At 34.6% G+C, this 144,179-nt stretch overlaps 1 pseudogene; it reads right to left on the minus strand.

Annotated features, from left to right (window-relative positions):
• Positions 1–25,902: 25,902 nt before the first annotated feature.
• LOC119523516 lies at positions 25,903–26,584 on the minus strand (annotated as a pseudogene).
• Positions 26,585–144,179: the final 117,595 nt, after the last annotated feature.

A 144,179-nucleotide genomic window follows, 5' to 3' on the forward strand; every position in this document is an offset into this window, starting at 1 on the left:
AAATGCAGCATTTTCATATTTTTTAGAAATAGGTTCAAAACCAACTGAATTTTTTCATTTGAATAAACTTTATACAGATTAGAGATTTTTACTTAAAAGTTCTTAACTTTAAACTATGTGAGTGTTATTAAGTGACTCTATGTTAGTATGAAAGTCAGATAATAATGGAAACATTTCCAAGTATTTATTTTCGTAATACTTAACCAATAAAATTATCAAAATGTAGTTATTACTTCTACTTCAGGAAATGGAATATAAGAGATCAGAACCAGTTCTCCTGAGGAGAACAACCAACAATGCCATAGTGAACCTCTCTGTGAAGGCTTCAGATAGTCTTTGGGAAAGGGTAAGCACTAACAGAATGTTTAGCTATCAAACTGATAATGTACCATACTTAACTAATTCAACATCTAAGAGAAGGAAAACGAACCAAGGATTCAAAAACAACAATTTCTCAGGGAGGGTCCTTAGAAGAGAGAGTGGAAGTAGAAAGGAATTGGGAATTGGTAGAGAGCCTCCTCAGATTCCCTTGGGGATTTGATTTGTGAAATGAAGATATTGAAAGTCGAATGGAGGGAATTATCTAAAAAAGTGAATCTTCATAAAGAGTTTTTCAATTAGTTCCAGGTAGCAGATATCTAGATTATGTATGTAATCCGTAGAGGTCTTAGTTTTCTTTCAAAAATGGATGAGCACATAGTTCAGCATTTCCTTTGCACTTCAAAATCTATTTTTCCTTCACATCCATTCTACTCCCTATCTATTTCTAAGACATTGCTCCATCCCCCTTGACTCTTGGCCATTAATAGAAAGGTGTTTATGTCTAGCTCTAAAATGGCAAGTTTGTAATCTTAATTGTATTGTTTTTCTTCCTAAAAAAGTTAATATATAAACAAGTGTACTAAAACATTTAATTCATGGAAAGTAGTCATCAAAAATCTACAGAGCAGTGAGGAAGTAGGACTTATCAACAATGCTTTGAGTGTGGAAACTTTATTAATAAGAATCCACAAATAAGAATGATGAACTATTGCATTTATTTGCCTTTGAATTCTCTTTAAAAATCTGTCAAAAACATATTTCATGATGGTTACCACTGAATTTCCCTTTGGAATCCATTGATTAAAATTTGCAAAAAAATTTACATAGGCACAGTAAAGAAAACAAAGTTTCCTTTTGTATATGGTTCTTAAAGGTTTAAAAGTATCTGATAGTGTACCCTATTACCTCTAGTACTTAAAAAATGGACTTAGTCTTATCTAAAATTACTACTCAGATTGGATAGAAATTCCTTGGCAGGAGGAGAAGACTTGTTTCCAAAATAGCAAAGCTAAAACTTATTTCAGAATATTTCCCTAATATTCTGTTTATTGAACATAAACATTGAACAATTATGTATTTGTAACAGTAATAGTTAATAAAAGATAAAATGTTTGAAATTCATGAAAAGCATAAAGCTATAGACCTCAATTATTTTATTATCATTATCACTACTATTATTGCTGGATAATATTGATCAATTATTAGTTCTACACTAAACCTGATATTAAAGGAGCAGGGACATGGGAAATTGCCTTTTTAAGATGCTCATAAGAAGACAATCTTCAAGTGTAGATTTTTTTGTTGTGTCAAAATCAACAAATAATCAATTAAATTACAATTTCACTCATTTTGGCCTTAATATATTTTGTTTAGTAAAAAAAAGGAAAGGGATTGAGTGTCTGTCAGCCTGAGTTTTTTGACAAGCTTTAGGGAACACACTTGTGCAGCATAGGAAGGCAATGATGTTCTTTGGAAAACTGTAGATAATAACTAAATTCCCATTTCACTATAAGGTTGTAGGAAGACTAAGACATTGGAAGACACTGAACTATACATTAAAACAAAACTAATATACAAATGCCATTATGAGGAAATTTTATTTTCTTTTTGCTGGTTAATTAATGGTATCTGCCAACTAGAAAAATGTAATGAATCTTACTGCTAAAGGCTCTCCTAAAAGACCATCTAAGCTGAATGCTGCTGATTCTTTTATTGACCCAAAATGTTAGGGTCAGAATTTAATTATTTAACCATATGTATTATTTATTTATTTATTTTTAGTTTAACTTTTAACTTTTCCTTTTTTGCTGTATAGTCATCCTCATCAGTCTTCTGCTTCTTGTCCACATCATCATCCTCATCATCCCCAGCTACTCGTTTGTCTATAACTGCCTCAGCCTCCTCATCTTCATCTCCATCCTCTTCCTTACCATCTCCTCTTGCTCCTCCTCCTCTTCTTACCCACCTCCTTCCTCTTGTTTCTTGACCTCATTGTCAGCCTCCTGTTCCCCATTTTCATTAGGGTTCCCGTTAGCGGGTGGGTCTCTCCTCTTTTAAGTACTTGGTGATGATTTCTGAGCTGGAATCTGTGGTTGTGTCTCACATGGTGGGGCAGACCAGCGATTCGATGCAATGGTTAAAAAGAAAGTGAGAGTTGGGGACTCTGGTGATTTGGCTGCGGGTGTCCCCGGCGGCAGAGCATGGAGGAGACGGCTGAGGCGAGCTGGGAGAGGGACCCAGGAACGATGCAAAGATGCCTTTTCCAAGCAGTAAGTTCATAATGTCTGTTTATCAACTACTTCATGTATTATCAGTACAACAAATCATGTAATGTTTTACATGAAACTTTGTTTTGAAGAAAAATAATTTTACCCTGTGGTTGCATTTTTAAGAAAACAAAGAAAAATGAACTTTTGTGCGAAGGTTGTTAAGAGAAGCACTGAAATGTTTTGGAGGTGGCAGTTAATAATACGTTTGAAAGACTAGGAGGTAGTGTTTTGGACAATTTGCAAGGGAGCTATCTTAGAGAGGTCTATAAAAGATAGCTTGCAATAATATGTTAAAAGTATCAAAGAATGAACTAAATAAGGGTAGATTTTAGATTGATAAAATGGGCAGTGTAGTATATAAAGATATGCCTAAGGAACAGATTGGGACAAAACTTAGAAACTTGGATAGAAGATTCTGTATTTCATTAAATGATTATTAATATTTGACATATAAGAGCATTCAAAGATTATGAGCATTCCAAAGACAATAACTATTCTATATACAAATATATTTAAGAAATAAGAAAAGGGTATTTTATAAAAAGGAATAAAAAAATGAATTCTATTTTTTTCTTACAGTTTATCCAGGAAAATTCTCAGGAGAAATCTTTAATATTTTTCTTCACCAAATCTTATATCCTCTAAAACCTTTCCTAGCAGCTTAGGTAAAGATTTAGCATCTGGAGAAAAATTAAAACTGAGAATCATATTACAGATTTGACTTTTGACTAAAAAAAATAAATATGAAATGATTCATAGAAAAATTAAATAGTCTTGCCACAGGCATAATTTGTCATATGAGTGGAAAACTGCTTAATTTTTATATATGTGGGTAAAAGCTAATGGTCTTATTAAATTTAAAGGATCACAGAAGCATAGTTGCCACCAATATTTTTTTTAAGTAATGCTACCTACACCCAAAAATATATCTATATATCTGTATCTCTCTATAAACCCATTAACTTTCAATTAATCTCTCTGAGGTAGATGTTTTCATAGATTATCATAGATTAGGAAACTGATTATCAGAAAAGCTAAGACCTTTTTCCCAAGGTCAAACATCATATAAAAGGCAGCAATATAATTTGAACATCAGATCTGTTTGCTTTGGAAAGCCTTCATACATTCAACCCGTAATTATTGCGTGTCCTCCATGCCCCAGGTAGTGTTTGTTCTGAAGATAAACTGGAGAAAAAGAAGAGTTGATTCTGGTTGTCTTTCTAGTATTCTGAAGATATTTGTTAAAATTTTGTCTGCAATCTACTTCCTCATGTGTTCAAATGAGGGCACTGCTGGTTATTGTGATAAGGATATCCAGTCATGGCAGCTTGTATCAGGGGCCTAGTCCTTGTTCCCAGTGTAGAAATCCTTTTTACCATACCACAAACTGAGAAAGCAGGTTCCTGTGGGGTTTTAACATTGTGTTAATTCACTGAGTGTATAACTGAGCCTCCCGAAAAGGCATACTTAACTCTTTTGAGCTTCTAGGACACCCCCATGTTACTTCTGTAATGTGGAGAGAAATAAAATTCATTTATCGGTATAGCTGTTTTCATCATGGATGCCAATAAAGGCTGTCAGACTGTCTTCTGGAGGCACTCACTCATTTTCTTTTTAACGTTTTTTTATTGTGGAATATAACATATATACATAGAACTGGTAACTTTCCAAGTGCAATTTAACAAGTAGTTAGCAAATTTCAAACAATGTTATGTGTTACAGTTCCACAGTTTCAATTATTCTCTATTGTGAAATATAACATATATTCAAAAGGTGATAACTTTCAAATTACTATGTAACAAGGAGCTATATAGCAAATTTCAAAGAATGTTATGGGTTACAGTTCCACAGTTTCAGTTCTTTCCTTCTATCTATTCTAATACTCTAGCAACTAACAAAGAAAATTATGTAGAGATTCAGTATTCATAATCCTTTATTAAATTCCACCTTGTCTGTTGCTAACCCTTTCCTCTAGTTTAATCACTTTCCCGATCTTAAGGGATGTCTACGCAGTAACCACCCTAACTTGTTCATGTTGAAAAGGGGTGTCAACATGATGAGAAAAAGTGACGCATTATGTTGAGGTTTTTGAAGAGGATATTGCCTCTGGGTTTTGAGAGTTAGCTGGCATAGGATTTCTCTGGAGGATTTAAATTTCTGAAGAATAAATTTAGTGAGCAAAACTTTTATAGAGTCTCAGATTAAGACAGCCAAAGTAAAGAGCTCATCAATGCTGTGCTCAATTTTGCATGTATAGACAGGACACCATCTAGAACCCAATGATTAGTTTATAGCTGGTTTGATTAAAGGACACCTGTAGGAGTAGAGTTTCCACTTGATTTGCAGAAAATAGATGTCATAAAGCTAGTTAAAATATTACAAAATATTAAAATATTGTAAAATATTACAATATTGTCTAAAACCCACAGTATGATGTACATGGAAAATATTGTATATAAGGATTTGCTGGCACTGAAAAAACGAGGTGTCAGAAACATTAGTCAAGCTTACTTGACCATGATTACCAGTTTGAAATTCTTTGATGTAGGAAAGAATATTAGTTATCACGGACTTTTTTTTTTTTTTTTTCGAAGCTTGCATACACACACCTGCAGAGATTCTTTTTGTTTTTTCTTTCTAGGTATAACTCTTCCACTTTAATAACCCTGCAATTTTAACATTCCCAGGGAACAAAATTGTCCGTGTTGTTAAAATGAGATAGCACATACAAAATACCTAGAATGATGGCTCCTTCACAACAGGGGCTAAATACATATTAGTACTTTTCAATTTTCATTTATCATGAAATATTGGTGATTTTCTATGCAACTCTTAGGAGCAATTTTGATTCATCATGCTATAAAATTTCAAAGTAGGCGAGGCAGAGCCACTTGATGAAAGAGAAACCACTGAATTTCAGGGTTTAGGTCAAATTTTAAAACATAAGCAAAATATTTGTATAAGTTGTTGTCCTAGTTTGCTAATGCTGCAGAATGCAAAACACCAGAGATGGACAGGCTTTTATAAAACGGGGGTTTATTTCACTACACAGTTACAGTCTTAAGGCCACAAAGCATCCAAGGTAACACCTCAGCAATCGGGTACCTTCACCGGAGGACGGCCAGTGGTGTCCAGAAAACCTCTGTTAGCTAGGAAGGCAGCTGGCGTCTGCTCCAAAGCTCCGGCCTCAAAACGGCGTTCTCCCAGGACGTTCCTTTCTAGCAAGCTTGCTTCTCTTCAAACATCACTCCCAGCTGCACTCCCTTTCCTCTTTGAGTCAGCTCATTTATATAGCTCCACCGATCAAGGGCCCACCCTGAATGGGCGTGGCCACGCTTCCATGAGAACATCTCATCAGAATCATTGCCCACAGCTGGGTTGGGCACATTCCAAGCAAATCCAACCATCACCAAAACGCCTGCCCCACACAAGACCACAAAGATAACGGCATTTGGGGGACACAATGCATTCAAACTGGCACATTCCACCCCCTGGCACCCAAAATGACATTATCTTTCCAAATACACAAAACACATTCATTTCATCACAATATCACAGAAACTTAAATCATTTCAGTAACAAAAGTACAAGATCCCATCAAAATCAATTATAGGCATGGCCAGCCCTAAGGCATAATTTTTCTTTAGCTGTGGATTTGTGAACTTAGAACAAGTTATGTGCTCCCAATATACAAAGGAGGAACATATATAGGATAAACATTTCCATTGCCATAAGGAGTAAGAGTAAGGAAAACAGGGTTAACAGGACCAAAACAGTTCCTAAAACCCACAGGACAAACTCCCTTAGATTTCAAAGTCTGAGAGTCATTAACAGAACGATGTTGCATCCTTGGGGCTTGAGAGAGCAGGAGCCTAACCCTTCCCAAGGGCCTTTTTGGCAGCTGTTTCCTCTCCAAATGCGTGGGTGAGTGCTCCAACATATCCACACATTGGGGAGACCACCTTCTCAGCCCCACCCTCCTCAAACCTCAGGGAAGCTCCCGGATTCCCTTCCATCTCCGGGGCACACGCTCAACCCCTTCAGAACAGTGGGATGGCAGCCAGGCTCTCTCCAATTTCCTGGAAATGTGCTCCACCCTCTTTGGGACCTGAGGTGGCAAAACTCTTCCAGAGCATCGAGGCGGAAAGCCCGCCCTCGACCTCCAGGGCAAACTCACCCTTTCCATGCATGTGGGCTGCTCTGCTCTCCTAGCCTGAGACCTCCTGACTCCAGACCTCAACCTCCATGGCTCTGTCTTTGAAAAGATTTTTCCTTTAATTTTTTCCTTGTCTGTCTCCTCCAGTCCAGACCGGCAATGGCTCTGTCTATAAAGATCTCACAAAAATTCTGTTGGCTTTGCATAAAGCGCACAGGGGTCAAAGCCATTAGACAATAGGACCTTCCATAAATCCTTTCTGGATAACTCCTTTTCCAATCTTGGCTTGTACTGAAATGGCGGCTGGGTTCCATGTTTGGTTCCATCCTCACGTTGGGCTATAGCTTCTGGGATTCCACCCCCTGGAAGCCTGTAATTTTCCAAGCCATCAACTTCTGGTTTCTTTGAACCCAAGAGTTCAGTTCTAAGTTTATCTCTCTCTGCTCACATTTTACTATAAGCTGCAAGGAGAAGCCAGGATACGTCCTCCACACGTAGTCTGGAGATCTCCTCAGCTAAGTATTCCAGGTTTTTGCTTCCAGATTCTTCCTTCCATCTGACACCAGGACTCAATTTTGCCAAATTCTCTGCCACTTTAAAACAAGGTTCGCCTTTCTTCCAGTTCACAACAACACATTGATCATCTCTGTTCAAGGCCTCATCAGAAGTATCTTTAGAGTCCATATTTCCACAAACAGTCTCTTTAAAGCAGTTTTGGCCTTTTCTATCAAGCTCCTCACAACTCTTCCAGAAACTTCCCCTTATCCATTTAAAAAGCCGTTCCAACATGTTTGGTATTTGCAAACTCAGCAGCAAAAGCACCCCACTCCTGGTACCAAAATCTGTCCTAGTTTGCTAATGCTGCAGAATGCAAAACACCAGAGATGGACAGGCTTTTATAAAATGGGGGTTTATTTCACTACACAGTTACAGTCTTAAGGCCACAAAGCATCCAAGGTAACACCTCAGCAATCGGGTACCTTCACCGGAGGACGGCCAGTGGTGTCCGGAAAACCTCTGTTAGCTAGGAAGGCAGCTGGCATCTGCTCCAAAGCTCCGGCCTCAAAACGGCGTTCTCCCAGGACGTTCCTTTCTAGCAAGCTTGCTTCTCTTCAAAACATCACTCCCAGCTGCACTCCCTTTCCTCTTTGAGTCAGCTCATTTATATAGCTCCACCAATCAAGGGCCCACCCTGAATGGGCGGGGCCACGCCTCCATGAGAACATCTCATCAGAATCATTGCCCACAGCTGGGTGGGGCACATTCCAAGCAAATCCAACCATCACCAAAACGCCTGCCCCACACAAGACCACAAAGATAATGGCATTTGGGGGACACAATACATTCAAACTGGCACAGTTGTACTGTGTGTAGAAAGCATATTAATCGTCAATAAGAAAATAAGAAGAACATAGGAATTTAAATGACTAGCAGTTAAAAAAAAAACAAAACAGGAAAACAAGAAATTGCGATAGTTTCTATCTTAATAAAAGAAAGTATACATCGAAAAATGGAAACAAATATGCACATATTAATGTAAGCAAAATGTAATGACCTTCTCCACAAAGAATAGTGTTTAAATTTTGTGATAAACCCAGTTCATTTTTTTTTCTCTGATTTGGGTTCATTTTTGTTGTCTATTGGCGCTTAGATTATAAAATACTCATCAGCATCACTAGCTGCTCCATCTCCCAGCCTGTTTGAGCCACCTCTGTAGGAGATTATGAATTTACACCTGAAAAAATAATAATAATAAAATTTTAAAAAGCCCTAAGCCACATTGCTATTCCCACTGCATCTTTTAGAAGCAACTCCTAATGGTCCCTGTTTACTCAACCATGCGTGACAGTTCTTATGCAGGAGACCTGAGGCTTTGTTAGGGAGAATAACTTGTTTTGTTCCACCACCACCCCCTCCCCGCCCCCCCCCAAAAGAAGCTGGCTTCTACAAATAGATGTGGAATTCAACAAAGTTCCAGGGAGCTGAGTTTTGGTTACTAATCACAAACCTGTTGCTTCTCCAATATTGTTACAAATCTATGCCTTGCATTATAATACATGTATTTTAGACATTCAAAAATATATCTATAACTCGTTAACCCAATTCACTTTAATTAAACACAGGTAAAAGAGAAGGAACCTTTAAAACTATGGCAATATTGGGACTGGACAACTTTGATTCCCATATCAAGTCCAGAGGTGTCAGTGAATAGGAATTTTATATTTATTTTAGCATGTAAATATTACAAATTATATTTGTATCTATATTTCTGTCATGAGTTGAACATTTACTCTTTTGCCGGTTTGAATGTATTGTGTCCCCCAAATGCCATTATCTTTGTGGTCTTGTGGGACAGACCTTTTGGTGCTGGTTACATTTGCTTGGAATGTTCCCCACCCAGCTGTGGGTGGTGACTTCCGTGGGATTTTCCTATGGAGGTGTGACCCCACCCATTCAGGGTGGGCCTTGATCAGTGGAGCCATATAAAACATCTGACTCAAAGAGACAGAACGGAGTGCAGCTATGAGTGACGTTTTTAAGAGGAGCAAGCTTGCTAGAGAAGAACATCCCGGGAGAAAGCCATTTTGAAACCAGAACTTTGGAGCAGACGCCAGCCATGTGCCTTCCCAGCTAAGAGAGGTTTTCCAGATGCCATTGGTCATCTCCAGTGAAGGTGCCCGATTACTGATGTGTTACCTTGGACGTTTTGTGGCCTTAAGACTGTAACTGTGTAGTGAAATAAACCCCCATTTTATAAAAGCCTATCCATCTCTGGTGTTTTGCATTCTGCAGCATTAGCAAACTAGAACAGATTTTGGTACCAGAGAAGCGGGGTGCTTTTGCTGCTGAGTTTGCAAATACCCAACATGTTGGAACAGCTTTTTAAATGGATAAGGGGAATATTCTGGAAGAATTGTGAGGAGCTTGATAGAAAAGGCCAAAAGTGCTTTAAAGACACTGTTTATGGAAATATGGACTCTAAAGATACTTCTGATGAGGACTTGAGCAGAAATGATGAATGTATTGTTGCAAACTGGAAGAAAGGCGATCCTTGTTTTAAAGTGGCAGAGAATTTGGCAAAATTGAGTCCTGGTGTCAGATGGAAGGAAGAATTTAAAAGTGACAACCTGGAATGCTTAGCTGAGGAGATCTCCAGACTACCTGTGGAGGATGTAACCTGGCTTCTCCTTGCAGCTTATAGTGAAATGCGAGGGGAGAGAGATAAACTTAGAACTGAATTCTTGGGTTCAAAGAAACCAGAAGCTGATGGCTTGGAAAGTTACAAGCTCCCAGGGGTTAGAATCTCGGAAGCTACAGCCCAACGTGAGGATGTAACCAAACACGGAACCCAGCCACCATTTCAGTACAAGCCAAGATTGGAGATGAAATTATCCAGAAAGGATTTGTGGAAACTCCTGTTGTCTGATGGCTTTGACCCCTGCATGCTTCATGCGAAGCCAACAGAATTTTTGCAAGATCTTTATAGACAGAGCCGCTGCCAGTTGGGACTGGAGGAGAGAGACAAGGAACAAACTGAAGGAAAAGTTTCTTCAAAGACAGAGCCATGGAGGTTGAGGTCTGGAGTCAAGAGGTCTCGGGCTGGGAGAGTGGAGCAGCCCACACACATGGAAAGGGTGAGTTTGCCCCAGAGTTTGCCCCAGAGGTTGAGGGTGGGCATTCCACCTCGATGCTCTGGAAGAGTTTTGCCACCTGAGGTCCCAAAGAGGGTGGAGCACATTCCCAGGGAATTGGGGAGAGCCTGGCTGCCACCACACTGTTCGGAAGGGGTTGAGCATGTGCCCCAGAGATGGAAGGAAATCCGGGAGCTGCCCCGATGTTTGAGGAGGGTGGGGCCAAGAAGGTGGTGTCCCCAATGTGTGGAAATGTTGGAGCACTCACCTAAGCATTTGGAGAGGAAAGGGCTGCCAGAAAGGCCCTTAGGAAGGGTTAGACTCCCGCTCTCTCAAGCCCCAAGGACGCAACGTTGTTCTGTAAATGACTCTCAGACTTTGAAATCTAATGGAGTTTGTCCTGCAGGTTTTAAGAACTGTTTTGGTCCTGTTAACCCTGTTTTCCTTACTCTTTCTCCTTATGGCAGTGGAAATGTTTATCCTATGAATGTCCCTCCTTTGTATATTGGAAACATGTAACTTGTTCTAAGTCCGCAGATCCAAGCTAAAGGAAAAGTATGCCTTAGGACTGACCACGCCTATATTTGATTTTGATGGGATTTTGTACTTAACTTTTGTTACTGAAATGGTTTAAGTTTTTGTGATATTGTGATGAAATGAATGTATTTTGTATTTGGAAAGATAATGTCATTTTGGGGTCCAGGGGGTGGAATGTGCCGGTTTGAATGTATTGTGTCCCCCAAATGCCATTATCTTTGTGGTCTTGTGGGACAGACCTTTTGGTGCTGATTACATTTGCTTGGAATGTGCTCCACCCAGCTGTGGGTGGTGACTTCAGTGGGATACTCCTATGGAGGTGTGACCCCACCCATTCAGGGTGGGCCTTGATCAGTGGAGCCATATAAAACATCTGACTCAAAGAGACAGAACGGAGTGCAGCTATGAGTGACATTTTTAAGAGGAGCAAGCTTGCTAGAGAGGAACATCCCGGGAGAAAGCCATTTTGAAACCAGAACTTTGGAGCAGATGCCAGCCATGTGCCTTTCCAGCTAAGAGAGGTTTTCCGGACGCCATTGGCCATCTCCAGTGAAGGTGCCCGATTACTGATGTGTTACCTTGGACGTTTTGTGGCCTTAAGACTGTAACTGTGTAGTGAAATAAACCCCCATTTTATAAAAGCCTATCCATCTCTGGTGTTTTGCATTCTGCAGCATTAGCAAACTAAGACAACTCTATATTGTTATTTCTTAAAAAAGTGGGAAATTCTTCATTTTTATTTTCTTAGCATGTTGTGTTTTTTGGTAAGAAAAAGGGAAGCAATTATATTAGCAAATGTCAATGAGTGGACTTACATGATCTGAAATTTGATTTTCCCATGGTACTATTTTGTGAAGGGGAAACACACTGAGAATCACCTCTATACAGTACTTTTTGGTTTACACAGGAGTCACAGAAACTATAATTCTACTAATCATTTTTTGTATCACATGACACTAAGATAAATGGTTATATGCCTAACTCAGAGGATCCTGAATCTCAAAGCTGACACTCATCTTTCTCTTATGGAAAGGAAATATAAGGAACAAATCAATCCTGTAGATCAAAAGGTAAACCCGTGAAGGTGAGACATTTAGTTGACACGAACCACAGATGCTACTTGATCACCAGCCAGTGCCATTTAATGACAACTCACATTTTCTACTGTTTCTTGGTGGCAAAAACACTTGAATCAGAGACTTCAGGATCTTTCTTTACAGATACATCAAAGAATGTTTCCTAGGGCATAATCACTGATGGAGCAAGCAAATTTAAGCCTAACTTCAAAAATATGGTGAATATGAAGACAAAGAAAAGATTCATTTAACTTCATCATGATATAAACACATTTATCTATATGTATCTATAAGTATAGGTATATAAGTGTATACATATAAGTAAATACCTATACACAATATCTTTTAAACACTTTACATGTATTAACTCATTTAATCTCCACAATAATCCTATGAGGTAAGCACTAATATTATACCCACTTTACACCTAAGGAAACTGAGAGGTTAAGTAATTTAGCTTATGATAAGCAGCTTATAAATAGCAATGCTGAGATGCAAATCAAATCTTGTCAGCCAGGTCCCAGAGCATTACAGTTCACCTCCATGCTGTGGTTTGTGTATGTGTGTGTGCATGTGTGTGTGTGACTGTTGTCATTAAATTGCACTAGCCAGTGATCAAGGATCAAGTGGTGTATATAATCGAGTAGTGTATATGCACCTGATATAGATATACACTTCCTGTATATATGTGTCTATGCAATATAGATAGATATAGATATAGGTACAAGATTTCATATATATAAAACTTGGTATATATCAGTGATTAGGCCCAGTATCTTGAGAATAAAAATCTTGGCTCCCACACTTTCCCTGTGTGCTTTTGGAAATGATCATAACCTCATGTGTCTCAGTTTCCTCATTAATAAATCGTAGTAGTCATGGTACTCACCTCAGGAGGAGAGATAATGATTAAATGAGCAGATGCATGTCAAACACTTAGAAAAGGGCCTGGCATATAAGAATATTGTATTTACAGTTCTAAAGCACAAGTTCATAAAGAAATAATTTAAAAAATAATCCAGTTTTTGCCTCATTGAATTCATTCAGATTTTATACAGTATGAATGATTCAAATTAGAGTATTCGTGAGGGCCTCTCATAGCATTTGATTCAACTTCAGCTTGGAAAATGGGTGTACATACTAGGAAAGCACCCAATGCTTGTATTATGTCTATAACATACAAATTACAAGTTCTGGGAAAATATCAGAGTCACCTGACTCCACCTACTAGCAAGTGCTTCTCTGAACTCAGATATAATTAACTGTTGGTTCAGCTTATTCAGTGAATATTAATTACAACCTCCATACAAAATTTGACTTTTTAACCTTTGCACAACTTGGTTAAAGATACACAATGACAAATACAATTTACATGAGCAAAGATGATTTTTTAGAAGCAAGTGACCTAGGCTTAAGCCAATTCTGTGCTTTCTACTGGGGGCTATGATTTTTACGGATTGAATAGCAGCTCAGACAGAGACATTGGGGAATATGCATACTGGTGACTTGTCTTTTGGAATGGAATTCATCCAAAATAAAAATAAGTCAGATTATTTTATTTTTTCCCAGTGACAAAGCATTAATTATCAGATGAAAGATAAATTTCTAAATTCACTGTTTCTAAAATGCTAAGTTCTTTAAGAAATCTCAAACTGTGATTTTGATCTTAGAATGTGAGGCATTCGTATATCTTATAAAAATGTGTATGGAATAGTAAAAATGTAATCTAGGATAAATGAGGACTTGAGAACCCATGACTCAGTGACTGAGGGAACATTTCAGGTTAGGTTAATTCTGAAAAATGCTCTACTGGCCAAGAAATCCAGTGATATTTTCAAGTTCAGAGAGCACACTTTGGAGGGACAGAGAGATGCAAAAGCATGATGCAATGACAACAGTAATAAGCAATACCAACAGCATTTTCCAGAGAATAAAGGACCACAAAAACCACCTTAGAAAGACAAATAATGGCGTATCTATTTGCAAGCATGAACTTGGAAGATTTAAAAGGTTCCTTCTATTTGAAATTAAAAATTATGATTTAAGATCAGCGTTGCAAGGCAGGCCATCATATGACCAAAGAAATAAATGAAAAAAAAAAAAAAAAATGGATGGAGCAAAAAACTTTCCATGGTCACCCAAAACTGAGGGTGTCACTAATTACCCATAGGAGAGACAGTGGAAGTTAGAATTAGGCCTACATAAAACATTTTTAGTCAATTGTGTATTGATTAATGATTACTCTGTAGTATAATATGCTTTGCTCCATGTGTAGTAATGTGATTTCAATGGCCATGGTCATGCTGTAAGGTATATTGTGATTGAAAACATCAATATTTACTTATTTTTATTTTGAAATAAAGGCTCAGTTTTCCCTTAATTAATAACTAGAGTTATAATAAGGAAAACCTTTTATATTTCACTGTGAAACTGAGTGACAACTTTGCTTAAAAACGATCCTCCGTATGTTATGTTTTTAGCCTTCAAGGACTCTGTCTATAGCTGTTGTTCCTAATGTGAAACAGCTTTGCTCCAGTGCTTCTCTTTGTCATTCACCGTGTCCTTATAGAATTCTTTATTCTGTCTTCCCTCTTTCTGCACACCTAACAATAGATTGCCTAGGAACACTGCTGTCACCTGCCATTGACGTTAATTCAGCCCAAAGGAGACAATTGCTAGAAATGTAAATCCAATGCCAAGAACCTGTTTGTATTCTCAGAGGTGGCATAACATAGTGGAAAGAGCATAGGACTTGAAGAAAGATTTCAGCCTCTTTTAAGGTTAAGACTCTTAGCTGGGCTAGTTAATTTCTGAGATTGAACTTCTGTGAGACTTCTTCAGAAGCACCAATTTAAAAAGTGCTTTAATTGACCGTACATGGGATCTGCAGTAAAGACAAGTTTTCTGGCTTCATCAACAAAGGATTCTCTGAAGAATAGTGCACATGATATTAATCTATCCCTGTTTTAGTTCAAACAGTTTCATTTTGAGGCTGAAGTTTACCTTTAAAGTGTGTGCATTCTGTTGAAATTCATTGATTGATGGCTTTCTATAAAGATGCATACCACATAATTCCTATATATTAATGGTGATACTATAATAATTCTGTCAGAAAAAGGCATAAAAGATGAACTACTGTTGACTTTAATGATATGGCTGGCAGAAACTGTCAACATTTTGTTCAGATCTTGGAGCAAGTAGTGTGGGCATACCTAGTTGTTAACCATTCATGAGATGATAAGGCTTCTCTAGACAGCACTAAATCAAAGTTTATACCAGAAGTAACTAGAATGTGTTCAATAAATGAGCCTGTGGAATCCCCAAATGCTTATTTCACCACTGAGTTTTATCATGTTCTAAGTTTTGCACCCATAGAAAAGAGAGCGAAATAGTTTTCAACATTCAAGTTTTCACTCTCTATTTAGACAGTACAAAAAATTCTAGTAGGTATTTTACTGTTTTTTCCAAAAGTCAAAAGAGTGAATTGCAAAATTATTCCAAGGGTGAAATACACATGGAGGCAATCATGTTGCAATCTATCATTCAGGATTGATAAGTCATTTTCTATCCCCTAATTTAAGAAGGTCATGCCCAGTTTCCAGTCAATTTTTCATTTCCATGGAATCCACTTATATGATAACTCTTCTACAACTTATGCTTTCTTTTCTTTGGTTACTTTATTAGATGATTGCACAATAGTAAAATATTCTATATTGCTATTATTCTGTTTTCTTTTGAGAAAAATAATGAATCATTTTATCAAGACATTTAACTTTCAATTGTGATCCCATGAGTATCTCAAAGGAGATTATAAAATAGCTTATAGATGGAAATGATATTATTCCTAAAAATACATGTTTTTCAGTCAGTTCAGTCTTCAATGAAAACAGAAAGGATCAGAAGGAGATCTGAGATAATATAGTGGAGCCCACATACTGAGGCAATAAATATATGCCAAACTCAAGTGGTACTGAGGTGAAAAGAAAATCCATCTTGGTAAATATTTTGTTCCAGCTAAACAGAAAGGTTATGGAATTTTTGTTTTCAGTCAGTAGAAGTAATGTGTTATTCTTCTCTTTTTAGAAATACAGCACAGTTTCTATATAGTAGCATTCTTTGGCAAATTATCACCATTGGAAGAGGAAGATTTTTCCTCCTTTGCATCTATTCGCAAAGCAATTTTGCCATTTTCTTAAATATATTTTATTTTTTATTACTATTTTTGTATTGGTTTCACTGAATGCATCTTATATTACACATTTTTACATTTTCCTTGGTGAAGTTTCTTCTCAGACTATCTTATTCATAAGTGGAGTGATGAAGTAACATGTGTTAAGAATTTCTGATGGAGCAGCAAATAGGATTTCCAATACATAGAAATTGGAAAGCATGCATTGAAAACTGAAAAGAATTATAATTTAAGAAAAAAGAAATTTTACCTTCTTTCCAATGCAATATTTTCTTTTTTAGAAAAAGAGGCATTTGGGCAGCAGAGAAACTTGTCTTTGAAAGTGAGCTTATAGTGAAGGCCCAGATACCAATGTACTTGACAATACAGTTTGACTTCTGGTGTGCATGAATAAGCCAGAACACAGATAACACAGAGATTATTGCCTACTTAAAAATAGCTCAAAGACTTTTAGTGTTTGTTACCAGATATTTGTAACATGCCCAATGAAGAAAGGAAAGAAGAATTTATTTTAATGATAAAACTGAGATTTAATAGAACTGATACCAATGATGTGTTATTAACAATGGTTAATTTCAGAAATTGAATACAGTTGATAGTTTATAGAATCAGTTTAATGGTTCTTCCTATCAGGCTGAAAAATAGAACCTTAAGTATTTTTTCCCATAGCACCATTAAACTTCTCTAGTTTTAACTATCTTGGATAAAATCTATGACTACTTACACAATATCAATATTTACTTATTTTTATTTTGAAATAAAGGCTCAATTTTCCCTTAATTAATGACTAGAGTTATAATAAGGAAAATCTTTTATATTTCACTGCGAAACTGAGTGGCACTTCTTTGGAGACCTATTTAAATAATTTATATAAATTGCTCTATGAGTTTGTAAAGTAAAACCAAAAAGATTTACCAAAGAATCCATACCATATTAGAGCAACGCAATACCATTAGCATAACACACTTTCATCCTTTTGCAATAGATCTAACTATAAGAAATCAAGCAGAAATCATTTTAATTGAACAATTAAAACCTTTCTTCACAGAAGAGACTTAAGTAATGCAAGTAGGGAGTTATCAAGTGGTTTTCAATAAGAAAATGACAATAACCATTAAGTGGCATTGAAAATTATTTGCATATTAATTTTAGAAATCAATCATTTCAATTTTATAATTAATGTACATTGCTGCTCTCTCTACATATGAATAGCAAGTTTAGATATATTGCAAGTACATCAAGGATCACTGTTGAATTATATTCAAAATAATTGCCCTGATAATATACTAAACAATTTTAATCAGTGACATATTGTTTCAAAAGAGGGAGAGATGAAGAGAGAGAGAGAAAAACCTGATTGTGTTCTTGAAGTTAAAATAAAACCCATTCTGTAATATTCCATTGGGAATATGACACACATAGGGCACATTTTCCATTTTATGTAATAGAGATTTTAGTTGCCTTTATGCTCATCAACTGATGAGCAGGCTTTTTCCTTTTACTAGACAAAAACAAGGCAATGATTCTTTGCAGATGTTCTAGTAGACCAGGTCTTTAGGTTATACATTCTTATTAACTTAAACACATAGCAATAATTCCTAAATGTTTCTTTCTATTCCTTTCCTTAAGCTAGAGTGAAAAAAATAAAAGACTTTAACTTTTACCAGATCAAAAGCAGAAAACCCGATCTGTGTATCAGTATTTACCAATATAAATTTATTACTAAGAGTTAGTCACCATTGTTAATAAATAGAATTATAGTCACCATTGTTAATAAATAAAGAGTAGCCAAATTTGTTTGCACATGTGTATAATTCATTTCACACACATGAAAACATAGAGTACCTAAGTATGTGGTAGATATTTGAGTGTTACAAAAAACAGTGTCACTACTCTTAAATTGGTTTATAAAGGCATTAAAAATGAAATCATCATAGAAAATATAATTAAGTTAGCAAAATATAGATACACTTTCATTATGTACTATATTGAGTCTCTTTGGGAGAGAGATTGAAAAGGTGAATTACATACTTGAATATTTTGATTCCATCCTGAGAAGTTGAAAATGTCAAAGATTTCCTAGCAGAGAATCCCCACAAGGGATCTTATTAAACAATATTTAAATTAATAAGATTCAATTGTATTAAAAATTTTAATAAAATTGTACTTTGTTTTATAGTCAGATGTTGAGTTTTATAGTCTATTTTATAAGATGTTGAATTCATTGAAACCTAGAAGCAAGTTTCATTCATCATTATATCTCTGTTTCCTAGTAAAATTGACTAACTTGATAGCAGATATTTGCCCAGGCTAAAATCAATGATTCCTTTTCAAGAAACTGTCTTCTGATCCACAGGAATGGCTCCCATCAGGCATGTTAATATTGTATAACCTACTCCTTACTTCCAGTCTAAGCATGGCTAAAAGTTAGACCAATCACAATCATTCACTTTGAAATTTTTCCATCAGGATTTTCAGATTGAGAGTTTGTGACCAATGGAGAGACTAAACTAAACCAAACTAAAATAAAATAGTGAGGAGCTATGGGACAGTCATATTGCTCTATGAATCCAGGAAAGCAGAGAAAGCAAGTTTGCAGCGAGAGTAAATAACACAGATGATCAGAGAGAAGTTTCCATTTCCTAATCCCAGTTTCTTCCTCCAGTCAGGCTGCACTGGAAAGCTTGGGGTCTGAGAGACACAATTGCATTTTTATATTCAATGCTCCCTAGAACTCAATTATTTAAAATGCTTTCTATGGCTTGCAAAATATCCTAACTAATGTCAGATCATTAAATTGAATAGCAAATATTATGACTGAGGTGGAAAAAAATCTAGTTTCAAAATGTAGTTGTAGATTGGAGGGAAGAGAAACTGGAAGAGTCTAATTAAAATCAGGTCAGAAACCAGTAAGTATCTATCATGAAATTCCTAGGCCCTCTCGTTTTGCAATTTTTTTATGGGAGTCTCTGATTGCATTCATTTGAGTATGACAGATATTTGTATTTCCCTCAAAATTTATAGCAGTCAATAACACAAAAGCATCTTTATGATATATATATATATATATATATATATATATATATATATATATATATATTTAATGATTGGGAAAAACTTTCCATATCTACCCTGTTTCTTTTCAACCCAGATAACGTAACAGGTCAGGATAAAAACAAACAGAGCAAGAAAATCTTTGGTATTTTTGAATTCAGTTTCTTTCACCCTGGGACTTTCTAATGACCCTTGACATTATAGCTTAAAATTCTGAATATCATTATTATTGAATCTTTTGTGAACTATTTAACCTGTTTGAAAATTGAGATAAATAGGCCATCAATACTTTAAATGATTTATATTCTACATGGTGATTTCAAAATGAATCTGAGCCTACATTTGGGGACCTGAATAAAGAAACAGTTACATCACAGGCCTAGTACATCTGCAAGGAAGAATGTATTATAGCATTTGAGAGATATCTGAACATATCTGAGATGAAAAGCATATTATAGTGACTGGCAAAGAAAGAGGAAGACTCAGGTTTTGAAGAGTGGTGATGTATTTTGGGTAATTCTGGTAGACACAGGAGCAGAAAGTATCTTGTGAGACTGTCTAGGGTAACTAAGGGAAAATAGTTCCAAGATATACCTTAATTTTGAGTGCTAGACAGTATCTAAAGATTGTGCTATGGAAGATGGTAATATACCACTCATGATCCTTCCCTGGGTGCCTCCCAATGTGTGACATTAATCATATTTTTATTCAACAATAAATTATTTAACATGATACTTCCATTTTATGGTCTTTCACAAGATGAGGCTAATAGAATCCACATATATATACACCACTGTTACCCTCACTCAATTTCATGTTCTAACTTTTGTCAATTACACTATAGCTTTATTATTCCCAAGTTATTAATATTTACATGCTCTCCTACTAATGGATCTTCTGCACTAATTCCGTGGGTTGATTTGAAATGTTGAAAAAGAAATGAACAACGTTTACCTTACTGTGATTAAGTAATTATTTTTTGCTATTTGCCAAGTAGTTTTTGTTAGGATGTCTAAGAGTGGCAATTATTACTTGAAAAAGTGTGTACCTTGTCAGGACACATTTCACGATTAGGAAGAGCTGGCAGGCAGTGAATTTTCGGGATAAGTTTCCCTCAATGCTGGGGTGAAAAGTTTCTGTTTCTTGGCACTGAATTCTTCTCCAAAAGATTTAGCTTTCCCTAGAAAATGCATGCATTTTTTGTTTGTTTGTTCTGGCAGAGGGAGTACTCAAGATTTATTAATAGGCTGCTTACATTTTCAGTTGAATCCCTCTATGTTCGGTTCACACTATTTCATGTATTGTTTCTGACTAAGCTCAGGAGTCTGATGATCAGATCATGACTTTTGAACCCATGTAAAATTTTGTGATAAGTAATTATCAGTCAACAACCCTCAACTTCTTTATTTCTGAAAAATTACTTGTAATATTTTATAATAACTTTATTGTGAGATTTTATAGATTTTGAATCTTTCAGTATAAAACATACAAAAAACTCAATTGTAGACGGTTCTGTTATTTGTCCTGCATTCTTGTTTTCTGTTTTATTATATTTAGTACCCTTCCAGAAATCCATCTTTTAATGTGTATTTATCTAGAATCATCTACTTGATTATGAGCTCCTTAAGAACAGTAATTGGGTCTTACATTAGTTTTTATCCTTTTCCAAGTCATACGCATTGTCTCAGTTGATATAATAGACACCGATTTAATGAATTAAATTGCAGTATGCAAGAGTTATTGCTAGCTTAAAAACTCTTATTAGGTGGTCCAATAATGAATATTTCATATTCATCCCAAAGGATGCAAATAAGTAACATATAAATAAATATATTAATATATAATATCTATACTATATATAGATGAATGTCTATATATATCATTATATATATATGCAAATACACAAGCACTCCTATTTGAGCTTCTTTTTCTTTCAACCTCTATTTCTGTTCCTATTTCTGATTCTGTTTCTCATGTTCAAGGAAGATGTGTAGCTTTTTGATGTTGACCTAGAAATCAGGAGATCTGTGCACTATTCTTATTTCAACAGCAACCATGTCTTATGATTTATAATCTAATTTTTTCTCTAGGTAAAAGACAAAAATTTATTCCAAAGTTTTATGGAAACTATAGGGAACAGTTAAGACTTTATAAAAATGTGATGAGTAAAAATCACTTAGGGCTTGACATAAATATTATTTAAACTCATGTTTGTTAATTTCTGGGGACACTGAAATATTGTAAATATTAACTTTCTCTTTTAACTCCAGTTTTAAAACATATGATATTTTAAAAATCATAACTTTTATAGATCTTAATAATTGTATACTAACTCATCATAGCCATTGCATTTGAAAATAAATTTAGCCTTATACCAAAATGATGACAGTCTTCAAGCAATTATGTTTAGAGAAATTTGCCATTGAGTTTTTTGTTCACACAAATGAAAAATGATTTTGTTACAACAAATTCTTGAAGCAATCCTGTAGTTCTTTGATCATCTACAATAGGTTTGTAAAGGGTTTTAATTTAGACTGCATTAGATATGATATTGTGAGATTGACCTCTGTATTGCATTTTAGATCTCTTGCTTCTAATCCTATCTACAACCTCAAAATATGCAAGTCTCAGAAAGCAGATTGGGAATTTATAGTTACTTTCCTCTGTGAAATACAAGGGTGACCAAAAATTAAATTTAAAGAATGGAAATGTAAAAGGGTAGGATGGCATTTAAGCTTAAAAACAACACATTGCTGCACAATTATATTTGTTTAGCTATAGCACTGGAATTAGGTATATAGGAAATATAAGTATAAAAAAATTTATAATACTTTAATGACTAATGTTTACTTGAAACATACAGCAAAAGTACTTTGTTGTACAGTATTTGGTATTTGCTTACAAGAACATGCAGACTGATGACTGCCCATTATCTATTATCAAGTCAACATCAAACCTGAGATGACACAAAACATGGGTTTATTTTCATTATTAAAAGAAAGCATTTGTGGTGAGATGCTGATATTTTATTTCCAAAATTCTTAATTGTGACTTCAAGTGTTTACATGTTTTCAAGAACTAGCATCTGAGGTAATACAAAGGGGGCAAAACAACCAATTCTGAAGCCATTTAGGATATAGATTCAAGGTCAAACAGAGCTTTGGATATTTAAGAATAACCAAAGCTGGAGACTCAGGCTTTTAAGAGTCATTAAGTATTTAACAGTTATTAGCCAAAAGCCTTTGGCACTTTTGTTTGATACAAAGAACTTTGCTTCAATTGCTCCACATATAAACATCTTAGGAGCTTTGATTGATTTATTAGGGTGACTTTGGTTTATTTAGGAAAAATGTAACGTAATACCTCTAAGTTATTGTTTGGATTTATTTGATGACACAATGATATTGTGACTCTAAGTAGTGGAAAATGTACAACTAAACACAGTTAGAGGGCATCATGTAAGGTAGAAATTATTTTATTATATTATTTAACCATATGACTCATCTCTACACTGAAGTTAATGTTGAAATGAATTAAAGTTCTGTATTTAAAATCTGTCTCGAGGCAAAGTTGGCCTACACCTCATAAGTCAAGCAACTGAATAATTGTATGTTGTTTAGGATCATTCAGAATAATGTCTCCACCACCACGCTGAAGTGTCACCAATGGGATGAATTCTAGTTCAACCTGAGGGTCGTGCATACTTGGAAAACTCTGTCACAACAGAGGATATTAACAGAAACATGAAAGAATTTGCACTTCTAAAAAAGTGATTGTGTTCAGGAGAAGGTTTACTAACCCTAAGGAGAGCACTAGAGATTTTGTGAATTCCATACAGTAAACCATTAGATTATTTTCTGGCAATGATGACTTAAATATTGACATAAATACAATTCTTATAAAAATCCAGTTGTCTTGTATTATACACACAAATTACGATATTTAAATAATACCTGTCAACCAACTTCAGAGTAAAGTTTCATTCTTACAAAATCACCTATGTAATTAGTATTCTTTAGCATTTTTAATTTCTACCTATTAAGCCTGGTAGATATAATCTATTTATTATATATTATATAACATTAATATTTAATAAATATATAATACATTAAATAAATATATACTATTAATACATAATTATATGATAAATTATAAAAATATGCACTATTTATATATCGTGAAATATATGAATATATAATATTAATATATAATAAAGGTGTAATGCATATTGTGCACATTTATATAATATATATATTTTAATTAAGATTTTTTAAATTTTACTCTCATAAAATAATAGGTGGCATGACTTCATAATTAGCTATAAAAACAATAAACATCTATCATTGGTTGTTCTTTTTACTTTATTTCATTAGAACCTCAGTATTTAAAAATATTTCTTTCAGCCCTGAACATTTAATTTTGCTTTAATTTGCAGTGTTTTGATAATCATGAATAAAATATGTTTGTTATTCACTACAATTTAAGAATTCAAAACAACATGAACTAGGTAAGATAAATCCATATATTGTATATTTGCAAAAATAATGAATTAAAGGGTGATTATTCCAGGGGAATAAAAACTATTTTAATGATTACATTATTTCATACCTTAGAGAAAAATTACTGGTACCACATGTTTTAGTCAGGGTTCTCCAGGAAAACAGAACTTATAGAATATATATATATGTGTAAATATTATGAGATTTATTATAGGAATTTGCTCACATGACTATGGGGATTGGCAAGTCCGAATTCCATAATGCAGGCCACAAGTTGGCCAATGACAGTTTCAGTGTATGCCCCAGGAGAAGCTGGCTGGTTGAAGTAGGGGTAGACATTCTACTTTCTGACTGCTGAAATCATCAGTTCTCCTTTTAAGTAAGTCCTTCAGCTGGTTGGATGAGATTTCTCTCATTTCTAATACCGATCTCCTCTGTTGATTGTAAATGCAATCAGCCATAGATACAATCAACTGACAAATGATTTAAACTCACAAAATATCTGCTATACTTCATTGCACCAAATAAACAGATAGGGTAGACTTTGTTTAATCATGTGCACCAAAAAAGAAAACAAAAAAAGAGAGAAAAACTGTACTTTGATGAGTGCCAAATGTCAGAAATGACATGAAATCAGAGTATAACTAGGCTTAATGTGGTATAAGGCTTCCAATACTACAGTCCACAAACCCAATGTGAATTCCCCACCATTTTAAAAAGATCTTCTATACCTTCAATTTGCTGGACTAAAAAGGCACAGGGGCCATTACTTGTGATAAACAAAGTCATGCAGTACTTTTGGAAAAGTAGAAACAGGCAGTACTTCCAATTATTTGAGCAGCGGTCTGGCTTGATCAGCCTGAGAAAGGTGACTTTTCTGGTTCCTTTTTCTGAGTGGGCCCAAGAGGGTGAATTGCTAAACAATCAGAACGTCAGGACAGTGTTTGACCAAACAACTGGATACCCTAACTCGGCCAAGTTGGCACATGAAGTTAACCATCACACCACAAGCTCAGTCTGAACAGTTTTCTATTCATCTCTTTTTAAATCCTGAATATCAGCTTTGGAAATATGAGCCAGTAAGAAACAATAAACATAAGTTTGAACTGTATTCAAAATAGCACTATAATGATGGAAGTTTATTATGTACTCTACATCAAATCCACATTAAAGAAATATAGACAATGAGGCATTCTCAAATATAGAGGCTTTTTTCTCATTGCTGATTACTATTTTACTCAATATAAACTCAATTATGTATTAAGTTTACAGACACTAATGTGAAAGTGCTCTGTGATCTTGGTATCTCATTTTTTGACATTAAAAAGAACAACTTTGTGCATTACTGGACCTTGTTCTGGAACAGGGTCCATTTTTCTTATCTGGGGAATGGCTTCCTGAATGCTTTATATATGACAGGAACTTAGCAAATGATTCAAGGCATTAAGAGTAAGTACTTTAGACATCTAAAACACAACATATCTGAAACTGTACTAATTATACATTCCTAAATCCTGCTATCTTTGAATTTTAGCACAAAATCCTTGGAATCACAAGTTAATAAGTTTTTCTGATTTCCTCCAACACATATAAACTCCCTATGGATCTATGGCACTTCATTAGTAATACTCCTATAGTAATGCTCTTTTTCCAGGGGGACATAATTATCTTTATTAGCCTTTTATATTACATTTTATACATGATATCTACTTATCTTCTTAAAGGGATCTACTTTAGTACATCATGTTAATAGTAAAAAGCCAAGTAAGATGGCTAAACCTCAACCTAATATTTTAATATCCTCTGGACAAGGCAAGCTAAAAAGTCAATCACTTTACTCATATTTAAGAGTAGTGTTCCAAAATAAAATAACTAGGAAGCTGCTACATTTTAAAGCAGGGGAGGGGAAAAAAATCATCTTGGTCTTTTTTCATGTTCCAGCAAATTATACTTTCATTTAACAGAAACAGTAATACTGATATATTAAAAAAAATGCTCTGCTTTTTAAATTTCTGAACTTCAATACAAATTAAAATAAAATAGTAGCATTGGAATCTTTGGGGAGGCAAATAGTTAGCAGCTACATTCATCAGTGTAGCTGAGCCTCCTTATCGATAACCAGGTCCAGGTTGGGTATAGCCTGGACTAGTCATGGACTATAGCCATGACTATAGCCATGTCAGCTGACTATAGCCTGCTGAATACTGAATACCACACTGTTGTGGTGGCCAAGGGAGAGGTTGTGTCTGCTGAGCATCATAGCCAGCCTGTTGCTGGTACGTACATTGGCACACCTGACAGGAAACCTGATCATCTGTTAAACCAAATGTAGACAGGACATTTTTATTGGTTTCATCTTTGTTTTTCAAGGGATCAAAGGCCAATACACTTGCAGCCATAATTTTTAAGTAGACTGCTTTCCAGAAGAATCAGAAGCAACAGATTTTTCTTCCCTACCATCAACAGTACCATTTTCAGGAATGTTGGTGCAAGCTCCTGGTTCTCCAGGTGCTTCTAAGCTATCAATAAGCGATTAATTTTATTTTGAAGTTCTATTAGTTCTCCACGGACATATTTCACCTGCCTTGACTCAAGGGGTCTTTCTTGGTTGGCTATTAACATTGTCAGTTTCAGTATCCTACTACACTAAATTGCAAAGGAAAGGTCAGAACTATCAAAAATTGTGATAAGATCTCCATCTTCATCTTTATATTTTATTGTAACTTCATCGTTACTCAGAATTTTTCTTTTGAAAACTCGTTGCATCATTAGCACTAATTCATCATAAGTAATATCTTCATGATGAATGGGAATTCACCAAATATCCTCCCCAAGTTGAGCTTTGATGATTAGCTTCCAACTTGGGTGCAACTGCCTGCCCATTTATGGTGGACTCCAGGATGCTCTATGGAATGCAACTCTAGATAAAGATGGCTTACCGAGGCCACAGCTGTCGCCTCCCCGCGGATATTCACTGGCTGGGCAGGTGTGAGGCTACCACTGCCGCCAGGCTTCGGGGCATCAGGGGAAAGCTGCAGTCACAACCCTTCAGGTTGCTCTCCGTTGCCGCCGCACCCTGCTCGCTGGGTCTCGCGGACCAGACCCATCCCATGGACCCCTATAGTAATGTTCTTAATGGGTTTTTTTTTTAGATACCAATCTTCCTCATCATGGATGAAATGTTACTGTAGATCAGTGGTTCTCAATAGAGGGTGATTTGACCCAAATTTACATTTGACAATACCTGGAGATATTTTTGGTTTTCACAACTTGGTGGTGCTACTGGTATCTAGTGAGTAGAGGCCAGGGATGCTGCTAAACATCCTACAATGTAAAGGACAGAAACTCACAAGAATGATCTGTCCCAACATGTCAATAGTGTTGAATTTGTAAAACCTTTGCTATAGATCAAAAATTGTTTCCCACTGTCATCTTCTCAAATCTTTATTGTGTGTGTGTGTATGTGCGTGTGTGTGTGTCCAAATGAACAATTTCCAAATCCTACACATCAGTGCTTGAGGAAACTAAAAGCTTAACAGCCTACTAGAAGTAGGTGGTAGCTTCCACACACTGTAATGATCTTTATGATGTAAATTTAGTTATTTTTCACATAACTTATTCAGTTCCTTTATTATAAAATCTTCTTAATAAGAACACTGTATGTGTTTATTAGTTATAATACATGCCAAAATAGAGAGGCTAAACACAGAGTGACTTTAACAAGGTAGACATTTATTTCTTTCTGACATGTAAGTACAGAAGTAAGTGATCTAGTAGATAAAACGACTCGACATCTTCAATGCAAGTTTTCCTATCTAAGCCCTAGGCAGCTCCTCTACATATTTTCACTTCCAGACAGTTGAACAGGGGAAAAGGTAGGTGAATGCATAACACATTTGTAATTGGAAACAACATGACCCAACAGTCTATTGGTTAAAACCTGGGACCAGTTGATTACATTGATAGAGAGGCTAGGAAAGTAGTCTCTTGCTGTAAAGCCATATGCAGAACTCAAATAGTAGTCCTATTTTTGAATAAAAGTAGAATGGATATAGATGGATACTAGCCATCTCTGTCATATGAATTGGGTAAAAAGTTTTAAAACATAGGAAAAATCTGTAAAATCCTACCCTTAATTCTCATAGTATTAACTTCCAGTGTTTTTCTCCTATTTTAACAAAATACAATAGCATTATATCCAGATCTTGTTTAATATTTTATCTTGGACCTTTTATTAAGTGAATGTTTTTCAAAAAAAATAAAGTTTAAATGTCTACAGAGTGTTTCATTATGAAGTTATGATATATTTTAGACATTAGGGTCATGGTAGATGTATCTTCAGTTTCTTAAGATTCACTGCTACACAAATTACTAATGTACATTTTACACTTAGATATGTGTCCACTTCTATGGTTATTTCCCTAAGGATGATTCTTCAAAGTGGAATTTGTGGATCAAATGTTATCAGTAAGTGTTTTGTAAAAATCTTAAGTCACATAGCCAAATTGCCTTTCATAATGGTTATACCAATTTTCATCCTACCAACAGTCTGTGTAGCTATACATTTGACCATATCTTTGCCAACAGCTGTATTACTGTTAGAAAAAAATCATTTTCAGTTTCAAGGACAAAATACATTACTTATTTTTTCTTTTTAAATTACTTTTTTTTTGTTACTGCAGTTAATATTTTAAGTGTACTTATTACCCTTAATTGCTGTGTAGGTAACTGATTATCCTTATTTTTCCAGGTTAACATTTTTCTCAGTACATGAATAAATTTATGAACTTGTTAAAATGATTACAGTTTTTTTTAACTTAAGTCAACTCATATATCAGAAGACCTTGAGACCAAGAACATACCTCTAAATTAGTTGTCATTGTCATTTTTTCATTTTTTCCAGTTTTTCTTTATTTCTCAAAGATTTTCACTACCTGAGTGAACATTGTTGGTAGGGGTTGCTCTGATCTTACTACTCTCTCATTAAGGCTACATTCTGCAGCCTGCCTTCTCCCTCCTCTGAAAGGGTTAACCAAATTAATCTGAAGTAGGAAAATCCTCTGGCTTCTTAATGGAAACCGAGAATCAAGAGACAGGGAAACTAAATTAATTCAGTGTAAGAAAGGGAAATGATTTAGTGATGGGACTAAAATTGTAGAACCAGAGTCCAGGGGCAAGATGGTGGACTGGTGAGCTGTATGTTTTAGTTACTCCTCCAGGAAAGTAGGTAGAAGCCAGGAACTGCATGGACTGGACACCACAGAGCAATCTGACTTTGGGCATACTTCATACAACACTCATGAAAATGTGGAACTGCTGAGATCAGCGAAATCTGTAAGTTTTTGTGGCCAGGGGACCCACGCCCCTCCCTGCCAGGCTCAGTCCCATGGGAGGAGGGGCCGTCAGCTCCGGGAAGGAGAAGGGAGAACTGCAGTGGCAGCCCTTATTGGAAACTCATTCTACTGATCCAGACTCCAACCATAGATAGACTGAGACCAGACACCAGAGAATCTGAGAGCAACCACCCCAGCAGAGAGGAGACAGACATAGAAAAAAACAGCACGAAAAACTCCAAAATAAAAGCGGAGGATTTTTGGAGTTCTGGTGAACATAGAAAGGGGAAGGGCAGAGCTCAGGCCCTCAGGCTCATATGCAAATCCTGAAGAAAAGCTGATCTCTCTGCCCTGTGGACCTTTCCTTAATGGCCCTAATTGCTTTGTCTCTTAGCATTTCAATAACCCATTAGATCTGTGAGGAGGGCCCTTTTTTTTTTTTTTATCCTTTTTTCTTTTTCTAAAACAATTACTCTGAGAAGCCCAATACAGAAGGCTTCAAAGACTTGCAATTTGGGCAGGTCAAGACAAGAGCAGAACTAAGAGAGCTCTGAGACAAAAGGCAATAATCCAGTGGCTGAGAAATTTCACTAAACACCACAACTTCCCAAGAAAAGGGGGGGTGTCCGCTCACAGCCATCATCCTGGTGGACAGGAAACACTCCTGCCCATCACCAGCCTCATAGCCCAGAGCTGCCCCAGACAACCCAGTGTGATGGAAGTGCTTCAAATAACAGGCACACACCACAAAACTGGGCGTGGACATTAGCCTTCCCTGCAACCTCAGCTGATTGTCCCAGAGTTGGGAAGATGGAGCAGTGTGAATTAACAAAGCCCCATTCAGCCATCATTTCAGCAGACTGGGAGCCTCCCTACACAGCCCAGCAGCCCAGAACTGCCCTGGGGGGACGGCACTCACCTGTGACATAGCACAGTCATCCCTCAACAGAGGACCAGGGTGTGCACGGCCTGGAATAGGGACCCACTTGCAAGTCTCAGGAGCCATACACCAATACCAAGGACTTGTGGGTCAGTGGCAGAGACAAACTGTGGCAGGACTGAACTGAAGGATTAGACTATTGCAGCAGCTTTAAAACTCCAGGATCACCAGGAAGATTTGATTGTTAGAGCCACCCCCACTCCCTGACTGGCCAGAAACACGCCCCATATACAGGGCGGGCAACATCAACTACACACGCAAGCTTGGTACACCAATTGGACCCCACAAGACTCACTCCCCCACTCACCACAAAGGCAAAGCAGGGGAGAACTGGCTTGTGGAGAACAGGTGGCTTGTGGACGCCACCTGCTGGTTAGTTAGAGAAAGTGTACTCCACGAAGCTATAGATCTGATAAATTAGAGATAAGTACTTCAATTGGTCTACACATCCTAAAAGAACCCTATCAAGTTCAGCAAATGCCAAGAGGCCAAAAACAACAGAAAATTATAAAGCATATGAAAAAACCAGACGATATGGATAACCCAAGCCCAAGCACCCAAATCAAAACATCAGAGGAGACACAGCACCTAGAGCAGCTACTCAAAGAACTAAAGATGAACAATGAGACCGTAGTACAGAATACAAAGGATATCAAGAAGACCCTAGAAGAGCATAAAGAAGACATTGCAAGACTAAATAAAAAAATAGATGATCTTATGGAAATTAAAGAAACTGTTGACCAAATTAAAAAGATTCTGGACACTCATAGTACAAGACTACAGGAAGTTGAACAACGAATCAGTGACATGGAAGATGACAGAATGGAAAATGAAAGCATAAAAGAAAGAATGGGGAAAAAATTGAAAAAATTGAAACGGACCTCAGGGATATGATAGATAATATAAAACGTCCGAATATAAGACTCATTGGTGTTCCAGAAGGGGAAGAAAAGAGTAAAGGTCTAGGAAGAGTATTCAAAGAAATTGTTGGGGAAAACTTCCCAAATCTTCTAAACAACATAAATACACAAATCATAAATGCTCAGTGAACTCCAAATAGAATAAATCCAAATAAACCCACTCAGAGACATATTCTGATCACACTGTCAACACGGAACAGAAGGAGCAAGTTCTGAAAGCAGCAAGAGAAAAGCAATTCACCACATACAAAGGAAACAGCATAAGACTAAGTAGTGACTACTCAGCAACCACCATGGAGGCAAGAAGGCAGTGGCACGATAGATTTAAAATTCTGAGTGAGAAAAATTTCCAGCCAAGAATACTTTATCCAGCAAAGCTCTCCTTCAAATTTGAGGGAGAGCTTAAATTTTTCACACACAAACAAATGCTGAGAGAATTTGCTATCAAGAGACCTGCCCTACTGGAGATACTAAAGGGAGCTCTACAGATAGAGAAACAAAGAAAGGACAGAGAGAGCTGGAGAAAGGTTCAGTACTAAAGAGATTCGGTATGGGTACAATAAAGGATATTAATAGAGGGGAAAAATATATATGACAAACATAAACCAAAGGATAAGATGGCTGATTCAAGGAATGCCTTCACGGTTATAACGTTGAATGTAAATGGATTAAACTCCCCAATTAAAAGATATAGATTCGCAGAATGGATCAAAAAAAATGAACCATCAATATGTTGCATACAAGAGACTCATCTTAGACACAGGGACACAAAGAAATTGAAAGTGAAAGGATGGAAAAAAATATTTCATGCAAGCTACAGCCAAAAGAAAGCAGGTGTAGCAATATTAATCTCAGATAAAATAGACTTTAAATGCAGGGATGTTTTGAGAGACAAAGAAGGCCACTACATACTAATAAAAGGGGCAATTCAACAAGAAGAAATAACAATCGTAAATGTGTATGCACCCAATCAAGGTGCCACAAAATACATGAGAGAAACACTGGCAAAACTAAAAGAAGCAATTGATGTTTCCACAATAATTGTGGGAGACTTCAACACATCACTCTCTCCTATAGATGGATCAACCAGACAGAGGACCAATAAGGAAATTGAAAACCTAAACAATCTGATAAATGAATTAGATTTAACAGACATATACAGAACGTTACATCCCGAATCACCAGGATACACGTACTTTTCTACTGCTCATGGAACTTTCTCCAGAATAGATCATATGCTGGGACATAAAACAATCCTTAGTAAATTTAAAAAAGATTGAAATTATTCAAAGCACATTCTCTGACCACAATGGAATACAATTAGAAGTCAATAACCATCAGAGACTTAGAAAATTCACAAATACCTGGAGGTTAAACAACACACTCCTAAACAATCAGTGGGTTAAAGAAGAAATAGCAAGAGAAATTGCTAAATATATAGAGACGAATGAAAATGAGAACACAACATACCAAAACCTATGGAATGCAGCAAAAGCAGTGCTGAGGGGGGAATTTATAGCACTAAATGCATATATTAAAAAGGAAGAAAGAGCCAAAATCAAAGAACTAATGGATCAATTGAAGAAGCTAGAAAATGAACAGGAAACCAATCCTAAACCAAGTAGAAGAAAAGAAATAACAAGGATTAAAGCAGAAATAAATGACATAGAGAACAAAAAAACAATAGAGAGGATAAATATCACCAAAAGTTGGTTCTTTGAGAAGATCAACAAGATTGACAAGCCCCTAGCTAGACTGACAAAATCAAAAAGAGAGAAGACCCATATAAACAAAATAATGAATGAAAAAGGCGACATAAATGCAGATCCTGAAGAAATTAAAAAAATTATAAGAGGATACTATGAATAACTGTATGGCATCAAACTGGATAATGTAGAGGAAATGGACAATTTCCTGGAAACATATGAACAACCTAGACTGACCAGAGAAGAAATAGAAGACCTCAATAAACCCATCACAAGCAAAGAGATCCAATCAGTCATCAAAAATCTTCCCACAAATAAATGCCGAAGGCCAGATGGCTTCACAGGGTAATACTACCAAACTTTCCAGAAAGAACTGACACCAATCTTACTCAAACTCTTTCAAAACATTGAAGAAAATGGAATACTACCTAACTCATTTTATGAAGCTAACATCAATCTAATACCAAAACCAGGCAAAGATGCTACAAAAAAGGAAAACTACTAGCCAATGTCCCTAATGAATATAGATGCAAAAATCCTCAACAAAATACTTGCAAATCGAATCCAAAGACACATTAAAAAATCATACACCATGACCAAGTGGGGTTCATTCCAGGCATTCAAGGATGGTTCAACATAAGAAAATCAATCAATGTATTAGAACACATTAAAAATTCAAAAGGGAAAAATCAATTGATCATCTCAATAGATGCTGAAAAAGCATTTGACAAAATCCAACATCCCTTTTTGATAAAAACACTTCAAAAGGTAGGAATTGAAGGAAACTTCCTCAATATGATAAAGACCATATATGAAAAACCCACAGCCAGCATAGTACTCAATGGTGAGAGACTGAAATCCTTCCCTCTAAGATCAGGAAAAAGACAAGGATGTCCGCTGTCACCACTGTTATTCAACATTGTGCTGGAAGTGCTAGCCAGGGCAATCCGGCAAGACAAAGAAATAAAAGGCATCCAAATTGGAAAAGAAGAAGTAAAACTGTCATTGTTTGCTGATGATATGATCTTATATCTGGAAAACCCTGAGAAATCGACGATACAGCTACTAGAGCTAATAAACCAATTTAGCAAAGTAGCAGGATACAAGATTAATGCGCATAAGTCAGTAATGTTTCTATATGCTAGAAATGAACAAACTGAAGAGACACTCAAGAAAAAGATACCATTTTCAATAGCAACTAAAAAAATCAAGTACCTAGGAATAAACTTAACCAAAGATGTAAAAGACCTATACAAAGAAAACTACGTAACTCTACTAAAAGAAATAGAAGTGGACCTTAAAAGATGGAAAAATATTCCATGTTCATGGATAGGAAGACTAAATGTCATTAAGATGTCAATTCTACCCAAACTCATCTACAGATTCAATGCAATCCCAATCAAAATTCCAACAACCTACTTTGCAGACTTGGAAAAGCTAGTTATCAAATTTATTTGGAACGGGAAGATGCCTTGAATTGCTAAAGACACTCTAAAAAAGAAAAAGGAGGACTTACCCTGCCTGACTTTGAAGCTTATTATAAAGCCACAGTTGTCAAAACACCATGGTACTGGCACAGAGATAGACATATAGATCAATGGAATCGAATTGAGAATTCAGAGATAGACCCTCAGATCTATGGCCGACTGATCTTTGATAAGGCCCCCAAAGTCACTGAACTGAGTCATAATGGTCTATTCAACAAATGGGGCTGGGAGAGTTGGATATCCATATCCAAAAGAATGAAAGAGGACCCCTACCTCACACCCTACACAAAAATTAACTCAAAATGGATGAAAGATCTCAATATAAAAGAAAGTACCATAAAACTCCTAGAAGATAATGTAGGAAAACATCTTCAAGACCTTGTGTTAGGCGGCCACTTCCTAGACTTTACACCGAAAGCACAAGCAACAAAAGAAAAAATAGATAAATGGGAACTCCTCAAGCTTAGAAGTTTCTGCACCTCAAAGGAATTTCTCAAAAAGGTAAAGAGGCAGCCAACTCAATGGGAAAAAATTTTTGGAAACCATGTATCTGACAAAAGACTGATATCTTGCATATATAAAGAAATCCTACAACTTAATGACAATAGTACAGACAGCCCAATTATAAAATGGGCAAAAGATATGAAAAGACAGTTCTCTGAAGAGGAAATACAAATGGCCAAGAAACACATGAAAAAATGTTCAGCTTCACTAGCTATTAGAGAGATGCAAATTAAGACCACAATGAGATACCATCTAACACCAATTAGAATGGCTGCCATTAAACAAACAGGAAACTACAAATGCTGGAGGGGATGTGGAGAAATTGGAACTCTTATTCACTGTTGGTGGGACTGTATAATGGTTCAGCCACTCTGGAAGTCCGTTTGGCAGTTCCTTACAAAACTAGAAATAAAGTTACCATTCGATCCAGCGATTGCACTTCTCGGTATATACCCGGAAGATCGGAAAGCAGTGACACGAACAGATATCTGCACGCCAATGTTCATAGCAGCATTATTCACAATTGCCAAGAGATGGAAACAACCCAAATGTCCTTCAACAGATGAGTGGATAAATAAAATGTGGTATATAGACATGATGGAATACTACACAGCAGTAAGAAGGAACGACCTCGTGAAACATATGACAACATGGATGAACCTTGAAGACATAATGCTGAGCGAAATAAGCCTTGCACAGAAAGAGAAATATTATATGCTACCACTAATGTGAACTTTGAAAAATGTAAAACGAATGGTTTATAATGTAGAATGTAGGGGAACTAGCAGTAGAGAGCAATTAAGGAAGGGGGAACAATAATCCAAGAAGAATAGATATGCTATTTAACGTTCTGGGGATGCCCAGAAATGACTATGGTCTGTTAATTTCTGATGGATATAGTAGGAACAAGTTCACAGAAATGTTGCTATATTAGGTAACTTTCTTGGGGTAAAGTAGGAACATGTTGGAAGCTAAGCAGTTATCTTAGGTTAGTTGTCTTTTTCTTACTCCCTTGTTATGGTCTCTTTGAAATGTTCTTTTATTGTATGTTTTTCTTTTTTGTTTTTTTTTTGTTTTTTTTTTTAATTTTTTTTTTCCATACAGTTGATTTAAAAAGGAAGAAAAGGTTAAATAAAAAAAAGAAAGGAAAAAAAGGAAAAAAATATGTAGTGCCCCCTTGAGGAGCCTGTGGAGAATGCAGGGTTATTGGCCTACCCCACCTCAATGGTTGCTAACATGACCACAGACATAGGGAACTGGTGGTTTGATGGGTTGAGCGCTCTACCGTAGGTTTTACCCTTGGGAAGACGGTTGCTGCAAAGGAGAGGCTAGGCTTCCCTATAATTGTGCCTAAGAGCCTCCTTCCGAGTGCCTCTTTGTTTCTCAGATGTGGCCCTCTCTCTCTGGCTAAGCCAACTTGAAAGGTGAAATCACTGCCCTGCCCCACTACGTGGGATCAGACACCCAAGGGAGTGAATCTCCCTGTCAACGTGGAATATGACTCCCGGGGAGGAATGTAGACCTGGCATCGTGAGACGGCGAACATCTTCTTGACCAAAAGGGGGATGTGAAAGGAAATGAAATAAGCTTCAGTAGCAGAGAGATTCCAAAAGCAGCCGAGAGGTCACTCTGGTGGGCACTCTTATGCACAATTTAGACAACCCTTTTTAGGTTGTAAAGAATTGGGGTAGCTGGTGGTAGGTACCTGAAACTATCAAACTACAACCGAGAACCCATGAATCTCGAAGACAATTGTATAAAAATGTAGCTTATGAGGGGTGACAATGGGATTGGGAAAACCATAAGGACCACACTCCCCTTTGTCTAGTTTATGGATGGATGAGTAGAAAAATAGGGGAAGGAAACAAACAAACAAACAGACAAAGGTACCCAGTGTTCTTTTTTACTTTAATTATTCTTTTTCACTTTAATTATTATTCTTATTATTTTTGTGTGTGTGCTAATGAAGGTGTCAGGGATTGATTTAGGTGATGAATGTACAACTACGTAATGGTACTGTGAACAATCGAATGTACGATTTGTTTTCTATGACTGCATGGTATGTGAATATATCTCAATAAAATGAAGATTAAAACAACAGCAACAACAACAACAACAACAACAACAACAAAATTGTATAACCAAATCAAAATAAGATGGAAGCAGCAACAGTTTGGGAACAAATTAGTAGAAACCTTCATGGATTTTCTAAGTTTTCATTGATGACATGTTAGGAGCATGAGATTTGAATGAAACAAGCTGGCTTCAACATTTTCAGAATATATAGAGAAACCGATGTCTATAAATCATGACTATGAGAAAATAAAGATGTTTTAACTTTCATCACAGTCATTTATGCTTTCTCTTTGTGCCATGTTGTCTCTCATTACTAATATATAAAAATGAGCTGGTTTAATGTTTTAATTGATTTATAAAAATACATTCTGAAACCACATTACATGTGCCAAATAGAATATTGGGCTCATAATAAGAACAATTCCCAGAAAACTATGAATACTATATACCATCCTGGAGTCATATCCTTTATTCTCAGTCATCATTTTTAGCTTTTTACAAAGTGCTATTCAGTTGGATCACGTTAATCTCTTGACAAAGTGAAAGTTATAGAATCTTTAATCCATAGAAAGGCTGAATCAGTGTAAGCACATTCAAAATTGAAATAATCACATTTAAGTACATTATTTATTGAAAAGAGAAGCAAGTTTTCATCATCTGAGATAGAAGAAACTAAAAATCATTTTTAGCATATTATGAAAATAACACTCATTAAAAGGCATATGCAATTCAGGACACTTTCTCTCTTGATAAACAAACTGACTTTCCAGTATCCATTTATTTGCATTGGTTTCTTTGGCAAAAATCAACCAATATATATATTTGAGAGATGATATCCCTATTCCCTGTTCTTTTTCTTTGATCTATTTATCTCAATTAGTGTAGCATACTAGTAAGTCCTGAAATCACAACGGGTAATTTTTACACTTTTGTTCCTCCTTTTCAAAGAAGTTTTGGTAACTATTCCAGGTACTTTACATTTCCATATAAATTTTATAATTAACCTGTGAAATTCTGCAAAAAGTCCTGAGAGGATTTTAATTGCAATTAAGTTGCTTCAATACAATCCTTTGAAGTGAATTGACATCTGAAAATAGTTTTTGCTATGTTTTATAATTTTCAATCTAGATACCTAGCCCATCCTTTATTAAATATTTTTCTTTGTTTTATGCTTTGTGATATTATACTTTTTTACATTTACATTTTAAATTTTTGATACTTTTTTTAGAAACACAATTTATTTGTATTATCAAAACTTATCAAATTGAACACCTATATCTGTATATTTTATTTCATATTAATTATACATCAATAAAAATTAAATAATTTAAATTATTTAATAATACAAGTTAAAGAAATAATGAAACCCATGTTTATGAGGTAGTTACACCATTTTCCACTCTGTGTAGCAATATATGAGAGTTCCTATTACTCAACATCCTTACCAACATTTGGTAGTGTTAGATTTTCTAAATTATAGTCACTCTAATTTGCATGTAGTGATATCCTGTTTTGTTTTAAATTTGCATTTTCCTGATGCATCTTTTTTTTTTAATGATGACGATGAACACACTTCATTTGTTCTTATTGACCATTTATATATCTTCCTTTGTCAAGAGACTCTATATATTTTCTTTTCCTTTTTTCTTTTACTATTGATTGTCATTTTTCTTATTTGATTTGTAGAAGCTTTTTATATATTCTTGATACAAACCCTTTGTCAGATGTATATGTTATAAATATTTTAATATTTTCTCAAAGTCTGTGACTTGTCTCTTTCTTAATTGGATTTTTTGACAAGCAGATTTTTTTTGCAATTTAATTTATCCATTTTTTGTTTTGTTCTGTTTTATAGATATTACTTTTCGAGTCATTACTCTGAAATCTTTGCCTAACCTAACATCTCAAAGATCTTCTTTGTATTCTTTGAGTAGCTTTATTATTTTATCTTTTAATTTAGGCCTATCATTTATTTCTAATTAATTTTTCTATGGTGCAGGTAATGATCAAGGCTTTCTTCTCCAACAGACATGATGTTATTCCTAAACTATTTGATAAAAAAAAAAGTTTCCTTCCACAATTGCATTGCTTTGGGTTTATTAACTATATATTCTTGGAACTAATTTCAATTTCTTAATTCAATTCCATTAACATAAGTGTGCCTCCTTATGTCAATACTTCTTTGGCTTGGCTATGGTAGCATGATGTTGAGTCTTGAAGACAGGTATTCTAAGTCCACCAACTTTTTTCTTTTTTAAAATTGCTGTAATTATTATAGGTTCTTTGCATTTCCATTTTATATTTTACAGTTAACTTGGTAATTTCTATTTTTTAAAATAACCTGCTGAGATTCTGATTGGGATTTTAGTGACACAATAAATACACTTAGTAAACATTGAAACAAATTGAAATATATCCTCAACCCAAGAACATGGTATTTTCTCCATTTATTAATGGGATTTTTCAATATATCCCAGAAATATTTTGTAGATTATAGAGAATAGTCTTTGCACATATTTGGTTAAATTCATCCCTAATAATATTTTGTTTATTCATATGATTTTAAAAGTAATTTTCAAAATTGTATTTTTAAATTATTTTTCTATTCATCTATGTATCATCTATTTATCTATGTATACCTATAAACATATTTGATTTTTGCCTCTTGGCTATGTATCTTACAGCCTCACTAAATTCACACAATTTTTAGTAGTTTTTTGTAGTTTTATTAGGATTTTCTACATAAGTCATCATGCTGCCTCTGAATACATTATTATTTTATTCTTTTTTCTCTTTATAACATTAAGTAATTTTATTTATTACACTCACTAGATCCTCCTCTATAATATTGAATAGACCTGCTGACAGTGGACATGGTCAGCTTGTTCTTTATCTTATGGAAAAAGTGTTTAATAATTTGATATTAATTATGATGTCAGCTGTAGGTTTTTGGTAGATGTTCATCATAAGATGTAGCATGTTTCCTTGTATCTCTTTATTCTCTCTGATTTTTTTCTAAATAATGAGCATTGCGTTTTATCAGATGCTTTTTTATAACCTATTGAGACGTTAATTTTTCTGTTTTTATTTTGCTCTTTATATGATGAATTCAGATTAATTTGAAAATGTTAATTAATTCTAGGATACATCACACTTGATCATGTTGCATTATATATTTTGCATATTAGTTGCTTACATTTGTTAATGATTTTTGCTTTTTTCTTCACAAGTGATATTGGTTTCTGATTTACTTTTCTTGTAATGCTATTGCAAAGGCTTATTATTAAATTTAATCTGGCCTCATGAAATAAATTGGATATTGTTCTTTTTCTTCTATTTTAGGGAATAATTTCATTAAAAATGTCCTTGTTCTTTCTTTAATGTTTGATAGCATTAAAACTTCTGAGCCTTGTTTTTTCTTTGTGGGTTGCTTTATGATAATGAAAACAGTTTCTATTTTAGACATAGAGCTGTTCCATTTTCTATTCTATTTTTTTGTCAGTTTTGGTAAGTAGTTTTTTTCAAGGAATTTGTCCATTTTACTTAACAACAAATAAATTTGTTGAATTTACTGTTAAAAAGTTTTTCATAAAATTTCCCAAATGTCCTTTTAATGTGTGGTAGAATACCCTCTCCAATCAAGATGCTGATAATTTGTGCTTTCTTTCTTTTTTTCTTGTTTAGCCTTGCTAATTATGTTAAGTATTTTGATGATCTCATTTGCTCTATATTTTTTCTGCTTTTTATTTCATTGCTTCTGTTCCTATCTTTTCTGCTTTCCATATTCAACTTACTTCATATATATATATATATACTTTTTCTAGTTTTGTTTCATTTTGTTTTGGTTGATTCTGGATCACTTATCAGCCTTATCTGTTGATTGCTTTTCCCCCTTCCTTTTGGGCCATCTTTTCTTGCTTTTTTCATATGTCTCATGATGTTTGTATTCTATTTCAGACATAGTGTACAAAAGTGGGATCTGAAGTAATATTTTGCTTGTTTCCAGGTAGTTGAAGGGTTTTAATTTTTGTATAGTTGGTGCAAGGGGCTGATCATCCATATTCCTCCAGGATTCCATTTGATTGCATTTTTGGTAGCATTGAATGCATCTCTTTTCAAACTAATTCCCAGCTACTTCCTTTGATCTTGATAATATTTGACCTGGAAGGTAATTGGGTAGCATGCCCAACTACTTTTGTTTGACATTTAGCTTCAACTCTGGAAGAACCCAGGAATCCAAGAACCATGTAATGTGTGATATTGCATAAATTCTGTCTTCTTTCCATCCTTTCCTTAAATAGGAATTTCCCTGTACACTTCTGAGGAACAGAGGGTGAAAAATTGGAGACTTAGTGATTTTTTCTTGTGTTCAAGGCATATTTAGATGTCAATCTGCCCTAACTTTTGGCTAGGGAAATAGTAGACACACTCAGCAACTATCTTCCAACCCTCACTTACCTCTTTGCTTTTCTTTGTGTGCAGAGGTTTTAACATGTTTTCATTTCACAGCCCAGGAAAAATGTTAGGTATAATGGAAAGGCCTGACCATACCTTAAACACAGAAACCAAGAATAAGCAGCACCAGCTGCTTATCAAGGCAGGAACTCTGCACAAAGTTTGCTTGATAAATGCTTTTGCTCAGTTCCAAGTGTCCTCCACCTTGGTACAAATACCCACTCTCAGGCCATACAGGCCTCTCTCCTCTCTGAGGTGAGGTGGGGTGTGCAGAGTTGCCATCCACCAACACTGACCAGAGCAATTGGCCTGCCCAGGAAACTGGCCAAGATAGGATCTCTTCCCCTGCTCTTTTGGACCCTTTGTGCTGTGTAAGTAATAAAATAGTCATTTGCTAAAAATTTCTATTGTGCCTAAGCCTGTGTTCTCATAATGCACCATTTAGAAACTTGCTCCACATCATCCACACTGTCTCCTAGTTTCTCATCCATGATTTTTTTTTCCCTACTGCAGACACACATAATAACCTGTCTACATCCTGAATATGTTTGCCCCCAGCTTTTGCTGACATGAGTCTCCCTTTAATGATTAAGGGCTTGCAACTTTCTGAAATCCAATATATCAAGTTTTCCTTACACCCACCAATTTTCAGTAGCTTGGTAGAAAAATGTGGTGGGATGGCTAGTTTGTTTGTTCATTTCACAAAAGCAAATTTCTTTCACATCCTTTTCTATACTGACAAGCATTTGAAGTTCAAAATTTCTTTTTATAAGTTAGAACTGACAGATCTTGATTAAATATTAAACTAATGCCTAACATAATCATAAAAAATCTTACTTTTCTATCTTATAATTATCAATTTCCATGGTCCTTCTATACAAATAGCTTTGTGTGCACATAACAAGCATTTCAAATACTTAAAACATATTTAATTAAGTTCAATATCAATCTTATGTTAGTCAATTTAATCAGCAGAATTGAAGCAAAATTATTTTTTAAAGCTAGTCTTATTATCTTTTAAAAGAATATTAACTTTATGTTTCTAAAATTTATAACTCAACCCTACCTTCCAGCAAAATAATTTTAAATGATTGACTTTTTAAAAAAAATACTGGCTTCTGATGGACACAGATAAAAATAAATTAGAAGTATACAATCATGTTTTAAACATTGAAGTCAGGAGTATTGTCATTTAACTGAATGGAATTAAGTTTTCAGTTTACATAATAGGATTTGCTGTCAATTTAAAGTAAGAATACTTCAAATATTGAGATAGACTTCATCTATAAGACTTAGATATGCTGTTTTCACTAATTTATATGCACTAAGTTACCTTTTAATTCAATTCTATATTCACAAGTCTTATTCAGAAATTATTTTGCACTGAGAACTGGAAACAGCATTATTTATGCATTAGTGCTTACACTTTAAAAGTTATGATCTGTCATATTACTTAATCAAAAGTAAAATCTGATTTATAGTAAAAGTCATAAAATATAGGTATCTAATGATATATTCAAATGAGGGTACAAATATTCACATTTTAACAAACGTAACAATATGCTAATCTAATTCATTTTCTGTTAACTTTCCATCTGTATACCCTTTCATTATTTTATCTTTTAATGTGCTTATCTCCAGAGAATTGATAGCTGAAGTTGTCAAAATTATCTTATGGATTCTCTTTGTCTGCTTTATGTATTTGAATGTCATATTGTGCAGTATAAATCCATATCAGAGATCTCCATTTTAGTTTGTAACATTTATGCTTTGTAAAATTTTGCTCCTCTGATTCATTCAGTGATAGCAGAAATTGTTTTGCTGTCTCTTAATTTGCCTTTATCCAACAAGTATTTTCTTATTTTTAAATTCCAATAATTTAAAGTTACTTTGTTTTATATGTCTCTTGTCAACATTTTTAATGGGGCTTTACTTTTATGATTTGGTTAGAGAATAATTTTTGCCCATAGGTAAATGTATCCCATACCAGTTATTGATATGCTAGATTTGTTTATATTAATTCGGTTTATTTTATTACGTATTCAATCATTAATTATGCTGTTATTCATTTTTCTCAGTTCATATATGGTTTCTGCTTAATTTTTTTGTGATGTTAAGATATATTTTATTGAAGAATTATGTTTTACTTTATGTCTTCTAATAATTAGCATTTGAACATATAACTGTAGACATCTCTTTCATGATTTATCTTCCTTTGGTAGTTATCTCCCAGTTATGAAAGATCTGATCATTAAAACACTTAAACTTAATCATACCAATTCCAACATGTAGTATTTTTATGCATGTTATTTTTATATATTCATGCTCTACAGCATCCACATATTGATCTGTAACCATAATTATGAGAGATTTTTCTACTTAATTCTTCATTTAACTAATGTTTGCAAGTGTATTCAATAAAATTTCTACTTTGAAATCTGTTGCTTTATATATGAAGGAAAACATAATATTGTCTAAATTCTTGGGCCTCCATTTTTCCTCCATTGAACATCATAGAAGTTGCTCTTGCACTTTTACTATTAAATGTTCATAAATCAGAGTCTGACGTCCCATTTTACCACCTAATATTTGCCTTGTTTTTTATCACTTAGATATTCATACATTCTTTTGTTTATTTTTGAATTTTAGTTTAGCATTTCTGATGAATAGAATCATGTTTTCTCTATCATCAGAAGTTTAGTATTCCTTTCTAAAATTGCAGATGAGTGCAAGGAATATATTAAGTGTATTTTTCCAAAGAGTCTTACTACAATAAATGGCAAGGTTAATGGTCTATGGCTTTGGTAAGTTGCTTTGTGTATCATTTAAGAAACAATGGAACTGCTAATAAGAGCAAAATCAGTCTACAGATATTCACATATGAAGTGTTTTTTATTTTTACTTTTTCTCACAAATTATAAGTCTGGAGCTAAGAGCTTAGTAGCTTGACAACATCAGGGTTGTTACCATGAAATTTAATTCTATTGGCTTTTCCTTATACGTGCTACATTGTAATTATAAAATGGCAGCTGTGGCTCCAGTTACTGAAATTCTAAAGCAAAGTAAGGGAAGACAAGGTACTGGCATTATCTGTCTTTTTTATGACGATAAATGAAAAAAAAAAAAAAAAAGCAGACACATGCAGCAGACTTCTAATTTTTTTCCATTCAGAACTGCATCATACGGCCACCCTTTCATATAAAGGTGGCAGATTAAGGAGAACATTTTCATCCTCCAGCCTTAGTGTAGAGGTGGAAAAGGAGAAGAATGATGGCAATGTACATTTGTTTAGCCAACAACAAAAAAGATCATACTCATCATCTTCCAATTTTGAAATAATATTGGATAGCTTTTGGCAGTTAGAATTCTCTAGTGTTTCAATTTTTATAATTTCTCATCATTGAGGAGGATGATGATGATGATGATATTGATTTTTTATTTTATGTCACCATATGCCAGGAATAGTTTCTACATCATTTAAACCTCACAATATCACTATTAATTAGTTATTGGCATCCTGATTTTCAGTATATGATGCTATATGAGGCCTAGACATGTAAATACTTCATTCAAATCCAAGAACTAATAAGGGAGAATCAACTGTGGTTCAATTTCTGATTCATCTGGCTCTAAAGACTGTATTTTAAACACTTTATTGTGTTATTACAGAAAATCACTACTCTAGTCTGAGAATTTATGTTTTTAGACCTCTGGAATGTGTATTGTTGGAAGTTAGAGAGCTCACCATTCACTTAATGAATAATGTTTTGGTAATTTATATAATCTTCATTAACTGATTTCTCAGATATTTATATATATTAGCTGTGATAATTTTGACTGAATGTGATGAAAGTTGATGAAACAAAATAGCTAAAACTAGTTGTTCAATGTCATAGGAAAATATTAGCCCACTATTGGGTTGATTGTGATCTCCTGAAATAGAAATGTATATTTGTGATATCAGAAACTCTTACCAATATTAACAAACCGCAACTTAATTCTGATGTCAAAACAGAGTAGCAATCAGAATTGTTTGAAAAAACATTTTCAAATATATCCACCACTCCTTATGCAATATTACACACAAATAATATTAATTCAAATAATAATAATGATTTTGCTTACTTGCTTTGATGGTAATTCTAGTTAAAATACAGTGACAATTTTTATCAGTTTCAAAAGTTATCATCTCCTCTCCATTATTATCAGGTATGGTAAAAGAATCATGTGTCCCGCAAAGGACACATTCAAGTCCTAAACCCCAGTCATGTGGTTGTAAAACCCATTTGTAAATAGGATCTTTGAAGATGTTTTTAGTTAAGTTGTGGCCAAACTGAATTAGGGTGGACCTTAATCCAAAATGGCTGAAGTCATAAGCAAAGAAAATTGTATGCAGAAGTAGTAGCCAGAAGTAGAAACCAGAGAAGGAAATGCAAGGAGACAAATTGCCATGTGACAGAGAATTGCTGGAAAGTCATCATTGGAATGCTACAGACTTTGTGAAAACATAGCCTTGCCAATATTTTGATTTTGAACTTCTACCCTCCAAACTGTGAGCCAGTAAATTCCGGTTGTTTAAACCAACCCATGCTGCGGTATTTGTCATAGCAGACCTGGCAAACTAAGAGGCAAGAATTCTTAATTAAGACCCATTTTCATATGAATTTTCATTGATTATCCCTTTAGAAGCCTCTCCAATATTTAGGTTAACTGAATTTGTCTTATTCATACAATGTATTCAAAATACAAGAGTGATATGGGCTTTTATTGTTACATTGTTTATGGTGCCACAAATGATCATTTCTCAAGGAAAATGTTTATACTATATCAGGACTTCCTTTGAGGTGCTTGCAAGGTAAGCAAAAATGCTTTTATTGGGGTTTCCATCTTCCACCAACAGTAACTAGTAAAAGATAGCTTCTTCTCTTGTTTTGCTGCACTATAAAAGCAACAAAATGGAAAATGGAAGAGATAAATAAATAAAATGTATTTTTTTCTTTAGAAAATAAACTTTCTAACTTCTGATAATTATCCAGGATTAAGATTAGTTTGAGAAGGCAATGATTGTGTGCTTCTACACAGACAATGTTATTAACATTAATAAGTAAGGAGTCAGGGAAAATGAGCCCCCTGAGAGTATCCCTCTCTTTCCAAGTAGCTTTCAATATCAGATGTCAATAGACTTTTCCAATGAAGTGTCAGATAGTAAATATTTTAGGCTTTGTGCTCCATATGGTCTCCTCCACAACTACCCGAATTTGTGTTCATGGCATAAAAGTAGCCTTTTACAACACATAAATAAATGGATGTGTCTTTCCAAATAAGCTTTGTCTATAAAAACAGGCTGCAGACTGGGCTGACCCATGGACCATAGCTTATCAACCCTTCATATAGATCATCTGTTTCCACTAACCTGTCTGATAAGATTTGGGTTGTCCAGTAACTCAGACCAGAACTTGGGTCACTATGCTCCTGCCCTGGAAAGAACCATGACTGGAACAATGACTGTGGATTCATTTAGAGCATCTAGGTTCTCTCTTAACTGCCTATACTCACCTGTGAGCAAATTTATTTTTCCCAGTGTTTCTCAAATAGCCTTTTTGGGAGAAAATTTTTTATTGAAAGAGGAAGAGGCACAGTAGAGGTTGAAAAGATACACTTTCTCAATATTATTACATGTATCATCAGTTTGGGTCTGTCTTAGTTTGCAAGGCTGCTATGACAAGCACCACAGAATGGGTTGGCTTAAACAATAAGAAGTTTTTTGATTCAGGGTTTCAGAGACTAGAAATCCAAAATCAAGGTATTGGCAAGACCATTCTTTCTCTCCAAAGTCTGTAGCATTCTGCTGCTGGCTTGCCTTAATACTTAGGGTTCCTTGGCTTGCATCTCTGCCTCCCATCACATGGCAATATCTCTCTTTGTGTCTGCAATTCCAGTTTCCACTGACTTCAGGCTTCTTTTTATGTGGCATTCTCTGACTCTTGTCTTCTGGTTTCTTCTCTTTATAAGACTTCCACTAGGATGGATTAATTCCAACTCTAATTTAGAGGGATGTACATTGACAAAAAATAAGAACTTTAAAAGATCCTGTTTACACATGAGTTCATATTCAGAGGAATGTGTTTTAAGATTAAGAACCATGCCTTTTATTGGCACACGTAATTCAACCCACCACAGGGCTTATACACAAGCTTATTCCTTTCTTATTCTAAACAAGTTCTGAACAAATTTTAAAATAGTCCTTATATTGTCTGATTCTCAATTTTCCTTGTGTGAAATGGCGAGATTGATATGTACTTTGAAGGATTGTTGAGGACTAAATGAGATAACATCTAAAAGCTCCAGACACAATGCTTGGTACAGTCAGCCCTTTTTAATATGTAAATTTCTGTTTTCCATTCCTTTCCTGCATTCCACACCTCCCTCTACAATTTCAATGCTCTTTTAAATTTTCTCCACCTGAGCACATTCTCATTCATTTTATTTATTTTATTCTTTGAGTATGCATTCATTTAACAAACATATTGAGTGTTTGATATGTTCAAATATCAGTATTTTAAGTAATCCTCAATTATGTCACATTTGATTTTCTATAATAGTATGTCTATTTAGATATTAACTTAAAATTGGCATCATTTTTTTTTTTTTTTACAATTAATTCCACCCCTTGACATAATTTTGGAAAAATAGTCTTCAATGGATTTTTAGTTGTCAGCTCTGTTGTAAAATAATGCATATGAATACGCATAATTTTAAATCAAGGAATGAAATAGGTGAAGAATTTTTCAAATTCATGTTATCCATACAAGGATGTAGCACAACTCTGTGAACTGCTTTCCTTAAAGGCAGCAAATTAGAGTTAAAATTATAACTGAATTTGTTGTCTGTATGGCAGTAACTTTTCCACATTTCCAATAAAATGATTATTTTTGCTCTTTAATAAATAGCATTGCTCTCACAAAACGATTTACAATAATATGCCTTAATTCAGAAAAGAAAATGTGTTAAAAATGTTTTAGTTTCAGTTTATGTTAGCAATGGATATAATTCTCTCTTACCCAATATTCATGTGATTTATTACATTTGATCTGATTGTTCTCAAGACTAATATGATTTGTGAGTTGTTGGTGATAATAGAGGTTAACTATATATGACCTCTTGTTTCTAAGCTTTAATTTCTCATTTCAAAATCACTTCCTCTGAGGTTTCTGTTCTAAAGGAATGAAGAAATTTATTATCATGAAACAGGCATTTTCAATGTCCTTAATCCTCAGTATGACACATAACTTTGTTGATCCTGTAGGATTTTTTTCTAAGAAATCACTTTTTTTTTTTAGTGAGGAGTCAGACAGTTAAAATTTCAGTGTATCTTAGTCTTGAGGTTTGAAGGATGCATGCAATTATGCTAATGGAACCATCAAGTCCCTGTTGCTAAGAAAAGGCCTGAGAGATATCTCAAGACTGAATAAATTGACCTCTCCAGAATAAAAAAATGAGGCTTTTTTCTCACATTTCTCAACGTAATTAGCAAGGTTGGCAAATCTCATGAATTTGATTTAAACCAAGTGATACAGTAAATTCTACACCAATAAATCTTCATATATCCTTTTGCAGAATTGAATATATTGCTTATAGGCTCCAGTGTGCAATATAGAGGAGAGTGGCATATGGTGTCTTGTTAGAAACATTCCCTAGTGAGCTCAGTAATAGTCAAGAGAGTGGACAGAGGTTATTTATCACAATAGCAAACATTTAGGGACTTTCCCTTCTAGCTTTAGAATGCCACACACAGGATTTGAAAACTGTTTCCTGTTTCACTTCATTGTTTTCTTTATAAAGCATTGCTAGCTTATTATGCTAAAACTGGTCCGTATTTTGTTTTGATTTTTCTCAATTTACAAGGGTAGAAATATAGTCACACTGTAAATCACTGGTTGATGGTTAAAATGGGCAAAATCAAAGCTTAGTTTTTCATTCTCATTCCACCTGTGTGTGCTTAGTAACATATAATTGGAGAATGGAATTGGGAAGTGTTGAAATAATAATATATATTGGGCAATGAAGGAACTGTAACTAGAGTGCAATGTTGACTATTACAGCAATATCAACAGCAAATACTGTAAATTACACTAGCTAACTCTACCATCCCTGAAACATCAATGGTGTCATGTATTTTGAGCTGTTTATTTATGGATTGAATACATTGGGTTTTTGTTCTGGTTATTGAGAACACAGTCCGCCTCCATACTGATTCTTACAAAGAGATTGAATTTTATGTTGTTTTAATTTTTCCCAAATAGTCAACCAGTGGTCACAACACCAATTATTGGATGGTCTATCCATTACCCAGAAATGAAAATTAAAAAAAACATACAGTTGGGTACAATTTTTAATTTTATAATGTCTTCCATTAATTTATCTAGTGTCTTCAACCCTCAGGTACTCTAATTATTATAGCTTTATAATACATTTTAAAATCTAGAAGAGCGTGGTTCTTCTTGCCAAGGCTCTTGACATCATTTTTCTCCAGGTCTTCCCTCACTTTTTTTTTTTTTTTTTTTTTTTTTTTTTTTTTTTTTTTAATTCAGTTTTATTGAGATATAGTCACATACCATGCAATCATCCATGGTGTACAATTAGTTGTTCACAGTACCATCTTATAGTTGTGCATTCATCACCCCAATCTATTTTTGAACATTTTCCTTATACCAGAAAGAATCAGAATCAGAATAAAAGAAAAAAATAGAGAACACCCAAATCACCCCCACCCCCATCCCACCTTATTTTTCATTTAGTTTTTGTCCCCATTTTTCTACTCATCCATCCATACACTGGAGAAAAGGAGTGTGATCCACAGGGTTTTCACAATCACACTGTCATCCCTTATAAGCTACGTTGTTATACAATTGTCTTCAAGAGTCAAGGCTACTGGGTTGGAGTTTGGTAGTTTCAGGTACTTACTTCTAGCTATTCCAATACATTAAAACCTAAGAAGTGTAATCTATGTAGTGCGTAAGAATGTCCACCAGAGTGACCCCTCGACTCCATTTGAAATCTCTCAGCCACTGAAGCTTTATTTCATTTCTTTTTGCATCCCCCTTTTGGTCAAGAGGATGTTCTCGATCCCATGATGCCAGGTCCAGATTCATCCCTGGAAGTCATAACCTGCGTTTCTAGGGAGATTTACACCCCTGGAAGTCAGGTCCCACGTAGGGGGGAGGGCAGCGAGATCACCCCCCAAGGTGGCTTAGTTAGAGAGAGATTCCCTCACTTTTAAAACTAGATATTACACTAAAATTTATGAAATTTTTGACCAGGAATTTTCGTTTTAACTTTAAAACTCAAAATTCCATGTAGAAGCATACCTTTCTCCTCTTAGTCCAGTCGTTGGAGGTGTATGTTTACTCTTAGTGACCTCTGAAAATCTGTGTTATTTTAGGTCACCTATAAATATGTGTTACAGAATAGCTTATATTGAGGGTCAGTTAGTTATTCTAAAATTGCTAGTATCACTATGTAGAGTAACAGTATTCATTTTTCCAGCTCTTAAAACAGTAATAAAAATTATTTCATTTCACAAATCATACATTTTAATTACAGTGACTAATTTACTTTAGAATCAATAATTTTTAAGTTTATATTAGTTTTCTATTTGTGCTATATTACCACTATTAGTGGGTTAAAGTGACATAGATTCATTATTTGACAGTTCTGCAGGTCAGATAGTATAAATCGATCTCACTGTGGTAAACTCTAGGTGTTGGCAGAGCTGCATTTTTCTGGAGACTCTAGAGGAGAATTTATTTCTTTGGCTTTTTCAACTTCTAGCGGCTGCACACAATTCTGGTCCCATGGCCCTTTTTCCCAACTTCAGAGCAGCAACATCAGGTCAAGTCTTTCTCACTCTGCAATCTATCTGGTTCTCCCTCTTTTCCCTCCGTCTTCTTACTTATAAGAACCTTTGTGACTACCCTGGGTCCAACCAGAAAATTCTTAATAATCTCCGCATCTCAAGGTCAACTGATTAGCAACTTAATTCCATTTACAATCTTAATTCCCCTATGTCACAAAACCTAACATATTCAATATCTAGGTACTTGCATACAGACTGGGGGGGAGGGGGTGATCCATTATTTTGTCTACTGCAAACATATATTTTATTTTCACCTCTTTCTGTAAAAATAAGTCAGATCATTTGAGAAATTAAATCATGTATGGGTAATAGAAGATAACTGTTGTATAACATAATGGTTCCATCTCAAACACATGCCAAAAATCTATCAACTGATAATCCACTAAATCTTAATTACCCACATTAAAAAATTGGCCTTTATTAGACCACATATGAAATTGAGATAGTAATTATAATTAGTATATTATCATTTACTGTGAATTCTCCATCACCACTTCAAAAAATAATCTAGCAATTGAAGAATGAAAGTGTTCCCTATCTAACTTTAAGTTTTGAATCTTATAAATCAGATGTCCTCACAATTTACAGAGGAAACACAATTGATGTGGAGCAGTTGATTATTCTTTTTAGAAATTCATGACATGTAATGATGACTAAAAAAAGGATGTTTAAGAGACAGAAGTCAAATATTTAAAGAAAAAGCAGAAGATTTATTAGGAAAAGTAGGAAAATTTTAACTAAAAAATCTCTGTATATATCTACATGCATTTATCTATCTATCTGTCTATCATCTGTTTTATCATTGGCATGCTCTACATTAAGCAAATAAGGTTAGGAAATACACTCAGAGTAACTTTGTATCCCTAAATGTGTTGTAATGTTTCCTTCCTATGCCTCTTGATCAAGTAGGGGTTGAGATCTCCACAAAATGATCCCTGGATATTTCTGGGGGTCCAGGAAATCATATGAATCTTTCTTATCTACCTTTCCTACTCTTGCTGCCACTTACAAACAATGCATAACAATTGGACCGTAACCTTGCCAATAGTAGAAATACGATATCTGTGCCAGCATGGTCTCTCTAGATTCTTCCTAAGTTGCCACTGCTCTCAAAGACTAAGAGATTTTCTCCTTATAAAGGAAGTAATATCTTTCTCTCTAACTGTGCCACAATTTGCCTAGAATCTAATAGAATGGAATCTATGTTGAAATGTTTATCTAGCTTCAGGTTCTCATCCATTCACTGAGAATACTACAACATATTTTCATGAAAAGCAGTTATCAACTTTTTATGTATCACTGCTTTAAATATAAGTACAATAACTCAGTACAAGGTGAGAGAGAGGGAAGGGATTCCGTCCTAAAACATCTTAATTTTCTCCTGTCTCGTCTAATTCATACTCCCACTGCACATTCATTAGTGGTGGTGATAAATGTTGAAGAGCTTCTGTTTCCCAGCTCAGGCACCAAACAGTTTCCTGTTACCTGTCTCCCACTGTTCCCCAGCCCCACATATATATTCAAAGGGGAAAAAAGCCTAAATTTTACCATTGATTAAATCTGGATATTGGCATTATAGATCATACATCTTATGTTCTTTTATCGTATGTTTTTGGATAATTTCAAAAAATGCATTTATTGTATTTCTAATTAGTAGCACAAAACTACAATATGTGCCATATAGCTTTGATTAAAATGATATCCCAGAGAAGAGAGTTTGCAAAAATTGCCCACAATGGAAGACACAGAATTTTGAATTGTGTCAGATTTTCTCCAACTACAAAAAGAACAAAAACAAAAAAATTCATTTCTCACACCTTGATTCCCATCCATTTCCACTATGGTATCCTTTGATGATGTGAACACTTACATTCCTATATGTCCTTATTTGTACCTATTTGCCAGTCCATGGTCAGCACACACAACGGATAAATAGCCCTGATGCCATCAGAAACCAAGAGTTATACAATGTATTAGCAGTGTCATCATAGTTCCAATGAAGGCCTTTCTGAAATTGTATTTTAAAGCATCATTTTATCAAATCCTGAAAACTTCCCAGACTTCTCCATTTACTAACGATTTCCTTATTGACCATACAATGTCTGGCAAGCTAGGATGTAATTTTTTCTGGGGATAAGTATCTGTTTTCATCTGTTTTGACAGAGTTAGCTTGGTCTTAGTGAGGTGGTGATTTGCTGAATCAATCTATGTTCTACTAGCTCAAGGTATTCTTAATATAGATGAGGTGGACTTCTAAGTCTATTAGCTCCTGAGAGAGCTGGTCTTACGTAAATGTCTGTGTGCTTGCATGTGTGTGTGTGTGTGTGTGTGTGTGTGTGTGTGTGTGTGTGTGTGTATACCCATGCAAATCCAGTTTTCAGACACCCTCCTTGTAATACTTCCCTTGCCTATCTCTGTCTTATTCCCTAAATAATCATTAAGATTTTATTCAATCTATCCAATAATAATCAACTTTATAAATATTCATTAAAAGTATTTGATAGTTTAATTGCTAATTAACTACAATATTACAATCATTGTTGGACTTTGTTCTTAAACATATTGTTGAGCATTACTGTAATTTGTTCAAGGTGAAATGTGGAAGAAAGAGAAGATAGAGGAATAGAAAAAATGCAGATGTGGAGACAAAAGTCTCTTTATATGTAAAAACATGAATTCAACTTAGTTTATTGTTATTTTACATGTCATATATAAGGGAAACAAAGGAAATAGGGGAAAATATATGAAAGAAACTAGAATTGTTTAAAAAAAAAATGAACAGGTAATATTATCACTCAATAGAGTTTTCTCTACCCTTAGAGAGGAAATCTATGACTGTGGACCTCATATTTTAGCACCATCTCTAATCAGCCGAATTATTTATATAATCCCCAAAATAGGTATGAGCCCATAGAAAAGGCATCAGAACAAGGAGACAAAAAAAAAAAAAAAGCAAAAAATAGCATTATAAAAGCTGAAAATTCACCTGAGACTTAATTGCTATCTTCATAAATTTCTCAAAAAGCTATTACTTTTTTATTTCTATGATTTGATTTCTACAATTCTGATTTCTACAAAAAACTTTTTGTAGAAATAATTATAGTAACAACCTCACTGACTTAGTTTTCTTGACTACAGAATGAGATTAATATTGTAAGTGTCAAAGTGTTTTAAAAGTGATTAAATAAAATAACATCAGCACATGTTAAGCACTCAGCAAATATTAGATATTATTATTATGGTTGCACAGATCAAAATGCTGAAAGGTTTCCAATTATTTTTCAAAATTGGAAGCATCATAAAAAAATAGCCAGTAGGAATTTCCAGGAAGAATTTGCTTTAGGAACATTGTAGTAATATGTGTGACTACAGCTGTTTTAATAGATGAATGTTCTAGAATAGTATTTTTTAAATTCCTGTTCACAATAATGCAAATTAATTGACATTTGAGTAGCTCATTTTAAATTTGTCATTTGCCTGTATAATGAAATATTCATGTTATAATTATGGATTTTAATACTCAAATGGTATAACTATGAACAATTGAACACATTTTTAATGCCCTTTAAAATATACCAGTTAAAATAAGTGCACCAGGGACTGCTCTTAAGTCAGGGCACAGTTGTCTCCCACTCTTCCTGGGACTGTTTTGGGAGTGATCCATTTCCCTGTTGATATTAGCTCAGAAATCACCAGACAAGTAGAGTACATCATGGTGGGTTTAATATGATGCAGCCAAATGTTCTCTCTTGCTGTTTCCCTCAGCTAATCCCAAATGTTGGGAGAAGTAACTTGTGAAGAGGTGCCATTTCTCACTGCAGAACTGTTTTATGGACCACCTGTCACTTAATAGCAGTAATAATAATGATGATGATTACAACAGAGCAACTACCATTTATTATTGCTTGCAGTGTTAATCTCCTCTACATACCTCTTTTCATTTAATCCTCACTGTGTGTGGAGTCAGATATGATCATCACTAATTTACTAATGAGTACCCTAAGGCTTATAAAAATTAAGGAATTCACCCAAGGTCCTATAGCACATAATTGGCAGAGTCAGATTTTAAATTCATGTTTGTCACTCATTAAAGCCAGTGTTCTTGCTTGCTATGTCATGCTACAGTGGCTGAGTCGAGAGGACTGTTATTATAGCACTTCCTTTCATCTGTAACAGTAATAAGAAAACAAAAGACATTTGTTAAAATAAAAACAGGCTTAATGTATGGAGTTTCCTTCAGAAATGAAGTTTTCTTCATTGCAAAAGTTCAGGTCTTCTTTAAGAAATAAAATACATGCTTGAATTCTCAAGATTTCTATTTATTCTATTAAAATATATCCAATTGACTAGATTAGAAAAGGCAAGCATCAAACTTATATTTAACAACTTAAAATTAATATTTATGGGTAAAGGGGAATGCATTGCAAATCTTAATATAAAGTTTTAAAAAGTATTTATTAAATCAAACATGCAATAATGGCCCCATGATAAGCTTTTCTCATAGTCACTGGGATTCATTGTTAAAACTCTTATAAAACTGTTATTTTTATACTGTTTAAAATAGAACATTGGAGGCTAAATATTATAGAGATTATTAGTACAATTGTATAGTGTCACAAATTAATGATGATAGGCATGGCACAATCAATGTCCGTCTGCTATCATTTGCTTATGAAAAACATATTTTATCATCTACCTGCCCAATATGTTTTAAACCAGCATAATTAAATCATTTATAAAACTCTGTTGGTGGTATTTATAACATGTGTCATAAATTTTTTCTTTATTTCCCACCATATTTTCAAAGTCTATTTTGTATTTCATATTTTGTAATCCTTTTTTTCCTAGTTCTATAGTTCCCAGGACACAGAAATGTAGTGGTTTAAATATGAACTTTGGGGGCATGAAAGGGTAAATTTTATTTTGTCTACTCAGCTATTTTTAAACCCTGCTCTCCCCTACAAAAATATGTATATAGGATTGCTCTTAATAACTTCAGAATAAAGAAAATGCCACATACCTGTTTTACACAAATGGAGAAATGATGTTCCAAAATCTGTAGTTACTTTTGTTTACTCTTCTCTGTATTCAAGTCTTTATTGTAAAACAAAACAAGATTTTAAAAATACTCTATCTATATAATCTACTACTGTTTACTTTCATTTTAATTCTATTTCCACTACAAAATTTTTGGTATTTTTTGTAATTAACTTCAATAGAATTGTAGCACCATTTAAGATATTAGAACCAAAATGCTAGAAATTGTTTATTTCTATGCCCTTACTATATATAAGATCCATGATATATATGTGTGCTTATGAATATATATATGTATGTATATGTATGTGTGTATGTATATATAATAGAATTCTCATATAATTCTGTGCAAAATGAAAGAAATTAAGATATCTATGAACTATGAAGTATTGTATACTTGAAGTTAGATTTCCATGGTAAGCATTACAGAGCTAAAGTTAACTATGGTGCTGGTCCTAATTTTAATCTAATCTATAATTTTTGACCTCCTGGAATTCTTATATGTCTAGTGGGACATTCAAGATAAAGTAAATCTATATGAAATGTTAATCACTTATTTAAACTTATCCTTTAAAAGAAAAATAATTATTAGTGTAAAGGAGAAAACAGTGTAATATTTTGTTTAATTTTCCCAATGAACATTTTATACATATATAAATTTTATGATTATAAAATATATTACAATTGCATATTAAAATTGTAATTAATACACATCAGGAAATAATTATTAATTGTATGCTATGGGAGATGACAAATTTACATCACTTACATAACCTGTCACTTCAATTGAGTGGGACAATTCTGAGTGCAGGAAGTCCCACTCAATTGTTACCATTCAGATATGACTTATAATACTCTTTGAAGAGTAGTAAGAACAGTATAAATGCAAACATATACAACCGAACTGCTAAAAGTGAATATCATGGGAAAGTACATTTCTACCATTCTACAAAGGAATTGATACAGCTTTACTATCCTGAGATGTTCATAGAACATTTGGACCTTGGAATTGAAACTGTATATTGGAGGTGCTTTAGAAGATTCTGCGGTCCAATGATGATGAAACATATTGCAAAACATGATGATTACAGTCAGATAAGCCCATATCCATTGAAATTGGAGGCAGTGTACTCTCTGTGCTTGTAGGAAATAATAAAATCTTGTTGAAAAATTATTATTACCTGATGTGAGATGGCAGGATGTGTTAGTAGTTTATAGTTCCTGGACTACACAGTGTAACCTAGTGGAAGAGGAAATGTTTCCCCAAAGATGTACTGGTAAACAATAGGGGCAGAAACATCCAGTGGAAATGGCAAGAGAGATTGTGAGTGTTAGCAATAGTCAGTCAGCTTTTACTGACTTATGCTGTGTAACAAACATCTCTCAAAAATCTCTGTGTTTGCAACAATAAACCTTTATTTCTTGTTCATATTATGTGTAAACCATGGGCCCACTGTTCTCTGCTCCAGGATACATAGCTTAGTTCCATCTCTGTTCTCATTCTGAGGCACAGATTGAAAAAGCAGCCTATTTGAAGCATCATTATAATGCTTCTGTGCAGACAGCAAAAGTCAAATCGAAAGAAAGTGAGTCAAAAGCCAAGCCACTAATATTGAAGAGAAGGATACACACATGCATGGGAAGAAATGGAGAGAATAATTTCCTTTCTTGGAAGAAACAATCATGAACAAGAATACCATTTGTCACAGGGGTCTTCCTTTTTTATTATGATTTTTTAATTTTGTCCAACTCATCTCCTAAAAGAATTTTGAAAATATGTAACCCACATTTTTAGGTTGACTTTTATGTGTATACCAATTTATATTGGCATAAGTTTATGTCATTTTGGGTTGACATCTAAGTTTATGTTAATTTATATCAATTTAGGTCAAATAGGTACCTCACATCTTTAGGTTGACATCTACAGTTGACACTACAAGTTTAAATAGTTAAATTATAGAATTTCATTGAGAATATTCAAACTAAGCCTGACTTTAAAATTGGCATTCATGATTAGCATTCTACAGCTTTAATTTAACACAGAAGAAGATCAAAACTCAATTTTGGATTGTGAGTTTCAAAAGAGGACAGAAAAACCTTTCACAAGAAACTATGTGAAATTATATAGGCAATCAAAACTTCAATGATGGTGTGACTTTCAAAGAATTACACTAAAGGAAAGTTCTCTAAAATAAAAGTCTATGAGCAGATTTTCCATCATATATTCAAGTGCCATTGAATCACAAAGTACAGTGGTGCTGAAGAAGCTAATAAAGCCTATGCTCCTGATTCTGAGTTTCTCAATGTAAAAGAGGAACAAATGAGAGTGAATGCTTTTCTACTGTATAAAACTAATTTATGCAAGAAATAATATTCATATATCAGGAGCAACATGGAATGACATCTACTTATCCTTCAAAGACTTTGAAATTAATATGTTGCAGATGTTTCAATATATAGGCATACATTTTACTTGAAACAGAAATGTTTTTTCTCTGAAAACTATGGGTAAATAAATATCTATAAAATTTATTTAAAAATGTACTAGGGATGTTTTTCTTTTTTATTTAAAGGAAACCTAATATACATCACTATATAGAATGAACATGTAACCAATAATCTGTAAAAGTACTGGTTTGTTTACTTTTTTAATTAATTAATAAGCTTAAGCAATTAAGTGCATTTATTTGCCAATACTTTACTGCAGGCATAAGGGACAAGGCCATTTATTTGCATATGTACACTGAATAGTCTTTCTTGCTTTAAACCATCATCTTCTTTATAATAACTACAATAATGAGTTCTCTTAAAGTGGTTGGGAAATTATGCAATGGCAAAATATAAGTGTAGAATCCTTCTAGAAGTGGATGTTTTCCCTAATCTATTTTCCAGAATTGTTATGTAAAATGTCAAAATTAGAAAACTTGGAAAGAATTATATGATGTGACCATGTAAACAAACTATATCCTATAGATAGAAAAATTGTTAGTATTTTGCCATATTTTTTCTATTATTTAACCATCTAGTGGTATCTTTAAAGAGAAATGTGAGTTTATCTTTTTATTGAAACCCCTTGAGGAACAGTTTTTTCTAAATCTACAAATAACAAAGAAAATTATTAAAAGAATATTTCCAAAGGGAGGAAAAAGGGTCAATGAGAACCTTACTTCTAGGAATTGGTACATTAGGCTTCTATATTTACATCAATTATACAATCAGAAGAACTCATTTTTATGGTGTGTATAGCTGTGCTGTGTTTATAAACTACTAACATTCAATTTATTTGCAAGTTTTTCTACATTCATAACAAATTGACAATATTATGACTAAATATTACTTATTGCAAGCACTACATGTCACATAAAAGCAGCAGTTTATCCCTTTATATGGCCATGTTTGCTAACTAGGTTTATAGCACTATTTCTTCTTAGGGACCCTATTTCAGATAACTTTGAACTATGTAATCTGAGAGGAACCTAGTTTGTGATACTGTCCTCTTTTCTTTAAATAGAATTTGCTGTCAATCATTTTGTGCATAACAATGATTCATAATGAAAGTCCATAGCCCAATTAGCTTACAAATGTGTCAGATGTGCTCAATGAGGTAGTTTGTTATATAAAATAGAGCAAACATATATATATGTGTATGTGTGTATATATATATGCTTAAGGAAAGTGTCTTTAGTAAAACTCTGATTATTTTATATAGTAATCATAACTTATATATTATTATGTGTTCCAACTATAAAATATTTAACTTAAAATGCAAGTGCCACATTTTTATTTACTTCTCAGATAATGAAATTGTTTTGGTGTGGAACTGTTTCTGAAGCTCTAAAACCCATTTAGGTAAACAGAAAACTATCTTTATAATTCCTTGGGTTGAAATGATAATAACATAAGATTTTTATATCATATAGAAATACATAAATTTGATAATAATTTCATTTTTCCCATAAAATTGCCAATTTTGGGGGGGAGTGGTTTTAACAATTTAACAACACGTCCATTTAATAATACATATACCAGAATAATACATATTTTATTTACTCTTTGATATTTTTTCTCTTTCAAAGAAAACATATTTGATAATCTATCAGCAATATTTTTGCATCTCATTTTCTTTATTATAATGAACAACCATAAATTACTTAAGAATGGTATTGAAATTTTTTGGATCATAAGCTTTTTAGAAATGCTAAGAAAAAAATGAAAACACTCCAAATCTTTAAATCTGGAAAATTGTCCCTTTCAATTGCTTTACTAGAAATATTCTTTGAATTATCTCAAAATAAGAGCCAAAAGTTCAGTGGACTTACCATATTCAGTGGACCATACCATTCTTGCTTTAATTATACCAAATAAATCTAGGAAATATATTTCATATCATGTGTTTTTAAAACAGTCTTAATTTGATTATGTATTTTTGCCACTTACCTCTTCAATGATTACAAGCTAGTACTTTCAGACTCTTAGAAGAGAACAATGCCATTTTAATAGCCATTATTCTTTCCCTAGATGAACTGAATGATTATTAAAAGAAAACATTAAAAAGGCAAATATTATTAATGCCCAGGTTAGAAACAGATTTTATGTAATAACATAAATGAACAATAAATAAATAATAAATAAACAATAAATAAATAAACATAAGTGTAGATGACAGCTTCTAAGATGATGGCAGGTTATGCCCAATATGACAGAATTTGGAGGTTAACAGAAATACCAGTCTAGTCCATTAAAGTACACTTTTGGGAAAACTTAAAAAGTTATGGGATCTTAAGGGTTAAAATGGAATCTATAATCCTTAAGTTCATGTATCATTTGTTAGGTTTTGGTGTCCAGTTATTTGGTCAAGCAATCACTGGCCTGATTGTTACTGTGAAGACGTATCATGAATTCTAAATCATTAGTCAGCTGATTGCATCTATGGTGATTATATCTACAACCAAGGAGATTGGCATTAGCAATGAGAGAAGTCTTATTCAGCCAGTTGAGGGCCTTGAAGTGAGAATTAATATTTTCAGCAGTCAGAAAAAATTTCTAGCCCTACTTCAGCCAGTCAGCTTCTCATGGGGAATTCGTCAAGACCTTCACTGGAGTTCCCAATTTCCAGCCTGCCCTACAGAATTTGAATTTAGATTTTCAATTACATGGTCATGTGGGCCAATTCTTATACTAAATCTCATTTTATACATATACATATATAAATATGTGTGTATATAGCTGGTTGGTTCTGTTACCCTAAAGAACTCTAACTAATACAGAGTAATACAGGAACTTAGGCAACATTGTATACAGGCTCCGATGTATGGATGAAAAAACTGAAACAAAGATGGCTTAAGAGATTTGCTATTCAGTGTCTGTGCTGGTTTGAATCTATTATGCACCCCAGAGAAGCCTATGTTCTTTTAATCCAATCTTGTGCAGGCAGACCTACTTTAGGTGGGACATTTTTATTAGATTGTTTCCATGGAGATGTGACCCTGCCCATTCAAGTTGGGTCTCAATCCCCTTGCTGGAGTCTTCTATGAAAGGATAAAAGGCAGAGACATTTTGGAGAAAGTGGAGAGAAGCTAAGAAAGAAAACACCCTAGGAGAAAGCCATTTTGGAACAGAACCCAGGAGAAAGGCCAGCAGATGTCTCCATGTGTCTTCTCATGTGACAGAGGAACCCCAGAGGCCATGAGCCTTTCCTCAGAGAAGGTATCTACCTCTTGATGCCCTAATTTGGATATTTGCATGGCCTTAGAACTATAAATTTGCAACCTAATAAATTCCCATTGAAAAGGCAAACCCATTTCTAGTATATTGCATTCCAGCAGCGTTAAACTGAAACAGTGTCAAAGGAACAGTCTCTGATGTAAACAGTGTTCCTAAACCACTTGCAAAAATAAAAATATCCCACTATGCATGTGTTATTTTAGATAACCTGTTATTTGAAATTTTTTGTATCACAATTACATTTTTTGAACTTTTCATGAAATAGTTATTTTATGTTGGATATCTTCATATCTAAATGCATAAGTTTACTAAGAATTCTTAAACAGTAAATAAACATATTTGTGGAGCAGAAGAATATTTTGCAGTAGTAGAAAAACTATTCCTATTTTCTCCATTTTGCTGAACTAGGCAGTCTGTAGGACAGATCAGGGTCACCAAAGGGTAAGAATGATTTCTGTGTACTTTTCCATTTTTTTACTCTTCAGGTGATTGCAATATCCTTTTTTCTGATATTTTAATTTTCTTCCTTTTTATCAGCTTGTCAAATTCCTCTGTTTTGTTCCTTAAAAGACAAAAAGAAAACTGACGGAAACCAAAATTTTTAATTCTGCAAAAAACAAAACAAAACAAAACAAAACCTACTCAAGTATTAGAAATTGCTTCAATTTCCCTCTGAATGGAAACTTTCAGGTATGGTAAAATCTCCCTGTATTGCCTTCATGTCCAATACAAAGTCTAACTCTCAGCCATCCTGCTTTGTTCATTTTACTTTCTAGTATGAAATGTAGGATCAGTGTGTCTAGTATAAGTGCACCACAACATTCTTCTTGTGAAGACTAAATTACCAAATGTATGCTCAAGTCATTGGTAGATCACAAAGTACTATTTAAACATAAAGAATCATTACTATTATTATTGTTCCGAATAATAGTTTCTTGGAACTGCCTAAGCAGACATATGCAAAATAATGTTTAATGTTAATAGAAGATAAAATATGTATTCACATTAACTCACTGTAGATACTTTACATAGGTCCAAAGAAGCAAAAGTTTAAAAATAATCTCTCAAGACTGAGGACCACTTGTTAATTTGAAGAGGATCCACCAGATATTTCACACTAATTCTTTGTTAGAAAGGTTTTATACATGTAGCCGTCACAATGGTTAAGTGAGAGGCTCTGGGTTCATGTCACAAGGAAATGCATTCTTATCCTTTCTATATTATGGGTACAAATTATTTTGCTGATTCTTTTCCTTACTATTATAAAGTCTGTTAAAATGGACTTTATAAGTAAATTAAAGAAGAATTCAGGGAATATGTAAGAGAAAATAAGTGTGCATGTGTTTGAATACATAAACTACTTATAGCTTGGTTCATAATATCCTGCCTATCTTCATGAGGATTATTTTAGGAACTGCTTGCACTTGCAATTATACTTGGATGGGCTTGGCTGGGGTTGAGAGATGAGGACATGGGAGGATAAAGATTAATACAAAGAAGTTGCATTCTAATATTTCCTAGTGCATTGGCCAAAATTGGATTCACACATTCCTTTTTTTAAGGTATTCTTATTTACTTCTGTCAATACACGTAAATGATTGTTTATTTTAGAGGAACTATTTTTAAAAATATTCATAGATGTTTATATTTAAGCATTTTATGAAAAATGAAATCATGATTTTATTTAAAACTATTATTTTATTAAAGTGGAGTCCACTAAAATAAAAAAATAAGCTTTCTTTGAAACTTTAAGACTAGACTTGCAGAAACGGAGAAACAAAAAGTAATGCATAGGTTCTTCTTAGCCCATTCCTAAGTAAATGTTTTGTAATCCACATAGGAATTTTAAATCTCCTCATACAGATAAAAATCTCAGTGAATGATGGTAAAGTATCCACTATTCAATTTTATAGTCTCTTGCATCCAACAAAGTATGATTTGTAGTATTGCACCAGGCTATTTTATGTATACATGTAATTATGTTCAATCTACTCCTTTGTAGAGTTCAAGAGAAATATTTTATTTGAATTTTGACTGCGGGAATTTAATCCTGAGTATCTAACTTTATGAAACTACATGTACAAATGGAAAGAAATAAAACTATGGAGTTTTATTTTGAAAATAGTTCTTCATAAGTTTAAAAAATTTCTATTTTTGTGGATCAGTTTAAATATGATTTACTTTTCTTGTAGTATCCACACTCTCTGCATATGAATTAAAATGAAATGATGCAATTTCATGAAGAATGAAATTTTCTACACCTGCACAAATACCAAGTTCAGGCAAATATATGCACTATACAATTTTGGAGTATCAACATCTACAACATCTTAAGGACAAAGCTAAAAATTATTTAAACTCAGATATGTGGTTAGAAATGTGCTTCAAGATAAATACTTGCCATGTTTCAAATATCTAATTATTTGGTAGGTCCAGGTTTTATACAAGGAAAATAAATACTTTTTATTGTTTATATTTTTTAGTCATTTTTCAATATTTTGTCATAGAGAATAATATTAGAATCACTATTGAAAACAAAACTAATAATGTAGTTTCTTCTAAGATCAAGTTGTATAAAGTCTAATTTATTATGAATATTTATACATATTGGTATAAACTAAGAATAACTTGATAATAATAACTTTCATTTAAATTTACTTTATAATGAAATTAGATTTTTAAGGGGCACCTATTTGCAGTATATTGAGACAAAATGAGGTCAGTTTTTTTCTGTTTTACACTTTTCTTTCAAAATACAAAAGGATAGTTTTTCAGTTAGATTGTTTATAAATCTGGTTTTTACTTAGATTCACCGTTAAACTATTAGGAGAACTAAATTGTTCTTTAGAATAAAAGAGAGAAACAAACCCTTAGTCAATTTTTTGAAATATCTCCTTAAATCAAATCTAATCTTAGATTATATCAGACCTGGTGATTCATTTAATTATATTGCAAGTCTATATAGTTCTTAATTTCATGAACTCATGAAAGAACATATGGTTTGCTATAACAAAATCATATTTTTATTCTCATTTCTTCTGTTATGCAGTTGATTTAATGGTGGCAGTTTTCACTCATACTGATGGACTCTTTTACCTTGTCATTTGATACACCATATGGTGTTTAGATGACAATGATGGGATATTTTAAAAACAGATTGTGACAACCGTATTGATTAGTATCAGGCATCTTGATTAAGGTTACTCAGCACTGAAGCTTTTTAAGAGCTCAGTTTTTGTGAACTCATTCCCTTATTGAAATTGGTATTCTTTAACTTCAGTTATCTTACTGTCTCCTCATCACCAATGTGGTAGATGACCAATTTATTTAGTAATAGCTTCCAGTTGATTTTTTTATGTACGTAAATAGAAAAGACATTGAATTAATAAGCCTTTGAAGTTTTTAAAACAAAATTTAAAATTTAATTAAAAGAAATAATTTTCAACTATTTCATATTTATTTCTTAATACTATTCTTATTTTTTGTTAATTAACATTTCATAATCTCACAAACTTACTTAAAATTCTGCTCCATATCATGTAGTACAGTTTTGATAACAGGTATTATGTTCATTACTAAAGCAATAGCTGAGACATTTGGTTTCCAATTGAATTTAAAATACATAATCCCAAATCTAAATATGAAACAAAGTTTTGGTTATTAATGAAATAAAATAATTCATGGATTATATTTATTGTCATTTTCAAAAACTAGTGTTAATGCAAACCCAAATTCCAAACATCAAAATACTTTGTTTACAAATTTGAGATGAACAACATCTTTATAAACTTTTTTTAGAAAATATGTTAGTTCTGAAGTAATTAGCTGTGGTTTGTCAATTTTGTTAACTGGCTCAAAAAAAAAAAAACAGATTTCTGATTTATTCAGATTTATTAATTAGATCAATTCTTTTTTACTTCCTCTGTCTCATTAATTTCTGTTTTTATCTTTATCATCCTCTTCTTGGTGATTTCTTTTGTTTACTTGTCGTTTTCTAATTTTATGCATTTGGAAATATTTTTTTTCAGTTATATTGATATAAGAATTTAATACTAGATATTTTCCTTTACATACTGCTTAAATGCATGCCATCCAGTTTGGCATTTATTGCTTGCAGTATGCTTTTTTTAAATATAAATTCTGTAATTTCTGTTTGTATTTCTCCATTTTCCCAAGAGTATTCTTTTTAAAATGAGTTTTTAAAAACACTTCCATGTGGAAGGAATTTTTAGTATTAATTTCTAGTTTTATTACATTGTGATGGAAGAGTGTTGTTTTGATTATATTTCTGCTTTATGCAGCTTACTGATTTTATGATCTAATATACCATGAATTTTTGTGACTATTTAATGTATGCCAGAAAAGAAGGTATGTTTTTATTATTATTATTATTATTATTATTATTATTACCATTATTATTATCAGGGTGTAACATTAAATATATATCCATAGCATATAGCTTATGGATTATGTTGTTTAGGTCTTTTATAATCTTATTCAATTTTTTCTCTTTCATCTGTCTCATAGTGGGAGAATGTGGTTAAAAATTTCTTATTAGGGTGTTTCTACCTATGTTTCCTTACATTTCCTTCTGGTTTGCAAATAAAAGTATTATTGGAACATAGACACCCTCATTCTTGTATGTATTTTCTATGTATTTGGGCTACAACAACATAATTGAGTAGTTGTGATATAAAGCTTAAAATATTAACTCTTTGTCTCTTTAAGAAAAAGCTTGCATCTATAAACAGTTTTTCTATTGCCTTGATTCTTGAAGGACATTGTTGCTAGATATAAAATACTTGGTTTACCATTTTTTCCCTCTTAAGTTACTTCAAAATACTGCCTCGTTACTTTAGCTTATATGATAGCTTTGCCTGGCATCCCTAAATATTACTGTTTTTATTTTAATTTTTGAAGTCTAATAATTTTACTAGATTTGCCTATGAATTGATCATCCCAGGTCAATTTTCCTAGGTCACTATTAAAATTTTAACTGTTTAAAGCTGGATAATTTCCTTAATTACACTTTAAATAATATTTCTGTTCCATTGTTTTGCTTTGTTTCTTCATGACTCTTTGTATTCTGATTTGACCACTTTATTTCTAACCATGTTAATTTTTTTTCTTTTTTAGAAAAACTGTACAGAAATTGCAAAGAGTTCATATATCACCACCTCTCTCTGTCCACACAGTTTCTCTTATTTGTTTCCCTACCTTTCTTCAGTGTCTATTATAAAATTTTAATTTAAATTTATTTTACCTTGTGTGGTGGTTTGAAGCTGTATGTACCCAAGGAAAACATATTCTTAAATTTAATCCATTTCTGGGGTTGTGAACCCATTGTAAGTAGGACCTTTAGTTGCAGTTAGTTTTAAGGTGTAGCCCACCCCAATCAGCATGAGTCTTAATCCTTTGACTGGAGTCCTAACTTTATAAGTGGAATGAAATTCAGACACAGAGAGAGAAAGCTGTTGGGAACAGCCAGAAGCTGAAACTCAATGGAACTGGAAAAGAAGGGAGAACCAGGAGATGCCACCATGTGCTTTGCCATGTGACAAGCTAAGGACCAAAGAGCTCCAGAGCCAGCCTCAGAATGCCACAGTCTTCAGGAAGAAAGCATCACTTGGTGAGGACTTGATTTGGACTTTTTCCCAACCTCAAACCATAAGCAAGTAAATTCCCATTGTTTAACCCAACCCATTTCATGGTGTTTGCCTGAGCAGCCTAGGAAACTAAAACACCTTGGTTTTCTTGTAATTTAATCTTTATTTATGATTTGATTTTGTCTATTTCTCCCTTCCTTCTTGACTTCAGTCAACTTTTGATTTTCTTAATTTCTATTAATTATGCTATATTTTTAAATTTCTGATTCAAGATTGTTTCATATCCCCAAATGATTTCTTAGCTATTAGTTTTTTTTTGTGAAATTAAAAAGTTCTTAGAATCAAATAGTATGAATACCCAAATATAATTTTTGAAAAGAAGAAATTATATAAATCTGATCCTCAAAATATGTCACTCTATAAAGTTTGCTCTTACACAGTCACCTTCAAGACTTAAAAGAAAAATATCAAGAAAAAAGAGGCACCTGGTCATCATCAAGATCCAGATAGACAACCCCACTAAGAAATACTGAGGTTGGACTGACTACCAATTAGAAGAAATATGGAATTTTTTTAGGAAATAATATTTGCATCTGATATCACTCTTCTTACAAGGAGTCTGGAGGGATGTGGATTGAGACATAGGAGGGTCTCAAGCAATTATAAGACAAGGGTCTTTCTTGTCTGATACCTAAGATTCAGCCCAAGAGATTTATCTGAAGTGTATGTCTAATAGAGTGCTATGTTAAAGCAGGTATAGAAGTAGAAATCAGGTTAACAGTACAAAAGAGCAAGAGTAGAATTCTTAAATGTTTTTGAGTCAGATACATCCCATATAAGAATCTCAGAAAACTTTGAACCTTCTCCATAGGAAACTACAAGTACACAGAAAATTCTGGGAGACAAACAGAACATCTGAAGCCCATCCATGGGTCATGTAAGTCTCCAAATCCCACGTTAGAAATACACAGACTATAGAAAACAAGGATCACTTGAACAGCTTAAGAGATCAAATTGGGGGAACAGTGTGTGGGCTAGGTAGTCTAAATCAACCAGCATGCACACTATCCTAGAGTGATTTTCAAGCCCAAAATTAAAATAATAAAGTAGAATGTAAATGTACTTGATCAATATATGTCCATTAGATTAATCTTATATGTGAACTGTCCAATTTCAATAACCCAAATACTTTTTTATAGACTGTTTTTAGAGAAGTTTGAGATTAATAGAAAAACTGTACAGAAATTGCAAAGAGTTCATTTATCACCACCTCTCTCTGTCCACACAGTTTCTCTTGTAAACATCTTGCATTAGTGTGGTATCTTTGTTACAACTGATGAACCAATATTGGGATACTTAAGTCCATAGATTACACTAGGCTATATCTTCATGTTGTACAGTTCAGGGTTTTGAAAAATGCAAAGTGTCATGGATACACTATTACAGTATCATACAGAATTGTTTTATTGCTATAAAACTGCCCTGGCCCTCTCTCTGCCTAACTGAGCCACCTCAGCAGGTGAACTCACTGCCCTCCCCCCTACATGGGATCTGACTCCCAGGGGTGTAAATCTCCCTGGCAATGCAGGATATGACTCCTGGGGATGAATCTGGAACCAGCATCATGGGATTGAGAATATCTTCTTGACCAAAAGGGCGATGCACAATGAAACAAAGTTTCAGTGACTGAGAGATTTCAAATGGAGTCAAGAGGTCACTCTGGTGGACATTCTTATGCGCTATATAAATAACACCTCTTAGGTTTTAGTGTATTTAAATAGCTAGAAGTAAATACCTGAAACTATCAAACTCCAATTTAGTAGTCTGGACTCCTGTAGATGACTGTATAACAATGCAGATTACAAGGAGTGACAGTGTGATTGTGAAAACCTTGTGGATCACACTCCCTTTATGTAGTGTGTGGATGGATGAGTAGAAAAATGGGGACAAAAACTAAATGAAAAATAGGGTGGGATGGGGGGGGGGATGATTTGGGTGTTCTTTTTTACTTTTTTTTAATTCTTATTCTGATTCTTTCTGATTTAAGGAAAATGTTCAGAAATAGATTGTGGTGATGAATGCAAAACTATATGATGGTACTGTGAAAAGTTGATTGTTCACCATGGATGACTGTATCATATGTGATTATATTTCAATAAAACTGAATTTAATTTAAAAAAAAAACTGCCCTGGGATCAACTTATTTATCCTTTTCTCCCTATCCCAGAATCCCTGGATATCATTAATCTGTTTATTGTCTCTAAAGTTTTGCTTTTTTCCAGAATGTCATATGTTTGGAAAGTTGGAATCATACGGTATATAGTTTTTCAGACTGGCTTCTTTCACTTAGCAGTAAGCATTTAAGGTTCTTCCACATCTTTTGGTGGCTTGATGGTTCATTTTCTTCTATTACTCAATAATATTCTACTGTATGGACATACCATTGTTTGTTTATGCATTCACCTATTTGATGACTTTTTGATTAATTCCAATTTTTGGCATTAATGAATATAGCTGCAATAAACTTTCTTGTGCAGATTTTTGTATGTACGTAAGTTTTTAACTCATTTGGGTAATAATCTAGGAAGGCAATTGTTGGATACTATGATATGCCTATTTACATTTTTGTAAGAAAATTCCAAAGCGACTCCACTGTTTTGCATTCCTACTTGCAATGAATGAGAGTTTCTATTGCTCCACATCTTCTCAAATATTGGTTGTTGCCATTTATTTTGGATTTTAGCAATTCTAATAGGTGGACATGTAGTCACACCTTGTTTTAATTTGCAAATTTTTAATAACATTATGTTTATCATCTTTTTGTAAGCTTATTTGCCATCAGAATATCTTCTTTGGTGAATTATTTCTTAATTGGGTTGATTGTTTTCTTATTATTGAGTTTTAAGAGTTCTTTGTATATTTTAAATATAAGCCTCTTGTCAGATATGTATTCTGTTGATACTTTCTCTAAGTCTGTGGCTTGTCTTTTCATTCTCTTAATAGTGTCGTTAGCAGAGAAGAATTTTAATTTTAATGAAGTCCATCTCATCAATTTTTTTTATTTCATAGATCATGCTGTTGTGGTTTTATCTAAGAAGTTGTCACCAATCCCAAGGTCCCCTATATTTTCTTCTATGTTGTCTTCTAGAATTTGTGTAGTTTTTCATTTTAAATTTAGGTATATGATCATTTTGAATTAATTTTTTGCATGTGAAAGGTATAAGTTTTGTCTAAATTCATATTTTTGCATGTGGATGTCTAGCTCTTCTAGCATTATTTGTCAAACAACAACAGCAACAACTATCTATTCTCCAGTTTCTATTCTGTTACATTAAACTATTTGTCTCCAATTGCTTTTTAAAATTCAAAGTATTGTGTCACGTGTTCTTGTTCTTCATGGCTGGTTTCTTTGAGGAGGGGGATTTAAATCAGCATAAATATTGATTTTCCACTTCAGTTTTCCTCTTACAATTTTGTGTTGATAATGAATGCATATATCATTGCATTAGGTGAAAACTAGCAACAGTTTAGAGTCCCTTATAAGATTTCTAGTTGAAGAATACCCTCTTCACTCATTGTGGTGAAGAGTGGATTCTTTAATAGGTGGCTTGTACGAAGTAGTATGGACAGGGGTTGTGTGTCCTTTATCTTTTTTCTGGCAGTACATTAAATTCTCACCCCTACTTCTTCTCTTATTTCATTACTCAGAATCCTAATGGTGCCTCTCCATCTTTATTAGTCTTTTCTCTTTCAGGAGCACTGCCTTTTCATGATTGCTTGCTCAAATCCCACACTGACTTTTAAATCCTTTCACATGAGTCATTGCTGTGATCTACCAAGACTCTTTATCAGTAGTTTTGTTTCTACGCAGTAAAAAAAAATAAAGAAGAGAAAAATCAATCCCTTTTCTTTTCTACAACTCTTCAAAGTGGGGTGCCTGAGAAACAATTCTACTGCAAGTTGTTATTTATTTTTCTACTTAGAGACTACTTGAAATTTGCAGTGTTCTCTGCCTTCTAGTTAGGCATTGGGTTTGTGATGTGTATGACAGAGTTTTCTTGTTGATCAATATATATTTTTTGAAGATGTTATGAGAGATTCATATTTAGACAGCTGCTCTAACTTCAGCTAAACAGATCATAAGTGTACAGTGTAATGGGTTATTACAGGGAGAACACCACTTGTGACCACCATGGTCAAGAGATAGTATATTTACAATTTACAATACTTCATAAAACTCCCTCTCATTCCTCATTCCTACCACTCTCTACTTTCCAAAGTCAAGTACTATACACCAGAGATTATCTGGGACATGTTTTTTAATTTCACATAATCAAAAGCATGCCCAATGTGTTCTTTTGTGTCAAGCTTTCTTCATACTATTTATGATATACATACAGGTGGCATCATTTAATAATAGTTTCATCATTGTAGGGTATTAATTTTTGGTATTAATTTTTCATTAGTAACTCTTTGCATGGTATTAATTTTGAATAAGTATTCTGCAATTAATTTATACATTTTAATTTTGATGAATATTCCCATTGTTTTTTGTTGAGACTATTAAAAAATTTTTCTACGAACATTATTTTATATGACTTTTACGAACATATGCACCTATCTCTTTTGGGCATCTACCAAGGATTGAATTTTTAGGCCATAGTACATGCATGCATTCAACAGTGTTATAAAGTTTTCTGAAATTGTTGCACCCGTTTATACTCTCATCAATAGAGTATATATGTTTCATTTCTATTTGCCATATCTTGGTATTGTCAGGTATTTTAATTTTAACTATTTTGATGGGAAAGAAGTTGTATTATACATGTTTATTCACTGAATACTAATGAGGTTGAGCAACATTTTATAAGTTCATTGGCCATTTGCATATGTTTGGTCAGGTGCCTGTTGAACTCTCATTTCCATTTTCCATAGAGTGGTTTGTCTGTTTCTTATGCATTTCAGGTAGTTTCCATTGTGTCTGTAGACTTTGGATATGAACCATTCATCAGTTATATGTTTTCTTGATATATTCACATAGGTTGAGGTAGGACTTTTCATTCTTTTCCTGGTGCCTTTAATAGACTCAAGTGTGTAATTTTAATATAGTAAAATTCATCATCTTTTCATTAAGATTAATGTATCTTGTATCTTGTATATTTACCTAACCAATTAAGATTTTTTTACTTATGTAACCTTTGGAAAGCGTCATTATTTTTCTTTTCACATTAAGATCTTTAATACAGGTAGACTTAGTTTTTGAGTATTGTGTGAGGTAGAATTCATGTTGCATTTTTCCCATTTGGATATTCCATTAAACTATCACAATTAATTAACATATAATCCTTTCCACACTTCTTCACAATGCAATTTTGCCATAAATCAAAGTCAAGTGTGCATAATTTGCATGTTTGTTTATGTACTCTCTTTACTGCTCTACAGTCTATTGGTCTATCCATATGTAAACATCACACCGCTTAAATGACAGCAATTTTAAAATAAGTCCTGATATACAGTATAGATCTCCCCACCAAGGCACATCCATATCCACATTCAAGTACTACCTCAATGCAGTTTGCCCAAAAAAATGCAGATGTTTTGGAGTTATGTGTATAAGAGAAGCAAAGTATGTTCACATTAGTTGACATCATCTAAGAATCTGGATTGCAATAAAGATGGAGGTGAGAAAGGATGTATCATTTTCATTAAACAGCCAGTGGTACAGTTTGACTGGCATATAGAAGATATGAAAAGAGGAATTAAGACCAAAAAAAAAACAGAATAGAAAGTTAGGGATAGAGTGTTGAGGACTTTGAATTCTCTGTGAAGTTTTGTTCCATTCCATATGAGATTCTGAATCACTGATGTTTTATAATTTGTTAAAATTATATATAAAGCATCTTAACAAGCACACTCATTGGCAATATGCAAAATGGATTGGAGGGAGTTATAATCTGTAACTGAGGTGACTGTTTAGAAAATTACTGCCAGATTTCACCCAGCTCTTTTAAGGTTTAATCTGCTCCTTAGAGCTGACATCAGTGGTATCTAAGAACTATGCAATATTCACAACTTTTTTTTCCTAAAACACTGTTCCTGATCATTCATTTCTATTATTCCAAATTTATTATTTACTTCTGGCTTATGGTCTTATGATTTATTTTCTCTACATACGGTCACACTACCAGATCAGAGACTCAGAAGTGCTTGCCTCATTTACTACTATTCAGAGGGTCCCAGCTGCCACACTGAATATATATTTTTCCTGACCCATTGATCTTATACTCAGCACAGCACTTCTGCCAGAATTCATGTACATCATGTAAATTTACAAGGTGAGAGGCAGTGGTTAAATGAACTAGAATACTGGCACAATAAATGGTCGGAAGTGAACACAAGAAAAGACAGAAGCAAATCCTAAAGGAAGAATCAGCAAGATTTATTAACTGATAGAAGAGTGGGATTAAGATGAATAGATGAATCTAAAATTATTAACAAATTTAGTGACTAAAATAAACGTTAAGGAATAAAAAATAAGGGAAGCTATAATGTAGAAATTTTGGCAGAGCAGGGAGAGAAATGGTTGTTTTATTTAAGTTACGATTATTATCCAAAAATGTCCAAAAGGAAATTCTCAGCAAGAGTGAAGGTAAAGAAAGTTTGGGAGCCTTGAGTTTGATTTTACCCAATATGTGATAGCCTATTGATATCTAATGGTCCATCAAAATATGTGAAATAGATTAGAAATGCATGAAGTTACCCATTGAGATAATGGGTAGGAATTGAGGAGTAGAGAAAGATGATGTCAAAAAATAAATAATAAACAGGAAAAAGAAAGTGCAACAAAACCCAGAAAAATATTTTCATGAAATCAAAATTAGAAGCATTTTGTGAGGAAAATATTTATTGAATATATGATATTGAAAAAGGTATATAAAGGGGAAATATAACAAATTAAATTAACAAGAATTTTAATTACAATTTTTTTAAAATATTTAGAATGATTATAAATGGACTATTCTATTTTACTCTCTTAAACTTCAGGGCATTACTTTTTAAAAATATTACAAGTTATGAATGGTTCAACAAATTCCTAACCAAATTACAAACAAAATATATCTAACCTGAGGATTTCAGAGTCAGGACTTGATTGATGAGGTTGCTAAGGTCAAAGTTCTATGACTAAGATCTTAGATTTACTGAAGGGAAACAAGTCATCAGAAAATTTGTTTAATTAAGGTGAGCTGGGATCCAGGGATGGGAATTAAGAATCAAAAATTGGACTCAGGTTTCCAAAGCCCCAGTAAGGAAGGAAATACCAGTTCACAGAAGAACTGTGATACAAAACAGTATAAAACTGAGTGGAAAAAAAATCAAGATTTCAGCTCAGAGGTTATAATCTAAGTCGTGGTTAGAGAACAAAGTAAAGCAATTACTAGAATTGGTGAAATAACAGCAGGATCAGCAAAGTGAATTATTCAGAGAGAAATTATTGGGCAAAGTCTCATGTATTACTAATTAAGAAGTATGATTTTTATCCAGTAGCTGGAAGAAGACTGAATTGTCCATCTTTTACTTCAAACCTCACTCATTCCAATGATATAAAACCACTATGCACAAAGGAAAAAAGATGTTCACTTTTAGAATTTTGTCTTCTTAGGGCAAATTTCTTCATATCTTTAAAGTTATATAGATCACAAAAATACATATTTTAACAGCCTATCTTAAATACCACTTGTTGAAGCCACAAAAAAGTCAAAACAGCCAAAGTTAAAAAAGAAATATTAAAGAGAAAGAAAAGAACACACATGATACTCAGTTCAAATAAATAAACTTTTTCTAATGCACTAATCAACCCCTCATACAGTAAAATTTCTTATCCTATGACAATCGGCCATAGTTTTATTAAATAATATATCTAATGTCACTGATAACTATACTCAGATACATAAGTTCCTCCCATCTTATTGCATGACCATTTATTATATGGTCATATAGGATCATATAAAATTGCCAGAGTTCACCATTTTTAAAGTAAAAATAATTTTCATATTGTTTGTACTTTATAAGTGCCATAGGAAATGAGTAACTTAGCCTTTTATTTGTTTGTTTTGTCTCTGTTTTCAGTTTAGTGATTTGATGTAATGTTTCATGATCCAAAATAAGTATCTCTTTTTTTTTTTAAAGTCTGAAAATAATTTTTATGAAAAAGAAAATTTCAGCCATACACAGAGTTCCTACTGAAGGCTTTCTTTCCAGGTAACTTAGCCCAATATTTCACAGGCTTTAAGAATTTCACTTCCAGTTAACTAGGGCAAGTATTTAAATTTGAAATGACTTGGTCTTTGCCTGAATTTTCTGGGAAATGGAAAATTTCATGAGGAAAGAACTAGGTATTCATTGTTTTTTTTAACACTAGTAGTAATGTTACTGACACTGTAACTAGCATCTAATAGTGCCTAGGACATGTAACTCCTAAAACATGCAGATTGAAAGGCCTGATGCAAAAAAAAAAAAGGATTTTATGCACTAAAATAAATGACACGTGAGTTATTCTAAATTTCTTTAAAAAGAAATCTCAACGTCTAGTAAAGATAGATTGAGAAGTAATAGAGAGCAGATTTAACCCCCCACTTTAAATAATTAGAGAACCAGATTTCTGTATCATGATTATGATGGTGGCTATATTACATTTGTTCAAATTAATTGAATTATAGACATAAAGTGAGTGAATTTTATTAAATTATTTTCCTCATCGTGATTTAGCATAACAAAGCTTGCCCCAGGAAAGAGAGGAATTGCTTGAAGGATATTTTATTACTGTGGCAAATACCCTCTTCTCGTTTTTGTTCATTTGTAAAACCAGTTGAGTGCTAACTCTGTCAATGATTTTGCTAGACTCCAGGGTATATAATTGAATGAAATATAGTACATCCTAACAAGTACTTAAAAATCTTCTTTTTACCATGAAACTTCAATTGCTATAAGAAGCTCTGATTCTAAAAACCAATTCCTTTCTCCTACAAAATATTTGACTTCCACTTCTGTGCATGCTGGGTTGATCAAAGAAGAATCAGGTTATTGGGGAAACACAGTTGTGAATAAAAGCAGAAAACAAAACACAGAAACAAAGGTATAAGAAAAAATGAGAGAGAGAATGTAACTATGAATGAGAGTGTGTTTGTGTGTGTGAGAAGGAAAGAATAGGAGAGAGAAAGAAGGGGGTAGGTGGGGAGGAGACATTAAGGACTGAAGAAAGGAATTTGAGATAGTTGAGCAAAAAGGAAGAAAAGAACTGATTGTTGACAGCATGCCAAGATGTATATTGAGGTTAGAGTGCAGGGTTATATGTGTTTCTTGTTATTTAAATATCAAGTTAAGTAATAAGCTGATACAGTGCACATCCCTTCAGAACCTGCCATATTTTAAGTGTATTATTTTTGTAAGCTACTAGTGATTTGAGACTGGATACATAAAATTCCAAAGCAAATTATAAAACCATAAATGATCATTTTCAACTAAATCCTGCTATAAAAATTTTGTATGCAACAACTAATGGAAACAATTGGAAGCATTGGCTTTAACAGGAACAAAGCAGGAGAATGATACACTCATTCCATAAAGCAATAGGCTTATACTATGGATGTGTAGAGGGAGAGATTGTGCCCAGGTGCATCAAAGAAAGCTTCTTATAAAAAGTGTCACTTCAAGAATTTCTTAAATATTAGTTTGAGGATGTATGTTTATATGCATATAAAAATGGTTTAACATTTTTGAAAAGTAGATAATGAATAAATAAAATCTTCATTGGAAAAGAGGACACAAGATATGATAAAATATTTATATATAGAGAAAGAATATGATGTATGATTGAACCTTGGTTAGACTATTTTGAAAAGTACTAGAAACATTTTTTAATGCATTTTTTTAATTGTGAACTTTAAACTAGAAACTTTTGTTTGGTAAGCGAAAGATCAAAATACGCCAGATTTAATAGGTGCCTGTTTTTCTCTTACTACTGCAATATCATCTACCTTTTGGTTTCTTTTCCTTTTCATCTTCACCAGCAGATTTCTTTGCAGCAAGACCCAATGAAAGCACTGCAATATTTCCCTCACCAGGGTCCAGCAGCTTTCGTTAAATCCAAATGTGGTCGCTTTATGGAAAATTCCTCCTGAGACTCATTCCTGGGAAGACAGATCTCCTCACCTTCTATAGAGAGGTAATGAAATTCTCATTAAAAACTACTGTATTATCTAACTATATATGTATTGTTAAATTCAAACCAAGTTCTTTTAAGGCAGAGAGTTCAAGGACTTATTTTCTATGCAGGTAAAATTGCCTGGACGTCCTGCTCTGGAGAACTTCTAGAGAAGGAAAACATTCCCTAGAATTCAACAGAAGTGCTCAGATTGAACATGTAAGAGTCAGCAGAGCTATGCAGAGTGAGCCTAGGAAATAGTCAACTGACGACTCAGAGAAACCCTTTCGTCTTTATCGTCTCTGTACTTCTTGAAGCGGAGTGATCTTCTCCAGGCCTAAAAGTCCTCCCCGAGGAGCAGGACAGCACTTAATGATTTACTTCAATGGTTTCAATTATGCACAGTAGCATTATTTGGGATTCAGCTGAAATCCACTGAATTGTCAAAGCCCTTGCTGGTAAAACTGGAGTAACTCTGTTTATAAAGCCATAGACTATTATGACTTTGTGCCATTCGTGAATAGTTGCTAGTTTAGAATTTTTTTTCCTACTTACTTCTAATCTCAAAATTTACATGTTTAACTTCTAACTTCAAAATTTACATGTTTACTGTCTTATTATCACTGGATCCTGTTGTTTGCAAGAGCCCAGCTGCAATAAAGATAAATAAATCTATACCACTGTGCTCCCCTTCTAAGGTAATGCATTAAAAACCCATTTTCTTGAAAACACCCTTAAGAAGTGGCATTAGTTCACAGAAATTTAGGCTCTGAGGAAATATAATGAGATAGATTATTTAGGTCAGGTGAGTATTTTAAGGTTCCTGGAAATTTTGATTATGGACAGCTATCATTTCTACCTTATATAAGCTCTAAACATCATCGGTGCAGAACGAATTAAATGGTTTCTATCTGTTGGTGGCAATCAGAAGAAATCTTGTGTAAGAAAAAATAAAGTTACGATGCCACATAGATATCTTCCAATATTACCTTTCAGTTTCAAATGCCAGTAGTAGTAGAAGTAGAGGAGTGTGCATCTTTTCACGCAAAATCATATTGCAAAATGAATTTCCCCTGCAATATTGACTTACAAAAGTATTGTGGAGATAAAAATAAATGTGACAGAATGTTTTTGATAAAGAAATTTGGTTTGCACAGCTTAATATATTTAAATAATAAGTATTTCATAGACTAAATTAGATAACCTGATACAGTTTTAAAAGGAGAAAAATCTCAGAATGAGATAAACATCTAAAAGCATTTTGAAATGTATGACATATTTATGCAAGGTATTTATAAGAAACTTACTTATGGCCCCAATGAATCTCTCATTAATTGCTGTCTAGATCATGAGTTTTAAAGGTTTCATGGAATTTGATTCCTTATGTTAGCTATTTACATGATTACCCTAAGGCCCAAAGTAAACTAAAGAGTAAATGTGTTTCTTCATGTTTAAGAATTTGCAAATTATGAAGAGAAACAAAATACAAAATGAAGATGACTCATGCATTTGCATCATATTATTAATCATCATGTAATGCTTCAATCAAGTGTCAGAGTTGAGACCTTATTTAGGGGAGACCATGTGTCCACAAAAATATGATTAATATGAGGAAGATTATAATAAGCTCTATAATAATATGAATTGCAAGCTTTGAAATTCCAGGTGGAGAGATGACCCTGGAAGTATGAAATTTTTATCTGAGCATCAATTGGTGTTTGAATCTTGGAGCAGGAAATTTATATCATGGCATTAAATCAAGCACAATTTATTTATGGATAGAGTTTAGACATTTAGAAAAGGAGAAAAAATATTGCAGAGATACAGGTGAAATATCATAAATCACTTCTGAAGACTTCAGAGTAGCACAGGCTGACTGTAGTATTGGGTAAAAAAGATGAAAGGAAATATACAGCTGACAAGGAAAGATGTTTAATATTGATATGGATACTGATTCATGATGCCAAACCAATTGTAGGACATTTAAAATTCTACTGTCTAGATCACGCAGATTCATCATACAGTCATACCACATATTTGGAAAATAATTTGGGTACCTTAGGTTCAGTCTTATTCTTGTTACCTGCTAGGCATAGGGTGACAATATACTTCAGGTTGCCTAGGATAATCCTGATGAATGCCGATAGAGCCAGCATAATTATTAATAACTTTGTTTCTCTTTCAAATATGTCCTGCCTTGGATGCTATGGGCACCATGGAGTTTAACTTCCTTAAGTTTTGAATGGAGATAATTGCAATGGAGATAATTGCCATAAGTACTGCGTGGCATTGTTGTGGGGGTGTAAATGAGATAGCATCATTAGAGTACTTAATTCAGTACATCACATAGAGTAAACAATTGATAGCTGTTAGTTATTATTTAGTCTTTTTAAAGTTTTGCCCAGTATTCAATTGACAATAAAATCATTTGGAACGTCGGTCATTTGGATGATTTGTAAACTGTTATTTTACTAAAATAGTGACTGAATTGTTAAATGTAAACCAGTTATAAAATCTCTCTCTCTCTCTCTCTCTCTCTCACACACACACACACACACACATACACACACACACACCAATGCACAAATAATATATGAGAAATTATTTTCTAGTGAAATCATGTATTGGCTATTACACTAATAAATAGAAAAGTTTACTCTTATCTCCCAGGTTGATTAGTGAAGTATATCTGTGGAAGAGAGTAATTCAAGAAATATAAACGGGTGATGAGGATGACAGTGATACAGCATTTCTAATCTATTTTCTCAGACACAAATTAAACTCTTTGATAAAAACGATGTATAGCCTAGAGTGATTTTTAAATTGATTTAATCAATCTTTTCACTCCTTTAAAAAAGGAAATACCACAAAGATTTCCTGAACCTAGATATATGTCAGCTTTAGCATGATATTTTTTATCTTTATGTAAAGGATACCTTTTAATTTTGTGAAGACCTCAACATATATCCAGTTGAGGAATAAATCTTTCCACCAGTCAATAGTAACATTAAAATAGAGTAATAAAACACCTTTTGTATAAAGGTGTTTAAATATTATTTTAATTTTCTAGTTCTGTTTGTTCTGACCTCCGTTTTTTACAACTAAATTTAGTATTTTCTCACAAAGCATCAGAATACTCAAGAACATTCTGATCTCTGGTAACTAGAATTCATGCCACGCCACACACAATACTGTTTCTTCATTGATCTAGTAGAATCTTCATCTTTCTGAAGAAGATTTAGATAATATTCCTAACAGACGGTTGGACAGATTTTGTTTTATGATGTTTTAAAATTCACTACGTTGGCATTGATCTTATGAGACTTCCCAAGGTATAGAGGATAAATCAATGTTCCTGTTTTAGGGGTCAGTAGAAGTCATGACCAAGACATAAATGAAGTGCCTCCTAATTTTTGGGAAGATTTCTAATACCTCACATGGAGCAGTCAACTCATAAATCTTTCAAGGTGAGATTGGATAATGGCCTCACAGGACAGTGTTGTTCCAGGCATGCTATCAATCAGAGCGTAAGTGAAAATGTTCAGCTTGTGTCTACATATTTCTGCAGATGAATTTTAGTTTTCCTTTCTCCATCTAATTTTCCCAATTTGCTAAATAAATGTAATTCCTTTAGAAATTTAAGCTGAGATAGCAATATAGATAACAGAACAAACCAGCCTATACAATTGTGGGACAAAACAAATATTTAAAGTGTTTTGTGGTCAAGGAAAGAATTTTAAAATGTGGACCCAGCAGAATTAACAGGGAGTATAGACCTCCTCCAGCTGAACCACATTTAGCATAAGATTTGAGTCTGTTTCAGGTTATTATGCCTTCAGCTATTTTTGAAAGTGAAGGAACAAATTCACCAATAGCGTTTATTTTATAGAATAAATTATGGAATTAAGTTCAAGCTTCCTATTAATGAAGGAACTATGTAACAGCCTTTTTTGTGTGTATAACCCTCAATTGCAGTGGTGTGGCTGAGGCATCTTGAGAATTGAATTTAATTATTTTGATTTAAGGATCTCTATTCTAACCCAAGAAATTCCGTCCCACTTTAGAGAGTGTCTGTGTTTCTACATACGTAATGGGGATGATTAAGGAAGCAATATATTTTCTAGAATTAAAACCCTTATTTGAGGACATTACAAATGTTGAATAGTTACTGTGTTAGTTTCCTATTACTGCTGTAACAAATTGCTACAAATTTATTCACTTAAAACAACACAAATTTATTATCTTACAGTTCTGTAGGTCAGAAGTCTGACACAAGTTTCACTGGACAAAACTCTTGACTTTAGTAGTGCTGTGTTTCTTTTGAAACATCTAGACTCAGTCAGTTTCCTCGTCCTTCCCAGCTTCTAGGTGCTACCTGCATTCCTTGGCTCATGTCCCTTTCTTCCATCTCCAAAGTCAGCAAAGGCTGGTTGAGTCTCACATCACATCATTCTGATTCTGACTCTTTTGCCTCCCTCTTCCACAACTAAAGAATCCTTGTGATTAAGTTGGGCCTCCCTGGGTAATCAAGGATAATTTCCTTATTGTAAATTCAACTGATTAGCAACTTTAATTCCATCTGCAAACTTAACTCCTCCTTGCCGTGCATTGTAACCAATTCATTACACTTTGGGTGTTAGGTCATGGACACCTTTGGGGAGCCATTATTCTGCCTACTACAGTTGTAAAGTAAACAACTCTCCAGAGGTATTTTGTGTTATTGCTGCTTTTACAACTAATGTGACTTGATTCCTAACCCATCTGATGATTAGGGTGTCTCTGATGAGGATCCTTCTTATTCTTTGGAGACACTACCCTGATTCTCTTCCTTGGTAGGTTTTTGGTCTAAGTATATACCTTACAGCCAGACATCTACAGCCTTATGAGGCTGAGATATAAACATTATAGTTTGCTTGGTAATATTGCTTTGATATATCTTAGTGCACACAGATAAGGAATTTCCAGATTAGGGATAGGGATAACTTCTAGAAAAATAAGAGATGAAAATTGATTCACACAAAGGCTAGAAAAGAGTCAGTGGATTATAGGAAGAAGTCTGGTCTTGAAGGGCAAATTTGACACTTACCATCTATTCAAGAGAATGCTGACCTGTTTAGTTCACGAGGCAATGTCAGAAGGTCCATCTGAGTGAAACTGGGTGTCTCTACAATAATCACAGCAGGAGCTCAGAAACTGAGGCTAAAAAATTAATATATACAAATAGAACAGAAAGGCAGTTGCATTGGGGTTGTTCATCTGCTCTAAGCAGGGTCTCATTTGGGACTCTACTTTGGAGATTATAGTCTGGCCCATGGCTGGGGGAGATCCTTTGAGGAAAGTGGCAAGTTCCAGTATATGTGTTACTGACAGACAACCAAAATAGGGACTGAGTAGAGGACCTTCTATTTGTTGAAAGTGAGAGTAACATTTGGGAAACTAAGAATAATACTGGCATCATACACTACTGCATCCTGAGTGCTGGGTAAAAATTAATTAACTTCTACCTACCTAAGTCAAATCCATTTGCAAAACAGTGGTTAACTGCAGCTGATTCAAAGTAGCCTGAGTGATGGACTGAGAATATGTAACAGAGGATATACATGCGATGAGAGGCAGTTCTCAGTATCTTAAGCAATCTTTTTACATTTAGCATAATATATGTTTTATCACCTTTATTAATTTTCTTTGTTTATTTTGTTTACAAGGTGTAACCATCAGAGCAGTAACCAAGTGTTTTCATCTGAATTTCTCACATAGTGCCAAGAACAATGTTTTTTCATGCGAATGTGAGACAGCTGTTTGAAATCTTTCTTTAAGATTTTCTACTTCGGAAATTTTTACCTCTGCTAATACACTTTTTTAAATTTTATTTTTGCCATATTGGATGTTTTATCAACATGGATTCCTTAATTTTTACCATGGGATTCTGGAGACAGTCAGTGACTTTTAAATATAAGAATTCTAGAACTGAGATATAGGGCTTCTAAAGACATTATTTGAGGATAGAAAGAACTTTCAGTATCAGCTTATTCGAAATTACTGTCACCTCTTTATTCAACTATTCCTGATATTTATTCTCTTTTAACTAAATTCTTCATATTTCAAAAAACATATATTTACTATCTGCTCTTTTCTAGCCTGTGCTGGTTGCTCTATTTGAGAGCAATTTACTCTTATTGTTTCCCTTATATAACCTCTCACATTTGCTTATCAATTCATCTTCACTTTTATTTTCTTAAACAGTAAAATTATACTTGCTCTGGTTGCACATTGGACCTTTTCTCTGTTACAATACAATTTAACACATATTTAATATTCCCAGTCTCTATCAGTGTATGTTCAACTATTTAGTCTCCCCTCTCAAGTCATCTCTATTATGTTCTTGGCCTTCTAACCATTCTGGTCTCAAGATAGTTAGATAGGTAGATCCATTGATTGATTCATACCAAAAATCTCCAAAGTGCAAAACATTTGTGCATATGGGTGACTCAGTTCCTGTTGTCCAGGGATTTAAAATCTAAACAATATTAGAAAGCATATACATAAATGAAAAACAATTGCATAAAAGGAAAGCACATGATTATATGCAAATATATTTTACATTATACAATTTTTTTTTTTTGGTTAACCACACACTTTCTTTTTCTTTAAGATATTTTATCTTCAGAAGCTCCTAATGTACATCATTATATTCCTTTTAAGATGAAAAGTGACATCAGTTAGTAAATGCCAGAGATAAAATCCAGGTTCTGTCAACTAACCACAATGTTTGTGCTCACTCCTAAATGCCACTTTCTTAAATTAAGGTATATGAGGAAAAAATTAGTACAGGAGGCTCAAAAGAAAGTAAGTTTAGTTAATTACTTTTGTGGTAGGGAAAACTTCAACAAAGACATGATTCTTAGGCTTTATAGGGTTGATGTAATCTAAATGCTGGGAAATGAAAAAGAAAGGTATTCTAGCTACAGAAGAGTATAAAAAAGACACGGAGATAAAAGTTAGCATAGAATGTTACTGAAAAAGTAAAAAGCAAGTGTGAAAGTCTGACTGAACCATTCTACCCTGCCATTGTTCATCTCAAGTTCAGTGCTAAACCTTTATCCAATTGGACTATCAGGCCGGGAATTACTTTTATAGCAGACAAATTACTTTCACCCAACATATAGTTTCAGAACCTAATGCCAGAGTGGTTTGCTTTCCTTCATTTATAAACAGTACTGTGTCCTGAGCTAGGAATATTGCATCTCCACTTTATATAGGAATATATTAGATTTTTAAATTACATGGTGCATGTGTATGTCACACTCCAGCAGGCTCATTCCTGAAAGGATAAAGTTAGGCATCAATAGAACACTTGAACTAGAAACACAAATGCCTGATGAATATACAAGGTTAAATAAGTGAAATATATTTTGCTGAAATGAAGACTGAGCTGCGATGAGACAGTCTATATGTCAAGGAGAAAAGACCTCTCAAAATGCATTATTTAATATGGAACTGTACAAATGGCCATCTTTTATTTTATAGTGTAGCTTTTCATTTGATTTTCCACAAGAGTGGCCAGCAGGTAAAAAGTCTGTTTTGGCATATACTACACAAGTGTGAAAGTAACCTTTTGTTTTAATGGTTTATTCAGTAACTACCCTGGAGTTTTTAATTGTTTAATGCTGCCTTAATGCTGCCCTAAATTCTGCAATCCCCCAAAGAAGTCATTCTCCAAAATTGCTCTGTTAAAATTTCTCCCATTTTAATGCAACTTAATATGAGATTGGCTTTAAAAGCCAGTTGTAATTAGACAGCATAATCAGTGTAAAACATGAATAATAAAAATTATGATGCTTGTGGTGGTATCATCAACATGGCATTGTAAGACATCCCCTGGAAAAGTCTTTCAGAATCAACTGATAAAAGGACAAATCCCACTTGCTCGGATCTCTGGAGTATGATATAGACTGGAGAAGGACTCCACAAATGATGAATCAAAAAGCAAAAAACAGCATCAAAATCAGGTAGGAGATTTGTTTCTGAACCCACCAGTCCAGAACCCAAAACACCACCAAAATCAGGTAGGAGATTTTTTTCTCGACCCACCAGTCCAGAACCCACTCCCTGCCCCCCACATACACATACTTGGTCCCATGCAGCTTGGGAGGCATGCAGAGGCAGCATGGCCTAGGTCCCTCAAGCTGTGGATGCAGACCGTAGAGCCACTTACAGCAGGGAGTTAGAACCGTATGCATATCCAGGCACAGGGATCCAAGTCTGCAGAGCAAAAGCAACTGAGGAGTGACACATATAAAGGTGCTCCCAGGGCAAAAGAGATGGGCAGAATTGCTGGCAAGAGGGACACATGCTAAATCCCACCTCTGTTTGTTGGATGACCTAAATGCAAAACAGACTTTTCTGTATTGATCCCACATGGCTTCTTAGGATGGGATACCCAAATGGGGGAAAAAAAAAATGGGAGGCAGAAAAGCCACATGAAAAGAAAAAAGGAGAGAACTGCTGTAACACAGGACATGTGCCAGAACTGAAAAGCATAATGAAAAGGGGATACTTAATGAGAGAGAATTTAAATGAATCATAGGAGCTAGGGAGAAAATTCTGCACAAATACAAATAGAACAGATCAAGATACCATAAGGAAGAGAGAAAAGGAGGCTTTCTCCAAGAGGTGAAAAATTGCATGAAAAAAGGGCAATTTTAAAAATTATACTGTATATCATGGGTAAGATTCACATGCAGAAGAACTGAGAGAGTATGGACAGTTAAACATGGGCTTCTCTAGACATCCAGAGTAAGTTGGACCAAGCATAGAAGAAGAGCTTTAACACAAAGCCAATCAACAATAAAACCCTAGACAAGTGGGAGAAACTGACTTCCAGAGTTAACCCATCAAAATAATCCAATGTCCAGATATCAGAAAATATTATAAGCCATACTAAGAAGCAGAAAGATATAGCTCAGTCAAGGGAACAAATCAAAACTTCAGAGGACATACAGAATTTGGAACAACTAATCAAAGAAATTCAAACAAATATCCTTAATCAATTTAAAGAGATGAAGGTAAATACATGTTGAAATAAACTAATAGCAGATATAGAGTTAAAGGATATTAGGAATACAATATGTGAGCATAAAAAAAAGTCAGAAGTTTAAAAAGAAGCATAACAGAAATTACTGACATGAAAGGCACAATAATGGAGGTTAAAATACACCAGAGTCCTTGTTCCGGTTTGCTAATGCTGCCATTTTGCAAAACACCAGAAATGGATTGGCTCTTATAAAGGGGGTTTATTTGGTTACAGAGTTACTGTCTTAAGGCAATAAAGTGTCCAAGGTAAGGCACCAACAATAGGATACCTTCACTGGAGAAAGGCCATTGGCATCTGGGAAAACCTCTGTTAGTTTGGAAGGCACTTGGTTGGCATCTATTTAATCCCAGGTTGTGTTTCAAAATGTTGTTCTCCAAAATATCAGTGTCAGCTTTCAATGGCAATCTTTAAAATGTCTCTCTAAGCTGCAGCCAATGTCAGGGGTCCATAATGCCAAGCATCTCTAAACTAAGCAAGCTAGCTTCTGAGTCTGTGCCAGCATTTTTAAAGGACTCCAGTGATTAAATCAAGATCTACACTGAATGGACAGGGCCATACATCCATGGACGTAATTCAATCAGAGATATCACCTGCAGTTGGGTGGGTCACATCTCCATGGAAACAACTTAATCCAAAGATTCCAACCTAATCAACACTAATATGTCTGCTCACACAAGATTGCATCAAAGAACATGGTGTTTTGGGGCACATAATGCACCCAAACTGGCACAGTCCTAACATAGCAGATTTGAATAGGCAGAATAAAGAAATAGCAAACTAGAAGACAGGATAATTGACATAATGTAGTCAGAAGGACAATGGGAAAAGAATAGAAAAAAATTAAGCAGTGTCTCATGGACTTAAGTGACAGCAAAAAACATACATACACATTATAGATGTCCTAAAAAAAGAGAAGTATGTAAGGAGACTTAAAGAATATTTGAGGAAATAATGGCCAAAAATTTCCTAAAATTTATGAAAGATATAAATATATATGTCCATGAAGTGGAACATACTCCAAACATAATAAACCCTAATATGCCTACTCCAAGAAACATAATAATTGGAATATCAAATGACAAAGATAAAGATAGAACTCAGGTAGTAATAAAAGAAAAGCAATTCATCACATGCAAGGAATCCTCAAGAAGACAAAGTTCCAATTCCTCTTTAGAAACCATAGGAGTGATAAGGGTGTGGTATGATATATTTAAGGTACTGAAAGAAACAAAGTGTCAGCCCAAAATTATTTATCTGGCAAAACTGTCCTTTAAAAATAAGGGAGAGTTTAAATATTCACAAATAATCAGAAACTGAGAAAGTTAGTCTACAAAAGACTTTCCCTGAAAGTATTACTAAAGAGAATTCTTCAGATTGAAAAGAAAGGCAGGAGAGAATGGCTTAGAGTAGTGTGAAGAAGTGAAGATCTTCAGTAAAGTTAACTAAAAGGATAAATGCAAAACCCAATAGTACTGTATCCTCAGTATATAACTCTAATCTTTAATTACAATAAGAATTGGAATATAATTGAACAGAAAAATCATATTTCCTGATAATGAACATGCAAAATATAAAGAGACAATGTGGGACTATATATATATTCTTTCTTCTGCCTGTTCAAATCTGCTATGTTAGGACTGTGTCAGTTTGGGTGTATTGTGTCCCCCAAAACACATGTTCAAAGATGCAATCTTGTGTGGGCAGACATAGTAGTGTTGATTAAGAAAATAGAGGGATAGGGGAGAAGAGAATGGATATGCTATTGAAGCTAAGTTGGTATCATTTCAAAGTAATGCTTATAGATATAGATTTTGTGATAAAATCCCCAGAGTAAACAAAAGAAAATACTTAAAAATATAAACAGAAACATAAATGAGAAAGGGACGGTAAGATAAATCACCCAAGATCAAATGTACAGAACTAGAAGCTGTCATAAAGGAAGGGACAAAAAGTTATGACATATAAATTCAAGGACAGAATGGAAGAGGTAAGTACTGCTTTTACAGTAAAAACACTGAATGTTAATGTGTTAAACTCCAGAATCAAAAGAAACAGGTTGACAGAATGGATACAGAAAATTGATCCAACTATAGATTGCTTACAAGAGACTCACCTTAGTTCCAAAAGACAAAAATAGGTTGATAGTCTTTAAGTCAAAAGTTGTTACATGAGACAAAAAGTGACACTATATATTAATAAGAGTCCATCCACCAAGAATAAATAGCAACCATAATTATTTATGCACCTAACCATGGTATCCCAAAACATATGAGGCAAACACTGGCAAAGCTGAAGGGTGCTCACTTTAGAACCAAAGACAAAAATAGGTTCAAAGTGAAAGGTTGGAAAAAGATATTTCACATGAAGAACAACCAGAAAAGAGTGGAGGTAGCTATACTAATATCAGACAAATTAGACTTCAAATGTACAACAATTAAAAGAGATGAAGAAGGACACTATATATTAATAAAAGGGACAATTCATCAAGGAGACATAACAATCATAAAGATTTATTCACAGAGCCATAGTGCTCCAAAATACACGAGGCACACACTGACAGTGCTGAAGGAAGAAGTAGGTACCTCTATAATAATAGTTGGAGACTTCAATACAACACCCTCATCAATGGATAGAACATATAGAGAGAGGATCAGTAAGGAAACAAAGGTCTTGAATGATACAATAAATTAACTAGATTTAATTATGTTTTCAGAAAATTGCAACCCCCAACAGCAGCATATATATTTTTCTCAAGTGCTCATGGATCATTCTCCAGGATAGGACACATGTTGGCTCACAAAGCAGGTTTCAAATTTAAAAAGATCAAAATTATACAAAATACTCCCTCAGATAATAATGGAATGAAGTTGGAAATCAATAACTGGTGGAAGGCTGGAAGATTCACAAATATATGGAGGCCAAACAACATACTCATAATGGCCAGTGAGTCAAGGAAGAAATTGCAAGAATCATCAATAAATAACTAGAGGCAAGTGAAAATGAGAACACAACATATCAAAACTTATGGAATGCAGCAAAGGCAGTGCTGAGAGAGGAATTTATTTCCTTAAATTCCTATTTTCAAAAAGAAGAAAGAGCAAAAATTGAGGATTAACTGTTTACCTGAAGGAACCAGAGAAAGAACAGCAAATCAATCCCAAAAGAAACAGAAGGAAAGAAATAAGAAAGATTAGAACAGAAATGAATGAAATCAAGGACAAGAAACAATAGACGTAATCAACAAAACCAGAAGTTAGTTCTTAGAGAAAATCAATAAAATTGATGGACCCTTAACTCGGCTGACAAAAAACAAAAGAGTGAAGATTAAATAAATAAAATCTGAAATGGGAGGGGGAACACAACTACCCACCCTGTATAAATAAAGGAGATAATGAGAGGGTATTATGAGCAACTATATTCTAACAAACTAGAAGACTTCCTAGAAAAGCATGAACAACCAACATGATTCGAGAAGAAATAGAGGACCTCAACAAACCAATCACAAGTAAAGAGATTGAATCAGTTGTCAAAAACCTCCCAAAAAAGAAAACTCAAGGACCAGATGGCTTCATTATGAATTCTACCAAACATTCAAGAAAGAATTAGTAGCAATCCCGCTCAAACTATAAAAATTTGAAGAGGAGAGAATGCTACCTAATTCATTCTATGAAGCCAATTCAAAGTAATACCAAAGCCAGACAAAGAAACTAAAAGAAAAGAAAATTGCAGACCAATCTCTAATGAATATAGATGCAAAAATCCTCAGCACAATACTTACAAATCAAATTCAGTAGCATATTAAAAGAATTACACACCATGAACAAATGCATTTTATTCCAGGTATTCAAGGCTCATTCAACACAAGAAATTAAATTAATGTAAAACTCCACATTAATTAATATATTACAACACATCAATAAATCAAAGGGGAAAAAAACACATGATCATCTTGGTTGATGCAGAAAAGACATTCGACAAAACTCAGTATCCTTTCTTGATGAAATCACTTCAAAGGATAAGAATAGAAGGAAACTTCCTGAACTTGTTAAAGAGAATATATGAAAAAACCACAGCTACCATCATAGTCAATGGAGAAAGATTGAAAGCTTTTCCTCTAAGATTAGGAACAACATGAGGATGCCCGCTGTCACCATTGTTATTCAACATTGTGCTGTAAGTTCCAGCTAGAGTAATTAGGTAAGGAAAAGAAATTGGAAAGGAAGAAGTTAACTTTCACTATTTGCAGATGACATGATCTTAGATGTAGAAAACCCTGAAAAATCTACAACAAATTACTATACCTAAAAAAAATGAGTACAGCAAAGTAGCAGATACAAGATCAACATGAAAAAAAATCAGTGTTTCTACACACTAGTAAGGAGCAAACTGAGGGGGGTGGACAAGAAAAAAATCAATTTACAGTAGCAACCAAAAGAATTAAATATTTAGGAATAAATTCAACCAAAGACATTAAAGACCTGTACACAAAATCTGCAAAACATTACTAAAACAAATCAAGGAAGACCTAAATAAATGATAGTACAAAGCATGTTCATGGATTGGAAGACTAAAGAGAGTTAAGTTATCAATTCTACCCAAATTGATACGTATAGATTCAATGCAATACCAATTAAAATCCCAACGACTTATTTTGCAGAAATAGAAAAACCAATAACCAAATTTATTTCAAGGGGCAGGGTGTTCAGAGAGCTAAAAATATCCTGAAAAAGAAAAATGAAATGGGCTATCTCACACTACCTGACTTTAAAGCATGTTACAAAATTACAGTGGTCAAAGCAGCATGGTACTGACATAAAGATAGATATGCTGAGCAATGGAATCAAATTGAGTGTTCAGAAATAGACTCTCTCATCTACAGATAATTGATCTTTCATAAGGTGGTCAAGCCAACACAACTGGGACAGAGCAGCCTCTTCAATGAATGGTGTTTGGAGAACTGGATATCCATAGCCTAAAGATTGAAAGAGGACCACTATATCACACCTTATATAAAAATTAACTTGAAATGGATCAAAAACCTAAACATTAAAGCTGAGACCATAAAACTTTTAGAAGAAAATGTAGGAAAATACTTAAAAATCTTGTGATAGGAGGTGGCTTCCTAGACCTTATCTCCAAAGCATGAGCAATAAAAGAAGAAAAAATGATAAATGTGATCTCCTCAAAACTGAACACTTTTGTGCAACAAGGGACTTTGTCAGATAGGTAAAAAGGCAGCCTATGCAATGGGAGACAATATTTGGAAACCACATATCAGATAAGGATATATATATACAAAGAGATCCTACAACTCAACCAACAGCCCAATTTAAAAATGGACAAAGGATATGGTCAGAAATTTTTCCAAAGAGGAAGTACAAATGGCTCAAAAACATGAAAAGATGCTCAACTTCACTGCCTATTATGGAAATGCAAATAAAGACCACAATGAGACATCATGTCACATCTACTAGAATGGCCATTATTATATACATAAAAAAAAACAGATAATTACAAGAGCTGTAGAGGATGTAGAGAAATAGGTGCACTTATTTACTGCCGGTGGGGATGTAGAATGGTGCAACCATTCTGGAAGGCAGTGTGGTGGATCCTTACAAAGCTAAGTATAGAATTGCCATATGATCCAGCAATCCCATTACTAGGTATCTACTCAGAGGAACTGAAAGCTAGGACATGAATAGACATTTGTAAACCAATGTTTATTGCAGCATATTTCACAATTGCCAAGAGATGAAACAACCCAAATGTCCATCAATGGACAAGTGAATAAACAAACTGGAATATACATATGATGGAATATTATGCAGATTTAAGACAGAATAAAGTCATGACACATTCAACAATGTGGATGTCCCTTGAGGACATTGTTTTGAGTGAAAAAAGCCAGAAACAAAAGGAAGAATACTGTATGATCTCACTAATGTGAACCAACATAAATGAACAAACTTTGTGAGTTAAAGCTGAGAACACAGGTTATCAGGAGACAGAAGGAGGGTAGAGATTGGCATTTGATGCTGAAGAAGTACAGAATGTTCAACAGGATTAATTGTATAGATCCAGAAATGGGTAGCGCAATACTGAGTGGTTGTAGTGCAGTAATGTAAGTACACTGAACAAAGATGACTTTGAATATGGTTGAAAGAGGAAGGCTGTGGGCATGTACAACACCAGAAGGAAGGACAGACTATAAAGACTGGGACTGCATAATTTAGTGAAACCTAGAGTGGTCAGTGGTGATGATTAAATACACAAATATGAGAATGTTTTTACATAAGGAAGAACAAATGAAGGTGTTGAAAATGGGATGATATTGAGGAAACATACAGTCAATGCAAACTATAGTCTATAGTTAATAGTAACATTATAATATCCTTCCATTAATTGGAACAAAGGCAATACACCAAAGCTAAATTAAATGTCTATAAGAGAGGGATAAAAAGGAAGGGTATGAGATTCTTAGCAGTGGTGTTGTTGCCAAACGATTTTTGATAAGGTAGTCAAGTTGACTCAACTGGAACAGAAAAGCCTCTTCAACAAATGGTGCTTGTAAATTGAATATCCATATCCAAAAGAATGAACAAATATCCCTACCTCATACCTTATAGGAAAATTTACTCAAAATGGATCAAAGACCTAAACATTAGAGCTAAGTTCATTAAGCTTTTAAAAGAAAATTAAGCTTTTACAGGAAAATGCAGAAAAATATCTTAGACCTCTTATGGTAGGGGGTATTTTCCTAGGTCTTACACCCAAAGCACAAGCAATGAAAGAAGAAATGGATACATGGGAACTCTTCAAAACTGAATACTTTTGCATATCAAAGGACTTTGTCAGGAAAGTAAAAAGGCACCCTACACACTGGGAGGCAATATTTAAAACCACATATTGGATAAGGGCTTGACATCCAGAATATTTAAAGAGAACCTACAGCTCAAGAACCAAAAGACAAAAACAAAAACAGAAACAAACAAAAAAAAAACACTACAAGTTCTGGAAAGGATGCAGAGAGATAGTTACACTTATTCACTGTTGGTAGGAATGTAGAATGGCGCAGCCACTCTGGAAGGCAGTTTGGTGGTTCCTCAGAAAGCTAAGGAATCCTGAGGATTCCAGAAATCCCATTAATAGGTATATACTTGGAAGAAATGAAAGCAGGGACATGAATGGACATCTGCAAACCAATGTTTATTACAGCATAATTCATAATTGCCAAGAGATGGATACAGCCCAAATGTCCATCAATGGACAAGTGGGATCAACAAGCTGTGGTATGCACATATGATGGAGTATTATGCTGTAAGACAGAATAAAGTCACAACACATGCCACAATGTACATGAACCTTGAGGACATTTTGTTGAGTGAAATAAGCCAGAAACAAAAGGACAAATACTGTATGGTCTCAGTAAAATAAGCTAATTATTATGAGCAAACTGTGAAAGATAAGCTGAGAACACAGCTTATCAGTAGATATAAAAGAGGGTAGAGATTGGATATTTGATGCTGTTGAGCATTGATTATAAACATTCAGAAATGGCTAGCACAATACTGTGTGATGGTAGCACAATATTGTAAGTATAGTTAACAAAACTGAGTGTGAGTGTGGTTGAAAGTGGAAAGCTAGGGGCATAAATGTCACCAGAAGCAAAGACTGAAGGATAAAACTGGGACTATATAAATTAGCAAAACCTAGAGTGGATAATGGTGGTCACTAAATATACAAATAGAAGTTTTTACATGAGGGAGAACCAATGAATGTCACCATTGTCAGGTGTTCAAAATGTGATGGTATATGGAAAAAACATAATTAATGCAAACTAGGTCTATGGTTAACAGTAACATTGTAGTGATTTTTCATTAATTGTAACAAAGGCAATATACCAAAGCCAAATGTCAATAAGAGGGGGTTGTAAAGTAGGGGTATGGGATTATTTTTGTTGTTTATGTTTCTCCCCTTCTCTCTCTTCTTTCTTTGTTGAATAAATGGCAAAGTTCTCGTAAAGATTGTGGTGGTGGATGCATAACTATATGATTATACCAGGAGCCATTGATTGTATTCTTAGGTTGGATTGTATGATGTGTGAGTAAAACTGTTTAAAAAATAAACAGAAAGATACAAGTTCTGGAGAAGATGTGGAGAGAAAGATATACCTATTCACTGTTGGTAGGGAAGTAGAATGGTGCAGCCCCTCTCGAGTGCCATGTGGTGGTTCCACATGAAACTAAGAATAGGTTTGCCATATGATCCTGCAACCCTATTATTTGGTATATACTTGGAAGAACTGAAAGCAGGTACAGGAGTGGACATTTTCACACTGATGTTTACAGTGGCATTATTCATGGATGGAGGTCACCATAGGGTACGTCAACTGACGAACAGAAGGGTGAACTGTAGTGTATACAGACAATGGAATATTGAGAGACTGCAGGAAGGAATGATATTATGAGGCATGTAGCTAGGTGAATGAACCTTGAGGACATTATGTTGAGTGAAAAAAGCCAGAAACAAAAGTGCAAAGATTTTATGATCTCACTAAGGCAAACTATAATGAGCCACATCTGGGAATTGAATTCAAGAGTATAGGTTATAAGGGGATAGAAAGTGGGCAGAGACTGGACAATTGATAATTAAGGAGTACAGAATGTTAAATAAGGCTCTTTGTAAAGGTCCCTAGATTGCAAGCTTTTAAAGCAGTCACATCTATTCCTGAGTTTTAACTGTTATTTCTAAATTCTTTGTGCTCTTTGTGTATAACCTGGTAATTCGATGGAATTTTGGGTGTATGTGTGACACCTAAGATTCAGAGTTAGACTTCTGCAGCTCTGAAAGTCAGCATTACTCCATACAGGAACTGTTACGGAAGCTGAAAAAGAGATCAGACTTCAATTAGAGATATGAATGAAACAGACCTGGTTAGGACTAAGGTAAATCAGAATACAGGGTAAAAAAGATATTATCTGTATTTCAAAACCTCAACTTCTGTGTGAGACCAGATGAAGAGATGGTTATTTTGTCCAAAATTTTAATTTTCTATAGCACACTCTCTAATTTAACCTGTCTGATCAGTTTATTTAAACAACAAAATTACATGGAACTAAGAATGCAGAATGAGATTTTCTTATTCTGTGCAGGTTAATGTAACACCCTGATATATTCAGAGTATTTGGGACAGAAAATAACAAAGTATTTGCAAAGTCCCCTTGAGAGACTGGAGGAAAAAATCTGGAACTATTAAATTTCCCCACCTGGGGAATTTCTGATATCCCCTCAATCATTAGGAACTCCTAATTTAGCAAGCCAAACCCTCAATCTTGAGGCTTGCCCTTATGAATCTTAGTTCTGCAATGGCAAAGCTAAGCCTGCTTATAATTATGCCTAAGAGTCACCCCCAGAGAAACTCTTGTTGTTCAGATGTGTCCTCTTTCTCTAAGCCAACTCTGCTTAAACCCACTACCCTCCCCTCTGTGTGGGACATGACTCCCAGGGTTGTAATTCTCCCTGGAAATATGGGGCATGACTTTGAGGGATGAGTCTGTCCTGGTGTTGATAAGATTGAGAATGCCTCTTGACCAAAAGGGGGAAAAGAAATGAAACAAAACAAAGTTTCTGTTCTAGTTTGCTAATGCTGTCAGAATGCAAAATACCAGAAATGGGTTGACTTTTATAAAAGGGGTTCATTTGGTTACACAGTTACAGTCTTAAGGCCATAAAGTGTCCAAGATAATGCATCAACAATTGGGTAACTTCACTGGAAGATGGCCAATGGCATCTGGAAAACCTCTGTTAGCTGGAAAGGCACGTGGCTGGTGTGTGCTCCGGAGTTCTGGTTTCAAAACGGCTTTCTCCCAGGACGTTCCTCTCTAGGCTTCAGCTCCTCAAAAATGCCATTCTTAGTTGCTCTTGGGGCATTTGTCCTCTCTTAGCTTCTCTGAAGCAAAACTCTGCTTTCAATGGCCGTCTTCAAACTGTCTCTCATCTGCAGCTACTATCTCAGCTTCTGTGCATTCTTCAAAGTGTCCCTCTTGACTGTAGCTCCTCTTCAAAATGTCACTCTCAGCTGCACTCAGTTCCTTCTGTTTGTCAGCTCATTTATATGGCTCCAGTGATTTAATTAGATCTACCCCGAATGGGCAGGCCAACACCTCCATGGAAATTATCCATTCAGTGTCATCACCCACAGTTGGTTGGGGTGCATCTCCATGGAAACACTCAAAGAATTACAATCTAATTAACACTGATAACTCTGCCCACACAAGATTGCATCAAAGATAATGGTGTTTGGGGGTACATAATACATTCAAACTGGCACATTCCACCCCCTGGACACCAAAATAACATTATTTTTCCATATACAAAATACATTCATCCCACAGCAATATCACAGAAACTTAAATCATTTCAGTAACAATAGTTAAGTACAAGATCCCATCAAAATCAATTATAGGCATGGTCAGTTCTGTGAACTTAGAACAACTTATGTACTTCCAATATACAAAGGAGTGACATTCATAGGATAAACATTCCCATTGCCATAAGGAGAAACAGTAAGGAAAACAGGGTTAACAGGACCAAAACAGTTTCTAAAACCCACAGGACAAACTCCATTAGATTTCAAAGTCTGAGAGTCATTAACAGAATGATGTTGCATCCTTGGGACTTGAGAGAGTGGGAGTCTAACCCTGCCTAAGGGCCTTTTCAGCAGACCTTTCCTCTCCAAATGCTGGGGTGAGTTCTCCAACATATCCACACATTGGGGAGACCACCATCTTGGCCCCATCCTCCTCAAACATCGGGGCAGCACCCAGATTCTCTTCCATCTCTGGGGCACACACAACTCCTTCAGAACAGTGGGGTGGCAGCCAGGCTCTCTCCAATTCCCTGGGAATGTGCTCCACCCTCTTTGGGTCCTGGGGTGGCAAAACTCTTCTGGAGCATGGAGGCAGAAGACCCACCCTCAACCTCTGGGGCAAACTCACCCTTTCCATGCATGTGGGCCACTCTGCTCTTTCAGCCCGAGACCTCTTGACTCCAGACCTCAACCTCCATGGCTCTGTCTTTGCAGAAATTTTTCCTTAAATTTGTTCCTTGTCTGTCTCCTCAGATTGGCAGCACCTCCATCTATAAAGATCTGGCAAAAATTCTGTTGGCTTTGCATGAAGCACGCAGGGGTCAAAGCTGTCAGACAATAGGACTTTCCACAAATCCTTTCTGGATAACTCAATCTCCAATCGTGGCTTGTACTAAAATGGTGGCTGGGTTCCATGTTTGGTTAAATCCTCATGTTGGGCTATATCTTCTGGGGATCCACCCACTAGAAGCCTGGAATTTTCCAAAGCATCAGTTTCTGGTTTCTTTGAACCCAAGAGTTCAGTTCTAACTTTACCTCTGTCCTGTCCCATTTTAGTATAAGTTGCAAGTAAAAGTCAGGCTATTACTTTTATATTTTGTTTCGAGATCTCATCAGCTAAATATTCCAGGTCATAGCTTTCAAATTCTGCCTTCCATCCAACAACAGGACTCAGTTTTGCCAAATTCTCTGCCACTTTAAAACAAGGATCACCTTCCTTCCAGTTTGCAACAACCCATTCATCATTTCTGCTCAAGGCCTCATCAGAAGTATCTTCAGAGTCCATGTTTCCACAAACAGTCTCTTCAAAGCAATTTAGGACTTTTCTATCAAGCTCCTCACAATTCTTCCAGAATCTTCCCCTTACCCATTTAAAAAGCTGTTCCAACATGTTTGGTATTTGCAAACTCAGCAGCACCCTATTTCTCTGGTAACAAAATGTGTTCCAGTTTGCTAATGCTGCCAGAATGCAAAACACCAGAGATGGGTTGGCTTTTATAAAAGGGGTTTATTTGGTTACACAGTTACAGTCTTAAGGCCATAAAGTGTCCAAGGTATCACATCAGCAATCATGTACCTTCACTGGAGGATGGCCAATGGTGTCCATAAAACCTCTGTTAGCTCGGAAGGCACGCAGCTGGCATCTGCTCCAAAGTTCTAGTTTCAAAATGGCTTTCTCCAGGACGTTCCTCTCTAGGCTGCAGTTCCTCAAAAATGTCACTCTTAGTTGCACTTGGGGTATTCGTCCTCTCTCAGCTTCTCTGGAGCAAGAGTCTGCTTTTAATGGCCATCTTCAAACTGTCTCTCATCTGCAGCTCCTGTGCTTTCTTCAAAGTGTCCCTCTTGGCTGTAGCTCCTCTTCAAAATGTCACTCTCAGCTGCACTGAGTTCCTTCTGTTTGTCAGCTCATTTATATGGCTCCACTGATCAAGGCCCACCCTGAATGGGTGGGGTCACACCTCCATGGAAATTGTCTCATCAGAGTTATCACCTACAGTTGGGTGGGGCACATTTCCATGCAAACAACCTAATCCAAACATTCCAACTTAATCCCCACTAATATGTCTGCCCCACAAGATTGCATCAAAGAATATGGCTTTTTCTGGGGGACATAATATATTCAAACCAGCACAGTTTCACTGGCTAAGAGGTTTCAAATAAAGTCAAGAGGTCATTCTGGAGATTACTCTTATGCAAGCTTTGTCCAGGTATTGCATTTTGCCACAGTATGCTAAGCCCCAACCAACAATATTCCTGAAAACCCTACAGAAGACCCTGGGTTCTATCTAAGACTCTTTAAATGTTTTTCTTAGTAAGTTTATTTTCTCAGAAACTTAAGGCCTTCACATTGTTCCTATGCCAGATAAATCCCCAAACCCAGAGGTACCATCTCTCCAAGAACATCAGCCAGTTTCATTCCTGTATCCCTTAAGCTCAACAACCCTTTCCAGCATGAAGGTGTTAAAATGGTCATATCCCAGATGTCTCTGAAGATTGAGAGAATGATCAAATGACACGGAGGATGTGTAACTGAGAAATTAGGATTTAACAAATAATTGTGACTACGGACTCACTATATATATGTTTCTTTTTGGTTTTGGTGTATTGGAGTGACCAGAAGGAAATGCCTGAAAGTGTTGAACTGTAATCCAGTAGACTTGGCCTTTGGTAATGATTGTGTAACTGTATAGCTTTTTTTTTTTATTATTATTGGGATTGTTCAGATACCATACAATTATCCAAAGATCCAAAGTGTACAATCAGTTGCCCCTGGTACCCTCATACACCTGTGCATCTATCACCACACTTAATTTTTGTTCAATTTTTAGAAACTTTTCATTATCCCAGACAAGAAATAAAGTGAAAGTTGGAAAAAAAGAAAAAAAAAGAAAGAAAAAGAGAAGGAAACTCGAATCCTCCCATATCCCTAACCAACCCCCCTCAATTGCTGACTCATAGTGTTGGTGTAGTACATTTGTTACTGTTTATGAAAGAATGTTGAAATACTACAAACTGTAGTATATGGTTTACAATAGGTATATATTTCTTCCCTATATGCCCCTCTATTATTAACTTCTAGTTGCATTGTCATACATTTGTTCTGGTTCAAGGAAGAGATTTCTAATATTTGTACAGTTAATCATGGACATTGCCCACAGTAGGATTCAGTTTTATACATTCCCATCTTTTGACCTCCAACTTTCCTTCTAGTGACATATATGACTCTAAGCTTCCCGTTTCCACCGCATTCACGTGCCATTCAGCACTGTTAGTTATTCTCACATCTTGCTACTGACATGTCTGTTCATGTCCAAACATTTAAGTTCATCTTAGTTGAACATTCTGCTAATGCTAAGCAACCACTCCCCAGTCTTACGCCTCGTCCTATATCTTGGTACTTTATATTTCATGTCTATGAGTTTACATATTATAGTTAGTTCTTATCAGTGAAACCCTGCAATATTTGTCCTTATGTGTCTGGCTTATTTCACTCAATATATTGCCCTTGAGGTTTTGACATCAACCCGTTTTTTTTTTTTTTTAAGATGATTTTATTCACACCCTATACATTCCATCCTAAGTAAAATCGATGGTTCTCTGTATGGTCACATATTTATGTGTTCACCACTATCTATATAAGGGCATCTACATTTCTTCCACAAGGCAGGAGGGAGCATCAAAGAAGGTACAGAGGGAAAAGAAAGAGGAAAAAAATGATAGCCAGGAAGTAGCAAAAGGAAAAGCAACCACAAATCAAAGTAGGGTAAAGAGTCAGACCACACCACCAATGTTGAGTGTCCAACATGCCTTCCCTATCCCCCCCTCCTATCTGCATTTGGTATATTGCCTTTGTTACATTAAAGGAAGCATAATACAATGATTCTGTTAGTTATAGTCTCTAGTTTACATTGATTGCATCCCTCTCCCAATGACTCCCCATTTTTAACACCTTGCAAGGTTGACATTTGCTTGTTCTCCCTCGTAAAAGAACTATTTGTACATTTTATCACAATTGTTGAACACTCTAGATTTCACCAAGTTACACAGTCCCAGTCTTTATCTTTCCTCCTTTCTTCTGGTGTGTCACATGCTCCCAATCATCCTCTCTCAACCATATACATAGCTATCTTTGTTCAGTGTACTTACATTGCTGTGCTACCATCTCCCAAAATTGTGTTCCAAACCACGCACTCCTGTCTTCTCCTATCACTCTGCAGTGTTCCCTTTAGTATTTCCTGTAGGGTGGGTGTCTTGTTCACAAAGTCTCTCATTTGTCTGTTTGTCAGAAAATATTCTGACCTCTCCCTCATATTTGAAGGACAGCTTTGCTGCATATAGGATTCTTGGTTGGTGGTTTTTCTCTTTGAGTATCTTAAATATATCATACCACTTCCTTCTTGCCTCCATGGTTTCTGCTGAGAGATCTGTGCATAGTCTTATTAAGCTTCCTTTGTATGTGGTGTATTGCTTTTCTCTTGCTGCTTTCAGGAGTCTCTCTTTGTCTTTGACATTTGATAATCTGATTATTAAGTGTCTTGGCGTAGGCCTATTCAGATCTATTCTGTTTAGAGTACGCTGTGCTTCTTGGATCTGTAATTTTATGTCTTTCATAAAAGACGGGAAATTTTCATTGATTATTTCCTCTATTATTGCCTCTGCCCCTTTTCCCTTCCCTTCTCCTTCTGGGACACCAATGATAGGTACATTCTTGTACTTTGTTTCATCCTTAAGTTCCCAGGGATGTTGCTCATTTTTTTTTGTTCTTTTCTCCATCTGCTCTTTTGCGTGTAGGCTTTCAGGTGTTTTGTTCTCCAGTTCTTGAGTGTTTTCTTCTGCCTCTTGAGATCTGCTGTTGTATGTTTCCATTGTGTCTTTCATCTCTTGTGTTGTGCCTTTCATTTCCATAGATTCTACTGGTTGTTTTTTTGAACTTTCAATTTCTGCCTTATGTATACCCAGTGTTTTCTTTACAGCCTCTATCTCTTTTGTGAAATATTCTCTAAACTCTTTGAATTGATTTAACATTAGCTGTTTAAATTCCTGTATCTCAGTTGAAGTGTATGTTTGTTCCTTTGACTGGGTGATAGCTTCGTTTTTCTTAGTGTAGGTTGTAGTTTTCTGTTGTCTAGGCATCTGACCTCCTAGACAACCCCAATCAGGTTTTCCCAGATGAGAACAGGCTCAGGTCACAGCAAGAGGTAATATTTCAGTATCTGGTTTCCCTGATGGCTTTTCTTAGAGGATTGAGACACCTGTGCTTTTCTGCCCGGCAAATCCACCTGTCAGCCTGTCACTGCCTGTGTAAGAGGGTGTGGCCTGTGGCTCTCCTCCCCGAGGCTTTGGGGTCTGGTTCCAGAAAGACTGAAAGACAGACAGTAGAGCTGGGCCCCTCCCTTTCCTCTTGGGAAGCTATGCCCCCTTCAGAGATGTCATTTGCATATCAATAAGTTCTTTGTTTCTGTGACTCTGCTGATCGATGTGTTTTGGTTTTAAAATGTCTGATGCTGTCTTTACTGCAAAGCGTTTTGGGCTGAGAACAGCTGAGGTTTTCTCCACAGAGAGAGAGAGGTACAGAAAAGCTCCCAGATTCACCCGTCAGCCAGAGATAGCACCTGATCCCCTGGGCTCCCTATCCTGAGACAGATATGTCCCCCGATTCTCACAAGGTCAATTGTCAACAAAAGCCTCTGTCTGCTTGTTGAGGATTCGGTGTCTGTATTGAGCAGTTAATATTAAAACCTCACTTGGAGCTGGGCTGAGAGAGTGCACCACACAGCTTGCATGAGGGAGGGGCTTTTGGCTCTCGGCTCCGGCTGTCAGCGCAGGTCCGCAGTTTTACTTACAGGTTTTATGCTGTGATCTCAGGCATTCCTCCCAATTCAGGTTGGTGGATGATGAGTGGGCAGTCACGTTTGTCTCCCCACTGTTATTCCAGGTTATTTACTAGTTTTTTGGTCATTTATGAATTGTTCCGGGGGGGAATAAGTATTCCACTTCTCTCTATGCTGCCATCTTCTCTGGATCCTTTCTATATAGCTTTTATTTTGTGACTGTTTGATTGTAAAAACATTGGGACTGACACTCCCTTTATCCAGTGTATGGGTAGATGAGTATAAAATAAAGATAAAAAATAATAATGGGGGGATAAGCGGATGGGATATTTTGGGTTTTCTGTTTTATTTTTATTTTTTGATTTGGAGTAATGAAAATGTTCTAAAATTGATTGTAGTGATGAATGCACAACAATATGGTATTAATGTGAGCCACTGCTTCATCTATGTACTTCAGATGGATTATATTGCATGTAAATATATCTCAATAAAATTACATAAAAAACGGAAGGGAGAAATAGACACATCTACAATAATAGTTGGAGATTTCAATACGCCATTTTCATCTATTGACAGTACATCTAGACAGAAGATCAATAAGGAAATAGAGAACTTGTATAATATAATAAATGAACTGGACCTAATGGACATACACAGAACACTGATCCCCAAAATGGCAGGATATACATTCTTGTCAAGTGAACATGGGGTGTTCTCCAGGAAAGATCACATTTGGTTATAAACCAAGTCACAATAAGTTTTAAAAGATTGAAATTATACAAAGCATCTTCTCTGACCACAATAGAATAAAGTTGGAAACCAGTAACAGAGAACTGGAAAATCCACAAATATATGGAAGTTAAATAACACATTGTTTAAAAATCAGTGGATCAAAGAAAACATTGCAAGAGAACTCAGTACATATCTTGGGATAAATAAAACCAAGAACATAATATATCAAAACTTACGCGATGCAGTGAGGTCTGTGCTGAGAGGAAAATTTATAGCCTTATATTTTTTCATTTAAAAATAAGGAAGAGTTAAAATTGAAGGCTTAACAGCACACCTGGAGTAATTAGAAACAAGAACAGCAAACTAAACCCTAAGGAACAGAAGGGTAGAAAAAAATTTGGAACTGAAATAAGTGAAATAGAGACTAAAAAAGCAATAGAAAATCAGCAAAACCAAATGTTGGTTCTTTGAAATGATCAATAAATTAGCTAGACTAACAAAGAAAAAAAGAGGGAAAATGCAAATAATTAAAATCAGAAATGAGATGGGGATTCATTACTACTGGCATCACAGAAATAAAAAGGATCATAAAAGGATACTATGAACAACTGTAGGCCAACAAATTATACAACAAAGATGAAATGGATAAATTTCTAGAAACATGAAAACAACCTATACTGAGTAGACAAAATAGATGGCAGTAGACCAATTCCAAGGCATTGAATCCATCATCAAAATCTTCCCAAAAAAGGAAAGCCCAGGATCAGATGACTTCACAGATGAATTATACCAAACATTCCAAGATAAAATAATACTAATCCTGCTCAAACTCTTATAAAAGATTGAAGAGGAGAGAACACTACCTAACTCATTCTATGAACCCAGAAATATTCTATAAATAAACCACAAAGATGCTACAAGAAAAGAAAATTATAGACTAAGTTCTTTTATGAATATAGACTCAAAAATCTGGGAAAAAAAAAGTACTAGCAAATGAAATCCAACAGAACATTAACAGAAGTATACACTGTGATCAAGTAGGATTTATCCCATATATGAAAGGGTGACTCAACATAAAGGAATCAATTAATGCTATACATCACCTTAACAGAATGAAGGGTAAAAAACACATGATAGTATAGATGCAGAAAAGGCATTTGCCAAAATCTAACATCCTATCTTGATAAAAACACTTAGAAAAATAGGGATAGAAGGAAATTTCCTCAACATAATTAAGGGCTTATATGAAAAACTCATTCCTAAAATCAGATTCAATGATGAAAGACTGAAAGAACCCCTCTAAGATTTGGAATGAGACAAGGATGCCCACTGTCACCACTATTATTCAACATTGTACTGAAAGTTTTAGTCATAGCAATTAGTCTAGAAGAAGAAATGAGTCATCCATATTGGAAAGGAAGAAGTAAAACTTTCACTATTAGCAGATGACATGATCCAATACATAGAAAGTGCAGTATACTAGCACTAATAAATGAATTCAGCAAAGCAGCTGGGTAGAAGATCAACACACAAAAATCAGTAGTGTTTTCATGTACTAGTAATGAGCAACCTGAGGAGGAAACCAAGAAAAAATTTCCATTTACAATAACTAAAAGAATCAAATATCTAGGAATGTATTTAACCAAGGATGTAAAGTAATTATACTCGAAAAACTACAAAATTTTGCTAAAAGAAATAAAAAAAGATCAAAATAAATGGAAGGACATTCTATGCTCATGGGTGGGAAAACTGAATCTTGTTAAATGTCAATTCTTTGTAAAAGGATTTATAGATTCAGTGCTATCCCAGTCAAAATTCCAATAGCCTGCTTTGCAGAAATGAAAAGCCAATTATCAATTTTATTTGGAAAGAGAACTGTCCCGGAATACTCACCACCATCTTCAAAAACAGAAAAGTTGAAGGACTCACAATTTCTGACTTTAAAGCTTATTGTAAAGCTACAGTGGTCAAAACAGCATGATACTAGCACAAGGATATATATATATACACATATGTATATAAGTATATATATATCAACGGAATGAAATTGAGAGTTCAGAAACAGACCCTCACCCCCATAGCCAGCTGATTTTTCACAAGGCTGCTAAGTCCAGTCAATTGGGAAAGAACAATCTGTTTAACAAATGGTGGGGGAGAGCCCTGTATATCCATATACAAAAGAATTAAGGAGGACCCCTCTCTCATACCACATACAAAAATTAACTCAAAGTGGATCAAAGACTTAAATATAAGAACCAGGACTATACAACTCCTACAGGAAAACATAGGGAAGCACCTTGAGGATCTTGTGCTAGGCAGTACTTTCTTAGACTTTACACCCAAAGCACAAACAAGAAATGAATAAATAGGTAAATGGGACCTCATAAAAACTAAAAACTTTTTTTCATCAAAGGATTTTATCACAAAAGTTAAAAGAACCTATTCAATGGGAGAAAATATTTGGAAACTACATATCAAAAATGGGTTTAATATCAAGAATATATAAAGAAATCTTTCAATTTAACCACAAGGAAAACAACCCAATTAAAAAATAGGCAAAAGATTCAAATAGACATTTCTCCAAAGGGAATACACAAATGGCTAAAAATCACATGAAAAGATGCTCAACATCATTAGCCATCAGGGAAATGCAAATTGAACCACAGTGAGACATGATCACACTTCTACCAGAATTGCTACCATTAAAATATAAATAGAAAATTATGTGTTGAACAGGATGTGGAGAAAGGAACTCACATTCATTACTGGTGGGCATGTAAACTGATGCAGCCACTGTGGAAGACAGTTTGGCAGTTCCTCAGAAAGCTAAGTATAGAATTACCATATGACCCTGCAATCCCTCTACTAGGCATATGCTGTAAAAAAAAATTGAAAGCAGAGACTTGAGCAGATATTTGCACAACAATGTTCATAGTGGCAAGACATTTTGGTGGTTTTCAGAATTAAGTACAGAATTAATTACTACATGACCATGCAATCCCACTAGGTAGACATCCAAAAGTACTGGATGAAAGCAGAGACTCAAACAGATATTTGTACACCTATGTTAATAGCAGCATTCTTCACAATTGCCAAAAGATTGAAGCAACCCAAGTGTCCATCAATCAATGAATGGATAGAAAAATATGGTATATATGTACAGTGGAATATGAAAAAGGAATGAAGTTCTCGATCATGAGATGACATGGATGAACCTTCAAGGCATCATGTGAATATGAAATAATAAGAATAAACAAGTTCATAAAGTTATTATCTAGAAAATAGTTTACCAGAGTCTGGATTGGGGGTAGGGAATGGGCAGTTAATGCTTAATTTGCACAGGATTTCTACGTATGTTGGTTGTAAAGTTTTGGAACTGGAAGGTGGTGATTTGAGCAAAATATTGTGATTGTAACTCATAGCACTGAATTAGATATGTAAATGTGGTTAAAAGGTCATATATATGTTACCAGAATGAAAATTAAAAGAAAAAAAATATAGGACTGTACAACATAATGAACCTATTTTACACAATGGACTATAGTTAATAGTACAATTATAATGATATTCTTTCATGAATTATAACAAATGTACCTTACTAATGCAAGGTGTTGGCAATAAGGTATTGCCTGGGAACTCTGTATTTAATATATTTTATGTGTTATATTTCTGTAAACCTCCAACTTTTCTAACAAAAAATTATTAATAGAAAAAAATGATGTGCAAATATAAAGAAAATATGAGTGCTGTGATCATTATGATCAGTCTAGGTTCATGTATATTTCTAACATAAAAATATTATTCCAGAAACAATAAGGAGATGTAAGTACTAAATAGAGTTGACATTGCCAAGTTGATTTTGGATTTTGAAAATACTCCTGGTACTGTTCTAATGTTGATGAAACTAATTCTTATTTCCCCCTATTTGTAATCTTTTCATTCTATTTATAACAATATAATTAGGCACAGGCAACAATTTTTTTTTTCCTGTTCAAACTCCAACTAAAAAGTCATGGTACTGGTAAAATAATATATAATAGACATTTAGACAGATTGCATTCTAGTCATGTGATTTTAACATAAATAATATGGACTACAAATTATTTAAAAATTACAATAAAATTTAAAGATGCATTTTAGTTGAACCTTGAGGAAGATGAGGATCATAGTAAAAGTAGATATCTTCAGTAGATTCTGCATGGTAAAATACATTTTCAGGTGAACAATTTTTGTCATTCCAAGGTATTGTGATATCTGAGGAAATTGTAATATAGTTTTATTTCCTTTGAATTAAGTTATTGTATACTTTAGAATTATTCTTTCTGCATGGAAAGAGTTTTCAATACCTTTAGATTAAAAATGTAAAAACTATTTGAGAAATAATTGTGTATTTAATATGAAGGTATGAAAACCCTGCAGATATCAAAGGTTCTTCTTACTTATGAACATTTGGACAAGGAACATTGTAAAATACCAACATCCTTCAAGTCCCCCCAGCTATTCAAAGCTTCCAATTATCTTTATTTTTTGCTCTTTTGTTTTTTGGCAAAAATGGAACAGTCTTCTCCTATGGCTATGGGGATTATGAAGATTGCATTTATCATTTTCAATAAATTTTTCTTTCAGTTCCACTTTTGCCTCTTGTCTAGATTGAAAACTGTGAAAATAATATAGAACAGGGCTGTCACCTCCCTCAAAGCTGCATATTCCCATCTCCCCCTTTGTTTCTTTTCTCACCAAAAAAATTCTCAAGGTAAGAGGAAAACTACCCCTACTGTAATAAATAATTTATGCATAATGCAAGGTTCTGTTACACTTCTTAAATATTTAGACATTATTGTATGAGTTCTAATTTTGTGATACCATACATAACACTGAGGACAAGAATCTACATCAGGACAACAATATGTAACATGGTTCAAATAATCTGTAACAAATATATTTTATATTTGATAACTGTACTAAGGTTTGGGGTTATATTGGGAGAAGTTTTAATTCATATCCCTCCTTTAGTTTTACGTTATTAGGACTGATATTTCAAATTTTTGTCTCTTTACATCAAGTATTAGTGTATGGTAGCTAATAAATTTGAATTAATAGGATGCCTTGTTTTTACAAAAATGTTCTATATTAATGTAGTTGTTTCATATTTTAAAATATAATCATGTAATTGCTGAATAACTTCATATTCATGAAAACAACTAACACCTTGAAAAATCTAATGATGTGTAATATTAAAAGTTTATTGGAAATTTTTTGCTTTGTTATTTTGTATATCATCTTCGAAAAATGTTATGTTTTTATACTTTAAAAGTATTTAGATTATTACAATATATTAGAACACTTGGAAAATAGAACATATGAAAATGAACCAGACTAACATAGGCATTGTGGCATTTATTAAATATGCTTAAAGTTACCATTTATTTGCCTTATTACTGTTATTCTTATAAATTGCATTAGAGATTTGTAAAATTTTATACAGTTCTTTTTATTCTACTTACAAGACTATGACATTTTCAAAGAAATAAATATTCTTTGAAAAGAAAATTTTCATGGAAACAGTCTCTCAATGAAAATAAGAATAGCATATGATTATTTTAAAAATTGGAATATGCAAAGAAATTTAAGGATGAAAACAAAATTGCTAATAATTTCCTAAATTTAGGGCCAACTATAAAATGTTACATGTTTATGCAAACACATAATATAATTTAATGAACTTCAAGTCATGTATATTTCTAAATATTTTTTTCTTTTTTAGAGAAGTTTTGTTTTTCTCATGATTTGATTCAAATCATGCATAAAATACAGGATTCCCATACCACACCACCCCCCACCAACAACAATTTGCATTAGTGTGTACCATTTGTTACAAGTGACGATAGCATATTTGTATAATTGCACTACTAATTAAAGTTCATGCTTTAACTTAGGGTTCACTGCTAGTGTAGTGTAGTTTCATGGACTTGAAAAAAATATTCTGTTACCATATATACAATCTGACACTTTCCCTTTTAATCATATTCAGATATATATTCCCATGTTGCTAATTGTGTTTACTATGTTGTGCTACATCACTACCATCCATTACCAAAGCATTTGCATAATTCCAAATAGGAGCCCTGTACATTTTAAGCCTTAACTTTTCATTCCCTATCCACACCCCATCCCCTGATAACCTATATTTCAGATTCTGACTCTATGAGTTTTCTCATTCTCATTTTTGGAAATTAGTGAGATCATAAAATAAGTGTCCCTTTGTATCTGGTTTATTTCACCTAACGTGATGTCCTCCAGATTCATCCATGTTGTCTCACATATCAGGACTTCATTCCTTTTCACAGCTGAATAATTTTCCATTGTATATATACACCAGAAGTTGTATACATTTTTAACATGCTTTATTGTGTTCTCAATTCTATATCATGAGTTTATCATGAGGATCTTAAATTATTTTCTAAAACCTTATTTTAATGGTCATATGGCATTTCTTTATTTGGATGTACAATATTTTTATACATTCTAGACTGTTGAAAATTTAATACTTGCTAAATTCTTTGTCATTATGAACAATGCTGAGATTAACATTTGCACATTGAAGCTTTTGCCACAAATATTAATTATTTCTCTGGGATAAGATTCAAAAGGGGAAAATAATGATTCCCAAATATATAAGTTAAGGCTTTACACATACGGTACCAATTGGTCTATTCAAAAAAACTTTGCCAATTAACATCTTTACCAACAGTCTCCAGTGCATTAAACCATCATTGCATGTTTCAAATTGATTTTCCAATTTATTAGGTGATAAATGGCTCCTTGTGTTAATATAATTATTTAATTCTGAGAGATTTTGAAAAATTTTTATCAACTAGTTTACTTCCATACTTTGATTTGCCTGGTCGACTCCTTGTAACAGGATCTATAGTATATTTTCATATCTTATTCATAGATTTTATGTAAAATAAAAGTAAATGCCCTTGTTATCACATTCTCTGTAATTTCTCCTAACTCTTAGCTCAATTTGCATTCTTATTTTGATTGTAATTTTTAATATGCTGAAGCTTTTATAAGCTTTGTATTTTTATTTAGCAAAATGTTATGTTTTGCTCAACATTAAAAATCATTTCCTTCTAGAAATTGGAGCAATATTTAAATTTTATCTTTATTTCATGTTTTAAAATATTTTATTTTTAAGCTGGAATATAGTGAATAAGGCAGGAAGTAAGGATATTAATGTATTTTTAAAAATTCATTATAAATATTCCTAAAACCAATATAAAAAATCAATTCATTAATTTAAGATGGAAATTACATAGTACATAAAAATGAATACTTATTTCTATAATCTAATCCTCCAGTCTTGTGTAATCTTCTTTCCTCTGGTTTGTTATAATATGTTCTTATATCTATAGAGATGATATCTTATTTTTTCTTTTATTTATATTTTTGAGATTACCAGTTTTTCTTCAATATAAAGTTCATAATATGTCAAGTTATAAGAAAATTTCCCAAAATATCTTATTAAGATTAATTGGAGCCTATAAATTAATTTTGAAGATATTGATTTCCTTAGCATATTGTTTTTCATATACATAATTTTACAATTTATGCTTCCATTTTATATGAACTTTCATATATAACATAGCTAGGAAGTGCCAGAAACTAACTGCTGCCAGATGTATGTATACAAATGTATTACAGTCTGTATTGTCTGTCAAGAAATATTCATTCCTGGAGGGATGTTGTGCAATTGATATACATAAATACAATAAATGCAGTGTAATGTGGCATATGGAATAAAAATATATGCATGTGAGAGTGATAGACTGGAAAATGAGAAAGTTTATTTTTTATGCTGTCTTTACATCCTGACTTTGTAAGTTTAGAGAAATCATTTAATCTTTACACCTCAGTTTTGTAATAATAAAATTAGGACAATAATATAATTTATGAACAATTTAAAAACAATTTATCATTCACAAACATCACTTGTATCATGAAGTTACAAATACATGCTATAATAGTAGCAATGATGATGATGGTGGTGATGAGAATGATGTGAGGATGAAATTATCTAATAAGGTGAGCTGAAATTTCACCTAGGGAGTAATAAAGGATCAGAGTTGATTTTGAAATATAGGCATATTCCAGGAAGCTGAAGAATGGTGCTCCTAGCATATGAAATAAGGATGATTTGTGGGCTACACATATATATGTGTGTATACAACATATACAAGTGTACATTACATTAGGGAATGGTGGGTAGATATGGCAATTTTGTGCAGTGACAAAATGATGGGGTACACACAAAGGTCATGGAAATTTCAGAGTTTTGATTTGGAAAGAATGTGCAGAAGCTGAATTAAAGAGAAACAAGATTGCAGACAGGGAGTTCTATTACTAGAGTACAATATTGTAGTGACCCACAAAAGAGATAATGATAGCTTGGACCAAATTATAGGCAGTGAAAATGATATAGGACAGATGAAATTTGGAGCAATTGAGGATGAATTCTTAAATTTAAAAGGTGGGGAAAGAGTGGATTTGGGCTTATTCCTAGCATTATTACTATGGCAAACAGGTAGAAGTTGGTGCATTCAGTTTTCAACATACTTAGCTTGAGATGGTTATTGGACATTCAGATAGGGTTATCTGTTAAGCAGGTCTGGACACAAGGAAGAAAGTCACTGGGATGGTACTATAAATATGGGAGTTTTTACTGCATAGGTGGTATCTAAAGATAAACGGAAAATCAATTAAATAAATTATTTAGTATGGGAGAAAAAGAAAGAATACAATAAAGGGATGATGAATTCCCTAAACCTGTCTATGAGAAGTTGTTGCAGGCTTAAAAAATAAAAGGCTTCGATTTTCATAACCAAGAGTTATTAACGTAGCAAGGGCAGCTTCAGTAGAATTGGGAGAAAGGAGGCCAGTTTACTGTAGTGAGTAATTAATGTCAGATAATGATTAGTGATGGGGTCCTTTATCACATGGAGAACCTTAAACATGTTTAAAGGAGCATGAGAGGTAGGTGGTGGGACGGGCAGGCAGGGTAGGAAGGAGGAGATTGAAAATTCACTGGTTCCATGATTCTCAAAGGGTATGAGGCTGCCTACCGCACTTACAGCAGGGATGGAGAAGGGCTTGTTGAAAATACAGATTCATAGACCCCAGAATATTTAAAATCTACTGTATTTTGACATTTAAAACCCAGCATTCTGCAAAGACATGAGAGGAGGGGACCCAGAATATGGATGGAAGACTTAACATGCACTAAAGAAAACAACTCTTCTTCTTAGGAATGAAGACATTTATCAAGGGTCTATGTTTATGCAGACAGACATGCTTATAAACATATAATGTCCTCAGGCATTTTATCCTGGTGATCATTAGTCTGCCAGAGGCTTCTAATTTTTAGAAGGAACAGGCAAAATTTAATCTTAAGATAAGACTATTTAAATAAACTAGATATGGAAAAATAAGCTAACTGGAGATCAGCATTAAGAATTCAGGTGGCGTTGGAAATGCAAGAGCCTCAGTTTCTTTTTTTTTTTTTTCTCCTCCAATCACATTGAGACTTGAATTACATAGGAGCAGAGAATATGAATGGGTAGATAGAACTGGAGAAGGGACGACAGTTTGAATAGTTGTATTGGAAGACTATGTAATTTGGATTTGGTCAAAAAGGAAATAAAAATCAGAAGGAGCAATATTGACCAGAGAACAGAGATGAGTTAAACAATTTAAGTATCAATTAAATCAAAAGGTGTCATTTAGTGGGAGATTATGGGTGAGGTGATGGGATTTTGAAGATTAATGTTTCAAATGTGGTAGTCATAGGGAATCAACTTCACTATTTTGGTTTCATGCTACGAAGAGAAGGATATTTACATTTTTTTTTTTTTTTTTACTTTTTTGTTTTTAGTTTGATACAAAAGAATAGTTAAGAATATTCACTAAGAATATTACCTTAGTCATCCATTTTATTTTGGAATATATTGGGTGGATTAGCAATAAATCTGCCATTTTGTCATAATGACAGAAGTGTAAAACTTAAATTGAAAATTGAAATTAAGATGCCACCTGACAAAATATCCAACAAAAATCAGTTCCAGATGGACACTAAATGTAAATATGAACTAATTAATTTAAGTTAAATTATGGCAGAAAATTGTTAAGATAATAGGATAGAGAAGGACCTCTTTAAAAATATAAAATGTGCAAAATATGGAGGAAAAGGTTGACAAATTACATTATATTAAAATTAGGAACCTGTGTTAATGAACTGAGCATAGAGATTAAAAGACAAGCCATTTTTTGAGGAAAAAAAAAGAAAAAAAACACATACAGCCAACAAAGGGTTAACTGGGACACATAACACAGTTTATTGCTGTGCAGAAATTCAAGTTCTGGAATATGTGTTGAGACTGTTTATTCCTCATGACCTTGTCTTTTAAGTCTGCATTAGTAGTGCCTCTACTATTGCTGCTATTGTTTTTTAACAGGCTTTATTTTTTGGAGCAGTTTTATGCTGTTGCAGCCCAAGAGGGGGCCATGCCAGTCCAGAGGCCAAAGAAGACAATGAGCATTTTCTGATACATGAACTTTTATTCAGGGCTTACTTACAGGGTGAGAAGTTGTGGAGAGATCATGACAGCTCTCTCAGGCTGGGCAGGCATCGTGTTCACAGGGAAGACGACCAAGTGGTGCAAAGAGGGCAGAAAGCCTTTTATAAGGGTTTAAGACAAGGGCCTTCCTAAGGATGGGGGGAGCATAGATGCAGGAACAGGTCACTCTGACCTGGGGGGTGGTGCAGGAAGGACTAGAATAACACTTGAACAATTACATTTTGCTCTTTTTGTGAGACTAAGAGCCTCTCATTTCCTGCCTGCTTGCATAAAGTTACATTTTAAGGTCAATTTATCCTTTTTTTTCTTTACTGGCTTAGAAGACAATAAGTTAAACTTTTAGCTGCCTAGGTCATGCAGAGTGCTGTGCACCAAAGATCTGCAGGCCTGTTTTGCTCAGGCCACGGGTTGCCACAATCCACCCCTGCACAACAGTTTGCATTGACCATAGGACAGACTTAAAACTATAATTCACAACAATACAATAAACAACATAGTAATAATACACTGGTAAAGAGATAATAAATCTATTAGGAAGTAGTGCTATGGCCAGGTTAATGAGTTCTACCATTTAGCACAAGTTCTGCCTGGACTAAAATAGTGAAAGGATAACACTACCAGGCATTCTGCTTTATTCTATATCTAGTTTTTACTATTTTCTCAACCTTGACCACAGAAACAAACTTCCCCCTCTGCCAAGTTTCTGCAACTTTTCACACCTATTTAGGATTTGTTCCATAGCCCCTATTTTTTTATTATGATACAACCAGTCATTTAGGAAAAAACAACTTCCTTTTCCTTCAGTAATAAAAACAAAAAGACATCCTGCATACCCTCTACATTCAAGTTATCAAAATAATTCTGGAAATTGTTCTTAAGCATTTCACAACATATTATTACTAATAACATTACACGTGTTAGAAGGCTAAATACTGAAAATATTTTAGCCAATACATTATTGAAATAGTAACACTTCTTTTTTAAACAAGAATTAACAGCACATGTAAGCATTAAATTGGACAGTTGAGTGGTTTAACAATATATATATAAACTGAGTCTTCATAGTAGATATAAGGACTCCAGGTGAGGGGGTTTTGAATACCATGCTTCTTCCCCCTGCAGGGAGCCCCTCAGTTTCAGAACTACAGTTAGTTTCCTATGTAATTCTAATACCCATGGGCTTAGGATTCTCAACCAGTGTGGCTGCATGGGCCAGAACCAGAGCCAATTGACCCTATTTTCCCCAATTTCTAGTGTTTGTGGCACAGGCAAGAGAGAGTTATTATCATTGCCCCATTGTGGCTTGAAGGAAGCCAGCCCCTTTTTCTGGAGTTAATGCTGATACAGTCCTCAAGTCCATTGTTTCTATCATCCTTTAAGTGTTTAGCCGTATCCACAGCGGTGAAAATATGTCCTTTTGGATAGAGGAAAGGGGCCAATATAGTCTACTTGCCACCAGGTGACAGGAATCTAGTGTCCTCAGTGCCCAGTCTTTTGGCACAGCCATTCAGCCACTTCATGCGTCATTGGTATTAGGCTGTGGAATTTCGGTAGGGCATCCACTTCTATGTTACCTGTTAATGAATTGTTGTCATGGCAGAGGCATGAAAAATGGTTCCTTTACATTTGTGGCAGTCAGTCCAGATGTTTTCCAACCAGATGGTGTCAGTACTGGGCTGGACACTCACGGCTGTCCAGATAGCAGATTGCCTATGTGCCAATCCATGCAGAGTCAGGTGTATTTCCTTGTCCGTCAATGGTGGGCATGGGAGGAGCCACCTCGGGAATATTCACAGGAAACAGGGCATGCTGCTCTTTCACATAAGAGGCTGGTCCTAGAATTTCATGCATCTCTGTTTTTAAAGAGCCGTTGTCAAAGATGCCACATTGTAGGAGGTAAACTTTCCATTTTGTCAGTGTGCCCACCTGTATGGGTATGGTCTTCTGTAAGGTCACTGGGCACCTGAGTTAGACCTTCAACACTTACAAGACAGGATTACAAACTGTGCACAATTGCTCTTTTAAAGGGCTATATCTGAGTCCTCTGCCCTTCCATAGTTGGGACCAGAATCTAACAGGTACACATTTAGCTTGTTGCCTTTGCCACAAACCCCACCCAAAGCTAATATTGGCACTGGCCACATCCAAATCACAGGGTATATCAGGGTCCACCCCCCTTAAACTCTTTGCTTGCATAATAGTTCACTTAGTCTTTTCAAACACAGCCCGCTGTGGAAAATCCCATTTCCACACTTTTCCTTTTCTAATTAGGATATACAAAGGTTTTAAAATTCACACTAAATAAGAGTATAAACACTTCTCAATATCTTAACAAACCAAGAAAAGCCATCAACTGTTCAGAAGTAGGCAATGTGGGATAACTGCATGTTAAAAGCAACAGCTGAAGGAACAGCCTTAGTTTTACCTAACCAGACGATACCCAAAAACTTGATAGAGTAGTTAGGCTCTTCTGGAAGTATCCACATTTGAAAGTATCCTTGTGGAAGCACAGCAAACGTCCATTGTTGTTTTCCCCACTTGAAGCCTAATACAGGTTGACTAGAAAAAATCTAAAAATGTTCTAAATAACATATTAGCAAGGTTTAACACAAAGTTAAACAGGAGCAAACAGTTTGCTAATGGCTCCCTAGGTTTTTGTCAATATTAGTTAGTAATATTTCCTAATTCCCCTGGGGAAAACTCCCAGGATGAAATGAGCACCCTCTGATCAGAAGCTGCTGCCACTGCCCCATCTTCCTCCTTCCATGGGGGATCAGGGTGCTGAACTTCCTCTGCTTTAACCCTTTGTTGGAACAGAGGTAGAGTACACCTACTTTCCTTAGTATCAATTTCCCAGTCAGACAGGGGCTCATCATCTTTTGATGAGGAATTAACAAGGTCCCACACTTTGAATTCCGCTTGTACTAGCCTCATATCTTTTTCTAGCTTTAATTTACCTCCCAGGTGGCTTATGGCCACCTTTGCTACTAAAGTTTCCTCAGTAGCAGCATATACATCCTCTAACAATGGCAGCCCACAGCAGCCACAATCTGATGACCCTTTTTTTTCTTTCTGAATCTCCAGTGGTCCTGTGGCCTGATACAGGTTGGCTATTTGTCCAGCCAGAAAGTTATAAACATTTCCATACTCCCTCGGCAGATTCCACTCATCTAGGAGGGTAGCCATACCTCCCCACATAGACATCCATTCCACTGGGAGGATGGGTGGTCCTTCCCCACATATACATTGCAGGACTCCCTGGTATCCCACCCGGGGCTTTCTCCTTTCCCCTCCCCAAATTCATGTCATCAGTGCCCGGGATCTCCTTAGTCTCCAGCTGGCAGCCATTTAATTCTCCAGACTGGCTCTGCCAATTGTTGCAGCCCAACAGGGCCATGCCAGTCTAGAGGCCAAAGAAGACAACAAGCATTTTCTGATAAATGAACTTTTATTCAGGGCTTACTTACAGGGTGAGAAGTTGTGGAGAGATCATGGTGGCTTTCTCAGGCTGGGCAGGCATCGCATTCTTCAGAGAAGATGACTGAGTGATGCAAGAAGGACAGAAGCCTTTTATAAGGGTTTAAGACAAAGGCCTTCCTAAGGGTGGAGGGAGCATAGATGCAGGAACAGGTCACTCTGACCGGGGGGGGGGGGGGGGGGGGGTGGGGGGGGGAGGGGTGGGGGGGGTGGGGTGTGTGGGGGGGGGTGGTGGTGCAGGAAGGACTAGAATAACACTTGAACAATTACATTTTGCTCTTTTTGTGAGACTAAGAGCCTCCCATTTCCTGCCTGCTTGCATAAAGTTACATTTTAAGGTCAATTTACCTTTTTTTTTTCTTTTCTGGCTTAGAAGACAATAGGTTAAACATTTAGCTGCCTAGGTCATGCAGAGTGCTGTGCATCAAAGATCTGCAGGCCTGTTTTGCTCAGGCCATGGGTTGCCACATATGCTTAAAGAAAAATTGTGTGGAAAGAACAGAAAGTTCCTGCCCTGCTCTTAACTTTTATCCAGGTCCACACATGATTTCTTTTATTATTGACCTTTTGCATTAGTGTGGACATTTGTTACAATTGAACCAGTATAGGTACATTATAATTATACATTATACATTAAAGGTATATAATACACATTATATATATATATATATATATATATATATATATATATATATATATATATCTCCATTATACACTATTATTAACTAAATTCCATACTTTACATTAGGGTTCACTCTTTGTGCTGCACAGTTTTATGAATTTTGACAAATGCATAACATCATATATCCACCAACACAGTATCATACAGAAGAGTTTCATGGCCCTGAAAATTCCTGTGTTTCACTGGATCATCCCTCACCACCTCCCTACACATCTGGCAACCACTGATCTTCTTACTTTCTCTACAGTTTTGCCTTTTCTAGAATACCATACAGTTTAAATCATAGAGTATATAGCCTTTCCAGACAGGCTTATTTCACTTAGAAATATACATTTAAGATTCTTCCATGCCTTTTCATGGCTTTTTATGCCTCATATATTTTTATCAATGAATAATATCTCATTATATGGATGTGCCACAGTTTGTTAATCCATTCACCTATTGATGGGCATCTTGTTTGCTTCCAACTTTTGACTGTTGTGGATAAAACTGCCATAAGCTTTTACCCACGAGCTTTTATGCAGGCATAACTTTTCAGCTAATTTCTGTAAGTACATGGGAGTGTGTGCTGGTTTGTATATATTATGTTCCCCAGAAAAAAGCCATATTCTATAATGCAATCTTGTGGACCAGACATATTAGTGTTGATTAGGTTGGAACTTTCTGATTGAGTGTTTACATGGAGATGTAACCCACCCAACTGTGAGTGACACCTTTTTGGAGTGTGACCTCTTGATTGAATGTTTTCATGGAAATGTGGCCCAACCCATTCAGGGTGGGTCTTGATTAGTTCACTGGAATCTTAAAAAAACAGCTCACAAATGAGGGACCAGAGAGCAACTGAGAGTGACATTTTGGAGAGGGGCTGCAGCCTAGAGAGGAACATCCTCAGAGAAAGCCACTTTGCAACGAGAACTCCAAAGCAGATGTCAGCCATGTGCTTTCCCAGCTAACAGAGGTTTTCCAGATGCCATTGGCCATCCTCCAGTGAAGTTACCTGACTGTTGATGCATTACCTTGGACACTTTATGGCTTAAGACTGTAACTGCATAACCTTCATAAAAGCCAATCCATTTCTGGTATTTTGCATTCCAACAGCATTAGCAAACCAGAACAGAATGCAATTATAAATTTTATGGTAAGTGTAGGTTTAGCTTTGTAAGAAACTGCCAAATGGTCTTCCAAAGTGGCTGAACTATTTTGCATTCATATCAGCAATGAATGAGAGTTTGTTCCACATCCTCTCCAAAATTTCCATGGTTTTGGATTTAGGTATTAATGAGTATACAGTAAGTATAGTAAGTGGATATCTCCCTGTTATTTTGATTTGAAATTTCTCAATGATATCAGGTCTTTTCATATGCATGTTTGCCATCTGTATATCTTCTTTGGTGTCATATCTTTCCGGGTCTCTGCTCATATTTTAATTAGGTTGTTTACCTTTTTAGCTTTTTAAGAGGTCATTTTATATTTTGGATACAAGTCCTTTATCAGGTATGTGTTTTGTAAATATGTTCTCCCGCTCTGTGGCTTGTCTTTTCCTTTTTCCTTCTTTTAACAGCATCTTTCACAGAGCAGAAGGTTTTAATTTTAATGAAGCCCAGGTTAGTAATTTTTTCTTTCATGGATCATGCTTTTGGTGTTGAAGTAAAGAAGTCATCACCATACCCAAGGTCACCTAAAGTTTCTCCTATGTTATCTTCTAGAAACCCTATAGTTTTGTTTTTTGCATTTAGGTAAGTATACAATGACACATTTTATGTCTAAATTTAGTGTTTTCCATGCGCGTAGTTGAAGTACTATCCTTCTTCCTTTGAATTGCCTCTGCTCTTTTACCAAAGATTACTTGAATATATTTGTGTGGTTCTGATTCTGGGGTATCTATTCTGTTTCACCTGGTCTATTTGTCTATTCTTTTGCCAATACCACACTGTGCTGCTTGCTGAACCTTTCTAGTAAGTCTTGAATTTAGGTAGTGTCTGTTCTCTGCCTTTGTTATTCCTCAATATCGTATTGCTATTCTGGGTCTTTTGCCATTTCGCATAACTTTTAGAATGATTTTGTTGATAATCACAAAATAAGTTGCTGAAATTTTGTTTTGTTTGCATTGAATCTATAAATGAAGTTGGGAAGAATTGACATCTTAACAGTATTAAGTCTTCCTATCCATGAACATGGTGTTTGTTTTGAATAGCATGGTGGATAATAGAATTGTGTCTTCAAAAGTTAAGTATGTATATCAACCACATATAGAGCTTGTTTAAAATGCCAGTTCCCAATCACAGAGTTTTTGATTTAAAACTTCTGGATTGGGCTTGAGGAACATGTATTTAACAACCAAATGGATATTCAATTTCAAAACAGACCACAGCTGTAGTTTCTAAACCCATTTTTATTTTCGATAGCATTTAGGAAACCCTGTTTTGCCATGTTAATTTTTAGAAGTCATAACCCATATTTCAGATATAATAAGAATAAATATATGTATATATGTATGCATATATGCATTTTAAAATGCATATACATTGTTGTAATTTATTTAATTTCAGTGCAGTAGTTTACTCTGAGTAGAGAGGAAGGGGTTTGCAAATGTGTAGGGACACACAAGGACCAGTTCATTGTGTGGCATTTTTTCTTATTTCATAAGCTGGATGGTGATACATGGGTTTGATATACTGTTATCATTTAAACTACATGCAGGTGTTATATGTTCTTTATAAAATATTTTTAATAAACAAAAAACTAAAAGGAAAAAAATTGAATAAGAACATTGATCTATATTTTCTGTGCTGTGTGTGCCTCAATATATCCAGAGTGAGAGCAAAAGGTAGTTTTTTAAAAGCAACTGGACCTAATTCTGACTTATTAAAATGGAACAAAAACATATTAAAGAATACTGCAAAATTCTCATAATTGCTGAAAGGGCCAGGTTTTACATCCAGGAACAAACCCCAAATCACACTATATGAGAAGGTTTGGTGATGAAAACCTTGCAGCTGCCAAGAATCAAATAGCAGCTTGAACTGCCAACACAACCAGCCTTATCCCTGCTCCCCCCAATACTCCAGGATTTTGACCTTCCTGTAGCTGTTGCCAGAGATAGATTTTGGCCATCCTCACTTACTTGCATCACCAAGTACTAATCCAAGATCTGGGTGGCTTATTTTGTTGTTTTTGATCACATGCCAAATGTCCATTTACTAGATGCAATAAAAATGTAATAGCTGAATTTTTAAACTCTTGTAATTGGAGGCTTTCTCAGCTTCTCACTGATAATCATAATTAGGAATTTCCCCAAACACAGAAGAGGAGTTCAAATTCTGGGCAAACAAAAAGAATGGCAAGTATTAACTATAAAATTTATTCACAGTATAGACACCATCTGGATTTTCAAAAAGAAATTAAACTGCCACAAAGTACCTTGTTTTCCATGGGCATATTTATAAAGCAAGGTTTCTTAACCTTGGAACTTTTGACATTTTGTGCTGGATAATTCTTTCTTGGGGGGGGCGCATCCTGTACATTATTTAGTAGCATTTCTAGACTCCACCCACTTTATGCCAGTAGTATCCCCTTCCTCAGTTGTAAAAAAAATGTGGAGACAAATATCCTTTGGGAGAGAAAATTGCCTCTGGTGATAGGGAATCACTGCTATAAAATGATGTTAATGAGCATATCTTCATCATAATGGACAACGAGGAGAGTATAACATGAAACCTCAGTCACTAGCACATACATACTGGTACAGTAGTAATTGCATTTTAACGTTCAGTCAGTTGTATAATATTTTAACACAATTCAATTCTCTTCAAATAGAATTTTGAAAGTTCATAACATAAGGGTTTCCATTTTATATGGCATGGCTGTGAAGTAAGTGCAAACAACAAATCAGTAATGTGACATCCTTTTTGAAAGTACGGCATTAGATAGTATTAGCTGAAATTCTGATTTTCTTTTCTTTTCTCTGTGATGGGCTATGAATTACTTCACTCTTTGTATCACCATTTTCTCCTCTCCTTTGTAAAATGGAGATTTAAAAGTAACTGTAATAATGATTTATTGTAAGAAGTAAATTACTTAATGCATACATGGATCATATTGAGGACTCAATAAATGAGCTATTATTTAATGAAGGACTATATGTGAGGAGACGTCATGTTATGGAACTGATTCCGGTGAGGTTAGGATTAATATGAAGATCATATTCCTATACCACGTTTCTCTCTCTGGATAGGGTTAAACCTGCCAGAGGATCATTCTTGTCATGGAAAGTAGCACATCTAACCAACCTGGTTTAAAGAGCTGCAAGGGATATCAGATATGACCATTGCATCCAGATTAGATTTCTACTTTCTCCTTTCTTCAAAGACTTTAAAAGCAATTTCTATGTCAATGACTGCCAAATCTTCACCCCTAACATTGCTGATATTTCTGAACTATAGATTCTTATAACTACCTCTCTCCAAAACATGTCTTCAAATTTAACACTGATAAAAGAGAATACCTGATTTTCCCTCCATGCTAGCTCCTTTCCCAAGTGTTATCTTAGTAATGCATACCACCATATACCCAGTTGTTCAAGCCAATGATCTGAGTTATCTTTGAGTCATCTTTCTGCTTTACCTTCCACTTATAATCTATCACTAATTACCATAAAGTATAACTCTAATACACGCCCTGCAGACACCCATGTCTTTTCCCTTCTCCTACCACCTTTGCCAAACAAACCTTCTGGGCTACTACAACAGTTTCCTAACTGTCTCTCTGCTTCCATTCTTATTTCCTTATAATCCATTTTCCAGAAAGAAGCATCGGTAATATCTGAAAATGTGAATAATATTTTATAATTTCCCTGCTTAAAAGGTGTAGTGGTTTTCAACTGCATTTTTTAAATTTTTTATTGGGATTGTTCAGATACCATACAATTATCCAAAGATCCAAAGTGTATAATCAGTTGTCCCTGGTACCCTCATACAGCTGTGCATCCATCACAACACTTAATTTTTGTTCAATTTTTAGAAACTTTTCATTACTCCAGACAAGAAATAAAGTGAAAGATGTAAAAAGAAAAACAGAAAAAAACAAAAGGAAACTCGAATCCTCCCATATCCCTAACCAACCCCCCTCAATTGTTGACTCATAGTGTTGGTATAGTACATTTTTTACTGTTTATGAAAGAATGTTGAAATACTACTAACTGTAGTATATAGTTTGCAATAGGTATATATTTCTTCCCTATATGTCCCTCTATTATTAACTTCTAGTTGTATTGTCATACATTTGCTCTGGTTCATGGAAGAGTTTTCTTATATTTGTACACTTGATCATGGACATTTCCCACCACAGGATTCAGTTTTATACATTCCCATCTTTTGACCTCCAACTTTCCTTCTGGTGACATATATGACTCTGTGCTTCCCTTTTCCACCTCATTCACGCACCATTAGGTGCTGTTAGTTATTCTCACATCTTGCTACTGACACCCTCTGTTCATTTCCAAACATTGAAATTCATCCTAGTTGAAAATTCTGCTCATACTAAGCAACCACTCCCCATTCTTAAGCCTTGTTGTATATCTTGGTACCTTATATTTCATGTCTATGAGTTTACATATTATAATTAGTTCTTATCAGTGAGACCCTGCAATATTTGTCCTTATGTGTCTGGCTTATTTCACAAGTATATTGCCCTTGAGGTTTTGTCATCAACCCATTTTTTTTTTAAGATGCTTTTGTTCACACACCATACATTCCATCCTAAGTAAACAATTGATGGTTCTCTGTATGGTCACATATTAATGCGTTCACCACCTTCACCACTACCTATATATAAGGGCATCTAAATTTCTTCCACAGGCAGAAGGGAGAGTCAAAGAAGGTAGAGAGGCAAAAGAAAGAGGAAAAAAAATGACAGCTAGGAAGTAGCAAAAGGAAAAGTAACCTAAAATCAAAGTAGAGTAGAGTCAGACAACACCATCAATGTCAAGTGTCTAACATACCTCCTCTATCCCCCCCCTTGCATTTACCTTGGTATATCACCTTTGTTACATTAAAGGAAGCATAATACAATGATTATGTTAGTTACAGTCTCTAGTTTTCATTGATTGCATCCCACCACCAATGCCTCCCCATTTTTAACACCTTGCAAGGTTGACATTTGCTTGTTCTCCCTCGTAGAACATATTTTTACTTTTTATCACAATTGTTGAACACTCTAGATTTCACCAGGTTACACAGTCCCATTCTTTTATCTTTCCTCCTTCTGGTGTTTCACATGCTCCCAACCTTCCTCTCTCAACCATATACATAGCTAACTTTGTTCAGTGTACTTACATTGCTGTGTCACCATCTCCCAAAATTGTGTTCCAAACCACGCACTCCCATCTTCTCCTATCACTCTGTAGTACTCCCTTTAGTATTTCCTGTAGGGCATGTGTCTTGTTCACAAAGTCTCTCATTGTCTGTTTGTCAGAAAATATTTTGAGCTCTCCCTCATATTTGAAGGACAGCTTTGCTGGATATAGGATTCTTGGTTGGCAGTTTTTCTCTTTCAGTATTTTAAATATATCACACCACTTCCTTCTTGCCTCCATGGTTTCTGCTGAGAGATCCGCACATAGTCTTATTAAGCTTCCTTTGTATGTGATGGGTTGCTTTTCTCTTGCTGCTTTCAGGAGTCTCTCTTTGTCTTTGACATTTGATAATCTGATTATTAAGTGTCTTGGCATAGGCCTATTCAGATCTATTCTGTTTAGAGTATGCTGTGCTTCTTGGATCTGTAATTTTATGTCTTTCATAAGAGATGGAAAATTTTCATTGTTTATTTCCTCTATTATTGCCTCTGCCCCTTTTCCCTTCTCTTCTTCTTCTGGGACACCAATGATAGGTACATTCTTGTACTTTGTTTCATCTTTAAGTTCCCGGAGACGTTGCTCATATTTTTTCATTCTTTTCTCCATCTGCTCCTTTGCATGTAGTCTTTCAGGTGTTTTGTTCTCCAGTTCTTGAGTGTTTTCTTCTGCCTCTTGAGATCTGCTGTTGTATGTTTCCATTGTGTCTTTCATCTCTTGTGTTGTGCCTTTCTTTTCCATAGATTCTACTAGTTGTTTTTTTGAACTTTCAATTTCTGCCTTATGTATGCCCAGTGTTTTCTTTACAGCCTCTATCTCTTTTGTGAAATATTCTCTAAACATTTTGAATTGATTTAGCATTAGTTGTTTAAATTCCTGTATCTCAGTTGAAGTGTACGTTTGTTGCTTTGACTGGGCCATAGCTTTGTTTTTCTTAGTGTAAGTTGTAGTTTTCTGTTGTCTAGGCATCTGACCTCCTAGGCCACCCCAATCAGGTTTTCCCAGATGAGAACAGGCTCAGGTCACAGAAAGAGGTAATATTTCAGTATCTGGTTTCCCTGATGGCTTTTCTTAGAGGATAGAGACACCTGTGCTTTTCTGCCCAGCAGGTGCACCTGTCAGCCTGTTACCACCTGTGTAAGAGGGTGTGGCCTGTGGCTTTCCTCTCCCATGCTTTGGGTTCTGGTCCTAGAAAGATGGGCAGTAGAGCTGGGCCCCTTCCTTTCCTCTTGGGAAGCTATGCCCCCTCCAGAGAGGTTATCTGTATATCAATAAGTTCTTTGTTTCTCTGTCTCTGCTGATCAAAGTGTTTTGATTTTAAAATGGCTGAGGCTGTCTTTACTGCAAAGCACTGCAGGCTGAAAATGGCTGAGGTTTTCTCCACAGAGAGAGAAAGGGACAGAAAAGCTCCCAGGTTCACCCATCAGCCAGAGATAGCACCCGATCCTCTGGGCTTCCCATCCTGAGACAGATATGTCCTCCAACTCTCCCAAGGTCAGTTGTCACCAAAAGCCTCTGTCTGCTTGTTGAGGATTCACTGTCTGTATTGAGCAGTTAACATTAAAACCCCAGTTGGAGCTGGGCTGAGAGAGTGCTGCTCTCTAGCACCGCGAGGCTTCCATGAGGGAAGGGCTCTCGGCTCTCGGCTCTCAGCGCGGGTCACAGTTTTACTCACAAGTTTTATGCTGTGATCTTGGGCATTCTTCCTAATTCAGGTTGGTGGATGATAAGTGGACAGTCATGTTTGTCTCCCCGCAGTTATTCCAGGTTATTTACTAGTTTTTTGGTCATTAAGAATTGTTCCAGGGGGGGACTAACAGTCTTCTGCTCCTCTCTATGCCGCCATCTTAGCTCCTCATCTCAAAAGCTCAACTGCATTTTAAATAAATCCAAACTTTACCCTAATAATCTCTCCACAATCCTTTCTATCTCTCTGACCATAGTCCATGCCCTTTCCCTAGACTTGCCCAATATTTGTTATCAAATCAGTCTCATTTCTGTTTTTTGTTTTTCAGCTAGCCCTGATGCACTGGACAAACCCAGGGGGCACTATACATCCTTCTTCGAACATGCCTTTGAGAGTTTTTGTCAGCTCTTTTTCCATCTTCCTGAAATGGGCCACTTGTCTGGTATACAGTAAAGCTTGATGATAATATTTGTTGAAAGAATGCATTAAAGGGTGCATTGTTAAAAGCTCTTGAGGAATTGAGAAGATTTTTCACAGTCTCTAATTTCCATGATATGGCCTTAACATAAAGAGGATTTTATTTAAAGTGCAACTAACCAGCTATAAAGCCCTTTGATTTTTACAGACCAGGTAGGAAAAATCAGTAGGTAACATATAATTTCTGAGATTTAATTTTTGGAATGAAATAAATTAAATAAATCCAAATTATTTATTTTCACCAAAAATGTAGGAAGCTCATAATCTCCAAATACAGGACAATCTTTTAACTTGAGTAAATGCTGCCATACAAGCAGCTAACCACTTCATGATCATTTTTCACATTCCAATTCCTGCAAACTATTGAAAGAGTATTTATAGATCTATGGATAAAGTTTGGGAAACTTGGTTGCAAGCAGAGAATAGAAATCCTTAGTCTAAACTGAGAGTTTGTTACTGTCATGTACCTTTCACAGAGCTGACCAAGGTAGTCAACTGTTTTGCCCTCTCTGACTCAGGGGAACAGAGTCTTTGTACAACCATTATTATATTTTCTGCCTTTGAGCTTTTCCTTTCTTGTTTTGAATACCTCTGATCTATGAATTTTTTCATATATGGCCTGACCTTAATTACACCCCATACCTCCTGCCTTTCCCAACCTGTGTTTAACGTGACTCCAACAACTACTAATCTTGTTGCTACTATTCCTTTGATACTAACCTGGATGCAAAGCATGAAAGTAGAGCTGTTCTTTGAAAAAGGTGACCCTGGACCTAACTCTTGAAGGTAAATGGAAAATAATCTCATTTGGGTAAAGAGGTAGATAGATATTCAGTAGGCAGACAGGAGGTAATGACAAGTGCAAGACACAGAGGTGGAACTTAATGACTCATGAACGTGAAATGATACAGAGATTTACTTGCCAGAGGGAAACAAGAATTCAGATTACATTTATGTCTTTCCTTTTCTGATTTATATTCTCTTCCCAGAGTTAAAAAAAAAAAAAAAAAAAATCAGCCTGTGAAGAAACACATATGAGCCTGCAGTTCTGATTTGTTTTGAGATATAATACGCCAAAATCATTTTCTACACGGAGAAGCTTCCTTCATGTCCTTACAAAGAAACCCACTTTATGCAGTCTGTATTTTATATACCACTCGAGTATGAGACAACTATTTTTTTTCCCTTGCTAGCTAAGCAGGTTTCTCCATTAGCATTACGTTAAAGAGAATTTGAATTATTTACCTCTCATCATTCAGATAACATACAAGCACATAAGCAGCAGCTAGGCTCCCGCTTTCCAAGCTGAGATGAAATGGATCTATTTGGTTTGTGATGGATATCACTTGTAACTGTTACGTTAACTATTGCTGCTGTAGATGTCACTGTTTCCTTAGCCTCTTAAATACTCCGGTAATTTCCATCCCCCTGGCTTATGTATCTGAATATGATTTGCACAAGAATAGGTAAGCAAAAAATAGCAAACTTTCATCTCTTTCATTTTCATAAATACTCTTTCAGGAGAGAATTTTTCTTCTATGCAGGGTGCAATTTTTCTTTGAATTTGGAACAGGGATAAAATAACCTTACAATTATTTATCTTCTCCTAATATGCACTTATGAGTTAGGACTGAATTTAAATAATGCCAGATTGCCCTATATACACTTCTTTGCTTTTCTGCTGTGTTTTCCAAAGTCTGAATTTCTTGAATGTAGCAGCATTTAACTAAAGCTGACATTTCTTCTGACTTCTTTGGTAAATATCACTTATAAACACAAGAAGGAATAGATTTGTCAGTGCTGCTATCCATCCACCTGCTTTCCTCAGGTAAAAGACAAGCGTCTTCTTGTTTCCTTTGCAATTTCCCTGAGCTCTTCGTTCCACAGAAGCTGTTTGCTGTATTTATGTAAGTAATGGTTACTCCTTGGGTTAATGTCATTTTGCTATGGAGGCTAATCCTGTTTACCAAATTAACTGTACTCTTATGTACTTGTAATTGACTTCCCTGACTAGTACACTTTCTTTCTTTATAGTAATAACAAATCAAAACAGCAGTATATGCATGTAAAATACCATAAAAAGAAATAAAACATAAATAATTACAAATAGAATTAACATTTTAAAATTATTTTCTAATGTCTTCTTCTGATGGGTAATCTATGTATTCCCTCATCTCCATCACTTTCCTTTAATATTACAAATTTTAAACTCTCTAAACTTTCTCAATATTATTTCACTTAATACATCTTTCCAAATCTTATCCACATTAATAACGTCAATATTTGTTTTTTATTAATCTTATATGCCCTAAGCTGTTAGTTACTTCACTCCTCTAAACTCGACTTCCAGCTCCACTGCAACAAGTTTCCCACATGGCTGTATTTTAGACTATTCTCAGTAAAAGTTGAATGTTTAACATAAAGTTCTGATCTGTTTCAAATATCAACTTGTTAATTTCTAATCCCTCCTTACTTCCTATTTTCTCTTCTTTCACTCTTAAACCACTTATCCAATCACTATATGTCAAATAGCCACTATCCTCAATACCTTCTGGAAATTTTATCACTTATTTTCATTCCTGGAACAGCTGCTTCTTCCTGATTACAGCTTTTAACTCTCTAAAGTCTTTTACCACATTACATTCACAGTCATCTCTGTAAAACATTAAGCCAATCGTGTCAGTCCTCTGCTTAAAATCCTTGAACAGCTATACATTATCCCTTTAATATTATTTTCAAACATATTAAAAGTCTTTTATATTTTTGTTGGATTTACTCTATTTAGAATACAAAAATTTCTTGTCTTTTCATGGTTAACTTCAAATTTTCTTTCCTGAGTGAGCTTAGGCAAGAAGTTCTATACAAATATAACCTGGCCTATCAAAACCAGATCAATTGATGCTCAAGAGGTTCCCGTAAACCTGAATGTCCTATTTTATTGTAAAAAATTATGAATCATTGTCGCACTAAGATACCATAATTTTGGGTTCTTTAATTTTAGTCTACATTTATCTACATGTTAGATCCTAGCTTCATCCTACTTAATTCATTATTCTGCTCTTAAATCAAATGCCACTTCTTTGTAGGGGCCTTCTCAGATCAGTTTAGGTCAATGTTATAAGTGTTTTTATAACTCACTGAAGTCTTTCCTCAAAATATATTTTGTTATTGTGTATTTGTGTGAATCAGTGATTTTTGGCTATCTCCCTGATTAAACTCTTAAGGTTGTCAGTGTAGGAACTGAGTCAGCTTTGACAATTATTACATATCCGAGATATAACACTGAGCCTGAAAATAATAATAGGTAATTACTGGCTATTTATGGTATAAAGAAATCATTTTCTTTGATTTAAAACATAAATATTTCTAGGTGTACTGCTTAATTCACTAAAAAATATATTGGGGAATCTTTCGTTTCAAGATTTCTGCTTACGAATAAGATAAGATAGGTTTTGGTTGACTAATCTGTTGTGGAAATTTGTTTTTGACCTAAAAATTATTGACAATTTCATATGGTTCAACCTTTACAAAAGCCACATAAGTTACAAAATCATGTTTTATTGATACAAGAGATCTGTGGATGCCATGAGAATTAGATCACCAAGTGTTCCAGACAGGGGAAAAACTGGTACTTTCCCCTGGGGGTTCATTAATTCAGGGAATGGACAAAAGTTTGGAATTTTCCAGGAAGAAAATGTCTGTTGGAAGAAAGGGAAATTATCCCAGAATTTAGTGGCCACGTGAGGCTAATGGGAACCTTTGGAACTAGAGAGAAAGGAAGTCATGTTCAGTTTTCTCCAGTGGACATTAGCTGAGTTGAGATACTGTGCAGGAGGCTGGGAAAATAGGTTGAAAGTTCTCAAGGGCAGAGTAGGTCTCCCACATCTCACAGTGCTTAGAAAAATTAGACTTGTTTGTAGGGATATTTACATCAAGGACAACACTTTTATATGCCTTATTTTGAACTTGTGGAAATAGAAAGCTGGAGAGCTAGGTTTGAAATCTCTGAAGGATGGAGCCAACTCTTCCGTAATCTTTAGAGATAAGGAGACTAAGGCCTGTTACATTTGGAGGCCCATCATTAAGAACAAGGGTGAAATTAAGATGGACTGAGATTTACTAAAACTTCAACTGAGGTCAACCCAGATCAATTTCTGATTACATTCCCTGTTGAGATGAAGAAAGACCCATGTCTGGTGAAAGATGAGCTCTTCTTGATTTTTTGTATACAATTTTCAACATACAATAAAAAGTTAATAGACATGTAAAGAGAAAACACTATGTCTGATAATCAAGAACACACAGATTGGCCAGTTATTGGAATTAGCAGAGCAGAACTTTGAAATAAATTTGTTAAAGAAAATAGGAAAAATTGACAAAATAGATGACACAATAAAATTTTCAAAAGATAATGGCAATCCATAAAAAATGAATAAAATAGACATTCTAAAACTGAAAATAAAATGTGAAATTAAGAACATAGTAGTGGGCTTAATAGCAAATACAGGAACAGTGTACTCAAGGACAAAACAAGAAAAAATATTCCAAACCAAACACAGGCAGAAAACACTTTAATAAACTAAGAAAATAGAGCATAAGAAACATCTGGGTTATACCAAAAAGGTCAAAAGTGTGTTATTGGAATCCCAGATGAGAATAAAGAGACAATATGGCAGAAGCAATATTTGAAGAGATAATAGATGATTGCTTTCAGAACTTATGAGTTATAACAACTCCCAGCTTCAAGAAATTAGCAAATCTCAAGCCCATAAAGGCCATCCCTAGGCATATCAGGTGACTGTTGGTAACCTGACAAAAAAAATGTTAAAAACAGCCAGTGCAAAATGGAATATCATTTTCAAAGGGCAAAATATGTTACATATATGATTACTAAACAGAAATGTAAGCCAGAAGGCAATGGAAGGCATCTTTAAAGTTTTGAAAGAAAATACACACCAAACTAGAATTTTTTTACACGTTGAAGACATCCTTCAAAAGTGACGGTAAAATAAACACATTTTTAAGGGAACAATGACTGAAGAAATTTGTCACCAGCAGGCCTACACTTAAACAAAATAGTAAATGCAGTTTTTCTGGCAGAAGCAAAATGTTTCCAGACAGAAATGTGACTCTTCAGGAAGAAATGAAGAACATAAGAGAAGATAAATATCGTATGGGTAAATAAAGGAAATACTGCTTGGAGAAAACAATAACGGCAGTCTTGTAGAGTTCAAATTATATTTAGAAAAATAATGCATTCCAAATTAAGGAAAACCATGATTGAGGGTAAAAACTTCTAAAGGTTCTGAAGTTCTACAACTATCTAAAAATTGGTGAAACTTGGGATTTTCATCAGATTCTTAAATTGAGTCCATTTCTAAGGGTGTAAAACCATTGTATGTGGGACCTGTTGATGAAGCTACTTCACTTAAGGTGTGATCCACCTCCTTGAGGATGGCACTTAATCCTATTATTGGAGTTCCTTATAAATGGGATGAATACGGAGAGATAGAGAAAAATCTGTAGAAGCGAGATGCTGAAAGCCATAAATACTGGAAGATAAGAAAGAGACCAGCAGATGCTGCCATGTGCCTTCCCATGTGCAAAGGAGCCAAGAATCACTGGCAGCCAGTCTCCAGGAAGAATGCATTGCCTTGATGATGCCTTGATTTTGACATTTTCTGCACCTCAAACAGTAAGCTAATAAATTCTCATTGTTTAAGCCAACACATTTCCTGGTATCTGCTTTCAGCAGCTTAGGAAATTAAAACAGATTTTGGTACCAGAAGAGTGGGGTGGTGCTATTGCAAATATCAAAACTGTGAAAATGGCTTTGGAATTTGGTAATGGGTAGAGGCTGGAAGAATTGTGAGCTGTTTGATAGAAAAGTCTTAGATTGCTTTGAAGGGACTATTGGTAGATGTATGGATGCTAAAGGTACTCCTGATGAGGTCTTAGAAATGATGAAAGTGTAATTGGAAACTGGAAGAAAGATGATCCTTGTTTTAAAGTAGCAGAGAACTTAGCAAAATTGAGTTCTGATGTCAGATGGAAGGCAAACTTTGAAAGAGATGAGCTTCGATATTTAGCTGAGTAGACTTCCAAGCTAAGTGTGGAAAGTGCAGCCTGGTTTCTCCTTGCAGCTTATTGTAAAATGCAAGAGGAAAGAGATAAGCTGAGAACTGAACTCCTGGGCACAAAGAAACTAGAAATTGATGGCTTGGAAAATTCTGAGCTTCCAGAAGGTGAGTCCCAAGAGAATAGTGCTCCATGTGAGGGTTTCACTGCACATGGACCCAGTCAACCATTTCACTGGTTGGAAATGCAGTTATCTAGGAAGGATTGTGGAAAGTCCTGCTATCTGATGATTTGGACCCATAGAGGTCTACATTCAAAACTGACAAATTTTTTGTGAGATCCATTTCCAGCCTGGATAAAAGGATCAGAAAAGTGACAGATTAAAGGAAAAATCACTTCAAGGGCAGAAACATGGAAGCTGGGGTCTGGACTGAAGACATCTTCTCTGGCCAAGAGGGTGGGCCCACCCATGTGTATGGAAAAGTTGAGTCAGCCCTGGTGCTTGGAGAGGGTTGGCCTTTCACCCCATTGTTCAGGAAGAGTGCTGCCACCCTAGTTTTCAGAGAAGGTGGGTCATATTCCCTGGGGATTGCAGAGAGCCTGACAACCACCCCACTGTTCTGAGAGGGTTGAGGCTGTGCCCTGGAAGTTGTTGAGAGTCTGGCCATCATCCTGATAGTTGAAGAGGTTGGACCCTTCACCTCAGTGTTTGGGGAAAGTGAAGCTGATGCACATGCACTTGGAAAGGGTGGAGTTACTACTCTACCAGGCCCAGAGGACAAAACACCATTCCCTGACTCTCAGACCTTGAAATCTATTGAAGTATGCCCTGCAAGATTTCAGAATTGTCTGGGACCTGTGATCTCTGTTTTCCTTCTAATTTCTCCTTATGGGAATGGGAATCTTTATCCTATGCCTGTCCTTCTTTTGTATGTTGGAAGCAGGTAACCTGTTTTCTAGGTTTCACAGGTCCACAGATGGAGAAAAATTTTGTTCAAGGACAGACCATGCTTATAACCAGTTTTGATAAAACTTTGTACTAAGCCTTGTTTCTGAAAGGGCCTAAGGCTTTTGGGATATTGTGATGGAATGAACATAATTTGAATATGTAAAGAACTTGTCTTTTGGGGATCAGAGGGTGGAGTATGGTGGTTTGAATCTGTGTGAACCCCGAAAAACACATTCTTAAATCTAAACCCATTGTAAGTAGGACCTTTTGATGAGGCTACTTCAGTTAAGGTGTGACCCACATCATTGAGGATGGAACTTAATCCTGTTACTGGAGTCCTTTATAAACTGAATGAATACAGAAATAGAGAGTGAAAGCCATGAAAGCCAGAAGCTGACAGCCATCAAACCTGGGAGAGTAAGGAGAGACCAGCAGATGCTGCCATGTGCCTTGCTATGTGGTAGAGGAGCTGAGGATCACCAGTCTCTGGGAAGAAAGCATTGCCTTGATGATGCCTTGATTTGGACATTTTCTGGCCTCAACTGTGAGTGAATAAATTCCCATTTTTTTTTAAACCAAACTATTTCCTGGTATTTATTTTAGTCAAGCTAGCAACCTAAAATAGAAAGTAATAAGATGAAGATGTATACTGGAAACACTATAAGAATAGTAAAGCACTTTTAACTAAGACATTAAGAGAAGGAAAACATGGATTAGCAAACATAAAGATATATAAGAAATGGAATAAATAAGAGCAATTTTTAGACACACGTTAGGAGAATATTTATCGATGAAATAGTATGAAGCCTAGGATTACTTCAGAATAATCAAGGGGAAAGGCAATGTATTAATATAGATGAGAGTATAAGTAAAGCGAGGTTGGCTATAAGTTAAAGAATTGTGGAAGCTGGGTGATAGATGTATGCATGTTATAACACTATTCTCTCTACTTTGATATATGAAATTTTCATAATTAAAAGAAAATGGATAAAATATGGGATGAAATGCAAAATACTTATTAACCTTTATAATATATTATGGCACTTCACAGAAATGTCGTATTTAAGGAAGCTACATTTCCCAGATGATTATTTCATCTTGAGTTTGAGGGTCTACTTAGAAATGTCTTAGAAGCAGGCATGTAAGATGATGAGGATTCTGGGTTATGATGCCAAAATGGGAATGGACAGGAGAAGAACATATAAGAGATCCTTTAAAGATATAATTTAGGAACCTACCTGACATCTTAGTATAACACTTCTATTTTTTGCATTTTACTTTGTTGAAATTCAGTCTTAGGAGTCCTATACTTTTACCATTGTGGGAACAGGTCATTGTATTCTGAAGAGTGATCTCTCTGCAATAAGATGTTATCCATGAAAATTAATCTAGACTTATGAGTAATAACCTATTTTAAAATCAACATTTAATTTGCAAATCTCATAGAGCTATATGCCAAGAAAATCACTTTGAAAATGCACAGAACATAACACATCATTTTTTTTTTTTGAGTCATTCAATTCATATATTAGATCAAAGGCTTCTGTGAATTAAACCAGCTATATCCCTTTTAATAATCAGTTAGGTTTGGATTTAAATTTGCCTAATGATTCTCATTCTTATAGTTAGCAATTCCTGAATTTTTATGTCCCTTGCTATAGTAAATTATCATCTACCCAGATGATTCTTGATTCCTCTTTTGCTTCTTTGACTAAGTTTTGGTGTTATCCATGTTTTCTTATTCTCAGTCATCACCTCTTTAAAATGATGAATTCCCTTCTGGCCCCAAAATTTCATAAGGCTCTCATCCCACTATAATTGGAACATTTGCTGACTTAACGGTTCGTAAAATGGGCTTAATGTTTCATTGCTAAAAACAGCAATCTGTATAAGGGAACATTTAGCATATTCAGATTGTTAAAAATTAATATTTTTGCATTAAAGAAAAATAACTGCTGAAAGTTTTAACAAATTTCTTTTCCTTCTGGCTGAAAAATCAAGGTTTGCATTACCTAGAAAGTATCTTTATGTTGAATTCATTGTTTTCTCTTTTGATTTTTAGGTGAAATTAATTGACAAATACATATTGCCCAAATACAACAGAAAAACCATTTTACTAAATATGAGATATGCAGAAATGAACACCCTAGAAAAAACTTTTCCACTCAAAACCCTAATAATCTAGTGGGTTTTTTTGAGTTTGAGAAACTTTGTTCTCTTAACACAGTTTCCAAGATTCATTATTTCTGGTATGTTTATGTATCTATATTTCAGATTAATTAGCCTACCCTCTTCCATAATGAATTAAGCCCATTTAAAGTCTTTAATAAAGTGTTGTAGTCTTTTCTTTTTAGGATTTTGTACACATTTTTGTCTATCAATACAAATAATAATTTGCTTTCTAGCTAAGATAACCTCTCAATGTGTGTTAAAATCTGTTTTAGGATTGGGGGTAGAAATTTCAGTTGGAAAGAAATGATGTCATAGAATAAAAGCTCGTATTGTAGCAAAATACCAGGTTGAAGTATCTATACACAGGACAATGGAGAAGTCATATAATTGGTTTATTAGTTTCCTAATGCTACTCAGAAGTATTACCACAAATTTAGTGGCTTAAAACAACAAAAAAATTTTTTCTTAGAGTTCAGAAGTCCAAAATTAAGGTTTGCGTTCCTTCTGTAAGCTCTAGGGGAGAATCTGTGGGCTTACCTTATCCACCTTCTGAAGGCACCCTGCATTCCTTGGCTTGTGGCCCCTTTCTCCATGTTCAGAGCCAGGAGCAGCATCTTCAAATCTATGTATCTATCTATCTATCTATCTATCTATCTATCTATCTATCTATCTATCTATCTATTTATCTATCTATCTATCTCTATCTCCATCTCTCAGTCCCTCTCTCTCTCTCTAGCTCTAGCTCTCTCTGACCTTTGCTTCATTCCTCAAGTCATCTTATCTCCTTCTGCTTCCTCAGTTATTTCACTTTCTCATGCTCCAGTCCTTCTGCTTCCTTCTTAAAATGACCTTTGTGATTACATTGGGTTCACTCAGATATTCTGCAGCAATCTTGCCATTTCCAAATCCTTAACTTAATCATATATGTAAAGTTACATATGGATAGGTTCTGGGGATTCAATGTGGACATCTTTGGGGGAATTATTTAGCCTACCATTGGTGTACTGTCTCAGCCTTCTCATGTATGATGGGAAGGGGCTGTAGTGTGTCTCTAACTAACAGTTTTAATTATAAATTGACCTGTATCCAAAAGAGAAAGTTTAAGGCCCTCTGAAGACTTTGCCATGATATTCAATACCTAGAACAGAGGAACAAAATATGTATAATTCCAAGTATTTCATCCCTCGACACTCCCAGATATGCTGTAGTATACTACCGCATCTTATTTCATACTAGAAAGACTTACTGACTTACATGGGTTTTTACAAAACACATTGTTAATTTCCAAAATTTGTTGATTAGATCTATGCAAGAAAATAACATACAGTAGTTATTATTGCTGCATTAAAAATCCAAACTAGACACAAAGGATCTGAAAAATATATTATAATACTATTTTATTTTTGTTCACTTCTTATTTTTAGAATTGCAATCAAGATTTTAAAAAATCATATTAATTGTTTAAGGCAAGGAAGCCTAGTTTTTTATCCCTTAAATATAAAGAAACATGGTAATATTCATAATCATGTATGAGCTATAAATGTTAATTGATGAGTTCAACTTTAAGTACTTCAGTAGCAATAATGTTTAATGTTAATTTTAAATCCACAGTTTGAAATAACTCATTAAAAATACTAGGTACCTACAGATGTAGTTATAATGTGTATAATTAGATTACAAAGCAAAAGGTGTAGGATGCAGTGACTTAACCCTCAAAAATTTAAGGTTCAATTATCTAATCTCATAGAAAATAGCTATATATTAAATATACTATTTTTGAGGTTAAGAAATATTATTTTGAATCAATTTAATGAATTATAAAGTCAATTTTTACAAAATATTTTTAAAAGTTTGTCATATTTACATATGCTGTTAATTTCTATTATGCTGTCCTGTTTTATAATACTTTATGATTTATTATTTTTATTATAGAAGAGAGATACAAAACTCGTGGACTAGGAATCTATTCAATCCTTTATAAAGTGCACTTCCTAGATTTTATGTTGATTCTTCAGTTATACACTTTTCTCTCTCTTCCTAAGTTTCTCTAGGGTTAGGTTTTAGGAAAGAGTGCTGATGTCCCATACAAATTCATCATCTTGATGTGAATTACTCGTAACATAAAAAGTTTGAGAAATCCCTCTGGGGGACAGAAGGCAGAAATGACCTGATGTGAGCTGTGGACGGGAGGGGGTGTGATGCAGAAGCTCCGGGGCTAGGCAGGAAATGAGCAAAACAGAAATTCATAATACCAAGACTGTGGGATTAAACTCGAAGATATTTTCTCCCAGGGTTGCCTCTTTCAAATAGTTTATGAGAGATTCTCTGAGGAGTGGCATTTCCTGCTCAATTGGTAATAAATTGTAGTGGTCAAAATTGGTGCCTGGGGCTCTCCATCGTGGACCTCTCTGGGACTCTCAGTGTAAGCATAGTATTTAGAAGTAAAGAAATAGATTCTAGAAGAAATGGTACTCCACCTCTTGATTACAGGGCCTGGTTTATACCAGCTCCTTTGATTTTGTTAGATTTTCATGAGTTTCATGAGCTGCTTGTTAAACACACCCATTATTTTAAAATAAAGTATATAAACTTAAAATAAATTACGTTAAAAATAAAGGAAATAAATACTCAAAACTCAACATCTCCTAATTATTTTACTACATGTTTATTATTATCTATGCTTTTGAGTTTATATCTGTTATGTCTGTGTGGTAGAAATACTATATAATAGGCATGCTATGTGCATTTCTTCACAATTATGTGTTCTATGACAGCTCATTGGTTGGTAGCCTAAAATCAACCACAGAGGGAATATTTATACCTCACCAATCAGTAAACCTACAAATCAGAGATTATTTTTCCCCAGATAGCTGTTTATTAAACATTTACAAGGAGAACATTGAAAAAACAGCATTGATCAGGAATTTGGAAGGGGCTTACTTGAGTGGTTCTAGTTCAGCATCTCATGAAATTTCAATCAAGATATAGAGAAGGGCTTCAGTCATCCGAAAGCTTGACTGGGCCTGAAGGATCTGCCGCCAACATGATTCACTTAATAGCTGACAAATTGATACTGGTTGTTATAAATCCACAGTATAGATTTAACAACAGCTGCTTTTCGGTGCTTCAGTTTCTTCCAACATGGGTTTCTCCATAAACAGTTTGAGTATCCTCATGACACGGTGGCAAACCAACAGGTAGAATTGGAGCCAGGGGGAAGCGATACATTTTATGAACTACCTTTAAAAGTCACATAGATTTACTTCTGCCACATGCTCTTAATTAGATGCTAATCATTAAATCTGACCCACATTCAAAATAAGGGGTACTAGGCTTCACCTTTAGAAGGGAGTAGTGTCAAAGAAACCATACATGTGTTATAAAACTATCATATTTTTAAGGCAGTGAAGGTCCTCTCATTCAATACCACTGACTACATCTCAGCTTTTAATATTATAAAGTATTTAATTTAAGGAAAGTTTAATATATGTTTTAGCATGTATTTTAAATATCACAGTTAAGTAATTTCCAAATTCTTACTTTAGGTTTTATATTACTCAGGCCAAACTTTTTTCCTCTAGTTATAAATATCTGAAATCATAATATAAGTTAATGAGAATATGTTGATCTCTATAAACCCATTTCATTAAAAATAATTGCTGAAAACAATTCTATTTAGTATTTGTAAATTATCTGATCATAATAGAAAATAGAAAATGTAATTTCATCCTTTTTATTTATTTATTTTTTGATTCAGCTTAGTGAATTGCCTCAAGGAAGTAAGCTTGAATATTAATCATTGTTATATACCTGTAGGTGTAAAACATTGAATTAACTATAATTACTCACAGGGCAATTTGAAAGTCACTGATTTTCACTAAATCATTTTAATTTACTTTTTAATCCTTAATGTATAGGGGGAAATCTGGTAAGTTGAGGCTTTCTGTTAATATCAATTATTTTTATTTTCTAAATATTGTGTGGGCCCGCCTCCTCAGTATTTTTCAGATAACTCCTATCTACATTGGAATCATCTCTACTATATCTGTTATATATATTCAGTCTATTGAAAGATTCATAAGTGTTTACTGTAGCTTTTATATTTCTCAATACGCATCATTCAGAAAAATTAGAAATTTACCACTTGCTTTCCTTCTTGTACTTTTATCCTCCTTGATGATTAATGGGGCATTCATATAGGTTTCTTCTTTGTAACAAAAAAAAATTTCACTTGTTACCCCTGTCACCCCAGGATTTTTGTGTCCTTGAAAAATAACATGCAACACATTTCAGTTTTCATCAACTATCTGAAGATACCATTTGGGGCATGGTTACATTGTGCATTTATTGGAAAGAACTAATTTTTATATTGTATTTGAAAATACATTTTAAAATTACATTTTCTATATATTTCTTTTGGTTGTATAATATATCCCAGCAGGATTCTCTTGCTCTACTCTCTTCAACTCAATGAAGCTGTATCTTTGCCACAGAAATCTCTGCCCAAATTTATATTCATTATTACCTTTAGTGTTCATTGAAAGGACTGTTGCACCAAATGTACACTAAAATCCTCTGAATGGTTTTCCAAATAGGTTAATTACAATTTAGTACCACCATACACTCTGGTATTGTTCCTCTATTGTTTCTAATTTTCAATTTATATTCTAAATTTACCCACTATTACGTTTACCCACAGTGATCATACATGTCGTGTTGATTTGGTACATATTGCTACTCTATTTATGACTTCTTTCTTCACTATTTTCTGAAAACTTTGTTTCAAGGCTCAGAAAATATTTTACAACAATTTATTGTAAAAGAATATTAAAGTTATTTAAATAATAGTTCAAAATAATAGAAAATATGCCAACAGTAGCATGAGTAATTCCCAAATAAATTAATTTCTATAAGATTCAGTGGAAGGAGAGGTGACTTTAAAAAAAATGGCATTTGTTATAATCATGAGTCTTATACTCACTGGATACGGCACTCCTCTGACCATTTGGTATTGTTTTAGACAATGAATTGTTAATTGATATCAACATGTGTCACTGAATAAAACCTATAAGGGCTTATGTTGCTTGTGTATTACTGTGTAATAAAATACCCCAAAATGAAGCAGCTTAAAACAAGAAACATTTTATACTTCCCAAGTTGTGGGTCAGGAATTCCAGCTGGGATGAGTTTCAAGGTAGCTGGACTTCTTACATGGTGTCTCCAGGCTCCCAGAGGGAGGGTTCGAAGTCATTGAGATTTAAGGCTTCATGTAACATTGACTTGAAATCACCCAGTATCACTTTAGCCATCTCCTACTTATCAAGCAATTTGCTAAGACCAGTAGAGATTCAAAGGGCAGGGAATTATATACTCCATATATTAACAGGAGAAAGAAATAAAATCTCAATCATATTTAATCTGTCACAGTGAGATTGCATGATTCACCACATTCCATTTTTCCTGCTTTGATGATAATGGAAGCACATGTCAAAATGAAGCCTCCATTTGTCTGGATTCCAGATTGTCTACATTGAGCAAAGTTGCCTGGCAAGTGACACTGGAAATATAGCATAAGTGAGAAATAAACTCTTGTCTTGTTAAGTCACAGATTGGTGGGGGGCGGAGGGGGGAGGTGGGGATAGGAGTTGTTAACTGCAGCATAATTAGGCCATTAAGACTGATAGAAACCATTTTTTTGTTTGTTTGTTTGTTTGTTTGTTTTTGCTGGATTTGGAAGGCCAGATTGAGAGTACGAAAGAGTAAGAATTGGAATTGAGACAAAACTGGGCTAAAATTCCAGCAGTTGCTTTCTTGCTGTGTAACGTTTGATGAGTGAGCATGTGAAGAATAGAATAGAGGGCTCCTTTAGGGGGAGTAGCTTGAGTAGGGGAGTGTCTGTTGGACATTAAATAAACCATTTGACTGGAATGGAGGCTTCTGTGACTTAATAATTAGTGATAAGGTGCTGGAAGATAGGTCGAGGTTAGATTTTGTTCAACTTAAAAACTAAATTTTAGTCCAGACTCATAAAAAAGAATCATGAGTCTGTTTATTTTAAGAGAAGAAACAGGACTGCAGTATTGTTCTAGCTCACTACCAGCAAAGTTACATTCTAAATGAAGACTAAAGACAGATAAGTCAGTCGGGAGGCAACTACATCTCTTCTACAAAGTCTTTCTTAATCTAATAAAAATAAAGTCTCTTCTTTCTCTCCACCTTTCAATTACCAATAAGCACACAGCCAATTCTTAATCATTTAGCATATTTTCATTTCATTTAAATTCTGTTTTCTGTGCCTATTTACATATTCTTTTAAATCCTCTGCAGATCTAACACAATGCTGGGCACATACTGTTCCACCTAGAAAAATGGTTTTAATGGAATAAATTATAGAATGCTTAATCTCTTTTATCAGATAATTTTGGTCAGAATCATATTTCTGGGAAACCGTGTGAATAAATTTGTGTTCCGTTTTTAGAACAGAAAATGTATGAGAAATTAAAACATGAAATGTTAAGGTGGATATAAAGCAGTTTAGACTTTTGAAAAAGAAATTACAATACTTTGGTTTCTTTCAAATGGACTTTCAGGCTATGCAGACACATACAGAAAAAACTTAAGAATTGAGACAATTTTGAGGTTTGAAGCTTGAATTATCTGGATAATTGCTTCAATTTTCTACGTCACTTCACATGGGAACACACACTGAATATATACACATTCTCACCCATTGGGAAAATCAGTTTTTCATTTTTATTGATGGGGGAAATATAACTCAAAGGCTCAGTCTTAATAGTAATATTGAAGATTATGAACAAACTTTAGGCTGCATGTTTCACTGAGTAGTTTTAGGTTTTAAAGTTTTTAGTTTTAAAACTTCTATTCAAATTCAGAATTTTGAATTCAAGGCAGTACTTTTTCTTAAAAAAACAAGTGGGTTTAGAGTATGCAATCTTCATTCCTGAATTGAAATGGAAATGGAGCGCTGCAATCTGCAGGGAGGTGAAGGAATGCTTATAGTTCATTAAATAATGTGAGTAGCAATGAGGTTTACACAAATCAAACAGTGTTAGGTAATTGTAATGTTGCTTTGTGGTGAACCACCTGTCAGGAAGCACTTCCAGCCGAAGGCTCAATCTGCTCCCATGCCTCCAGACTATTTCTAATTAGTATAAACTTCATCTGTGGCAGGCTACCAAAAAATGAAGAGAAAGTTCTTTCTGGCCTCCTTCTTCTCTCTGTGATAAAAGAAAATAATTACTTTATTTTAAGCACTTTCTTTAAGTTTTTAAAAAGGTATTTCTTAATGCAGGCTCTAAAAAATAAAATATATGTTATTTACCCATACGTTAGAGAAAGAGACACACACTTAGAGCAAGAATGTTTCAGAATAAATTGGCACTACTGAAAACTTATTTTACCTTAAACCAGAAGGGGAAAGAAGAAAGTAAGAATGGAAGGAAGGAATGAACAAAGTAAGGAGACCAAGAATAAAAATATGAATGCAGATGAGATCTCAATCTATATATATCTATTACTTCTAATATTTTGAACATCACTGGTATCAACTAGGTATCATTCTATTTGATATCCAGCAAACACAAAGGTAAATTTAAAGCTCCTGTAAAATAACATGTATTTTTTGCAGAAAAAAGTGTGTATGGGGAGTATATTCTCAAGAAACAATAATAAACACTAAAATAAACCCACTGAGAAGATTTGCAAAATTTGCATCAGGGTTCCAACTTGGAGGACCTTAGCTAAAAGATATCTCCAAGTTTTAGATTATAGTTCCTAACTAGATATTCTTAACCAAGTTCCACCAAAAGTGTTTTAAAAAGGGGTTCAGAGACTTAATCTGATCATTCTAATGGTTACTTCCTATAATGGTCACTTACTGTAACCATTCAAATCCTGTGTCTTGAGCCTTCAGGAAAACATAGCTTAGTGATTAAAAGCTTGACTTTTACTGTTAGAAAGCTTTGATATCAAATATTGATCGATTT

Source organism: Choloepus didactylus, chromosome 1 (genome assembly GCF_015220235.1).
Source record: "Choloepus didactylus isolate mChoDid1 chromosome 1, mChoDid1.pri, whole genome shotgun sequence".
NCBI classification, from domain to species: domain Eukaryota; kingdom Metazoa; phylum Chordata; class Mammalia; order Pilosa; family Megalonychidae; genus Choloepus; species Choloepus didactylus.